Below are 124,398 nucleotides of genomic sequence, written 5' to 3'. Positions count from 1 at the left end.
TTTATTGTTCTATTATTTGTGGCTTATAATTCAGGGCATCTCAATTATTTCATAATTTGTAAATCAATTTATTTATGAATACATTATTTCATTAAAATAGGTAACATGATTGTCCACTATTACTGAGCTCATCAATTCCAAGGAGAGAAAACTAACAGATGTCAAGATCTGGCTTGGGCTACCACTATCACTTCTCTACAGATTCTAACTGAACCAGCAGATGTTTGCTAGAGTGACAGTTAATCTCCATGTTATCTCCAACTGACATGGAAGACAAAGCCCTACTTTCATTTTTTTTAAGTTCCATAAAATAGATGAAAGTTGACATTTTCTCATTTCCAAGATACATACTAACAAAATATTTACACAACACCCCATGTGTTATTAGCTCCATTCTCAGTTTATAGATCACCTTTGTAACGAAAATCACAATTCTAATATAAGGTGCCACCCATTTTGTTTTGACTCAAACTATTACTTAGCTGGCCAGCAGCCAAATGACCTTCCTGTGACTGCAAAATATGAAATGCTTCATCATGCTAATTTTCTTTGTATTGTTCCAATTTTAGTATTTGTGCTGCCAAAGCAAGCACAAAACCTTTTACATATAAACGCTGATGAGCCATGGATGAGACTTAGTTCTGTTAAATCTAACTAACCAACTTGAGACTCAGATAATTCTGATGAATGACTTCCTATAAAGCAGAATTTAAAAATATTTTAAAAACTTGAGATAGCGATGCAAGCAGCTTGAGAGATCTTCATTATTATAGAAAACAGACCACTTGAGGGGCCAACCACAAGTTGATGCCTACTGCTCTAAGGAAGGATGGCACAGAAGCTTCCACTACCTGAGAAAAGCTCTCACACTGTTTATTTTAAAAGTCTCAGGGTACATATCTGGTAGCAATAAAAAAACCTGCAATTTCTTTCTACAACATTATTTGAATATCTCTGACAGTTTAGAACTATCCCAACTAATATTTGCTTTAAAGAGAAAAAGAAAACAACAAAAAAACCAAGGGACTCAAAAAATAACTCACCACAAAGGTCTTGAAGTCCAGCTTAAAATGTGGGCTCTACATCAGGTTTTGAGTGTGGGTGAAAGTGTCAATTTGCTCACTATGTGTATTCATAAAGTTAGAATTTCAGCTAACAGAGCAAGGTTCTGGTGTTTTGGAAACAATGGCTGAACATATAAGTATATGCATGTGAAATAAAAAATAGTTGTAATTTGAAGTTTTTTAATGGATCAATGTGAAGATTGAGTGATCTCAAACAGAAAGGGCATCAGGGCAACCTGGGTGGCAAAGGTTAATCATTAGCAGACTGTAGGAGCACTTTCAATGGCAAGAAAGCAGCAACAGAATCAATGAAAACAAAACAATGATTAACATGTCCTTTCCCCCTCCCTTTCTGACTTATAGAAACTATTTGTCTTCCTTGAACTTATGGAACCCCTTAGGTTCTTGAAGAATTCAAGGATCAGGCTATAGTAGATGGTCCCCAGTAAACAGCACAAGATTTTTTTGATAAACTGGACATTTCAAGATCCAAATAACTAATTAGAAAAATCAAAGATGTGAAACTACTTTATCCTATGCATAGGGGTTATACTTGAAATAAAAAGAACATTGGAATCCCTAATGAGAAAAGTCTTAAAAGTTTCAATATCAAGAATCCTGTACCTACTACCACTTATCTGGCCTTTTGCTTGATTTCTGGCTGATGAAGTTCCATAACTCTTGAAAACTTAAAAATTTGCCACTTGAAAACTACCTGAACCAAACTATGAAGTCTCACCTGATACATAAGATGCAATTGTTACAATTATTTTAAACTTCAATTTAGTGTTCACTAGCCTTTTTATGTAAAGACTTACATTTCATTTTTAGCAGCAGCAGCATAGTTTTCTGCGGTCTCCCCATATACATCTTGAGAAAACACATCAATATTGTGCTGCAGAAGAAGAATGACTATATCTCTTTTTTCAAGACGAACAGCAAGTGTGAGGGCTGATCTAAAATAACAGAGAGATAATTAAGAACTTTAATAATGTTTTTAAAAGCTAAATATATATACTTTATCAACTTAATATCTTGCTTGTCCATGTAGAATTAACACAATTACATGTACTAATAAACAAGCATCTTGGGTGCTCAAGGGTTTATCTTTGTAAATTATGACAAAGGTTAAAAGCAATGAACAAAAAGGAAGCCTCTTGTCCCACTGTGGTATGACACAGTTAAAGTTGTTGACTTAAAGTCCTTTGATGGGCAAGAAACTATGCTCTGGCCACCTATCTAAAGTAGGCAATTTTAAGTGAAGAATTATTCATTTCTTCCCTAGTCTGATATATTATAATGCAAAATCAACTAAGGGGTCAGATAAGAGCTATCTGTAGGCTTAAAACAATAAAGCCTTAGCTTCAGTTAATGACACTGATAAGCATGTGCTAGGCATTTAATTAAATGTCACATATATATATGGAGGATAATATATCCTTTAAGGGTGTAACCATACACACACACACACACACACACACACACACACACACATATATATGAGCACATACTTACATGCTTAGCCATTGTTTCCAAAACACCAGCACCTTGCTGTGTTAGCTGGACATTCTAACATTATATATATATAATGACTTATACAAAACCACCCTTGAAGAATATATTATTATCCTCCTTTTCACGTAAGAAAACATACTTGGTGATAAGTAATATTCCCAAGGTCACACATCTAGCAAGTGGGAAAGCTTGGGATTAAACCCAGTCCTGTGTGAACCTAAAGCATTTCTTCATTAAAGTTTTACTCATTTAAAGCTATCTTTTCTCCGTCTCCCCATATCAATTAAAAACAACATCAAAATACAGTAGAAATGAAAAACATGAAACTCCTTTAGCTAATATAAAATCATACAATCAAAAACATCACATTATTACATTATAAATAACACATCATATTACAAATAACAAACATCTGTCAATATACAGAGACTTCTATATATAGAAGCCTTCTATGTGTATAATGTCTATATATAGAGACAAATCCTACCAACACTCTTATGTTACTCATCCAAATAATTGTTTTTCTACCTAAATTATAATCTGTGTTGATATTTCTCACTATATCCCAATAATTAAAAGTTAGTCTTCTTATTAATGTAATATTTCTGACTTGAGTGGCTGCTATCACTCTAAAATGACACTCAGGTTTTAAAACAACACAACAAGAACTAAGGTCTGTACCTTTTAAGAGAATCAAGTGCATTTATATTTGCATTTTTCTTTAATAAAAATTCCACCATCTCTAGTTTTCCTTGACTCACAGCAAATAAAAGTGGTGGAGGTTCTTCCTGTAAAACAACAGCAACAATTTATAATTCACAAAATCACATATTTATCAACTGAATTGAAAACCTTATACAAGATCCTATGAGCTTAAATATATACAATTGAAATAACATAAGAGGTGTCTCTTTCTTTTTACTCCTCGGTGCTTTTCTACGTGCTGCTCCTTCCCCTGGAAACAACCCTACTCTGCCTCACTGTAAGAACTCTGGTCGTCTCCAAAAGTCATTTCAAACATCTACCAGTTCCAAGAATCTTTGCTTCTGTCACCGCATTTAGCATGGTATTTTGTAAGGATTTTATTGTTTCCCACCTGAACCAAGAGCTTCTTCAGAGCAAGAGCTGTATTTTTTTCTCTATGTCCTCAAACCCTAAGACACAGTAATAAACGTTTCAGGTATTTTTATTAATGATCTAAATTATTATCTATGAGCAGTGTTTCTTAAACTATTAATACATTCCAAAGAATATTTACTTTACCAGAAGTTGAAGAAAGACTCCAAACGACTCTATGATCACCCAAGTTTGAAAAATGTTACAAAACTGTGCAGTATGTAACTAGTATTTGAGAAATCTTTTGAACTTCACCTAATCCCTATTTGTCAATACTTTTCATGTAGAACATTAACATTTGAGGAATTAGAGTTTCAGGGATACAGTTGTGAGAGCTTACCAGTAAAGGTGGAGGTTTCCTCTGGGTGATACACATTTGCTTGTTTCTATCAACGGTGTCAGAATCTCCTGGGGAGCACCTGACGTTGTCATCTGAGATTCTGACATGATTGACAGTTCATTTGAAGCCTATCTCTTTTTAATTCGGAGAGCTGGGCTCTGAATTAAAAGAGATAGGCTTCAAATAAACTTTCACTCCTTATTATTAAATAGTCCATGGGTTTTCTCTAGTAGCATTTTTATCTTAGCTGTGAGAAAGCTCTATATGAAATGTTATTCTCAACTACAATCCTAGGACCCTGGTGCAAATAATTATGTAATTATAATCATAGGACCCCGATACATAACTCGTTTTAAAATTTATTTGTATTCTAGTTTTCATATTGTTACTTAAAATTTTTTTATTTTAGATAAAATATAAATCAGAAATAAAAATACAATGGCTTATCAATTAAAGCTCTAATAATTACCTATATGAATTATTTATAGCATAATAAAAGCCACTAAATTACCTGCATTTTTAGGAGACAATGTTGAAGAGAAAGATATAATATTGTTGGCAATATGCATAACCTATGCAACTATACCAACTGATAAACCTGAAAAAGCTTACCTGCATTCTAATAGGAAGATGATTCTTTATAGTATATATAAAGAAAAACAGTTTATAAAACACTGTCTAAATTCAAAAGTTCAACCCCATCACTAAAGGATTTATATAAAATATAGACTACATATTTGAATAAATATAAAATATCTTGAAAACCTTGAAATATTTACTAAAATATACTATAAAACAGGGCTTGTAAAATCATCCTTACAGAGGCAAGGGAGATGACCTGAGGAAGTGAAGTACCTAAGTAGGTACAATAGCAAAATGAAGACCACATGCCTCATAGAAAGGCGCAACCTCTGGACAGCATCCTTAACAGTGAGATGGGCTCAAGGGACACCAGACTAGATCCTTTAAAAGAAGCCTGGAATCCAGATCTGTGTACAGTCTCCCAAACCTTACATGTTGACACAATTTATAGAGGCAAACCAAACACATCTATGGGCCACATTTAGACTATAGACCTTGTATTTTTATATTTGCTATGGATATATCTCTAAGCAGTTGTGCATAAAGCAAGTATTTTCATGCAAAATACTTCTTTTGTTTCAGATTTTTTTTTTCTAAAACAGGCTCAAAAATGCAATAAAAATTATTATTAAGAGTCATAGTACCCACTTCAAGCACTTTTACAACATTCATTCATCTATAATTTATGTTTACTTTTCCCAGATTAGCCAGGTGCGATGGCTCACGCCTATAATCCCAGCACTTTGAGAGGCCAAGGCGGGTGGATCATGAGGTCAGGAGTTCAAGACCAGCCTGGGCAACACAGTGAAACCCCATCTCTACTAAAAATACAAAAATTAGCCAGGCATGGTGGTGGATGCCTAAAATCCCAGCTACTTGGGAGGCTGAGGCAGAGAATTGCTCGAACCTGGGGAAGCAGAGGTTGCAGTGAGCTGAGATCATGCCACTGCACTCCAGCCTGGGTGAGACAGAGCGAGACTCCTTCTACCACAAAAACAAAAAAACCCAGACTGTTCACCAAATGGATAATTAGTTTATAGGACTGCTGAAACTAAATCATTAAAAGGATACCTCTCCGTATTCTTACTAACTTCATGGTTTTCAGTGTTTAAAACTGCTATCCTGATTATGCATTGTTCTATGTACTTGACATACTGAGACAGTCCATAATAGAGCTTCAGCTTTAAAAAAAAAGGTTTAGAATTTATTACTATTATAATTGAGAGAACCTTGCTTTTAATGATGATGTATTGACCTAATCACCAGAATGATTACAAAGAGACTCAAAATCCTGAGTCAGTCTCTACTTATTAAAAGACTTCTCAATAGCAAGATGTTAGAAAAGAAGTTAGTCTTAAGCTGATAGATACTGCAAATAATAGTCCTTTTAACTTCCCAACCACAGAGGTAGAGACAGATAAAAGTTAGGCTAATATTATTAGGAAGGAGAGATTTAAAGGAAGCAGCACTTATCAAACTCCAACTCTTCTGGAGATTTCTTAAGTTTTTGAGATAGGGGAATTTATATTATACTTATCTATACAGTGGTTCTTAACCAGTAGTGTATCAGTATCTCAAGAAACTTGTTGTTTTTGTTGTTAGAGACAGGTTCTTATTCTGTTGCTCTAGCTAGTTGTACCTCCATGCCCAGCTTCAAGGAAATATTTTAAAACATACATGCCCTGGCTATATTAGATTTGCTATATTAAAATCTTCAGGGGATATTCTAGACTTATAGATTTGCTTTTAATTTCCTCAGGTTACTGTCATGCACAATTCTAGCTTCGAACTAGCGCAGTTGATAATCACTTCAGTCTCATCTCTCATCCACATAGCAAATCCCCTTTATCATTTGGGATTTGGCCAAAAAGAGTAAAAAGCAAAAGATAGAGCCATTCACTGAAAACTCCATTTACTTTTCCTGGGTAGGGATAGAGAAGAGAATAGTAAACTCAAAATCCAACTTGATTTTACTATATATAAGCTCCTTATCTCCCATTGGCCCATAAAGACATTCTGAACTTGAGAGTACAGTTTAGATGCTTATCTAGGTGGCTGTTTCTGCCAGAATTGAATAATGTCCATTATTTATGTGTTCTTCTCTTTGCTGAACTGTGTCCCACTTCATCCCCACTATTCACTGCCAATCTGGTTTCCTCAGAGTCCTACCAAAATTGATCCATAGGCAATTTTACAACTTACAAACTCTTTCCCAAAGTAAGAAACTTGTCTAAACATATAAATTGAAAACAACACACAAAAAACCTCTTCTCAGTATTTTCCCTCATCACCTAATTTCCAAATTAGCTTGTGTATTTCTGATTGCTCTCCTTTTCATTTTTCCCTCTTAAGCTGCCTTTCCACAGGGGAATCACTTTTTTTTTTTTTTTTTTTGAGACGGAGTCTTGCTCTGTCACCCAGGCTGGAGTGCAGTAGCGTGATCTTGGCTCATTACAACCTCTGCCTCCTGGGTTCAAGTGATTCTCCTGCCTCAGCCTCCTGAGTAGCTGGGATTACAGGCATGCAGCACCACGCCCAGCTAATTTTTGTATTTTTAGTAGAGATGGGGTTTCACCATGTTGGTCAGGCTGGTCTCGAACTCCTGACCTCGTGATCTGCCCACCTTGGCCCCTCAAAGTGCACTTTCAAATGAAATCACCTTCACATACCTTACTTGTCAACAGCAGCAAGATTTACATTTATTGTGAAATGCTTTAATTTTCTTTGAAATTTAAAATAAAGCATATTTACAAGGGTAAATTTTACTTTCCTGTGTCACTTCACACTAATCAGAAAAAAAGAGTAATTTAGTGGAAAAAAACTTAACTATTACCTTTCCCAAATTCAGTTACCATGAATTACAAATTTATTGCCATTCATTTTTTGTTATAATTATTTACCATAAGTGCATGAAAGAAAGCTGTACCCTGTAATGCTTCTTTAAAAGTTCCAATATTTAAAGTAAAATCTTAGACAGTTAAGGCATTTAAAAATATTTTCATTCAAGGAATATTTGAGATTCCAAATATGAAAAAAATGACCCTTATATGCTAAAATAAATGCATTTCAGGTAGTCTGAAAATAACATTGGTTGATCTATACCTTGCTGCTTCTTTCAATATCTGTACCATGTGAAAGTAGTCTTTCTATCATGTCTGTATCTTCATTGTACACAGCGTAGTGTAGAGCAGTCCTGCCATAGTAATCTGTAATATTTGGATTGGCGCCTTTTTCCAGCAGAATAGTTGCACAAAACACCTGCTTAAGTTGTATAGCCTGTCAATATTAGACCAAGAAAATGATTGTAAATACTGGAAAATAAAAATAAACACTCCACAGGATTTACCAACTAGTTACATAGTGGTATTACAATGAGACAAATTCATTTTATTCTATGTACTTAAACCAAATCCATCTCATGCTCAGAGTTAGCTTCTATATACCTTGATCAGAGGTGTCCTGCATTCACTGTCGAGGAGGTTAAGCTGGCAATTGTTGGTCACCAGGAGTTCTACCACTTCATATTGGCCAGTGGCACAGGCCAAATGTAGAGCAGTCCTGTGAGAATGAAAGGACTTTTTAAAACATGTAATTGACAGGGTGATGGATGCAGCCAACCACCATTGCATGTGTATACCTATGTAACAAGCCTGCATGTCCTGCACATGTATCCCAGAACTTAATTCACGTGTTATTTCTCTGTCTTCAAAAAAATATATTTAATTTTCTTGTAAAGAAAGTACAGTCTTTGTTAGCCCTTAATACTCACCATATTAATAAAAGAGCAGGCTATTTAACACAAAAAGCTTGGCCTTTGGATTCAGTTTAATTGGGGGCCTGAATTTTACTTTAAGCTCTTTTTAATAAATTTTACTTTATTTTAGCTAAAATTTAGCCTTTCTTTGCTTCAATTTCCTCATCAAGAAAATATATAAGAGAATAGTAGTTATCCCACAGAACAACACTGTGATGCTTACATGAGAATCTATGTATGGCATTTAGAACAGTTCCTCACACAAATGACAGCTCAATAATTTTTAGATATTACTACTTACAAAGACATTTTATTTAGGTAAGATGATACAATCATAACTACATTGAGGTACGTATTAAAGATTAGAAGTATCACTGCATTTCAATCATTTTCAGATGTTCATGTTCTCATTATTCTCTTATATAAGCTACTATTCTCTTATATATTAACATCTCCTGAAACTGGAATACCATTTACAATTCATTATTTATTACAATTATAACTGGCAACATTTTAAACATTCTCTTAATGATATATAAAATAATGTGGTATCACCCAATCCATAGTGCCTTACATTAAATGGGATACAGTACATAGAACAGGCAGTTCTACTCATGTAATTAGCACCTCAATAAAGTACTATGGAAAAAGAAGACCAAAATAAAAACAACAAATTAACACATCTTAGATATGTAATCAAAACAACAAATTCTTAAAACGAAGTAATTCTTACTTCAATTTTCAAAAAAAAAATTAACCCAAAGAAAACTCAGGATTCAAATGAATAGGTGTGGCTCATTTTTTTCAATACTTAGATTTATAGACTGTTACGTAAATTAGGTATTTGCAATGATTAATAGTTGAGACTGTCATAGTTTTTGAAAAGGCAGTTAGTTACCTTTTACTATTTTCTAACTTCAGAAGTGCTTTTGTTTCAAAAAAAAAAAAGGAATAAAAGATTCAGCTGGGATTCAGTCCTAATACTTCCATTTTAAATCTCTCAGCTTGCTCAGGCTGGGAAGGTAAACATGAAGTTGTTCAACAAGAAGTTGAACAGTCCTGAGAGACAGTAGAATGAGTCTGCTACACAATAGGTATCAGATTATGTTTGATGAATAACTGGATTGAAAGAATGCACACATCAGTTGGGGAGTTTATTATGAAAGAAAACTATAAATTAAAGCAGTGGTTATGGAATAGTAATAATCACTTATATTTGCTCATTTTCATGAGGACACTGGTAAATGAACTTAAAATTGTTTGCATATATGTAATAAAACTATAATAAAAACATTTATATACTAAAATCTATGCATAATAAATGAGCACAAATAAAAATATTCTCTCTACCTCTGAAGAGGCTAAAAGTTCACAAAAGATACCAATAAACAAAAATAAAAATGAGGCCAGGCACGGTGGCTCACCCCTGTAATCCCAGCCCTCTGGGAGGCCAAGGCGGGGGGAATCACTTGAGGTCAGGAGTTTGAGACCAGCCTGGCCAACATGGTGAAACCCCGTCTCTACTAAAATATACAAAAATTAGCCAGGCATGGGGGTGCACACCAATAATCCCAACTACTCAGGAGGCAGAGCTGGGAAAATTGCTTGAACCTGGGAGGTGGAGGTTGTAGTGAGCTGAGATCATGCCACTGCACTCCAGGCTGGGTGACAGGGCAAGACTTCACCTCAAAGTAAGTAAATAAACAAATAAATAAATAAAAATAAAATAAAATAGAAAGTGAGAATTATTTTCTTCTGTGCAAGGTTTATATTTCTTCTCTTCCCAAGGATAATTTCCTTAATAAAAAAACATTTACTAGAAGTTTTATACATGGTCATCATTTATACATCATAACAAGAAAAAAATCACAATATACCTGCCAGAAAAGAAAAAATGTTATATTTTGTACACATACTTGGCTTACAAACACCATAGACTGTGTATATGTATAATCAAACCAATTTTTTTTGATTATACATATACACAGTCTTTGAGCCTGGGTGCTCACCCCTGCCGAGGTTTCCACATCCCAGGTGCAGCTGAGCCGGCCAGGGAAGAAAGTCCAGCCCCTTTGGTGAGAGGACTCGCCACCACCCTCACCCCTACACCCCCCCAACCCATCCACCCCCACCCTTCACCCCCAGCCCCAGTCCTCTACCCCAATGAACCCTCACCCCATCTCCCCACCCCACACCGTCCTTGCCCCTACCCCCAAGCCTTCATTCCATCCATCTAAGTCCATTCAACCCCCCATCTCATCCCCTACTCCCCACTCTCATTCCCCAACTCACTCCCCACCCCGCCACCCAATTTACCCCCACTCCCCAGGTCCCACTCCACTCATTCCCACCCCTGTCAGGCACCCCCTCTCCCCCAAATCCATACCTCGAGCCCCAGATCATCCATCCCGCAGCCCTCAGCCTGGAAGGGGCACTTGGCCCACATCCGAAGGCCTCCTCCCGCAGCCCCAGCTCCCAGCCCCCTTACCTGTTCTTCTTGTCTTTTATATCTATGCAATCTTCCGTGATCAGAAGGGTATCCAGTTTCTCTAGCTTACCATAGACGGCAGCTCTGTGGATCCTTTTCAGATCACGTCATTTAATATTGTACTCAGCACATGAGAGGCCGTCGCCCCACAAGTGCCGCAAGGGATGGTTCTTCCGCTGCCAGATAGAACAGTCATTACCAGTCTGTAGGCGGTTCCTCGGCAGCAAGTTGTGGATGATGAAACCGCCTATGTTAAAGTGTCTGTCTTTAGCCATGTCTTCGATCGCCGCCTCCAAAGCGCAACAACAACGCTCTCGGACCACGGACCTTCGCACAGACGCTCAGCGCCTTCCGCGTCTCCACTGAAACGGCCCAACAGAACCGTTATGACCAGCGTGCGCGCGCACCTCAGCCGTCCCGCGTCACAGGCCCGAGGCAGAGAAACGGTGAAAACCGCTCTCTAGCGGGCCACGTGCAGGCGGCGGTTGCTGCCGAGGCGCCTCAGGCTGGCTGGGCTCCTTGGAGCGCGAGGCTCCTCGCTGCCCCAGGGCCCGTCTGACTGTCGCCCGCGCCCCCTTACCTTCCTCCACCGGCTCCCGACACGCGGACCCCCCTGCGCTGGGCCCTCTGCAGCCCAGAGATAGGGCTGAGTGGCTTTTGCGTGGTGCAGCCGCCCAGGCCACAGCCCGACTTTGTGCTGCGTTGTCCCGGGGTCCGTGCTGATGGGCGCTCGGCTGGAGGGCGGGATCCGGGGTTGCCACCGCTGCAGCCTGCACCCCACTTGCAGGTGGCGGCTGCAGCTCCGGCTCCGTCGCGGGCCGGCGGGGCTCCTGGTCGCTGAGCGTGCGGCCCACCCGGCCGAGGGTGTTTGCCTCCTGCACCAGGGGCTGAAGTCCAGGCCCTGCGCTCCTGCCGCTGACTGCCTGACATGCCGCTCGCTGCCCAGCTGGCTCCGGGGTCCACGCAGTCCTGGTGGGGGATTCCCAATCCGCGGCGACCGCTGGTCCATGTGCTGGTGGCGGCTGGGCCCTCTGCAGGCTCTGGCGGCGGCGGCGGCGCGGCGGCGCAGGCTCTGGCGGCGGCGGCGCGGCGGCGCAGGCTCTGGCGGCGGCGGCGGCGGCGCGGCGGCGCGGCGGCGCAGGCTCTGGCGGCGGCGGCGGCGGCGCGGCGGCGCAGGCTCTGGCGGCGCGGCGGCGCAGGCTCTGGCGGCGGCGGCGGCGCAGGCGCGGCGGCGCGGCGGCGCAGGCTCTGGCGGCGGCGGCGGCGGCGCGGCGGCGCAGGCTCTGGCGGCGCGGCGGCGCAGGCTCTGGCGGCGGCGGCGGCGCAGGCTCTGGCGGCGGCGGCGGCGCAGGCGCGGCGGCGCGGCGGCGCAGGCTCTGGCGGCGGCGGCGGCGCAGGCGCGGCAGCGCGGCGGCGGCGCAGGCTCTGGCGGCGGCGGCGCAGGCTCTGGCGGCGCAGGCTCTGGCGGCGCAGGCTCTGGCGGCCCTGGCGGCGGCGGCGGCGGCCCTGGCGGCGGCGGCGGCGGCGGCCCTGGCGGCGGAGGCGGCGCAGGCGGCGGCGGCGCAGGCGGCGGCGGCGGCGGCGCAGGCGGCGGCTCAGGCGGCGGCGCCGGCGGCTCAGGCGGCGGCGCCGGCGGCGGAGGCGGCGGCGGAGGCGGCGGTGGCGGCGGAGGCGGCGGCGGCGGCGGCGCAGGCGGCGGCGGTGGCGGCGGCGCAGGCGGCGGCGGCGGCGGCGGCGGCGGCGGCGGCGGTCCTGCAAGTCTGACTCCGACTGCCCCGTGGACCCCGGGACCTACAGCCCCACGGCTCTCCCCTGCCCTCAGGTACCTCCCAGGAACTTCAGGATGGAGCTCAGTCCCCAGGGCCCTAAGAGGCTGGGAGCAACCCCAGATTTGAGGCTGGAGCTCAGCATTTCAACTGTGGACATCAGGCCAGTCCTCAGTGCCTTGAGGGAGGGACTCCAACGCCCCCAACCCCCATTCCCCATCCTTTCCCCACTGCCCCACTGTACCTCCAGGCCACCTGCCCCTCGGTTCCCCAAGACCTGAACCAGCAGAAAGGAAGGATGCTGCATTGACCCTCCCAGCGGCTAGGCACCCTGACCATACCCATCTTGGACCTCAGAGATGCCACTTTGTGTCCAATGCTTAGGGTCACTTCTGCCAGCCAGGGGCTGCTTGGCCTGCCCTGTGCCACCGAGGGCACTACCAGCCCTCCCTGGGCTCGGATGCCTGCCTCCCACGTCCACCAGGCTTTTACTGCCTACATCCCGGCACCAGCACGCCCAGACTCTGCCCAGCACATGCCTATTGCCCAGCTGGTATGTCAGGAGCCCTCAACTCCACACATGTCCCAGGCCCTCTTCCTCCTCCCAACACCCCTGCCTGCCTGCCTTTCATTCATTTACTTACACCCTATGGACTGCCTACTGTGTGTCAGACACTGAGCTCACACCAGGACTATCAGAGGTAAAGCACACCAGCCTCCAGCCTCCTTTTGGCCCAAGTCTCCCACTCCCCCAACCCTGTTTCTCTTCTTCTCTTCGTCTGACTTTGAGTCCAAGTGCCCTGCATGGACTTGGACACTGTGCATGAGCCACACTCACACACACACGCTCACACACACATGCTCAGACACACACGCTCACACACACACACGCACATGTGCACCCACACACATTTTTATGCACATGCACACATTCATGCACACAGATGCTGTCCCCAGGCAGCGGAACAGACAAATAGGTGTCCACAAGAATTCATAATGCTTGTCACATCTTAGGTAAACCTAGGAGGAAATCCTCCTGTTGGTTGTACATAGCCTTTGTGAGCATTTGATCTGTGGGAGATGTACATGCGTGCTCCCCCCATGACCATGGTGTTAGAGGTGTGTGTGCCCCTTTCAAGGGAGTGGGCTTTTACCCCAGAATGCTTAGAACATCCCAAGTTCAAGGAAGCTGGTTCATTGTCCCCAGGAGTCCCTGTTTTACTAGTTGGCCCCACTACTGACACCATGAACAGCTGGGAAAAGAGGGTGGCCCTGTTGAAGAAGTGGGGACTCCTCATTCTCAGCCTCCCCTAACCCCACATTCCCCTTCCAGTTTCTTACCTCCTTTCCTGGTCAGACTTTTTTTTTTAGTAGATTGAGCTGTGCCCTTTAAAACTTTTTCCCTGTCAGGGGCTTTCTTTTCCTGGCAATGTGTAGTTAGTGTGCATAGCCATCCACTGGCACCGAGACAACGCTGAGGCTGTCAAAGCCCCACTCCCAGGGAGCAGAGCCACAGATGTGACAGGAGGAGCAGGGGCAGCACAGGCACATCCCTCCCTCCAAGTCCCTTGGCAGGCCCGAAGGAGGAGGGAGGAGGGCTAAAGGCAGCTCCCAAGTGAGACCCACTTACTTGAGGACCTACCAGCAAGGCTCCACCCAGTCCCAGAGAGCCCGCAGGGGTCCAGTGCACAGTGAGCTCCTCACTGAGCCTGGCTAGATACAGGGCCCCTCACCCCAAAGCAGTTTTGCTGCTGTTTAAAAATCCTCCACTAGAGTTACCTCTCTGTGACAGGCACAGTTTTGTCCTCTTCCACTTGTAAAGGACAGTCATCCTAGGGGGAGAGATCGAAGTCCCCTGGCAGTGATTTCATTCATATCATTTGCCCTGAGAAAGCAGCACAAAAACCTAGCACCTCCTGGTGCAGTGAGATGCTGGGGACGGTGGGGGCCCGTCGTGGGTCAGACTGTGCGTGTAGGTGGCCAGTCCACACACGCTGATGTGACCTGAACCCCTGGAGGCCATCTTCACTCAATGTCCCCCCTCTTCTCCAGGGACGTGGTCTCCACCACAGTGTCCTCCAGGGACCTTCACTCTCCAGGATGCATCAGGTCTCTGGGAAGAGGGTGACTGTTCCATCTGTCCCCAGGGTCACTACTGCAGGTTAGTCACTGCCCAGAGCCATTCACCTCCTGCCACCGGGTCAGACTAGAGTGTGGGTGGGAGAGCAGGCTCGATGCTCTAGTTCAGGTGTAGGGGGTGGGGGTTGAGACCACAGCCCTGCCTGGCCACCCAGGCCTGAGTGGGGAGAGAAAACCTGACCATTAGGTAAAAGAGAGACAGGACAATTAGCACAGGACAAGTTTGAAAAAAAAAACCACAGGGAAAAAAAAAAGACAAATGCATTCAAACTGAGAAAGGATCCGCATAAGGTGGAAAAGCTCTGCCCAGTTTCTGCCTTAACATGGGGAAGCTCCTTGCAGGCAGAAGTCTGGGCCTCCAGGGGACACCAGTGTACTGTATGCACATTCAGGGGACAGATGGACAGTTCTTCCTTCTCCTGCTTCCAAATTTTCTTCCATATGCAAAGCACTTGTGGTTACTTGGCCAGGGAGAAACAATAAATGGTACCTTTAAACAGGATGATCAGACATTAGACCTGAGGGCACCCAAATTCCACCTGAACACCCTATGCCCACTCAGTGTGGCCTGGCTTCTGCATCTGGATGGTAGGGACATTCTCATGGAGTAGAAGTCACTGGAGAACTCTAGACCTGGGTCAGAAACTGACAGCCTCTAGGGCTGGATGGATGGGGCAGGGCAGTTCCCTGACTCTCAAAATGACACTGGGCTCACACCCAGAGGGAGCCACAGCACGGGGGTCTTGGTCTAGGAAAGTCCCCAGCACTGGCTGAAGGCAAACACCTGCAACTCCATAGATGGTGTAGGGCTCATCCACAGAAGAGTTGCTTGATATTTCATGCAGAAGTGGACCTGCTGCAAAGCATATTTTTTTCTGCTTAAAAGCTGATCGCAGAGGATTCCTCAGGCTCTGTCTGGAGGTTGGTCTCCCTCGGCTCAGGAAGTCTGTCCCTAGGTCTAGCCTGCTCTCTCCTGCTGCAGAGCTGGAGATCAGACTCAGGTTGCCTTGAAGCCTAGGATTAAGCCCTTGGGGACCCAGCAGGCCCCAGACATTCCAGGAACAATGCAGGATGCAGGTGCAATGCCTGCCAGTGCCCTCTGTCCCCATTTTTACCGCAGGTCTAGCAAGGCCACTGAGCTCTCCAGGAGCTGTCCGCTGCTGGCAGCCCTGAGTCCTGCTCCCAGTCCATGGAGCTCCATATACTCCAAAGAGGAAAAATGCGCAGGAAGCTACTGCTTGCTGGTGGAAGCACACAGTGGGGCTGTGAGCCTCGTGCTGGGCCTGACCAGGGGTCAGCCTCCCGCCCCACTGTGCTGCGCACACATCACCTTGTCTCTGTTGTATATTCAGGCCATCCGTCTAAGGAAAGAGGCCGAGCCACAAAATATAAAGAGTTTACTTAAGCCAAAGTGAGGACAGCTGCCGAGAAGACTCAGCCCCAAGTAGCCTTGGATCTGAGCTCTATTTGGCCTTTGTAACAAGGAGGCGTTTAAGGCAAAAAAGGGGAGGCTGGGAGAGGGCAGGTACAAAGTTGTTTGTCAGGAATTCTCACTGGTTCACAGAAAAAAACACTGATTAGTGATTGGCTAGACATTGTTAAGCCATAGAGCATGGGTTACCAAATCCGGTGAGACTTTAATAGGTTAATTTACAGCTGCTTGTGGCAATAGCAAACAGTTTCAAGAGATGAATACACAGCTCAGAGGGGGCGGACGGGATTGCTGCCTCATTTTAATGCCTTTCTGGGCCTGATCACCTAAAAGGACTCACATTCCTCAGATAAAATTCTTTTCTTTTCTCAGGGCCCATTCAAAGTTCTCTTAGGGCACAGGCAAAAGCACGTCACCCTGTGGGCACGGAGAAAACTAAGACCCGGGGCAGGCTCCCCCCAGCCCAGGTCCCGGGCTCCAGGACTCATAGGGGGCCCTCCTTCCTGGCTTCTCACTCTTCGCCCTCTCCTGGTCTATTAGAGTTGGACAGGTGTTGGGGAAATGTCCTGCTGGTTACTTCTGTCCACCTGGGACCTCTGAGGTGAGGATGCCAGGACCCAGGCAGCCCCAGATGCTGTGTCCCCAGAGACAGTGGTGCACAGAGCTGTGTCCGACAGGTGACCACCCTCGCATCTCACCTGTGGGTGTGAAAGAAGCCCAGGACCACCTGTGCAGGGAGTTCTTTAATTGTCACTGACAGACTAAAAGCAGGTGACCCCAGTCTTCCTACATTTAACGTGTGTGCACACGTGTGTGCACGTAACATAAATCTGCTCCCAATGCAATTTGGATGGTGGCTGATTTGACAAACATACAAAGCAAGTTGGGGCAGGACTAATGCCCAACCCTCTCGGCTCCAGGCCGCCCCTGGACAGGGTCCCCCACAGTCCTGGCACTGTGCCCTGCCTGCCTTCACAGGCACCAGCATGTCCCCTTTGTTCTCTAGGATTTTACTGCCCTGAGGGCAGTGAAGAGCCCATTCCTTGTCCACCTCACACACCAGTGGCTGACCCTGGAGCCAAGCAGAAAGAATACTGTGGGCCTTGCCCCCCTGGGCGCTGGTGCAAAGCAGGTGAGGCGGAGGGCAGTGGGACCTGTGTCACAGCCCGGAATGTGCTGCTTCCTGAGGGGAGCCTGGGGAAGCCACATCTGGGGAGGGAAGTGAGGGCAGCCCTTGCTCTGCAGGTACCCCAGCCACTCAGGCCTGCCCCTCTGGCCACTACTGCCCTGGAGGGAGTGAGACCCACCCAGGAGCCCCCCAGGCCTGCCCTGAGCATACCTACCTGGCAGGAGAAGGAGGCCAGAGTCAGGCGGAGTGCCTCCCCTGCCCTGCCGGGTACCACTGCCCATGGCCAGGTGAGAGCCTGTCTGCAGGCTGGATGTGTGGGGGCCTTGGGGAGGAGAGGGAAGAGCCTATTGGGGGCCCCATCAGGCAGCCTTCTTAGCCTGATGCTTTTGCTCCCAGGTCTCTCTTCCTTTGAAGACCACCCATGTCCTCTGGGCCACTGGTGTCTAGGTGACCAGGGTGCCCTTCTCTGCCCACCTGGCACCTTTCAGTCAGAGCCAGGGGCATCAGCACAGGAAGACTGTGAGCTCTGCCCTCCAGGCTACCACTGCCCAGACCCTGAGCTTCAGGGCCATGCAAATGTGTTTTCCATCCCCTGCCGAGCCGGATCTGAGTGTCCAGCAGGTGAGGCTGCAGGATGACCCCAGCCCCTTGCCATCACTCCCCTCATCCCTGAGACTCAGGCCTGGGCTCAGCAAGAAGCCCTGATTGAGCTCAGGCCACAGATATGGACCAACCCCCACAAGGCCCACACAGTCTCTGGTGGCATCCACATCACCTGGATGTCCCCAGACCAAGGTGCCTTCAAGCCCCCTCTTGCTCCTCATTTGAGTCAAGGAGGAGGCTGGCCAGAGGTTTAACTAGAAATAGCATGCCCAGTACAGAGTGTCCAGTGCCTGCCACAACTCAAGGCACAACCAAAGTCACCCTCCTGTTGGCTGCCTTCAGGGAAGCTGTGGCCTCAGTGCCACCTGCCCTATGCGTCCTCACCAGAGCTCCCACCCCCACCTCATGAAATATATCCTCCTTCCTGCCCCGGCCACTGGCTCAACAAGGACCAGGTGTAGGAACTGCCTGCCATTGATTACTGTTTGTGACGTCACCACCCGCAGGCGTTGCCTTCCCTGACCACATGAGACTCCTTTCACCCACAACTTCCCACTCCTTCCTGCTTCCCACACTGCTCCCCAGCACCTCAGAGGCCTTACACCACTGCTGTCCTCCCTGCCCAGGCCCCACCTGGGGAGCCCAGGGACCCTCTTGGGTTCTCCTTCAGCTCTGGACCTCCCCTGGCTTCCAAGTGCTGCTGATGGGTGAAGAGGGGGCTCGGTGTGTTTTCCCAACCACGCCCACATTGTGGCCTGCTCTCCCGCATCCCGGCCCTGTCTCCTCAGGTGCTGTGACTGAGGTCCCATGCAGACCCAGCTCCTACTGCGGGCCTCAGACGGGGGTGCCCCTGCTCTGTCCGGGGGGCTGTGCCTGCCCAGCCAGCTCCTCCACCTACAGTGGCCCAGGACAGCGGTGAGTTCCCTCCCCCATCCCCCGAGAGCCTGAGCCCCAACCCCAGCCCCTGGAACTGCTGTCAGCATCCTACATGAGGCCCCACCTTGACAAACCTGTGTGCCTCAGAAATCCAGCCAAGGGGCAGGGCCCAGAGGCAAGCCCCTGTGACCCACTGCCGGGGCTTCCCAGCTAGGGCCAGCCTCTGCCTGCCCCAGGAAAGGGGGTCGGGGGGAAGCACATTGCCCTGGGATGCCCCTGTCAGAGTGCAGGCCCATTCTGTGTGAGGCAGCCAGATGGAGCTCACAAAAATACAGCAGCCCAGTTACATTTGAATTGCAGGTAAAGGATAATACATGTTTACTATAAGTATGGCCCATGCAGTATTCAGGGTGCACTTCTACTAAATCATGACTCTCTTGTTTATCTGAAATTTGAATAGGGGTTTTGGCTGTGTCCACACCCAAATCTCATCTTGAACTGTAGTTCTCATAATCTCCACATGCTGTGGAAGGGACCCACTGGGAGGTAATTGAATCATGGGGGCAGTTACTCCCATGTTGCTGTTCTCGTGATAGTGAGTTCTCATGAGATCTGGTGGTTTTATTACTCCCATGTTGCTGTTCTCGTGATAGTGAGTTTTCATGAGATCTGGTGGTTTTATAAGGGACTTTTCCCCCTTTACTCAGCACTTCATGCTGCCGCCATGTGAAGAAGGACATGTTTGCTTCCCCTTCTGCCATGATTGTAAGTTTTCTGAGGCTTCCCCAGCCCTGCAGAACTGTGAGTCAATTAAACCTCTTTTCTTTATGAATTACCTAGTTGGATCTATCTTTATTAGTGTGAGACCAGACTAATGCAGATGGTTAGCATCAGAATTGTACTGCAGTTCACTAGTGGAACTGTAGATTGTGTTTTTTGATGAGGTGACATTATGCCAGGTTGTCTTAGATTTTTAGGTCACAGGTTTTCCTATGTAGAGATTTAATGGTTCTGGAAATAAGATATTGTGGCATTATTTCTGTTGATGTAAGCCAAATGTTGGCAAACTTTTTTGGTAAAGGGCCAGATATTAACTACTTTTAGGGTTTGTGTGCCAAATGGTCTTTATCACAGCTATTCAACTTTTGTCATCATAGTGTGAAAGCTGCCATAACATTATGGGAGGAATGTTTTCTTTTGCAAATAAAACTTTATTTGCTTGCAAAAGCTGGTAGAAGACTAGATTTGGTTTATGGGCTATAGATTATCAGCTTCTTTTCTAAATTGTCTTGGGAATGGGCTTTAATGTTCTCCTAAGAGAAAGGGAAATGGAGAAGGAGCTGTGATTTTGACTTGTACGGAGGCCTAGAAGTACTCACCTTTGTATTAAATTAAAGGATTTGTATTACAAAAGAAATATATGCTCGTAGAAAATTTGAAAAATGTGAAAAAATAATTAATATAAGTAGTATTTGTTGGGTATTGCCAAGTGCCAGGCACTCCTCTAAATTCTTTTTTTTTTTTTGAGATGGAGTCTTTCTCTGTTACCAGGCTGAAATGCGGTAGCCTGATCTCGGCTCACTGCAGCCTCCGCCTCTCCGGTTCAAGCAATTCCCCTGTCTCAGCCTCCCAAGTAGCTGGGACTACAGGTGCAGGCCACCATGCCTAGATAATTTTTTGTATTTTAGTAGGGACAGGGTTTCACCATGTTGGCAAAGGATGGTCTTGATCTCAACCTCATGATCCGCCCACTTTGGCCTCCTACAGTGCTGGGATTACAGGCGTGAGCCACCGTACCTGGCCCTAAATTCTTAACTACATGACATGTTATTATATATTTAAGTTATTAACTTTATGAACATTTTACAAGTGAGCATTTTAAAGTGCAGAAAGTTTAACCTAACCAAATAAATAACTAGTAAGTGATAAAGCTAGAATTCAAAACCAAGCATTTGACTGTAAAGCCTAAGTTCTTAACTGGTCTGCAATAGCATAGGGGCAGAGGTCATACCCTTGTATCCCACTACCCAAATGTACTACAAGGTAGTACTTTTTTTTTTTTTCCAGTGATTTTTCTCTCTGCAAACAAAGCTAGGTTTTCTCATTCTACATAATCAGTTTTACTAATGACAACTAATTTTATACTCAAAACAGGCACTTCTTGTCATGCCAAGTTGATTACTTGTGGCTGAGGGGAGAAGTGGGTGGGACACGAGAAAGCCATCGTCAGAGACCAGCAGCTCTGCAGTTCTTTGTAGTTGACAGAAAGCTGCTTTCTACATGACTTGCCCCTAGGGTATTTGGCTAGTGAGTGGAGACCTGGTCTTTGAACACAGGTTTTTATTTTTTACTTTAAATTTTGAGTCTTCTCAGAAATATCTGCTCCCCATTTCATCCCTGTTTTGATTCTCTGTTCACTACTATTTCCTGCCCTCTGTTGTGGTACAGTAAGTGGCACAAAAGAAGAATAAACAGCGGGCTCAGAAACAGCCTTAAGACTGGGCGCAGTGGCTCATGCCTGTAATACCAGCACTTTGGGAGGTCGAGGCGGGCAGATCATTTGAGGTCAGGAGTTCAAGACCAGCCTGACCAACATGGTGAAACCCTATCTCTACTAAAACTTAAAAAAAAATTAGCTGGGCATGTTGGCACATACCTGTAGTCCTAGCTACTAGGGAGGCTGAGGCAAGAGAATTGCTTGAACCTGGGAGGCGGAGGTTGCATTGAGTCAAGATCGTGCCATTGCATTCCAGCCTGAGCAACAGAGCTAGAATCCATTTCAAAATAAAATAAGAAACAGCTTTAAAAACTAGGAACAAAGAACACCACAAAATACTTAAAATGGTATTGAAAGTCTGTCTAGGCTGGGTATGGTGGCTTATGCCTGTAATCCCAGCACTTTCGGAGGCCGAGTTGGGTGGATCACCTGAGATCAGGAGTTTGAGACCAGCCTGGCCAACATGGTAAAACCCCGTCTCTACAAAAAATACAAAAATTAACTGGGCGTGGTGATGCATGCCTGTAATCCCAGCTACTCGGGAGGCTGAGACAGGAGAATTGCTTGAACCTGGGAGGTAGAGGTTGCAGTGAGCTGAGATTGTGCCGCTGCACTCCAGCCTAGATGACAGAGTAAGACTCCATCTCAAAAAAAAAAAAAAGAGTCTTGCTATAGACAGACCTCACACATTAAACAAAAACTCAAAATGGATCATAGACTTAATGTAAAACTATAATAAAACCATTACGGAGGAAAAACTAGGAGAGAACCTTCAGCTTACAGAGTTAGACAAAGAGTTCCTGACACCAGAGAATTGATACCAGATGTACAATGCATAAAGGAAAGATAGATGAATTTAAAACTTGCTCTGGGCCAGACGCAGTGGCTCATGCCTGTAATTCCAGCACTTTGGGAGGCCAAGGAAAGAGGATAGCTTGAGCCCAGGAGTTTAAGACTAGCTTAGGCAACATAGACCTCATCGATACTAAAATAAAAAGTAAATAAATAAATAATTGGCCAGGTGTGATGGTGTGCACCTGTAGTCCGAGCTACTCAGGAGTCAGAAGCAGAGGATCGCTTGAGCGTGGGATGTCAAGGCTGCAGTGAGCTGTGATTACACCACTGCTCTCCAGCCTGGGCGACAGAGCCAGACCGTCTCTCAGAAACAAACAAAACCTTTCTCTGCAAAAGACCATGTGAAGACATAAAGATAAACATAGACTAGGGGAAAATATTTGCAAGCCACATATCTGACAATGGACCTAGTTCCTGGAATATAGAACTCTTGTAACTCAATAGCGTAAAAATTTAAAAATCCATTTAGGAAACAGGCAAAAGACATGAACACACATTTCCTTGAAGGGGAAATACAGATGGTAAAAAGGACACGAAAAGCTGTTCAACATCATTAGCTACCAGAAAATACGAATTAAAACACAAAACAGTGACAACACGAAATACTAGCAAGGATGTGGAGAAACTGGATCACTCATGCATTGCTAGTGGGTATATGAGTGGTACAACCACGCTGGAAAAACAGTTTGGCAGTTTCTTATAAATCTAAACTTGTGGTTACTATAATTGACCTACTAACTGCACTCTTGGGGGTTCTCCCAGAGAAATGAAAATTTATATTTTCACTAAAACCCGTATATAAATGTTCATAGCAGCTCTGTTTATAATAGCCCCAAACTGGAAACAACCCAGATATATTTCAGTAGATGTACTGTTAAACAAATGGTGATATGCCCATACCATGGAATACAACTCAGCAATAAAGAGGAATGAAGTGTTGGCGCACTCAACAACCTGGATAATTCTCCGGAAAATTAGGCTGAGTGAAAAAGCCCAACTCCAAAAGGTTACGTGTACATGATTTTATTTTTAAAATGAAAAAATTTTAGTCATGAATAATAGAGTAGTGGTCGCCAGGGCTTGGGGGAAGATAGGAGGAAAATGAGTGTAATTATAAAAGTGACACACTGGATCCTCAGAGTGCTAACACTGTTCTGTGTTGTGACTGTGGTAGTCATGAACCTACACAGTGTGGAAAATTGTGTAGAACTAAATACATGAACAAACACAAATGACGACATGCAAAATGAGAACTTCTGAAGAAGACAGATGGATCGTACCAGTGTCGTTGTGCTGGTTGTGATATTATGCCATAATGTTTGCAGAATGATACAATGGGGAAATTGAGTTAAAATATAGCTCTTTGTACTATTTGCTACAACTGCATATGAATCTACAGTTATCTCAGTGAAAATTCATGTTAAAAATACATACAGGAAGCAAAACAATTAAGTCAGGAAAGACTCCTTTTGTGAGTTACAAATTATTAAAACTGCCTCACAGATATCCATTGTTACTGAGATTATTTGCAGAGAACTTTGTGGGGGAGATTGGGTTGATGAAAAGTAGGATTACATGTTGAGATCTTCATAATCAAAAGCAGACCTCATCCTCTACCTTCCCCCAACCCAGTCCTGAAGGAAGTATATAATTTTATCTCTAAAGGTGACAGAGAAACATAGTAGGATCACTGACAAGAAAACTGGTTCTCAGGCATATCCCTGGGGAAAGCTGCCCAGTATGTAAGTAATGCTCGCATGGCACCTGGTGTGGCTTCCTGGAGCCACGGGTTTGTGTGTGTGCGCTGCCTGTACCATCAAGAGGCTTAAATTCTAGGGTGGTGCAGACCTTGTCTTATTTCTAAGCATTCATGCTGTGTACACAAGTGCCACATACCTAATTCTGAAGTAAATTTCATTTAGTTGATTTTTTTCCTAGCAAGGTTAAATCTTCTGTTTAACAATAATGCCATACAAAGGTATGGCCACCTTAAAAATTGTTAGCAGTAATATAGCCACCTTCAGCTAATGTAAGCTAAAAGTTGGTTTTAGGCATATACAATCATGTCAAGGATGTGTTACAATATGAATGCGATACTAGACCAGATCAGAGGATTTGAATTCTAACTCTTTCCATTTGCTCCTGGACTGCTAATTGAAACCATCTAGAGGCTTAGTTTCTTTATCTGTAAAATGAATTCTGTATTTGTCTCCAGTGTGTTAAAAACTACAAGGACCACTGGAAATACAAACACAGTTGTTAAGACAGTAATGCACTTTGAATTAAAGTGCAAGGAGATGTTATTACAAATGGAAATCTAAATTATTGATATCTCTGTAAAATTGAGGTTAAAATATAATGTTCGATCTTGGCCAGTTTACGTTTTGGACCAGATAATTGGTTGTAGGGTAGAAGATTGAGTGTCCTGTGCATTACCGGGTATTTAGCAACAGGCCTGACTCTACACACTTAATGTTAGTGGCCCTCTGATTTGTGACAACCAAAAATGCCTCTAAGTTTTTTAGCTCTTTCAGAATTTGTCTAACATGTTTTTGCGTCTTAATAAAAACCCACACACAGAAAAATGCCTCTGAATGTTGCCAGATGCCTCCAGGGAAACAAAATTGCCCTCAGTTGAGAACCACTGAGTTATAGGGGTAAAATGATCAGATGTGTTCTTTTTATAAAAGAATTTAACAATATTTGAAAGCATATCACTTATATTTTTGCCAAGGCTGGTGTATTTGATTGGAAGAAGAGTCCATTTTCCTCCCACATATCCTACTTGAAGTTGAGAGTACATTCTGAGAGAAGCTGTGCTCAGATTATCTGGTATCTGCAGCCTAGTGAGGAGTGAGGTTGAAACCGAAGTCCTAAAGTATGACAGAAGCATGGAGTCTGAATTGTGGATAGGAAGATACTAAAAGACCAAAGAATTTGAGGGTGGGGAGATAGGAAAGGTGTCTCCAAATTCACATGCATGAACATATTTTCCTTCACACCTGAGGTGAAACAACACCCCTGTTTTCATATCTGGTTGTCTGTTCTAAAGAAATGTGAAGAGAATTTGCAGCAAGTTAAGAATTAGTAAAGTTTCTGTGATTCAGTGAAATTTCCTTTGAAACATTGTAGGAGTGACTCATGTTTGATAGAAGGTTAAAAAATGTACAACATGGGCATTTTCTAGGGCTCCGAGTACTCTTAGTAGATCCTTATCTCTGGATGTGAATTAATGAAGTTCAAAAGTCCCTGCCAGTCAAATGGCAAACTATGGAATTTCCCTGTCTTCTGGAGATTGCTTTAGTGTCCAGTGAGGTTGTCATCTTTTTCATATGGTTATTGGCCATTTATTTTTCTTTAGTGAATTGTCTTCTTGCCCTTTGCTTACGTTTCAGTCACAACATTGGTTTTCCCATTTCCTTTTTTCCTTTTCACTGTTGATTTACAACAATTTTTACGTATCATATCTTTATATTGTGAAGTTATTAATATTGTAACCGTTATTTGCTCGTTTTTATCCTTATTCAGTGTTTATTTTTGCTTATTCTTTGACCTTTGACATTTCTGCATTTTTGACATTTCTGCATTTTGTATGAAGTCGTTATAGTTGGGTTTCAGTTGTTTGATGCAATCTTATTGTCTTTTATTTAAACAGTTGAGTTTATCTTATTCTCACTGTAGATGTGTTTAATGTTTTTCATTCACTTTTTATGCATTAATATTAGTTTTTGTTTTGTTTTTAATCTCTTGATATAGGGGCTCAATTTTCAGATACACTTGTAAAATATGTTTAAGCCTTTATTTCTCAAATTACTTCAGAAACAAAATAGTGTCTATTGTGATCTTCCTTATTTTCTCAACATTTAAGGTTGTCTTGGCATGTTCTGAGATATTTATTCTTATTACAGTTAAGTGGTTATTGTTTTCTTTTGTGGCTTATACTTCCAAAACAACATTTATTTTCTGCTTTTCTAACCTTATTTCCACAGTTCCTTTGCATCGAGTATCTGCTTATTTTTCACAAGACAGGCTCCTCATTTGTGAGTCTTTATATGAGTAATTTCAGTGGTCAGAGTCTGTCTTCATGGTAATTTATTTCCCTTGAAGAAAGTGCACAGGAGTGATAGACTTCCTCAGTTCCTTTTCTGTAGACTTCGTGTGAGACCACAGCTTCTCATGCTCTAGAATTCTGTCACAACCATTACTGATGTATAAATGACACACAATAAACTGCATGTGTTTAAATTACATAATTTGAAAAGTTTGGCATATTTATGTACCAGTGAAATTATTACTACAATCACGATAATGGACATACCTATCACCCTCAAAAGTCTACTTGTGCCCCTTGGTGGAATCCCTTTACCCTCCTCATCTTTAGGCAACCACTGGTCTGCTTTCTGTCACTATCAGGTAGTTTATATTTTAAAACACTTTATATAAATGGAATCATACAGAATGTACTTTTTTGAGGGTCTGGGTTCTTCCACTCAGCATAATTATTTTGAGATTAATCGGTGTCATTTTGTGTATCAATAGCTTATTTTTATTGCTGAGTAGTGTTCCATTATATGAATATAACACAACTCATGTGTTTTATTCACTTGGATACATGGAAGTTTGGGCTAGTGGAAATTTGGGCTGTTCCAGTATTGAGCTGTAACAAAGCTGCTACGAACATTTATGTACAAGTCAGTGTATGGACAAATGCTTTTGTTTCTCTTGGGCAGATATCTAGGAGTGGAGTGATTTGTCATATGGTAGGTGTATGTTTAAGAAATTGCCTTCAAACTATACTACAAGGCAACAGTAACCAAAACAGCATGATACTGATACCGAAACAGATATATAGACCAATGGAACAGAACAGAAGCCTCAGAAATAATGCCACACATCTACAGCATCTGATCTTTGACAAACCTGCAAAAAACAAGCAATGGGGAAAGGAATCCGTATTTAATAAATGGTGCTGGGAAAACTGGCTAGCCATATGCAGAAAACTGAAACTGGACCCCATGCTTACACCTTATACAAAAAATTAACTCAAGGTGGATTAAAGACTTAAATGTAAGACCTAACACTGTAAAAACCCTAGAAGAAAACCTAGGCAGTACCATTCAGGACATAGGCATGGGCAAAGACTTCATGACTAAAACATCAAAAGCAATGGCAACAAAAGCCAGAATTGACAAATGGGATCTAATTGAACTCAAGGGCTTCTGCACAGCAAAAAAAAGCTATCATTAGAGTGAACAGGCAACCTACAGAATGGGAGAAAAGTTTTGCAATCTATCCATCTGACAAAGGGCTAATATCCAGAATCTACAAGGACCTTAAACAAATTTACAAGAAAAAGAAAGTCATCAAAAAGTAAGCAAAGGATATGAACAGATATTTTTCAAAAGAAGACATGTATGCAGCCAACAAATACATGAAAAAAAAATCATCATCACTGGTCATTAGAGAAATGCAAATCAAAACCACAGTGAGATACCATCTCATGCCAGTTAGAATGGCAGTCATTAAAAAGTCAGGGAGAAGACTTGGAACCAAACCAAATGCCCATCGATGATAGACTGGACAGGGAAAATGTGGCACATATACACCTGGAATGCTATGCAGCCATAAAAAAACGATGAGTTCGTGTCCTTTGTAGGGACATGGATGAACCTGGAAACCATCATTCTCAGCAAACTGACACAAGAACAGAAAATCAAACACCACATGTTCTCACTCATAGGCGAGTGTTGAACAATGAGAACACATGGACACAGGGAGGGGAGCATCACACACTGGGGTCTGTTGCGGGGAACTAGGGGAGGGATGGGGGGGTGGGGAGTTAGGGAGAGATAGCATGGGGAGAAATGCCAGATATAGGTGAAGGGGAGGAAGGCAGCAAATCACACTGCCATGTGTGTACCTATGCAACAGTCTTGCATGTTCTTCACATGTACCCCAAAACCTAAAATGCAATTTTAAAAAAAGGAAACAACAGATGCTAGAGAGGATGTAGAGAAATAGGAACGCTTTTACACTGTTGATGGGAGTGTAAATTAGTTCAACCATTGTGGAAGACAGTGTGGTGATTCCTCAAGGGTATAGAACCAGAAATAGCATTTGACCCAGCAATCCCATTACTGGTTATGTACCCAAAGGATTATAAATCATTCTACTATAAAGACACATGTAGTGTCCAGCCCTACAGGGTTCTGTGAGCCCCTCCCTGCTGATGCAGAGACAAGAAATTGTAGAAGTAAAAGACACAAGAAACGGAGATGGAGAAAAGAGTTTGGGCCCAGGGGTCCACTGCTAACCAAATTGCAGAGACCAGCAGTGGGCTTGAGTGTCCGCACACTCTGACTTTTATTGAGTACAAAAGCTGGGGGCAGGGAAGGTAGGGCGTAAGTAGGGCGTGGCTTTGGTGGTCCACAACTGGGGGCAGGGTAAAAGAGAGTATGGCAGGGATAGGCCCAAGTACATCACGTGTCATGCAGGTAAGGGCTCAGGAATTTTCTGTAGCCAAGATGAGGTAAGGGGCATAATGTGTCAGCACTTTTTCCATACTCGTCACAAAGACATTAGGATCTACATTACTTTTACTGATTAATTCTTACAAGAAAAAAGGAACCAGGCACAGGAGCAGATCTTGAGGTTGACATGGAACGTGACCACTGAAGCACAGCATCACATAGAGGCAATTAAGCCCCCGGATGTCTACCAGCCTACCTGACAGCGTCAGGCCTACTGCAAGAGCCTGGAGAAGCAGAGTTTTCTCCTAAATCCTCCGAGGTCGGAAACATCTCAGCTATTTTGGACGTCTCCTTCCCTAGCTGGCTAGACAGTGGGCTCTTTCCCAGGCGTTGGTGCTGCCACTGCCACTCAGCCAAGGTGCCCTCTAGCAGCCCTTATGCAGGCACGACAGAGGGCTTAAAGCATCTTGCCTTAGGGTCATTCATTTCATAATGTTGACCCAGATTCACACTTCTGACCTGAGAGGCATTAGTAAAAGAATTAAGATCACTTATGAATAACTAAGATTACCTATGAATAACTAATAACTACTACAGTTATATTTCTAGTTACTTTCTTCTTCATTATTTATATGGAAATAAACTGAGGCTGTTGGCTTCCGTTTCGGCACTTAGAGGATCTCCCCCCTACAGACATATGCACACATAGGTTTATTGCAGCACTATTCACAATAGCAAAGACTTGGAACCAACCCAGATGCCCATCAGTGATAGACTGAATGAAGAAAATATGGCACATATGCACCATGGAATATTATGCAGCCATAAGAAAGAATGAGTTCATGTCCTTTGCAGGGACATGGACGAAGCTGGAAACCATTATTCTCAGCAAACTAACACAGAACAGAAAACCAAACACCTCATGTTCTCACTCATAAGTGGGAGCTTAACAATGAGAACACATGGACACAGTGAGGGTAACATCACACACTGGGGCCTGTTGGGGGTTGGGGGCTAGGGGAAGGATAGCATTAGGAAAAATACCTAATGTAGATGATGGGTTGATGAGTGCAGCAAACCACCATGGCATGTGTATACCTATGTAACAAACCTGCCTGTTCTGCACATGTAGCCCAGAACTTAAAAGTATAATAATAATAGAAGAAATCCCCAAGCTTTTTCTAAAGTGGTTGGTCTATTTTACATTCCTACCAGCAACATGTGCGAGTTCAGTTGCTGCACATTCTCACCACACTTTGCATGGGCATTCTTTTTAATTTTGGACATTAAAATATGTGTGTAGTATCTCATTACAGTTTTTATTTGCTTTTTCTTAAAAATTGATACTGAGCATCTTTTCATGTATGGAGTTAACATTTGTATAATTCCCCACTTGAAAATATTAGGTCCTTTTCTTACTCAGTTTCATGAGTTCTTCATCTATTCAAGATATAAGTCCTTCATCAGATACATGATTTACAAATATTTTCTCAGTATTTGATTTGCCTTTTCATTTTCATTATGTAATCTTTTGATGAGTTTATGTTTTTAATTTTAACTTTAGTCTATCAGTTTTTCTTCTATTGATAGTGATTTTTTTGTTGAAGAAATCTTTTCTGTTCCAAGGTTGCAAATATAGTCTCCTGTGTTTTCTTGTTGATGCTCTATAATGTAGGTTTTATGCATAGAACTGTGATTTATCTGAAATTATTTTGAGTACATGGTGTAAAGTAAGGATAAAAGAGCATTTTCCTTTTATGACATAGGTTTGTTTGGTGTCCTAGTCTGTCTTCTGTTGCTATAACAATACCACAGGTTGGGTAATGTATAAAGAAACAATGTTTAGTTAGCTCACAGTTTTGGAGGCTGGGAAGTCTAAGAGTATGGTGCTGGCATCTGGTGAGGGTCTTCTCAGTGTGTTATAACGTGGCGAAGGGCATCACGTGACTAGAGGGCAAGAGCAAAAGAGCCAGAGAGACCTTACTTTTAAACAAAATCACTCCCACCATAGCAATATTAATAGATTAAAAGGTAATTAATAATAATTAATGGACTAATCTGTTCATGAGGGCAGAGTTGACATTAATCCATTCCTGAAGGCAGAGGGATTAAGTTTCCAACACATGAACTTTGCAGGGACATTTTGAAACCATAGTATCTGGTTGTTTCAGTATTTGTAGAAAAGATGTATATTTTTCCACTTAATTCATTGATCCCTTTGTTGAAAACCAAATAACTTTATACATATGCTCTGTTTCTAGACTTTTTTCAATTCCACTGATCAATCTTTATGTTAGTTCCACACTGTCTTGATTACTGTTGCTGTTTTTTATTGTCGCATAATAGACGTAACATAAAAATTACCATTTTAACTTTTTTTTTCTTTTTTGAGATGGAGTCTCATTCTGTCGCCCAGGCTGGAGTGCAGTGACGCAATCTCAGCTCACTGCAACTTCCGCCTCCCAGCTTCAAGCAATTCTCCTGTCTCAATCTCCTGAGTAGCTGGGATTACCAGCGCCCACCACCACTCCTGGCTAATTTATTTATTTATTTATTTATTTATTTATTTATATATATATATATATTTTTATTTATTTATTTATTTATTTTTAGCAGAGACTAGGTTTCACCATGTTGGTTAGACTGGTCTCAAACTCTTGACCTCAGGTAATCTGCCCACCTCAGCCTCCCAAAGTGCTGGGTTAACAGGCATGAGCCACCACACCTGGCCCATTTTAACCATTTTTAACCAATGTACAATTCAGTGACATTACATACATTCACATTGTTGTGCAACCATCACCATCTTCCAGCTCCAGAAATTTTTTTATTTTCCCAAACTAAAACCTAAACAATAACTCCCCATTCTTCCCTCCCCTTATCCCCTGGTAGCCACCATTCTACTTTCTACCTCTATGAACTTAATGACTCTAGATACCTCATAAGTGGAATCATACAGTATTTGTCTTTTAATTGACTGGCTTATTTCATTAGCATAAATGTAGACTTAGTCTTGAAGGTTCACCCATTGTTGTAGCATGTGTCAGATTTTCCTTCCTTTTTAAGGCTGGATCATATTTCATTGTATGTATAAATCATGTTTTATTTGTTCACCTGTCGATGGGTATTTGGATTGCTTCTACCCCTTAACTGTTGTGAATAATACTGCTGTGAATCTGGGTTCATACTGTATCTTTTTGAGCCCCTGTTTTGAGTTCTTTTGGGTATATACACAGAAGTGGGATTGCTGGCTCATATGGTAATTCTGTGTTTTTTTGAGGAACCACAATACTGTTTTCCATAGTGGCTACGCCATTTTAACATTCACATCAACGATGCACAAGAGTTTTCTTTTAAAAATTTTAAATAGTAGTCATCCAAATGGGTATGAAGTGGTATCACTGTGGTTTTGATTTGCATTTCCCTAATGGTTAGTGATGTTGAGCGTCTTTTTAAGTGCCTACTGGCCATTTGTGTATTTTCTTTGGAGAAATATTTGAGTCCTTTGCCCACCTTTTAATTTGGTTGTTTTTCTGTTATTGAGTTTTAGGAGTTCTTGATATAGTCTAGATTTTAATCTCATCAGATATTTGATTTGCAAATATTTTCTCCATTGCATGGTGAATATATGTAATTTTCATAATAAAAAGTTAAAGAAATTTTTCTTTAAGTACAGAAAATAGAAGAGCTCAACCAATACCAACTCATCTACCATTCAGATCCAACAGTTATTACCATTTTGCGGTGTTTGCTTTATACACACACACACACACACACACACACACACACACACACACATTATTTTGCTGAGACATTTCAAAGAAAATTACAGACACCCTTACACTTTACCTAGTATGCACCTTCAAATAATTAAGACAGTTTTCTACACCTGCCACATCTTCTGCATAAACAGTCTCCAAAATACCATTTCAAAATAATATATATTCTTGGGAAAAAATAAGGCCACACTTCTGTTTTTTCTCCTTTTGATGTAGCAGATAACCTTTTGCGGTAACTTCACTGATGGTATTCATTATAGTGTTGGCCTTTTCTGGTACATCAGTAAGAACTTTCTTTCCTTCACCTGAATACAGCTGTTGCCTCCAACTTCCTACTTTTTCTTGTCTTCCTTATCTTTAAAACCTAAAGCAGACCATGTCTGTCTCTTTCTCTCTTTCTTGCTCCTTCAGACCCCTTGTATTGCATTTAGAGTACAACATAATCCAAACTTCTTGCCATGGCTTCTTAACAAGGCACAGCATTATCTGGCCTCTGCCTAACCCTCCGGCCCCATTTTCTCCTCTCCCAGCTCCAGCAGATAGACCTGCCATCTGTTTCTTGAGCATACCAATCTCTGCCCTCTATGAGGGCCTTCGCATGTGCTATTTTCCTCTGCCACCACCCATCCCGCTGCCACACTGTTTTTTTTAGTCCTTCAGGTTTTTATATAAATATTATCTCTTCAGACAGGCCTTCCCTCATGATGTATTTAAGTATGGCAACTGTTTATTCCTGTTCACAGCACCTTTCCAATATTTTGATAATCCTATTTCATTATATAAATATGTATTTTTTAATAGCTATCTCTCCCTCACACACACCACCCACTGTACCTTGAGTTCCATGATAGTAGGACTTGTTACCACCAGCACTGGCATGCAGTTAGCAAGAGGTGAACAGTCTAAGGCACAGCAGCCTCACGAAGTGATTGTCATAGGGACTGTTCTCAGGATGTGTCAGTTTGGCATACTTTTAAAAATCCATCACATTACTTTCTGTTACTTCATGTGTGTTTACAATTTGATCGTCATTGTATGTGATTTGGAGACCAGGTTTAACCTGAAAATCCAAGCAGGTATAAAATGAATGTTGAAACTAAAATAGAATATTTTGGATATTCTGTGTGTCTGTAGTATAAATATTTGGCTTCAGTTTTTAAATCATTATTTTCTTCCTTTTACAGACGGAGACAACACTTGGACTCAGTTCCTATCAGCAGAAAAGGTAAGTATATTTAGTCAGATAACTAACATACTTTCAGTTCCTTCTGGGGGATTCCTGTGGTTCTCCACTCCTCTTTCCGCTAGCTGTTTTTGGTGAAGAAGGAATAGCAAATTGTAAATCACATTATATGATTACTTCTAAGTATTGTTTGTGGGAAACCAAGTTTAAGTTTGAATGTGCATGTCATGCAGTTGTGTAGTATGCTTCCACTGCTCCGTATGAAGAGCTGTTACTCAGAGCTGAAACTCCCCTTTCTTTGTGAGAGGATAAGCTGTAAACTCCTTAGTGGCTTCTCTTGTGGCTATCCCTGCTTTTAATGGACTGACCATTGCTGCCCTTAATTACCAGGGGTCTGCTGTCAGGCCCCCAGAGGAGGATCTCAGACCGGTGAAACCTGGTCTTGTGACTCGGAGAGACCCCTTTTAAACACAGCTTCCCTATGATAACAGGGGGGTTGTTTTACCTCAGGTTTTAAGGAAAATAGGTACATGCATGTGAATTTGGAGACACTTTTTCTGCCTCCTCACACTTAAATTCTTTGGTCTTTCAGTACTTTCTCACATCTGTAAAGAGACAGTATCAATTGAAGATACTGTGCTGATTCTCTTTCCATATCCCCTGAAAGCCTGTTCTAGTAACTAAAGGTGAGTGAGGGCTTTTTTGAGTTGGATGAAACAGTCCCTCCAGCAGCTATTTTGTGTTCACCCCCAGCCCTTAATGATTGTTCCCTGGGGGACCATAAATGTAAAGGAAGTTAACTTAGAAGGTTCAGCATAGTGGTATAGTTGCTCTTTCTGTTTGCCAGAAACAACTGGTCAGGCCTCAGTAGCTGTTCTAGTGAGTGCCCTTTAGTAACAGTTGGAAGGCTGGCAGTGGTGTAAATAGGGTTTTCAGGTAAGGTGCCCACATCATGGATTTAAGAACCCAGTTATTTTACAGTATGTGTTTGTAGAAGTACTTTTTCTATCAATATGTTTATTCCTTAAATGACAGCAAAGCAAATTTATCTTTAAAAATGTAAATATCCACTGAAATCAGACCCTTAGCTACCAAAGTGTCTATGGCAACGGAAGATGCCCCTGCCTTGCTGTCATCACTGCAGCTTCCGTTCTGATTTAGCAGGAACAGGGAAGCATTTGTTCTTCCTAGGCCTTGATGCTTAAAGTACATCTATGAACGTCTTCAGGCTAGCGAAATGTAGACTGCATCAACAAAGAATTTTGTTTTGAGAGAGAAATACACAGTATTCAGATTGTAAGTAGGACAATTAAAACTTTTTACCTCATAAATAATGAAAATTCTTCAGTATTCACTATTTTTTCTCTTTTCACTCTGTCATCTCTGCAGTAACATGGCCCTTCTTCCCCATTGTTCTGTCATTCTCCCTAATGTTACATGCCCTAGTGGGACCTGCCCTATCTGTGAACCCTGCCCAAATATTTAACACTGACGTGGGTTGTCTCCAAACCACTGCATGTCTAGCCTGATTTCTCCTTGGCTGGACCATTTAAGAACTCTAGAACTCTCTAACACATCGAGAGCCAAAACAATGGTGAGAAAAGCACACATGTTATCTTGTGCTTCTTCCTTGATCCTTTATTCCAGCAATTAGGAAATTAGCTGTGGAACTAGGCTGCACTACATTTATGAAGATGAGAATGTTCATTAGTGATCAAGATCTCGGCTTTTAAGTATTTTCCTAGTATAATGAAGAATTTACATCAGTACATAATTATATTCTCACCTCATTTCTACTTATCTATTATGTCTAAAACTTAGTGATATAAAATAACCATTTTATGATGCTCTCAAACTCTGTTAGAAATTCAGGCAGGGGACAGCAAAGACAGCTTGTCTTGCTCTGTGGTCTGAGGCCTCAGCTGGGGAGATTTCAGAGCTGGAAATGACTTGATGGCTGGGAGCTGGAGGGATGTTCATTACATGTTGATGCTAGTTTGCTAGCTGAGACCTCAGCTGGGCTCTCACCTAGAATGCTTATATGTAGGCCTTTTTGTGTGGTCTTCACATGGGCTACTTTGGGCTTCCTCCTAGTTATGATGGCTGGACTCCAAGAGTGAATGTCCCAAAGGGAACTAGTGAAAGCTGTATCACCTTAATCTACCTTAGAGCTCATAATATTACTTGTGCCATATGCTATTAGTCAGGCAGTCACTTAGGTTGGCCTAGATTCAAGGTAAGAGTAGGGAGAAAGAGCTCCCCTGATGGCAAGAATATTTGAAGATTTGTAGACACAATTTATAACTATCACAATTTACATTTTGTGTGTGTGTGTGACCAGGATCATGAATTGGGTAAAGTTTGCAAATTGAGTATGGGACTGGGTTAAGCACTAAAACATATGTCTTAGTGAGCCCAGGATGCTAAAATACCATAGACTGGGTGGCTTAAACAACAGACATTTATTTCTCACTGTTCTAGAGGCTCAGAAGTCTAAGATAAAGGTCTTACAGACTTGGGCCTGGCAAATTGTTTCGCTGATGATGAAAGACTGATAACCATATGGACCACTTACATGTACCTTAGGTACCTTGATACCCCCCTACAACTAAACCCTGAGAGGCTTACAGCATCTGATTATAACACCCTCTTCAAAAGCACTGCTTTCTTTTAGAGTCGATTGCATTTTGTCATTTCATCAACATACATGCTTTATAACCTCATTAGAAGTGGTGTCTCCGATATCCTCCAGAGCTATTTGGATGTGTTTAACAGCCAGAGAACATTGGCAGATCACATTTTCTATAGGCTCTGTGCTACAAAGGCTTATCTTGAGGAGGGCTGGTAGCAGCCAAGTAATGCCTGTCTCCCTACAAAGAATTTGATGCATCAATTTTATGTGTTCAGCAATTTAAAGGAAGACATGAATGCAGTGAGGGAAAATGGACAATATAAAAAAGAAAAAAGCCTCTAGAGTTGAAAAATACTGTTTCTGAAATGAGCATTTCACTGGATAGGCTTAAGAACAACCTAGACATTGCAAAAGAAAAGCTTAATGAGTTTGAAGGCAGTGACAGCAGTAATTTAAACTGAAGCACAGGGAGAAAAATGATTAGAAAACAAGTAAACCCTTGGTGACTTCTGGTACAGCAGTAGCAAGCAGTCTAACACATGTGCAGTTGAGTTCCCAGGAATTTGGAGAGGGAGTTGCTGTCGAAGAACTTTAATAAACCTGAGGCAAGAGTAACACAGGAAGTCACACCAAGCCAGATAATATTCAAGTTGTTGAAAATCAGTCATAAATAGAGAAACAGCCAGGGAAGAAAACTAAATATATTCTTACAAAGATAAGAATGACTGTTGGTTGTTCAGCAAAGACAAATGCAACCCCCAAACCAATGAAATGACATTTTTAAGGTACCAGAAGGAAAAACTGCTAATCTGAATCACTGTATCCAGCAGGAATATCCTTCAAAAGAATTAAGACATTTTCAGACAAAACTAAGAAAATGTGTGGCTAAGTAGCCTGGCAGTTTAAGAAATGTTAAAGGCTAAAGGTAGTTAACCGTTTCAGGTGAAAACACAAATCCTATGAAGAATAAAGACTACCGAAAAGGCAAAAAAATGTGGAAAAATATAAAAAAGTTTTCTGATTAAGAAAAAGATAATCGACTTTTTAAAACAAAAATGATTGTTTATAACATGTATGTATATATTACCTGTGGGATAACAGCACAAAGGACGAGAAGGTTGTATGGAAGAATTGAGTTGTAAGGTTTTTACATGATATGTAAAGTAATACAATATTATTTGAAGTTAAACTGTGGTAATTTGAAATAAACCCCACAGGAAACATTAAAACCAATAAACTTGTCATGGAGATAAAATGAAATACTATATGAATACTCAGTTGATCTAAAACAAGGCAGAAATAGAACAAGAGTAATAAAAAGCAAATGGGAAAAATAGAAAACAAATGGCAATATGGTAGACTTAAACCCAAACATATCAAAAACTATGATAAATTAATAATTTCAACACCAATTTTCAGATTATATTTAAAAAGCAAGACCCAAGCATATTCTATCTACAAGAAGTATACTTTATTTTTAACTTTGCATTTAATATTTTACCTTTTGTTTTGAAATAATTTTAGTTTAGAGAAAAGATGGAAAAAAGTACAAGTAATTCTTATGTCCTCCTGACCCAGATTGCCCATTTGTTAATGTTTTTCCATGTTTGCTTTATTATTCCTAATCTTGCTTTTCTAACTCCCTCCTTTTCCTTCCCTCCCCATAGCTACCTTTTTATACATACCTGTACATATATTTGTAATTTTTTTGAAGCATTTGAAAATCATTTGCAGACATGATGCTTTTTTACCCCTAAATATTTCAGTGTATATTTCTTATAAACATGAACATTGTTTTAGAGATCATCATATACTCATCAAACTCAGGAAATAAAGACTGTCTCATACTGCTATTTAATCAAGACGCCTCAATGGAATTTTGTAAATTGTCCCTTTAACGTCTTTTATTTTAAAAAGAAAAGAAATTTTGGGTCCAGAGTTCTAACCCTCATATTTCATTTTCACATCTCTTTAGTCTCTAATGTAGAACAATTGACTTGTCTTTCTTACTTCTTAGAACTTTCACAGTTTTGAAGAGTAGATGCCATTTATTTTATAGAATAACCCAGCTGGGGTGAGATGCAGTGGCTCACACCTGTAATCCTAGCACTTTGGGAGGCTGAAGTGGGTGGATTGCCTGAGCTCAGAAATTCGAGACCAGTCTGGGCAACACGGTGAAACCCCATCTCTACTAAATTACAAAAAATTATCCGGGCATGGTGGCATGCCCCTGTAATCCCAGCTTCTCTGGAGGCTGAGACAGGAGAATCGTTTGAACCTTGGGGGCGTAGGTTGCAGTGAGCCAAGATCCCGCCATTGTACTCCAGCGTGGGTAACAGAGCAAGACTCCATCTCAGATAAATAAGTAAATAAATAACCAGTTGGAGTTTTCTAATATTTACTCATTATTTGATTCAGAATTTGCTTTTTTGGCAGGAATATTACTGAAGTTTGTCTCTTTCCCAGTGCATTCTGTCAGGAAGCACTTGATGTCTATCTGTTCCATTTGTCTCTTATAATTCATAATGTCTTGCAGAAAAGTACTTTGAGACTATGTAAGTATTGTGTTTTGCATCAAACTCTGACTAGTTTTAGAATCTATTGATGATTCTTGCCTGAACAGTTATTACACTGCTGAGTTTTTTAAAAATTCTATCACACTTTCTATGTTTCTTAGTTGACATTCTGTTGGAAGTTAAGATTGAGGTCAGAGTTCATTTTTATCCAGGTATTTCACTGTCATTTGCATTGTCATAAAAAATATTACACAGGCTTAGGTCTATTCTGTTTCATTTACGTGTCCCCAACAATCATTGAGCACTTCTTATTTTCTGACACATTAAGATATTCCAGGCTTGTTTTGTAATTTTCCTGCCACAGCCCTGGAACAACCTATTTCTTGAAAGACTCCTGCTTCATTTTGGTGGAAGATAACATTTAGAAATTAATCTTTATGTGCCATGTGTACTCACTGCTACTGTGTTGTATTAGGGTTCTCTTAGAGGGACAGAACTAATAGGAGATAGACACACACGCACACACACAGACACACACATATATAAAGGGGAGTTTATGTATATATATAAAATACTTATATATACACATATGTATTATATATTATATATATTATATATTATATATACATATTATATATACACATGTATATACATATATATTATATATACATATATGCATTATATATATTATATATATTATATATACACATATGTATTATATATATGTGTATATATAATATATATATACATATATGTATATATATTATATATACACTTATATATACGTATATAATATGTGTGTATACACATATATAAATGTATATATACCTATATGTATATATATACACACACATATGTACTTATACATATATAAAGGGGAGTTTATTAAGTATTAATTTACATGATCACAAGGTCCCACAGTAGGCTATCTGCAAGGTGAGGAGCAAGGAGAGCCAGTCTGAGTCCCAAAACTGAAGAACTTGGAGGGTGAGAAGCAACTAGCTTGGGGAGAAAGATGTAGTCTTGGAGGCTAGGCCCGTCTCTCTCTCTTCATGTTTTTCTGCCTCCGTTATATTTGCTGGAAGCCGATTAGATTGTGCCCACTAGATTAAGGGTGGATCTGCCTTCCCCAACCCACTGACTCAGATGTTAATCTCTTTTGGCAATACCCACACAGATACACTCAGGATTAATACTTTGTGTCATATCCTTTGATCCAATCAAGATGACACTCAGTATTAATCATTACAAGTGGTGTCATTACTAGTGAGGTGTCATTGTCTCTAGGCTTTCTTAGTAAAAGAGTTAGGAAGAAAATGTTTATGTTTACATGTAAAAATATGTACAGTATACACAGACATATTCCTGTATCTGTGTATATTAAAAACCATCAGTTACTGATGCCTCCAGTTTTGATACAAAACCAGTCTATTCTGTTTCTGTCCATTCTCCAACAATGAGAAATCTGGCTCCAGTTATTTATCTACAGTAAGTGTACTGATATGTTCAGTCCTAGAATACAGATAAATCAGTTTCAATGTTGTTAACTGATACTGCCATAAAAATTGAGTACCATGTCTGTTTTAGAGTTTGTTTTTCTTTAGTCTGACTGTATATTGTCAAAATACTGTATTCTAAATTTACATGGGTTATAATGTTCTTCATCTTTATCCTTCTCCCACCCTCCAACTTCCATCGGCATTGTACATTTGAAATTAAGTTTGGTTCATTTGTTTCTATCTGTATTCCATTTAGGATTTTTACTCCACTTTTAAAATTTTTTTATGATTGCATAATTGTACATATTGATGGGATACATGTGATAGTTTGATACATGCATAAACTGTGTAGTGATCAAATCAGGTGTTTAGATATCCATCGCCTTGAACATTTATCATTTCTTTGCATTAGGAATATTTCCAGTCTTCTCTTCTAGTGGCTTTGAAATATACAACATATGTTTGCTAACTATAGTCACTCTGCCCTGCTGTTGAACACTAGGGCTTATTCCTTCTATTAATAACTGTATGCTTAAACCCATTAGCCTGCTTCTCTTCATCCTCTCCCCTCACACCAAAAAACAAGAACTTCCCAGCCTCTGGTGACTGTCATTCTACTCTTTACCTTCATGAAATCGACTTTTTTAGCTCCCTTTTATAAGTGAGAACATGCAATATTTGTTTTTCAGTGCCTTGCTTATTTCACTTAACCTCCAGTTCTATCCATGTTGCTGAAAATAACAGGATTTTATTCTTTTTTATGACTGAATAATACTCCATTGCATTTATATATACCAATTTTCTTTGTTTATCCATTGATGAATAGTTAGGTTGACTTCATATTTTGCTATTGTGACTAGTGCTACAGTAAACATGGGATTGCAGGTATATCTTTGAAATACTGATTTATTTTATTTTGCATAAATACCTGATAGTGGAATTGCTGGGTCAACTCCTCTCTCTCACCATATACAAAAATCAACTCAAAATGGATTGAAGACATAATTATAAGACTGAAACTATAAAAGTACTTGAAGAAAACAGAGGAAATGTTCCAGGACATTGGTCTAGGCAAAGATTTTATGGCTAAGATCTCAGCAGCACAAGCCACAAAAATTAAATATCCCCATTTAAGAAATTTACTTTGTGTCATCATTTTTTTTTACCCACTGTCCTGTATATGACTATTTCATTTGTTTCTCGTATTTCGCAATTGCAAGCAATGCTTCAAAGAATAACATCTTGTGTATGTATTTTCATATTTTTGAAGGTTATATTCAGGGTAAATTCCTACAACTTGAATTGGTCAATCAAAAGTTAAGTGTAGGTGTAATTTGTATTGTTGAAAGTATATGTTTAGAAATGACTAACGGTTATATGAAAAAATTCTCAGCATTGCCAGTCATCAGGGGAATGCAAATGAAAACAAAGATGCAGCATCATCTCACACTTGTTAGAAAGACTGTCATCAAAAAGACAAAAGATAACAAATATTGACCAAGAACATGTAAAAAAGGGAACCCTGGTTCACTGTTGGTGGGAATGTAAGTTAGCGTAGCTATTAAGGAAAACAGTGTGGCAGTTCCTTAAAAAAGTTAAAAACAGAATGGGAAAAAATTTTTGCAATCTACCCATCTGACAAAGGGTTAATATCCAGAATCTACAAAGAACTGAAACAGATTTACAAGAAAAAAACAAACCCATTCAAAAGTGGGTGAAGGATATGAATAGACACTTTACAAAAGAAGACATCTGTGAGGCCAATAAACGTATGAAAAAAATGCTCATCATCACTGGTCATTAGAGAAAGGCAAATCAAAACCACATTGAGATACCATCTCACACCAGTTAGAATGGCGATCATTAAAAAATCTGGAGACAACAGATGCTGGAGAGGATGTGGAGAATTTACACTGTTGATGGGAGTGCAAATTAGTGCAACCATTGTGGGAGACAGTGTGGCGATTCCTCAAGGACCTAAAGTAGAAATACCATTTGACCCAGCAATCCCATTATTGGGTATATACCCAAAGAATTATAAATCATTCTGTTATAAAGACACATGCACACATATGTTCATTGTGGCACTATTTACAATAGCAAATACCTGGAACCAACCCAAATGTCCATCAATGATAGAATTGGATAAAGAAAATGTGGCACATGTACACCATGGAATATGACACAGCCATAAAAAATGAGTTTGTGTCCTTCATGGGGACATGGATGAACCTGGAAACCATAATTCTCAGCGAACAAGAACACAAGAACAGAAAACCAGACACCACATGTTATCACTCATAGGTGGATGTTGAACAATTAGGACACATGGACACAGGGAGGAAAGCATCACATACTGCGGTCATTTCGAGGGTGCTAGGGGCGGGACATCGGGGAGGTGCGGAGGATGGGGAGGGATAAGGAGGGGAAACCAGATGTGGGTGATGGCAGGATGAAGGCAGCAAACCACCTTGCCATGTGTGTACCTATGCAACAATCATGCATGATCTGCACATATAACCCAGAACATAAAGTACAATTAAAAAAAAAGTTAAAAACATAACTGCCATGTGATCCAGCAATCTCATAACTAGGTATATATTCAAGAGAAATGAAATAATTATGTCAAAGAGATATCTGCATTCTTAATATTCATTTAAGCATTATTCACAATAGCCAAGATAGGGAGAAATCCACCTAAGTGTTCATCAGTGGACACATGGATAATGAAAATGTGGTACGTGTGTGTATTCTTAATAGTATTCCACACAAATATAGTTGAATACGTTAAGCCTTCAAAAATAAGGAAATCCTGTCGTTTATGACAACATAGATGAACTTGGAGGACATTATGTTAAATGTGATAAGCCAAGTACAGAAAGATGAATACTGCATGATCTCACTTATGTAGAGAATATAGAAGCAGAGTAGAATGGTGGTTAACTGAGGTTGAGGGTAGAAAACAGGGAGATTTTAAGATGTTAGTGAAAAGAAAAAAATTTTTCAGTTAGAAGGTATAAGTTCAACTTAGTCATTTTTCAACTTAATGATGGTACCAAAGCACAATATATGTTCAGTAGAAACAGTATTTCAGATTTTGAATTTTGATCTTTCCTGAGCTAGCTGTACAGTACTCTCTTGCAGCTTTCAGTCAGCCACACAATCCAGAGAGTAATCAACTGATACTCTACCCTGTACCATGTTACCAGATAACTTTGCCCAACTGTAGGCTAATGTGAGTGTTCTGAGGATATTTAAGGGAGACTAGGCTACCTTAAAAGCAAGTTGATATATTAAATACATTTTTGACTTGTGATTATTTTCAACTTATGATGGGTTTATTGGGATGTAACCTTACCATAAGTCAAGGTGCATCTGTATTGTATAGTTGAAAATTGCTAAGAGAGTACATTTTGTGTTCTTACCATAAAAAGTGATAACTAGGCCGGGCGTGGTGGCTCACGCCTGTAATCCAAGCACTTTGGAGGCCAAGGTGGGCAGATCACCTGAGGTCGGGAGTTCAAGACGAACATGGTGAAACCCCGTCTTAAAAAAAAATAAAAAATAAAATAAATAAATAAATAAATAAATAAATAAATAAATAAAGTGATAACTATGTGAGATAATGCATTTATTAGCTCAATGTAGCCATTCTACAACATGTACATATTTTAAAATATGTTGTACGTCATAAATATGTACAGTTTTACTTGTCAAATAAATACGGAAGTGGATAGATAAAAGTTTATGTTTAGTATAAATTCCTGGAAGTGGGGTTGGTGAGTCAATAGTAAATGCTGCCATCATTTGATTAAGTATTGCCAGATTCTCCTTCAAGGTCTGTGCCACCTTGTGTTCCCTCATCAGTGAAGAGTGCCTGTTTTCCCACATCTTTCCAATAGAATGTGTTATATTTTTAACTTTTGTTGATCTGATAAGTCAGAAATGTTATCACAGTGTAGTTTTACTTTGTCTTTCTCTAATTATGAATAAGGTTAACCATTTCCTGGTATTTAAGAGCTATGCTTATATTTGTCTTTTGATGTTGTCTGTTCTTGTTTGTTCTACCCATTTTTCTATAGTGCTGTTAGTTCTTTTTTTTTTTTTTTTTTTCCTTGAGACAGAGTCTTGCTCTGTCACCAGGCTGGAGTACAGTGGTGCAATCTTGGCTCACTGCAATCTCTGCCTCCCAGGTTCTCCTGTCTCAGCCTCCCGAGTAGCTGGGACTACAGGTGCGTGCCATCCCGCCTGGCTAATTTTTGGTATTTTAGTAGAGACGGGGTTTTACCTTGTTGGCCAGGATGGTCTCGATCTCCTGACCTCGTGATTCCCCCACCTCGGCCTCCTAAAGGTCTGAGATTACAGGCGTGAGCCACCACGCCCAGCCAAAAGTTTTTTTGTTTGTTTGTTTGTTTGTTTGTTTGTTTGTTTGTTTGAGATGGAGTTTCACTCTTGTTGCCCAGGTTGGAGTGCAGTGGCACGGTATCGGCTCACCAAAACCTCTGCCTCCTGGGTTCAAATGATTCTCCTGCCTCAGCCTCCTGAGTAGCTGGGATTACAGGCATGCACCACCATGCCCAGCTAATTTTTTACTTTTTATTAGAGACAGGGTTTCTCCATGCTGGGCAGGCTGGTCTCAGACTTCCGACCTTAGGTAATCTACCCACCTTGGCCTCCCAAAGTGCTAGGATTACAGGCGTGAGCCCCCGCACCTGGCCAAGAGTTCTTTATGTTTTGGAGCTATTCATCCTATTTTGCAAGTATCTTCTCCCTGTTCATCAGTAATCTTGATTTTGAAGAAATGCACTTCTTCATAAGTATGCAAGTAGGTTAAATGTAAAAAGATATAGGGAAAACAAGTAAACACTAAAAATGCTAGGTTGATTATGTTACTCTCAGACAAAGTAGACTTTAGGACAGGGAATATTATCAGAGATAAAGAAGGACATTTTACAGTTAAGAAAGAGATAGTCCCCCAGGTAGATGAAACAATCCCAAATTCTAATATTGGAGCTTTAAAATACATGAAGAAAAAAAATAAATAAAACTAAGGTGACAAACCCACAGTGATTATTGAAGATTTCAACATTCATCTGTCAGTAACTGATAAAATAGATGGAAAAACAGTAAGGGTGTAGATTTGAAGAACACTATTAAGTAACGTGACCTAATAGGTATTTGTTAAATACTACATCCACCAAGAGCAGATAATGTAAATTATATTCTCTGATTATAGCAAAATTAAATTAGAAATCAGTAACAATGAAAATCCAGATATTTTATAACTAGAAGCTAAACTAGAAGCTTTTCAGTACTCACGGGTTAAGAAATCATAAGGGATATTAGAAAGTGCTTTGAAAACAAAAGTATAACATCTTAGTCTGCTTGAGCTAGGCTGTCATAACAAAATACCATAGACTGGTTGGCTTAAACAACAGACATTTATTTTCTCACAGTCTGGAGTCTGGAAGTCTGAAATCAGGGTGCCAGCATAGTCAGTTTGCACTGAGACCTATTTTCCTAGCTTGTCGGGAACAGCCATTCTGCTGTGTAATTCCCATGTTCTCTTTGTGTACATGTGTGCATGGGGGCTTTCTGGTGGTCCTTTTTGTAAGGACACTAATCCCATTGTATCAGGGCCCTCACCGTTATGACCTCATTTAACCTAATTACCTGCTTACAGACCCTGTCTCCTCATAATAGTCATAGTGGGGATTAGGGTTTCAACATACGAATATGGGAAGTAGAGGGTGGGGTGGGGAGAATTCAGTTCATAGAACAACATACCAAGTTTTCTGGAATTTAGCCAAAGCAGTACTTAGATGGACATTTATAGCTTTAAAAGGCTATATCAGATAGAAGAAAAATTTTAAAATGAACAATTTACATTGCTAGATTAAGACATAGAGCATCAACTTTAAGTAGAAGAAAATAAAGGGTATGCTAGAAATCAATTAAATAGAAAGTGGAGAAAACATCAATGTAAACAAAAACTGATTCTTTGAATCTAGCTAGATTGGTTAAGAAAATAAGACAGACCAAAAAAATCAGTAATGAAGTAGGGGCTATCACTGCAGATCTTATAAATATTCAGAGAATAATAAAGGAAATCCCTTCATTCTCAAAAATGCAACAATTTAGATGAAGTGGTTAAATACTTGAAAGATACAAATTATTAAAATTAACCAAGAGAGAATTAGAAAATGAATTTTTAAATATCTGTTAAAGACATAGAATTCACAGTTTTAAACCTTTCCATAAAGAAAACTGCAGGCTCATATGACTTAACTGGTAAATTTGATCAGACACCTAGTGAAAAAATACTAGTAGTAGAATGTCCTTCCTCACACATTTTTAAGAGGTGATTATTGCAGGCATTACAAGAAAGCTAAAGGCTACACCTCTTCAAACATATATTCAGAAATCTCCAACAGAATATTAGCAAATCGAATCCAGAAACATCTAACAAGAATAATGCATCATGACCAAAAGGAGTTTATCGTAGGAATGCAAGATTAATACTTGAATACAATATAATTTTTCTTAACAAAATTTTAAAAACCCTTGTAATTATTTGAATAGATGTAGAAAAAGCCTGTGGCAACATTCAGCATCTGTTCATGATTAAATGTTAGCACACTAGGAATAGAAAAAGAATGTCTTTAACCTGATAAAGAGCATCTATGGAGAAATAACAGTTAACATGATATTAATGGTAAAAGATTGAATGGTTTCTTTCTAAGATCGGGAAAGTGGCAAAGATGTCCACTTTCATCACTTACATTAAACATTGTACTGGATATGGCAGTCATTACATTAAGGCAAGAAACAGAAATAAGAGCCATTAGTTTGGAAAGGAAGAAGAGGATTTTGTCTACAAACCATGTGATTATGCACATAGAAAGTCCTAAGGAATATACCAAGAAGCGATACAGTCAATAATCAGAAGTAACTGATTTCTTTTTCACAAGTGCAAAAGTGAAATGTTGTAGAAAAATGTCATTTACAATAGCATAAATCATTGCATACTTTGGGATAAATTTAACAAAAAAATTTTGAGACCGGTACACTGAGAAGTGTAATATAATAGAGTAATTAAAGAACTCCTAGATAGATTGAGAAAGATTCTGTGTTCATAGACTTGAAGATTGTGAAGATATTGTAATAATTCAATGGTACAAGAGTAGTCTTTTTCAACAAATGATACTAGGCCTACTGGATATTTACAGAGAAAGAAAAAGTGAACTTTAATCTTTAACTCACACTGTCGCCAAATTTCACTTAAAATGGACAATAATAAATAGGCTCATATGTAAAAGTTAAAGGTGTAAAACTTTTAGAATAAAACCAATCTTTTCGTAGAAATATTTGGAACCTGGACAAAATTTTAAGACACCAAAAACACATACCAAAAAAGAAAAAATGAGGCCGGGCACAGTGGCTCATGCCTATAATCCTAACACTTTGGGAAGCTGAGATGAGAGGATCACTTGAGGCTAGGAGTTTGAAACTAGCCTGGAGAACATAGTGAGACCCTATATCTACAAAAAATATTAATTAAAAAAAATTAGCTAATTGTGGTGGTGTGTGCCTGTAGTCTCAGCTACTTGGGAGGATGAGGCGAGAGGGTGGCTTAAACCCAGGAGGTCAAGGCTGCAGTGACCCATGATGCAACACTTAATGCACTCCAGCCTGGGCGACAGAGTGAGACCCTATCTCAAAAAAGAAAAAATGATCATCATTTCGACCTCATCAGAATTAAAAACTTCTGCTCTTCAAAAGACAACATTTATAAAAGGAAAGGGTAAGTCAGGACCAGGGTAAAAATATTTGCAGCACATAACAGAGAACCCTTACAACTGAATAGTAAGACAAATATCCCAATTAAAAAACTTTGCACAGACATTTACAAAAGAAGACACCTAAATGTACACCAAGAAAGTGGAAAGATAGTCAGCATTATTCATCATTAGGGAAATGCAAATTAAAACGAAAATGTGTTTATGGGAGAATATATATTATATAGGAGAAGTCCTATTTATTTCTTTTAAATCACTGCTTATTTAGCTGACTCTTTAGTAAAAATATTTGAAATCACTTTAAACTGCTGGTAACTTTGATAGTTTTACTAGTTAAGGCACTTCCCTCCCATCTCTTTATTTGTGGCTCAAGATGCCAGATAGTGGCTCCTAAATGTGAGAGGGTGCTTAAGAATACAGGTCTATTCTGCTTACAAGGAATTACATTCTGGAGGTGGAGCCCTAGAATCTGCATTTCTGCAAGCATTGTAGGTGTTTATGATGCAGATAGATCACAAACAATTGTTTTAAAAATGCTGGACCAAAGAGTGTCTGTTGTTTAGGTAGTAGTTGACCCTAGGAAAACATTTTAAACTCCCAGAAATCCAAGAAAGCCTGTATGTTTGATTCATGGGTTTCCTGCTCAACTTTGACCTGACAGTTCAACAAGCAGTATCGACCATTTCCCACAAGATTTCTCGCATCTCTTCAGTTGTTTCCTAGCTTGAAATCAGAAAATAGTCTTCATTTATATCCAAATAAATCATTAGTATTTTAGTGAAAATTTATAAAACCAATTATATTGAGAGTTCAGAACATATATAATCATTGCAGAAAGTGTAAAATCATGCAATGTACTATCATAATGTCTCAGATTTTGTTGCTTTGAAATTGTCAAAGGGTGAGCCTGGCACACTGGCGTGCTGCACCTGTAGTCCCAGCTACTCCGGAGGCTTAAACACAGGAGTTCGAGACCAGCTTGGCAACACAGTGAGACCCCTGCCTCTCAAAAATAGTAACAATAATAATTTTTTAAATCAGGGAAAAAACTACAATGACATTAGCAAAGGGCACTGTTCTTTTTATTGCATCATCCCCAGTTTGTTTTTCAACATTACATATTTGCAGACATTTGCTTTCTGTTAACAAAGCACTAAACAGTGCCATGCGCTTTCTGAATAAACATGGGTAGCAACCATTTGAATCAGCTGTGGAGACATGACAGCTATGTTACAGCATTTTTGGTTTAGTTAACATAGGATTGTATGTGTGTCAGCTTGTGTTGTACCCACTCAGATATTAAACTGTTCCTTAGATATAGATCTGCTATTGTTTTGAAAATATGCTTTTATTTATGAGAAAATCATATTTTATATACTGTTGCCTCTGTCTAATATTCTGTGAGCACTTTGTAAATATCACAGTAAAGGTTGCTGGACATTATATCTTTGAAGCATTTTACAGGAGGTCTTTGCCCCAGCACAAGACATAAAAAGTAAAACTTACCTAAGGATTTGAAAGGAAGAATCACATTGTTACTTGCAGATGATTTGTCTACAGTGATCATCCAAGATAGTGCTCATTTTGGCAGCACATATAGCAACAGTGGAAAACTTAGAAGAATCTAGACAAACTATTAGAATTAAACTCAAGGAGACGAGGTATAAGATCAGTACATGAAAATCAGTAACTTTTTAATATAAGCACTAGCCATGTATGGCTACTTTATGACATCTCCATCTAGATAAAACATCTGAAATTTAAATGTCTGCAACAATACTCTTGAAAATCTGTCTCTTCCCATTTCCAACCCACTTCTTACATGTCATGACTGTGTATCTAATGAAAATCTTAGAATAAATTACTCTTGCTTCTTCAAAAATCAATTATCAGCACAACCTGTTTTCTCAAGTTTCCAGATCTATCCAGGAAAAAGCCTCTGCTCTCTACTCTCCCTGGCAGCTGCCGTAGATTGTAGCTGCCATCGCCAGTTGCCTAAAGCACTCTAAGACTTCCCTGCTTCCCACTGTTGGGCTCTTACAGGAACTTCCTTGGTTCTTCACAAAGTAGCCAGAATTAACCTTTTAACATGTGTCAGATCATGCTACTCCTTTACCGAGAACCAGCTCGGTCAGGAGACTCCCACCCTGGTGGCGCTGAAGGTATTTGAGAGACAGACACCCAGATAGTCAGAATGGATCTGTCCTGGGGACCCACAGCCTGCAGGGCTGACAGCTCTCCAGACTGAAGGCCCCAAGCAGACTTTCATTCACATATTTATTTGCTCTTTGACAGGTGATTCTCATTAATACACAGGTGTACTATATAACTTAAAAATACATCAAGTAGGCAGCTGTTACCTGCCTACCACTAATTACAAACTGAAAGGATGCTCCACACGGGAGCCATGGGGGCAGGGTAAACTTAATGTTCCTCAACACTCCTTGCTCAAAAACACTGTAGTTTGTTACACTTAGAATAATGCATACTTCTACAGGGAGATCTGGCTCTTGTACCTCTGAGCTCAGCTCTTAGCTCCTAATCCTCCCTCATTGCACAATGGTCACTTCACCCTCCTTGTTCAACTCGCCAAATACATTCCTACTTTATTCCCCTAGATCTCTGCCATTCAGGTCTTGGCACTAGTGTCCCTCCTCAGAGAGGCTTTTTCTGTTCTATCCACAGCCCCAGTATGTTCGATTTTATTTTTAATACACACATCGTCACCTAATATATTCAATGTTTGTTCCCCCGACTAGGATGTTAGTGCCATGAGAGCAGGCACTTTGCTTTGTTCCCCAATGTAGCCGCAGGCAATAAACAGTATCTGGTACATAGTATACATTCATACATTTGTATTAAATGGATAAGGTGTATGCTTTTTTACCCCACCTGGCCACTTGAGACATTTCCATTTGCAATTTGCAGAACAGCCTCTTGGTTCTGTGAGAGAAAAACACTGTATCTTAATCTCCTTTTTCTCCAACATCTAACATAGTCTGTGTGTATATGTAGGAATTAATGACTTACACAGTTATGCCTTATACTTTATTTTTCCTTGATTTGAGATTTTATGTAAATTTGAGTTTCGTATTACTTAAACTGATGAGCTGAAGAGCATCACTTGTTTTAAAGGAGCCAAAGAGTGTTATTGTTATGTCTAAGAAGGGCAGAAAGTAAGAAGGAATAGATGCTGACACTGTGTTGCGAGGAATTGTGCCTTCATGTCCCAGCGTCTGCAGTTTTGTGCTTTAGTAAAATATAATCTTACATTTGGTGCTTGCTTTCTTTTTTTTTGTTTGTCATCTTTCCTGTTCAACATATGCAGAGGGGTTCTCAAGCAACACAAAAGAATATTCTAAATTGGTAGAGCCGAAAACATGTTTGGATTTTATTGCCTTCAGCTAAATTATTCTACTACTCAGATTATTTAACCTTTGTAGAATTGAATTAAAGCCAAATTTCCTCCATATTGTGAATGTCCTTATCTATTTCTAATTATTTCCTATATCTCCTAACTCCTAGATATTTCCTCTGTCTCCTGAATCCTGAATGAAATTACTGTATCATTTGGAAGCTTATATTACTGTGAAGTTCAGCGATGATGGAAATAAAGTAGTCTTACAAAATGGGTTTTGCTCTGACATCATTTCTTAGAATAAAAACATTAAAATCTATTTTGAAACTTAGTGGCTAGCTGAATTTCTGACTTTCACAGTATGTAAACACTTCATGTATGTGAACCTCCACCACCACCCCCTACCCCACCAAAGGTCTTGTATGTTTTATATCAGTGTTAGGCCCCAATGATGTCTGAGGTTTGCTATTCAGAAATCTATTTTATTGAGAATTTCTGGTATCAGGTGGGTTAGTTAGAAGATGCTACTCAGATATTTAGGCCAGGACATCAAGAGATCAGTGTATTCCAAATTCTCAGATGAAATACATATTTCAGTTCTTGGAAATTTCCATCCTAAATTCAATTTTGTTTAGTCCTTTGCCACTCTAGTTACAATGTGATCGTGATTTTTGTCTTCATACATTGTCTGCTAAATGTATATAGTTGTATTAACTCTTTATTATTCATCATACCTGTATCCGAAAACCCAAGTGACCCTATTAAAGTATATTGTTACCAATTATACCAACCAAATAAATTTCAGTAGTCTGCCTGAGTATTTTCTGTTTTCACATACCTTTGAATAAGAAAAATACTCCCACTTTTTTATTTTCTAAAATGTCATCTTCATTGGTTTTCACTAATTTAAAAAATAATGTACATTTCTAATAGATCATTAGACCCTATTTTTCTCAAAAAATGCTTTGTTATGACAAAAGTCAAGTGTCTGAATAGAGTTTGGGGAAACATATTTTGAAGAACTGCTTCTTATGTTGTTTTCTTTTTATTTACAGTATATCTCTCTACCGGGGAAATTGCAGGCCCATACGATTTGAGCCACCAATGCTGGATTTCCATGAGCAGTAAGTTTAAAATTTTTGGACTGTACTTTCCCATTAAACTATTATATGTACTTTACACACATTTGTATTGTCTTTTGCCTATGTTCTATCTATATGAAAAAGTTATATGTTCTAGTCATCAGGAAAACAAATGATATTGAATGCAGTTTGAAAATAGGAAGCAAGTATCTGTTAGGAGTCTAACATACAATATTAACTTTTAAAGCTTGAAAAATATTTGCATGTTGTAGTCTCTGGTTCAGAGAATCTTTGGAAGCACCAAAGAACTTATAGTTTAGCTATTTTGATTAGAACTTCATTTTTATTTTTATTATTTAAAATTTTTCTTGTGAATAAAATATATGCTATATGACCAGATAGTATTATCACCTACCCATACTGGCAGGTAAAAGCAGATGCGCAGATAGATGTGGTTCCATCACAGAACTCTGCCTTGATGAGCTAGGCAAACCACTGCACACCCTCCCCGAAGCAGGAGAGAACCCTAAGCCTTTAAGTAGCTGATACACCCAAGGGCCAGCAGAGCAGCTACATACCTGTGCTCAGCACCTAAGAAAGAGCCCCACAGTGTACCCCTAAGATACTTCCTTGGCCTTCCCAATGGCCCTGCACCTGAAATCAGGGCCTGAAGAACAGCCCTGTGGGCAACCCCCAGAATACACACCTCCAGACCAACCGAGCAGCTCTATGCCTATGTCCCAGGCCTAAGAAATAGCCCTGTGGGTTACCTCTAGCAAACACCTCCACAGGCCAGCCAGGCAGCCTTATGCTTACATCCTGGACTTGAGAAGCAGCTGCATAGGCTGCCCATGGCAGACACACTTCAAGGCCAGCTAAACACCCATGTGCCTGCACCCTCACCCTGAGAAACAGCCCCATGGGCCACCCCAAGCCAACAGACACCTAAGCCAGCAGAGGAGCCTTGAGACTACATCCCAATCCTCAAAAATAGCCCTGCGGTCCATGCCTGGCAAACATACCCCCATTTCAGCTGAGCAGCTATGCACCTGTATCCCAGGCCTGAGAAAGCCCTTTGGGCTACTCTTGGCAGGCACACCCTCAAGCTATCCGACTTAACATGTGCTTGTGCTACTGGCCCGAGTACAGCCCTGTGGTTTAGAGCCAGACCCTAAGTTGGCTAGATTCCAAGCTGCCTAACCCACTGTGTGGATGTACACATCCCTGACCTGAGAAACACCCTTGTGATCCAACCCTCAAGAAAGCTGCACCACTGCTACCAAAGACTCTCCCAGCCTAGGCTACTGAGATACTTGCAGGCGTCAGGTGTGACTGACAACTGAGGAAAGTACACAGAGACTACACTACAGTGCCCACCTAGACACAGATGCCTCAAAGCTAATGCACCCTACCAAACTGACATTCCAAGACTGGTTTATATGAATAAGTCTTTCCCTGTGAAATGTAGTCCATAAAATTGGAAGAAAGGACTTTTCAACCAGATGTATAGAAATCAACATGGGGACACATCAAACATAAAAAAGCAAGGTAACATGACGCCTCCAAAGGAAAACAGTAATTCTCCATTAACAGACCCCAATCATAAGAAAATATACTAAATGCCAGAGAAAGAATTCAAAATAATCTGAAGGAATCTCAATCAGATACAAGAAAATACAGATCAGCAAAATCAGGAAAACAATTCATGATTTGAATAAGAAATTCAACAAAGAGATAGGTAACATAAAAAAGAGCCAAACAGAAATCCCAGAGCTGAAGAATTCAATGAGTTAAATAAAAAATACAATCAAGAGCTTAACAGACTAAACCAAGCAGAAGAAAGAATTTCTGAACTTGAAGACAGATCTTTTGAAATAACACAGGCAGACAAAAAAGAAAAAAGAGTGAAGAAAGCCTACAGGATATATTGTATACCATGAAGTAAACAGATACATTATGGTCATTCCAGAAGGAGAAGAGAAAGGAGAAGGATGTAGAAAACATACTTCATAAAATAGTAGTGAAGTCTTGAAATTTGAAATGGACATTCACGTCCAGTAAACAGAAAGAATTCCAATTAGAGTCAACCCAAACGGGTTATGTCTGACACACGTTATAGCCAAGTTATCAGATGGTAAAGGCAAATCATTCAAAAAGCAGCAAGAGAAAAGTATGAAGTTACATATAAGGGAATTCCCATTAGACTAACAGCAGATTTCTCAGCAGAAAATTTACAGGTTGGGAAAGAATGGGATGATATATTCAAAATACTTAAAGCACGGGCAGGGGACCCACAAGCCAAGAATATATACCCTGCAAAGCTATATTTCAGAAATGAAAAAGAAGTAAAATCTTTCACAAACAAGCAGAAATAAAGGGAATTCATCACTGCTAGACTGGCCTTATAAGAAAATGCTCAAGGGAGTCTTACATCTGGAAATGAAAAAATAATAACCACTGTCATGAAAACATATGAAACTATAAAATTCACTGATAGAGCCCAAACACAAAGAAAGGAAAAGGAATCAAACCATATGAATGTGGAAAACCACCCAAGCACAAAATATAAACCATAAGAAAGGAAGTACGGAACAAAATATAAAACATCCAGGAAACCATATGACAGAAGCAAGTATTCACCTATCAATAACCTTGAATGTAAATAGATTCAGTTCCCTCATTTAAAAGATACAGACTGGCCGAAAGGTTAATACACCCAACTATATACTGCATACAAGAAACTCACCTCACCTGTAAAGACACACAGACTGATAGCAAAGGTATAGAAAAAGATACTCCATGCAAATGGAAAGCAAAAGCCAGCCAGAGTAGCTGTACTTATATCAGACCAAAGAGACATCAAGTCAAAAACTGTAAAAAGCAACACATCAAGCATTCTTCAGGATTGATCATATGTTAGGACACAAAACAAATCTCAAAAAAAAATTAAAATTAATTTTATCAACTATCTTATCTGACCACATTGGAATTTAAAACTAGAAATCAATAACAAGAGGAACATTCAAAACTACAAACAGCTGGAGATCAAACAACATGTTCTTAGGTGGCCAGTGGGTGAAGGAAGAAATTAAATGGTAAATTAAAATATTTCCTGAGACAAATGAAAATAGAAATACAATATGCCAAACCCTATGGGGCACAGCAAAAGCCATAGTAACAGGCAAATTTATGTAACAATAAATCCTACATTAAAAAAAAAAGAAAGATTTCAAATAACCTAATGATGTATCTTAAAGAACTAGAAAAGCAAGAGCAAACCAAAGCCCCAAAATTAGTGGAAGGAAATAAATAATGAAGTTCAAAATGAAAATAAATGAAGTTGAGACTAAAAATACCTACAAAAAGGGTCTGGAGGGGCACTAGGGAGGAAGTGGGAATGGTTAATGGGTATCAAAATAATATAGTGAATAAGATCTAGTATTTGCTAGCACAACAGGGTGACTACAGTTTAAAAAAGTAATTTAACGTACATTTCTTTTTTTTTTTTTTAATTGTATTTAGGCTCTGGGGTACATGTGCACGTCCTGCATCCTACAGGATTGTTGCATAGGTACATACATGCCATGGTGGTTAAAAGAGTATAATTGGATTGTTTGTAACACAAAGGATAAATGCTTGAGGTGATGGTTGCACGCATTTACCCTGATGTGCTTATTACATATTGCATGCCTTTACCAAAATCTCATGTAACCCGTAAATGTATACACCTACTGTGTACCCACAAAAATTAAAAATTAAAAAAATACAAAGTTTAACAAAAGGTTGGTTTTTTGAAAAGATAAAATTGACAAACTGGCTGGGTACGGTGGCTCGTGCCTGTTATCCCAGCACTTTGGGAGGCTGAGGTGGGTGGATCACTTGAGGTTGGGAGTTCAAGATCAGCCTGACCAACATGGAGAACCCCGTCTCTACTAAAAATACAGAACTAGCCAGGTGTGGTGTGCCTGTAACCCCAGCTACTCAGGAGGCTGAGGCAGGAGAATCACTTGAACCCAGGAGGCAGGTGGAGGTTGCAGTGAGCTGAGAGCACGCCATTGCACTCCAGCCTGGGCAACAAGAGCAAAACTTCATCTCAAAAAAAAAAGAAAAATTGACAAACCATTAGACTAAGCAAATAAGAGAGAAGACCCAAATAAGTAAAACTCGAAACAAAAAGGGAAATGTTACAACAGATTCCACAGAAATATAAAGGATCATTAGAGACTACTATGAACAACTATACACCAATAAATTAAAAAACTTAGAGGAAATGCGTAAACTTCTCAACACATACAACCTAACAAGATTGAATCAAAAAGAAACAGAAAATCTGAAAAGACCAAAAGGTAGCAAATTGAATCAGTAGTAAAAAAGTCTCCCAATAAAGCAAGTCGAGGACCACATGACCTCACCACTGGTCCAATAATTCTCAATACCAGTACCAGTTCTTCTCAAACTATTCCAGAAACTTGGAGAGAATTCTCCCCAACTCATTCTGTGGGACTAGCATAACCCTGATACCAAAAGCAGACAAAGACACAACAAAAACAAACTACAGGCCAGTATTCTTGATGAACATGGCCACAGAAAACCCTAACAAGACACTAGCAAACTGAATCCAACAACACATCAAAGCAATAATACACCATGTTCAAGTGGGATTTATCTCAGCAATGCAAGAGTGGTTCAACATGTGCAAATCAGTAAACATCACAGATCACATCAGTAGAATGAAGGACAAAAATCATACGATCATCTCAATGGATGGAGAAAAAGCATTTAATAAAATTCAACCCTTTATGATAAAAGTTCTCAATAAATTAGGTATAAAAGGAAAATACCGCAACATAATAAAGATTGTATATGACAAAACCACAGCTAATATACCAAATGGAAAAAGACAAGAATGCCTACTTTGCCACCGTTATTCAACACAGTACTGGAAGTCCTTAGCCAGAGCATTTAGGCAACAGAAAGAAATAAAAGGCATTCAGATTGGAAAGGAAGAAGTCAAGTTGTCCCTATTTGCAGACAACATGATCTTATATTAGGAAAACATAAAGACTCTACCAGAAAACTCTTAGAATGCATAAATTCAGTAAAGTTGCCCTGATCTGATCTCCCATAACTGTGTACATTTATTATATCTCAGTTAAAATAAATTTTTAAAAATACCAGAAGAAAGTAAAAACTCACCAATAATCTGCCAACCTAGAAATAAGTTTGAACTTTTATCCTTCAGGTTCTTTTTCTTTACACCTGTATTTATTTGTTGAGTTACAAAAATGTAACCATATTATCTCAACATACCATTTTTATAACCTGCTTTTTAAACTTAATATATTGTACATGCTTTTAAAAATTCCATTAAATTTTCTCTTACATTATTTTATAGTATTAAAGAACATCAAAATTTATGGGTATATTTGTTAAATTCACTTATTGTTTTTAATTGTTTTAAACTTATTTTTGTGATCAGTGCTGAAACTAATGATTTAAACACAACCATGACTGTTTTCTCAAGAGAGTCCTAATGAAAGGATATGCAGAATAAGTATTAAAGTTTCTAGTTTTAGTTAACCTTTAGTCTAGAGAACAGTTTGGTGTCATGAACAAGGAGCAACTTATAAAAGAATCAGTCTATGACTAGTGAGGAAATAAATGGGATTTCTCCTAGAGTCTGTTGCTGATTGTAGAGAACCTGAAATTTCATTAGCTGAGAGAAATTGTGGAAGATTTGTGGAAAAAGCGTAAGTGGGAAGATGAACTCCAGTACAAGCAAGGGTCAAGTGACACAGCAAAGAAAATTTATTTGAAGGACAGAAAAGGAGTATAGTTATATAAGTCTATTCCCCAAAGCAGCAAATTTACATGCTGCTCCAAAATAGTGGAAACAAACAAAGAAAAATCTTTGCTAGTCTGATTGTTTGTGTCCTCCCAAAATTCATACGCTGACACCTAATCTCTGATATGATGGTGTTCAGAGGTGGAGCCTTAGGAGGTGTTTAGGTCAGGAGTGCAGAACTCTCACAAATGGGATTAGTGGCTTTATAAGAGAGGCTCCATAGAGCTACTGTCCCCATTCTACTATGCGAGGACCCAGCTAGAAGGTGTCACCTGTGACCCAGAAAGAGGGCCCCACACCAGAACCCAGCCATGCTGACACCCCGATCTCAGATTTCCCAGCCTCCAGATCTGTGAAAAATAAATTTGTCATTTATAGTCCACCCATTCTGATCTTCTGCTATAGCATCCCAAAAGGACTGAGCCACCATTCTATTTAAAACTTTTTTTATATTTTTTTATGATTTAAAATTTTTCTGCATTGAGTCAGAAAACACTGAGTGGAGTTTGTTACATCTCACAAGTGTAGAAGTGGATCTGTAGAAGTAGCGGTTGCAGGCAAGTGTGAACCAACATGTGTTCAATCAGAGAAGCAGAACTGGTCAGATTTTAAGTGAATGTGTATGTATATATACACGACATGGATTTATAATAAGGAATTGGCTTATACAGTTCAGAGAGCTGGTTAAGCAAGCTCAAAGCCCACAGGGTCAGGCAGTCAGGAAGGGAAGATAGTGGGATGGAACCTCAAGAGCACAGACTGAAGCTTCTTGTCCACAGATAGGTATCCTGGGAAGATCCTAAGGAAAGGAGAAAAATTGCAGATCTAGCTGCTGTTTGAAGCCTCTTGGCTTAGAGAGGGCCTAAGCTTTCTTTGAAAGGGCTTCTCAGTGACCAAGACAGGCTCACCAAGAATAATCTCCTTTTTTATTAACTTAAAATCAACTGATCAGGGTCTTTAGTTGTGTTTGCAAAATCTCCCCCAGCAACATTTAGGTTAGTGTTTGAATAACTGGGAAAAGGTATATTAGGCTACAAAGTAGCTGCTGTTTCCCTTTTCTCTTCTGGCTCTAAGGAGAGAATATTGCTTATAACTCACCCTAACTAGAAACATACTAGAAAGAAAATCTGGGGACTATACTTCAGCCCAGCCAAGTTGATATCACAAAGCTATCCCATAGATACAAACAACGAGGTTCCTAAATTTAGAACTTCTGACTCTAGAAAATGAGAAGAGATATGGTTGAAAGAATTTGCTTAGCAATTTTAAGTTAAGGTTATTTTTGTGAAACTTCAAAGTAGTCTTGGGACAAAGAAAATGAAATTTTTACATTTTCACTGCAGAAAGTAAATCATCTGTGTCTTCAGAAAATGACTGCTAAAGGAAATCAGAGATATTTTAGAATATATCCTCTTTTAAAGTTATTGTATGTTTTTTTCACTCTTAGAAGCATAAAACTTGATTCAGATTTTTTCCTGCATTAACTACATTTATTTTTGGGGAGGCAAAAATAATCCTAGCTACTCGGGAGGCTGAGACAGGAGAATTGCTTGAACCTGGGAGGCAGAGGTTGCAGTGAGCCAAGATCGAGCCATTGCACTCCAGCCTGGGTAACAAGTGCAAAACTCCATCTCAAAAAAATGTTAAGATAAAAGCTGGACATAGTGGTATGTGCCTGTAGTCCTAGCTATTCAGGAGCCTAAGGTGGGAGGATCGCTTGAGCCCAGGAGGCAGAGGTTGCAGTGAGCTGAGATCACACCACTATACTCCAGCCTGAGCAACAGGGCCAGAGCCTGTCTCAAAAAAAAAAAAAAAAAAAAGTCACAAGAAAGAAACGCCCATCTTCTATGCCAGATATTGTCAGCATGCAGTGCCTAGGGTACTGTGGCAATCTTCTTGCAACCAGTGAGGGATCCTAGCCTGAGGACTGGTACTATTCAGTCACCAAAGACAGGCAGTTTGTCTGACAGAGTGGAAAGATGGAAAGAACCTGCATCCTTCATAATGTTATTGAACTGCTGAATTAATCAACCCTGGAACTGCCCTACTTTAGGTCTTTTTGTTTGGTGATACTTTGATCTGTTGGAGAGTGCATGGCACTGCTGACCTCTTCCTCCCTCTCAGATCTTTCCCTGCCTGTACCCTTGTGAACCACTATCCATGTTTTCCTCCTGTGCCTGAGGCTATTTTTAAAATTCTCTTTCAAGAGTTTATGTTCCTCTGCTTATCCCCAAATTGCGGCTGAATTTCTTTCTTCACCTTATTTCAACCAACTCTGCGCTTTCTTACTGGGTGGTCTCTTCCATGCTTTTGACATATGCCTATAATCTCCCAATCTCTGTCATCCCCTCTTACTCACCTTGTGTCTCCTGCACCACCCTAAACTCACCATGTCTTGCTCTTCTGTATCTGCAGTCCATGAACAGTACCACAGTCACCAAAGCCAGAATCTTCAGGCTTCCTGGATTCTTCCCTCTCCTTCACAGGACTCCATCCCCTTCCCCGTCAAATCCATTCCAGGAAGGAAATGAATTTTTCGTGTCTGTTCTTCTCTAATCCTCACTACTTATCCCTCTCCTCTTAACTCAGGTTTGCATCATTTCTCATCTGGACTGTTACCATATGCCTGCCACTTTCTAGTTCAGGATTCGTGCTGTCAACAGGGAAATCTTTTTCATGTCAAAATCTGATCATGTCATTTTCCCCACTCCTCCTCCCCAAAAATTCCTTCAATGGTTTCCTATTTTCCTTCAGGATAAATGCTAAATTTCTTATTATGAAACCTGCCTTTTACCTTCCTTATATGTCCTCCACACCTGTGGAGAACTACATGTCATTTCTTGAAATCACTGATCTTCCTAAGGGCTGGATGTGTTATTCATACCTTGAGAGTCTCCCCTCTAAAGATAATTTTTTATGGAAGTTTTCATACATACAGCAAAGTAGAAAGAACAAAAAATGTCTCTATTCTTAACATAAGCTCAGAAGTTGTTACCATTTTTGCATATTTATATTTTTATTTTTGAATCATTTGAAAGCAGCAGACCTCATGATCTTTCACTCCTAATTTTTTTTTTTTTTTTTTTTTGAGACAAAGTCTTGTTCTGTTGCCAAGGCTTGAGCGCAGTGGCACGATCTTGGCTCACTGCGACCTTCGCGTCCCTGGTTCAAGCAATTCTTCTGCCTCAGCCTCCCGAGTAGCTGGGATTACCAGCACCTGCCACCACGCCTGGCTAATTTTTTATGTTTAGTAGAGACAGGGTTTCACCATTTTGGCCAGGCTGGTCTCAAACTCCTGACCTCATGATCCTCCCGCCTCAGCCTCCCAAAGTGCTGGGATTACAGGCGTGAGCCACCGCGCCCAGCCTCATTCCTAATTCTTTAGCACACATTGCCATACAGTTGATCCTTTAACAACATGGTACGCTAGGGGCATGGGCTCCCTGCCACTGTGTAGGTGAAAACTCACATACAACTTTTGACTCCCCAAAAGCTTAACTACTAATAGCCTACTTTTGACCAGAAGCCTTACTGATAACATCAACAGTCAGTTAACACCTATCTTGTATGTTATATGTATTATATATACTGTATTTTTACAATAAAGAAAGCTAAAGAAAAAATGTTAAGAAAACCATATGGAAATTCCCATTCATTAAGTGGAAGTGGGTCATCATAAAGGTCTTCACCTCATCTTCACATTGAGTAGGCTGAGGAGGAGATGTTAGTCTTACTGTCACAGGTGGCAGAGGTGGAAGAAAATCTGTGTAGACCCTCAAGTTCAAACCCATATTGTTCAAGGGTCAACTGTATAAGGACATTCTGCATAACTACAGTACCATTATTGACATTGTAAGAAAATTAATAGTAATTACTGAGTGCTTTTAGTCTCCCTCCGTTTTGGTCAAGGCTGTAGTTGTTCATTTGTAAGTGACAGAAATCTGAAACTAATTGAGGCAAAAATGAGAACATACTGAAAGGAATACTGAGGACCGTAATATATCTGCAGAAAAGTCGGAGATGCAGCTGGCACCTGGGAACAACAGCATTCACTTGCTCTACCACCAACAGGAGTCTGCTGCCTCTTATTTCTGCCTCCCTGTGTATTGGCTTATTCTCTCTCACTGCCAGTATCCTTTTCCTCAGCGATGGGAAGAAATTCACTGACTGCTCTTCAGCCTTGCATTCTGTGTCTTCCATCCACTGGGAAGCTCTAACTAGCAGGGTTAGAAACTGCCTTCTCTCTGCTTCCATGGTGGTGTTAATCCTGCTGAGATGAAATGGAGCCCCACCCAAAATTTGGTTCACATATCAAGACTGTTGATGTCACACATGCACACACACCAGCAGGGTAAAAAGGTTTATTACACTCACTGAATGAAGCTTCTAGGGGATGACCATGGTAGGCAGATGGGGGAAAGGGCTGGAGAGAGCAGAGAACGAAGACTAGCTTGGTTTTACTGTGTTCAGGGAGCAAGGCTGGAGTGAGTTTGCAGGATTGGAACTTCTCACTAGCTCCAAGAGAGAATGTGCAGGCTTTCTTCTTGGCTTGCCCAGATGTGGAGCAGAAGATAAAGGGGCATCACTGGGGCTTAAAAACTGTCAGCAGTCAAAGATAAGAAATGGAGTTAGCGTCTGTATAACTCATGGCATCTTCTAAAGAGTATCAGGCCTTTCAGTAAGGGTGCATCTAGAATTTCCCTTGCTTCTTTCTTGACCCTAATGCTGACTCCTCTTGTTACCCTGATCATCCTACTCCCCTCTAGAATTTGTTTAACAATAAACTGATAAAATTAGCTTTCTTTGTTTTCAGCCTCTTTGTTTAAATTTATTCTTTAAGCCTACCTTTTATTCTCTCTGCCCTCCATCCCTTTCTCTCTCCCTCTTTTTTTTCCCCCTTTCTCTCCTCCTCTCTTCTTGTTAACAATCCCATGGAGCAATCTAGACACCCCTGGCTCCCCTTCCATTCCTACCACCACCACCCCCCCACCCCACTTCCCGGCCAGTTTTTATGCCAGTGCTGTTAAATGTTTTTCTGTTTCCATAGCAGCTCTTGTGATTGCCTGACGGATTCTTCCTGCCTGCTATACAGATAAAACCAGTTCACTAAGACCATGGTATTGCAATAAAGAGTTTTATTAGCACGAGGGCAGCTACACAGGAGATGGATTTATTACTTAAATCAGTCTCCCTGAAGGCTTAGAGATTAGGGTTTTTCAAGGATAGTTTTGTGGGCGGCGGTGAGGGAATGAGGAATATTGATTGGTTGGGGATGGAATCATAGGGGTGTGGAAAATGGTCCTCCTGCTCTGAGTCAGCCTCTGGGTTGGGGCCACAGGACCAGTTGAGTCAGCCAGTTGTCAGAAATGCAAAAGTCTGAAAGGATCTCTCAGAAGACCAATCTGAGGTTCTACGGTAGTAATACTACCTACAGGAGTGATTGGGAAACTTAGAAATCTCATGATCTTCCAAAAAATGGCCAGTTATCCCAGGCCCCTCTCATAACCCTAACCTTATGGCCTTTCATTAGTTTTCAAAAGCAGTTTAGTTTTGGGAAAGGTTATTATCATTTTGCTTTAAGGTTAAACTGTAAACTAAATTCCTCTCAAAGTCGCTTTGCCTGTGCCTAGAAGTGACAAAGGACAGCTTGGAGGTCAGAAGCAAGATGGAGTCAACTACGTCAGATTTCCCTTACTGTCATAATTTTGCAAAGGCAGTTTCACTTCTTTTTTCAAACATTTATTGCAGGCTGTGAAAGATGCTTTGGGTAGAAACTTGGTTTACTGAATTCCTTGGCTTATATAATTATTACATTCAGAAAATCTTGGTTTCAAATCTAAAGTTTAAAGTAGGTACTTCATGACTCTAAAAAATGGACATTGAATAGACTTGCTAAAAGTGGATGTCTTTATTGTCAAGATAGTTTATGAAAAGCATTTTTCTCTAATGACTTTTTGGTATTCTAAAAAAATCAAATAGGCTGCCTAAAGGGATGCTTGGTGCCTCTTAGCTTTTCAATTCCTACCTGCCCAATCTTTCCATAAAAGATTTTACATCAACTCCCCAGCTCAACCTTCAATCTAAAATGTTTTTGAGAGGAGGATAGTAGTAGTTTGCGATAGTAGAGTGATACAAAGTACTGCATATTGATTTGGCCCAACTTTCTGCCCAAAGCTCTGCTTAACAGTGTTGTGTCACTGTCATTCATAAGGTCTGTCTCAGGGCAGTTGCTAAGCCGTTTCTTCAGCTGTTTCCTGGCACTGCAGTGTCGTCTTTCTGTGGTGTAGGAAACTTGCCATTGACCACAAAATTGCAGTTTACTTTCCAAGCTAGTCTCTAATTCATAGCTGCTGTTTTCTAATTCTTTTGAGCCTCAGACTATTCAAAAATATGGACAGTTCGTAGTTCTGCTGCAAGAGCACAGAGGACAACTGTATGTTTGCTTCAGCTTGGTTTATAAATACTTCATGCTGTCCCCTTTGGCCCTACTTCTGTCTTTGGACAGCCAATAATGGAAACAAACAGGAGTAGCACTGGCAGGCATTTGGAAATCTTTGTTTTGTTTTTAAATTTTACCTGTTCAGCCAAGTAATCAGACACCCTGCTTATGATCGGCAGGATTCTAAGATAGGCCGCGGTTCCAAAAATTTCTGGCCTCTAATGTACCTGTACATACTACATTCTCCTAGTTATTCAATCAAACACCAATCTAGGTGTTATTATAAAGGGTTCTGAAACTATAACTAAGGCCCCAAATCAGTTGATCTTTAAGTTAGATTTTTTTGGGTGGGCCTGGCCTAATCCATGAGTCTTTAAAATCTGGCTTTAACAGTCAGAAACAGAAATGTCAGATATTTGAGGTAAGGGAGATATTGGATGCAAGAGAGTTTCTTTGTGCTGTTTTTGAAAATGGTAGGGTCATATAGCAAGAGACTAAGAGCAACCTGAATTTATCAACCATCAGAATGAACTTAAAAGAACTTAAGAACTTAGAGCTTCAGCTGAGGACACATCTTGCCAACACCTTCAATTCCTTCTTCTGAGACCTCGAGCAGATAAACCAGCCATTCTTACAGAATTGTAAGATAATGAACGGGCATTGCCTTAAGCCTCAAGTTTGTGGTAATTTGTTACATATCATAGAATATTAACGCATTTTGAATTTACAAATAATAATATACTTTCCATGATGTAGATCCTGCTCGTGTCACCAAAGGAACAGAGGATGGCGAGAGGCAAGGCAAGCTTATGAGGTCTGTGAGCAAGTCTGTCCAAGGAGTGCTCACTCCCTCTGCTTCCTGTGGTGTGGACTGCCCAGAGCTAGAGGCAGCCTGCTCTGTTTGAGCGTGCAACAACTGAAATAGCCTGCTGACGCCCTTCCTGACAACTTCTCTCTGTTCTTCTTACTCCAAACTACTTTGAACAACATAAGTAGATGACTCTTCTCCTCTGAGCAAGGGTGCATTCATTTCTATGGGGTGTGGCTCATGCCTTTCCTCTTTGATCCCTGGAAGAAGGGACAGGGCCAGCCTCAGAAGCAGTGCAGAAGCCTCAGAAGCATCCACTTCATGCTTCCAGGCTCCTAGCACTTCCACACTTGTCTTCTTTCCCCACAGCACTCTCTTGCAGGAGGCCATCTCCAATCCTGTCGTCTTGAAGGTTACACCAAATTACCTGTCCATTTTGAATCCTGCCTTCTTTATCTTAGCTGAGATTGAATGTATTAAAGTCACACAAGGAAAAACATTGAGAAGGAATTCACAGGAAAGTGCATGAATGGTTACCGGTTACCCTGAAGTCTATTTGAATTGTAAAAGCATTATTTTTTTTTTTTAAGAAATCACACAGTCGTTGAACTTTCAGGATGTAAGGAGGATGTTTTTATTTCTGTATGCTGCTGTTCTACATATATGTTTATATGAAGCTTGAGTAAGAAGACTTTTTATCTTCTATATTGTATCTATTTAGCTTCTTCCTGCATTATCATAGGTATAGTTTGAGGCCCCAGCTGGATCTGTACCCATTTCCCTAATTGTTTCATGGTGTCATAACCCCACCTGGGATTGATGAACCTGTTATTTAAAGGATCTGTCTCCACCAGAGGCAAGAGGAATTCAACAGTTCGAGTGCTTCTTGGTTAGAGGAGTTCTGCTCTGTAACTTCAAATATGTTCTTACAGACCCATTCTGGATACCTATCTGTCACTGCCTCAGGATCCAATCCCTGTTTCCACCTTTTTTGTTTTTTGTTCTGGACTGTTAGGTCACAGAATTATTGTGGGCCTCATAATGGGCAATCCACAGAATGATTTTTGGCCAGGATTTTGCTTCCCTGGGTAAAGCAGAAAATCTCTCCTGTGGGATCCTGCCTCTCCAGTGAAGTCTGTGGGCACAGCTTTACTAGTTAATTAAAAAAAAAATCAAATAAAATAACTTGTGTGATGATAGACTTTGTCTATCAATAATTGCATTAAATATCTAAACACACCAATTAAGAGACCAAGATTGTCAGATTGAATAAAAAAACAGGACACAACTAGCAAAAAACCTACGTGTGTGTGTGTTTGTGTGTGTGTGTGTGTGTGTGTGTGTGTGTGTGTGTGTGTAGACATAGACAAGTTAAAAATAAGAGGATGGAGAATATATTACCATGTAAACACTAACCAAGTGAAAGGGCTATGTTAATTTGGACAAAGTAAACTTCAGAAGAAGCACTATTACTGGGAATAAAGGGAGGATAGTACGTAAATATAGAGGGATTAATTTACATACAAAAAAATAACAACTGGAAATATGCATGCATCTACCAATAAAGCTTCTGAATACTTGAAGCAAATATACCATTAGGGCATGGGATTTTAAGAATGGAGTAAGGAGCTCAATGGACTATCTCAACAAACAGCGATTTAACTGATGAGAATTGTTTTTTAAAAAACATTTATTTAAAGTTCCAGGAAATTGTTCATTCAAAAAAATGTTTTAAATCTTCATAAGAACAGTGGGAGTCTCTGGCATTTGAGCCACAACTTTTCTATTATGCTCCCCACCACATACCCCTCAAGCTCCAGTTCTTTGATATAGAAGCTCCCTCTAACCCCAGTTTATACTCTGGGACTGCAGTTTCACCTGAGAGGTGAAGTCTGCTAGCATTTCTCATCACCCCCAATTTTATGTTGCAGAAGTTCTGTTTCAGGCACATTTCAGAAAGGACTGGGTCTCTCTTGACCCACCCCACCCTAGGGCAGATGCTGTACCTAGATGCAGCAGGCCTGAAATCTGGGGAACCCAATCTTGCCCACCTCGTTTGTAGGGTTCCACATTAGAAAGAGCAAGCTGAGAAGACCAGAGTCTACCACCCCTTCTCCAGTGTCCACTTGTACAGCGGGCAACACTAGGGGAAAAGTAGATCAGACAACATAGACTTTAAAACAAAATTATTACAAGTAAAGATGGACATTTTATGATTACAAAAGGGTCAATCCATCAGGGAGATATAACAATTATAAATATATTTATGTAACTAATAACAGACCCACCCAAAATATATGAAGCAAAACTGCCAGAACTGAAGGGAGAAATACACAATGCAACAGTAATAATGACAGTCTTCAGTACCCCCATTTTCAATAATGGATAGAACATCTAGGCAGAAGATAAAGAAATAGAAGACTTGGAAAAGTATAAACCAACTTGACTTGTAGACATCTTTAGGACACTGTGCTCAACACAGAATACGTAGAATGTTCTCCAAGATAGGCCATATGCTAATCCACAATACAAACGCTAGTAATTTTAAATGGATTTAAACAATACAGGTTGAACATGCCTAATCTGAAAATCCAAAATCCAAAATGCTCCAAAATCTGATTTTTTGCGTGTGCCTACATGATGCTCAAAGGAAATGCTCATTGAAGAATTTCAGATTCTCAGATTATGGTTGCTCAACTGATAAGTATAATGCAGATATTTCAAAATGTGAAAAAATCTGAAATTCAAAACACTTCTTGTTCCAAGCATTTCAGGTAAGAGATACTCATCCTGTACAAAGTATGTTCTCTGATGACTTCATTTTCTACCGAAATAAATTGGAAATCAAAAACAAAAAGTCTTGAGATAATAAATATACTCTTTAATAATCAGTGAGTCGAATAAATCAAAAGGGAAATTAGAAAATACTTTGAGATGAATAAAAACAAAGCATATCAAAACTTACAGAATGCAGCAAAAACATTGCTGGGAAGGAAACACACAAAAATATCTCAAATCAGAAACCTAACCTTCTCCCTCAAAAAACTAGCAAAAGAGCCAACTAGCGGGGCACGGTGGCTCACGCCTATAATCCCAGCACTTTGGGAGGCCAAGGCAGGTGGATCACGAGGTCAAGAGATCGAGACCATCCTGGTCAACATGGTGAAACCCCGTCTCTACTAAAAATACAAAAAATTAGCTGGGCATGGTGGCGCATGCCTGTAATCCCAGCTAGTCAGGAGGCTGAGGCAGGAGAATTGCTTGAACCCAGGAGGCAGAGGTTGCGATGAGCTGAGATCGCACCATTGCACTCCAGCCTGGGTAACAAAAGCGAAACTCCAACTCAAAAAAAAAAAAAAAAAAAAGCCAACTAAAGCAAGCAGAAATAATAAAAACCAGAGAGGAAATAAAATACAGAATAGAAAAATCATAACAGAAAATCAACTAAACCAAAAGTTGGTTCTTTGAAAAGATCAAATTGACAAACCTTTAGCTAGAATGACCAGGGAGTAAACAGAAAAGACTCAAATTACTAAAATTGGAAATGTAAGAGGTACCATTACTATCAACCTTATAGAAATAAGATTACAAGAGAATATTATGAACAATGTATGCTAACAAATTCATTAACTTAGTTGAAATGGACAGATTTCCAGAAAGACACAAAATACATAAACTGACTCACAGAGAAATAGAAAATCTGAATAGACTTATAGCAAGTAAAATGTTTGCATTAGTCATTTAAAAACTTCCCAGAAAACAAGCCCTGATCCATATAGCTTTACTTGTGGATTCTATGAAACATTCAAAGAAGAATTAATACCAATTATTCCCAAACTCTTCCAAACAATAGAAAGAGGAAAACTTAACAACTTAGTCTATTAGGTCTGTGTTACTCAATACCAAAACCAGACAAAGACACCACAAGAAAATAGAGACAAATATTTTTTCTGAATATAGATGCAAAAATCCTCCACAAAATATTAACAAATTCTAAAAAGGATTATACACCATGACCAAATGAAATTTATCTCAAGAATGCAGGATTAGTTTAACATCAAAAAAATCAATTAACATAACACAGGGAAAACCAATAATCATGTCAATAAACACAGAAAAAGCATTTGAGAAAATACAACATCCTTTCATGATAATAATGCCTAAAAACTAGGATAGACGGGATTTTCTTCAACCTAATAGAATATCTATGATGAAAACCCCAAGGCTGACATCATATATAATGGTGAGAGAATGAAAACATTCCCCCTACATCAAGAACAAGACAAGGAGATTCATTCTTGTCACTTCTTTTTTTGTTTTTTTGTTTGTTTTTTTTGAGATGGAGTCTCTTGTTGCTCAGACTGGAGTGCAGTGGTGTGATCTTGGCTCACTGTAACTTCCACCCCCTGAGTTCAAGCGATTCTCCTGCCTCAGCCTCCCAAGTAGCTGGGATTACAGGCACCCACCACCACGTCCAGCTAACTTTTTGTATTTTTAGTAGAGATGGGGTTTCACAGTGTTGACCAGGCTGGTCTCAAACTCCTGACCTCAGGTGATCCACCTGCCTTGGCCTCGCAAAGTGTAAAGTGCTGAGATTATAGGCGTGAACCACCGCCCCTGGCCCTGGCCCCATTCTTGTCACTTCTATTCAACCTTCCATTCCAAGTTTGACCAGGGCAGTAGCATTACAGTCTGTCACAACATTCTGTGTATTATCTGATTTACTTACTCCAAACGTATCTTGTTACTTGGGTGTGTGAACTTATGAGCTACTGTCTGGTAATGCATATTGAGAAGGGCAGAAGGCCAAGCCCTGGCCTTTGTCTCTTCTTGTGAATTTAAGAGGAGAGATGATCCCCAAAATGGAGAGACCCAGTTCCACAGCTACACATAAGAACTATTGATTGCCCCATATTTGTCAACACTCTTAACTGACAATGCTTAGGCAGAAGCATCATGGCACAAAGATGTCTTCCTAAATCATAATTCAGTAGCCCTAGGACTTTGTAGGACCAGAGAGAGCCATTAGAGGAGAGCATTTCAAGGGCAGCTGCTCAGCAGCTCCTTACTCTGGCAAGCTTTTCTGTTCCAGGTTGAAGAAACAGGCTCTATCTCAAGGCAGACAGGGAAGGAAGTTTGGAAGCCTTCCCCTAGCCTAGCCTCTCTTGTCAGCTCAGTCTGCCCTCTCCCGCTCACTTTGCCTCACCTGACACTTTAAGGCAGCCTTCAGTTCTCCCAAGATTGTCTCACTATTTTTTGGTTATTTCTTGGAGTCAGTACCTCCCTCTAACTTATAAATTTTTTCAGCATTGTTGTTGTGGGGGAGGGAAGATGGCAGGGAGAGCTAGCGGGTACTAATTCACTATCTTTAAAGGAACCCAAAGCCCCTGATTAATTTGCTGCTTTTTTTCCCAATTATTTTTAAATTTTTGTGGATATATAGTAGATATATATATTTATGGGTTACATATTTTGATACAGGCATGCAATCCATAATAATCACATCTGGGTAAATGGGATAGTCATCACCTCAAGCATTTATCTTTTGTGTTAACAAACCATCCATTTATATTTTAGTTATTTTTGTGTAAAATTAAGTTTTTTTTTTTACTATAGTCACAGTGTTATGCTAGCAAATGCTGGGTCTTATCCATACTTTCAATTTCTTTGTACATATTAATTATCCTCACTTCCACCCATCCCCCCTGCTATCCTTCCCAGCCTCTGGTAACCATCTTTCTACTCTCTATCTCTATAAGTTCAATTTTTAGCTCCCACAAAGAAGTGAGAACATGGAAATTCTGTCTTTCTGGGCCTGGCTTATTTTACTTAACATAATGTTCTCTAGCTCCACCCATGTTGTTGCAAATGACAGGCTGAAAAGTACTCCACTGTATATATGTACCACATATACATTGTGGTTTATATGGTACATATACGCAATGGAGTACTATTTTTCATGGCTGAATAGTAGTCCGTTGTGTATATGTACCACATTTTCTTTATCCATTCATCTGTTGATAAAAACTTAGATCACGTGCCCCTCAAGTCTACTGGCTCCAAGCCCAGCACAGCACTAGGACTCTCTTAGGAATTGCAGTGCTTGTAACCCTAGGCCCTAGGCCACTAGGACTCCTAAGAGAGTCCTAGTGCTGTGCTGGGCTTGGAGCCCCAGAACACTTTAGCCTGAGGTGTCAAGGCTAGTGGGAACTCAAGTTAGGACTGCTAGGATGGGCAGTTCCCACCCCACCACCCCAGGGCTTGTCTAAATGCTTTCTCCCTGGGCAACAACAGCTGAGTTCAGCCAGATTTTGCTTTCTGCTGTGACAGGGCAGCACTGAGTTCCCTTGCAGTCTCACAGTCGCTGCACTGTCCCTCTCCCAAGTGCACAAATTCTCTTTCTGTGCCACTTGGCTGCTGCCAGGTGGAAAGCGATGTGTGGGAAAGGGTGGCATCAGCAATTGAAGACTTTCTACCCTACCCTCTTCAGTGCCCCACTCTTTTCATCTATGAAATGAGTATAATAAAAGCCCCTAACTCACAAGATCACCTCACACAACTTTGCCACTCAGTTTCCACTCCTAAAATGAAGAGCACGTATTTGTGGAATTTGAGGAGAATATGATGAACTTCAGTGATAAGAAGTTAAAACCAAACCAAGTACTGTGAGTGCTCGCATAATTTTTGGTTTTTATGAAGGTGCTTTTTGTGTATGGTGGTTGAATTTAGTATCTCTGTTGGGAGGGGGACATTGGTGGAGCCTTCTGTTTGGCCATCATGCCCTGCCCTTTCATCTGCATTCAGTTTTCTTAAACTATTGAAAATTATCAGCTGTTGACTGTTTATCAACTTTCCCAAGTCTTGAATTAGAGGTAATAAACTAAATTGAAGAAAGATAGGGACAGAACTTCTTGAAGAAAAAAAGTATGGTGGACAGTTGCACCAAATATAAAATGCAGTTCTGGTTCTGAGTTTTTCAGCTGCTTGGGATTTGAGGTTTATATGCAAACTTATTAAATGTGAATTATAAAATGTAAAATTTCAAAAACCGTGGACCAAAATGGTTGCATGAGGAGAGGACCTTGTGAAAGAAGGCTGTATATTTTTTTTTATTGTACTTTGGGCTCTGGGGTACATGTGCACATCCTGCAGGATTGTTGCATAAGTACATACATGCCACATTCCCCCCCACCCCCTCGTCGCCTACATCAGGCATTTCTCCTGGTGTTATCCCTCCCTATCCTCCCCTGCCCCCGCATTGTCCCTCCCCTCCCCCTCCCCACAAAGCCCAGTGAGTGTTGTTCCCTTCCTTGTGCCCAAGTGTTCTCATTGTTCATCACCCGCCTATGAGTGAAAACATGCAGCATTTGGTTTTCTGTTGTTGTGTCAGTTTGTTGAGAATGATAGTTTCTAGATTCATCCATGTCTCTACAAAGGACACAAACTCGTCATTTTCTATGCCTGCATAGTATTCCATGGTGTATTTAGAAAATAAGGGTTTGGATTGGTGTAGGAGGATAGGGGAAAAAACACAGGGCAGGCAGATTGTCAGAAGCATGGGTAGATTGCCCATGGAATTAGCCTGGCTCAAGTGGAAGGTCTGGATTGAAAAGAGTTACTTGTTTAGGCTGGGTCATGTGAGATTAGGAAGGAACCTAATAACTAGTGGGTGTGTGGGAGTAGGTAGAGAGAAAAAGCAAGGAAGCTGTAGAAGTTAGGAGGCCTATACAAATAAGATTAGCTGTAGAAGTAGTAAGTGGACTATAGAATAAAGTTTCACTTTTAAGGCAAACCATAACATGGATACTCAAGGGAGACATTAAAATGGATTTGTGGATTTCAGACCATTTAGTGTGTTTAGCTTTGAGAAGAGGCACTTCAGTACTGGCATTTAGAGCCCAGAATAGACCCAGAAGACTTAGATTCACATCCAGGTTCGAAGTGTGCCTTTGGCCAGTTAATTAACTTTTCTGTGCCCCAGTATTCTCATCTATGAAATTAGTATAGTAGAATCCTCTAACTCACAAGATCTCCTCACACAACTTTGCCACTCAGTTTCCGCCCCTAAAATGAAGAGCATGTATCCATGGAATTTGAGGAGGAGAGGACACAATTCACAATTGGTAGGAGGCAGGGTGGTGGTACAGAAAGAAAAGGAGCTGACCATTCTGTGCCCCGTCCACTGCCTCACTGGGTTCTGAGCCTCACAGGGCTGAGACTTGCTTCATTGTATCCCAGCACCTGGCACTGTACGTGATATAATTGGCACTCAGGAAATATTTGTTGAATGACTAAATGCATTTTTATATGTAGTTTTAAATATAAATAAATTCAGAAAGCGTTTTAGTATATTAAGCTATGTATTTGTCTAACAATTTTGATGTTTAATTTTTTAACAATTAGAAATCATCTTATCAATTAGAATTATCTTTGAAGTATTTGTGATCATTTTCTTTTTGTTTTACAGACCAGTTGGAATGCCAAAAATGGAAAAAGTCTACTTACATAATCCTAGTTCTGAAGAAACTATTACTTTAGTATCAATATCTGCTACAACATCACATTTTCATGCATCATTTTTTCAAAATAGGGTAAGTTTCTCTGCTATACATGATCGCTCCTGAGTTTGAAGTTGAAATATCTAGATCTTTATTGATTAATAACTTGCTGTTTGAATATTTCAAACCTGTTCCTAGATCTGTTTGTTCCACTTCCTAAAAATGATTACTTCTACGCTTAAACACATTGTTTTTCTCAACGTGAAACAGCTTAACAAATCAGCAGTGAACCTTAAATACTCTGAAAAAGGTAGCATTCTTATATTCAGTAGATTTTATTTTCCTTCCTAATCACAGGTAATTCCTTAGCATTGTGTTAGTTTCTTCTTGCTACATAATAAATTACCACAAACTTGAGGCTTGTGACAACACCCACTTATTAGCACACAATTTTGTAAGCCATAAGCACACTGAGTTGTTTGTTCAGTGTATCACTGGCTAAAATTAAGATGTCGTCTAGGCTGAGTCCTTATCCAGAGGCTCTGAAGGGAAATCACTTCCAAACTCATTAAAGTTGTTGGGAGAATTACGTTCCTTGTGGAAGCCCCCAATTCGCTGTTGGCTCTTTGCTAGTGACCCCTCTCAGCTCCTCAGGACCCCCGGATTCCTTCTCACAGGCCATCCATCTTCAAGCCAGCAACAGCGCATCTTTCCCCTGGCACTTTGTACCTCTCTGATGTCTTCTGCCTCCAGCTAGAAAACTCTTGCTTTTTTTTTTTTTAATTGTATTTGGGCTCTGGGGTTCATGTGCACATCCTGCTCCCTGCAGAATTGTTGCATAGGTACATACATGCCATGGTGGTTTGCTGTCTCCATCCCACCCCACCGTTGCCTACATCATTCTCAGCAAACTGACACAAGAACAGAAGACTCTGCTTTTAAAGGGCTCCTGTCAGTGGGTCAGGACTCTCCGGTTAGTCTCCCTTTTGATTAACTAAAAGTCAACTGGTTGGTGGCCTTAATTACATCTGCAGAATCCCTTTTACCATGTGATGTAAATAATCCCAGGTGTGGTATCTCATCCTAGTCACAACCTCAGAGATTAGGGCATAAAGTCTTAAGCACCAATTTAAGGTTCTCCTTACCACATATATCATCTAAAATTTTATTGGTAATTTTTGTAGGAAGTATGTAAACTTGTTATTAAAAACTTTTTTTCTGACCCCCCCAAAAAAATGGTATCTTAAGTACATTTTAAATTTGAGAGAATACCTAAAGCTTTAGCATATAGGTTTCCAAAATAATTAATAAAATAGCAAAGATGAGAGGGAAGAAAAATGAATGGGACTGAATTACATCTTCCCAGGGTTTTCAGTGACTCCTTTGAAGGGATGTGACTGAGTGACAAAGAAGAAACCGTTTTAAGCATATAAGATATTGGTTGCTGTATTTTTATGTCAGTTATTTGATGTTTACATTTCTCCTTTCTAAAATCCTGTTTCATCATATGTTTACTTTAGAGTAAAAAAAAAAGCACAACTTTTTCATTTAAAGGTATTTTATAAACAAGAAACTGATAAATTAGTATATTATTTTGGTAATAAAAAGTTTAATTTTTTTGTGATTCTTGTAGAAATATCCCTTTTCTAAATTATTTCTTAAAATAGCTTTCCCTTGAGTTAGTTATTCTTTGTTAACTAAAAGATATTTTCATACTTTTTATAGATGTGCTGTTGATAATAGTCTCCAGTAATATAATTCTAATGCTGGGAGGGACCTGTGTATACACAGGCTGAGCTCCAGAGAGATCTGCCCCAGTCATGCAGTGAGTGGCAGGAGCCAAGGTGAAGGTGTAGGTGTTATGTTAGCATCCCCAGTGATTTGTATCATATTACACCTCAGTGAGTGGCTTGTACCTAACAGCTTCTATAGAGATGTATTTATGTATAATGAAACCATCCAGCTTTCAGGCATTATCAGTATGCAGAGACATGTTGAGTTTAAGGGCAAAATTGTGAAGTAAAAATGCAATCGGTTCAAAAATAGTTCACAACTGCACTATACATTTTATTTCTAACTTGTTAGCTTTTTGCTAAGTCAAGCAATATTTTGTTGTTTCTGAGCACTCCAAGTTTCACCTGTGTTAAAGGCCAGGGTTTTTACTGTTTTCATTGCTATCATGCTACAGAGACTAGAACAAGAGTTGCAAACAAATTCTTACTGGGCTAGGTAAACAATATAAATGGGGGAAGCAAGCCAAGTGGGATGAGGGGGTGCCCTAGAGAACATGTGACCATTCAAAGAGATCAGCTTCCACTGGGCTCCAGGCAGTGGTTACCATGTTGGGTGTGTAAGCCCATGTGCAGTTCTGCTGATTTCAGAAATAAGAATTCTCATGTATCTTCCAGTCTTCATACATTGAAAATCAGTTTAGTTTTAGAAAGACAGTATGGGCCAAACAACATAAGCTAAAGGCTACTAACTTGACATTTCTGAACTAGACTCTCCCAGGGACCTTTTTCTATATATATATATATATATATATATATCTTTTTTTTTCCCCCTAAAGTAAGACACTGACTCCAGACACTCGAGAAGTAGAGGGGAGAGATGGAATGAACTCTCGGGGGAAGAAATAACCTATTTCCTCTCTACTTCAGCTTTATGTCAATAATAAGAGCCTTGGGGAAAGATGAATAGAGTTTCTTATGTGGAGGAGAGCAAAATCTTTACATTTATTCTAACTCTAATTACCTTTGTCATGCTCAGAATTCCTGGTCAGGTCTTATTTCTTTGACACATTGTCTATAACTCAGAGTTTTTAGTTGTTCACTGTTAACATCTCTACATTAACCAAAAAGTAGAAAATACAGAAAAGACTATTTTTTAATTATTGTTCAAACCAAGTTTTACATAATTGTATTTTAACACGCACATGCAAGTAATTTTGTTAAAGTTTTTGTTTTAAGACCGCCTGAAAATTAAAAAGAATAGGAATGATAAGAGAGGTAAGGGGTTTGGTTATATGAAAATTTATTTCTCCATATATAAGTTTGTGTAATTATCTGTTAATTGAATATAATTATCTAATTATAATTAAAAATTACATAATAGTAAGACTGCATTTTAGGCCATTCCTCTTTCATGGCCATATTGTATATGGGCCATAAAATATGCAACATGTATTTTACATCAGAAAAATACAGATTTTTGTAACCATATTCTATACAAGTCCAATTTTGGTTCCTTGGCTTGTGGAAATGGGGTGCCTTACACACAGTAGGATACAAAAATGTTTTTTTTATTGATTACAACCTTTTGATTGATTAAATTTTCAGATAAACTGAAGATTAACTAGGATAAACTTTGTTTCAGTCTGTGACTAAAATTAAAATGTTATAGTTCACTTATTTCAGTATACTTAATGGACAGTCTCTTCTCATGGGTTGAAGGGCACTAACAAATATTAATGATCATTTTAATTAGATATAGAAGGACATTATTCTATTTTAGGTTAAACTTTGATTCCATGACATTACTGGGAATTGAACAAAATATGATGTAGCAGTAGTATGGAATATTATGCAGATAATAAAGAGAATGAAATAGGTCTCTGTTGATCTGAAATAATATACATGACATGCTAATATGTAAGAAAAGCATATTGTAAAGTAGAATAAAATACCTTTTTTTTTTTTGAGACAGGGTCTCACTCTGTCACCCAGGCTGGAATGCAGCGGCATGATCTCAGCTCACTGCAACCTCTGCTTCCTGAGTTCAAGCCATTCTTGTGCCTCAGCCTCCCTAGTAGCTGGGACTACAGGTGCCTGCCACCATGCCCAACTAATTTTTTGTATTTTTTAGTAGAGATGGGGTTTTGCCATGTTGGCCAGGCTGGTCTCAAATGTGCAGCCTCAAGCAGTCCGCCTGCCTTGGCCTACCAAAGTGCTGGGATTACAGACTTGAGCTACCATGCCTGGCATATAATACCATTTTTATAAAAGCAAAAAGTCTGTGTATATTTATTTGAGTATATTAATAAGAGCTGGAATAGATAAAGCACAGATAGATTTGCCAGGTTAACTGGATAACCTGAGAAAGGTGAGAGTGGTGGAAGTTTGGGGTTATCAACTTTTTATTCAGTCATCTTAGCACTGTATCACTAAGTAAAATAAGTACTTGTTACTTTTGCAGTTCAAAACACTTAAGAAATGTAAATTTAAAATAGTTTCGCCACTCCACCTATGTGGAAATAAGAAATCAATTTAACAAATATTTATTAAGTGTCTACTTAAGTGTCAGGCACTTTGTTTTTAATCAGTGAAAACAGAGATGCCTATCATACATACCTTGGTGGGGAGGGTTGGGTAAAGTCAGCAGCAGAGGGAAGGCAAGCATGGTAAATAAGTAGATTTTGTAAGATCTTAGAAAATGATACAAGGTTAGGAAAAGAGTATAGAATCAGAAACTTAGGAGTTAACAGGGAAGGTGATGTCATTTTAAATAGGGTGGTCAGGGTAGGCTTTATTCAGAAGGTAACATTTGAACAAAGACTCAAAGAGGGTGAGGTAGAAGGACTATGTGGAGGAAACTGAAATATGTGGAAGAAAAGCATTCTAGCCAGAAGAACCAAGTGGTACAAAGGCTGTATTGTTGGAAGCAGGCCTGTTGTGCAAAGACAGCTAGACCAGAGTGAGCACGGGTGAGAGGAGAAGTAAGGGGGCAGACCGTGAAGGGCCTTACAAACTGATTTGACTTGACTTTCCTGATTGACGTGGAAAGCCATCAAAGGGTTTTAAACAGAAGAATGAAATCGTAGCTTAGGTTTTAAAAGGATCTTCATTCATCAAAAATAGAACAAGGGACCCCAGTCACATTGGCTGTTGCTGTACTCCAGGGTAAGAAGATAATTACTCTGACTAGAGTGGTACATGGAAGAGGTGAAGAAAGGAGTTGGACTTGGGATACCGTGGAGATATTGCAAGTTCAGTTCTAGACCACTGTAGTAACCCAGTAACAGAATTTTTTGCTTTCCCTGTATATATAAAAGTTATGTTTATACTGTACTGTGGCCTATTAAGTGCAATACCATTGTGTCTAAAAAACATACATACCTGGCCAGGCGTGGTGGCTCACGCCTGTATTCCCAGCTCTTTGGGAGGCCGAGGTGGGTGGATCACAAGGCCAGGAGTTCAAGACCAGCCTGGCCAAGAAGATGAAACACCATCTCTACTAAAAATATAAAAATTAACCGGACACGGTGACGGGCACCTATAATCCCAGCTACTCGGGAGGCTGAGGCAGAAGAATCACTTGAACCTGGGAGGTGGAGGTTGCAATGAGCCAAGATCACACACCGCACTCTACCCAAGGCGCCAGAGCAAGATACTGTCTCAAAAAAAAAAAAAGTGCATACCTTAATTTCAAAAATATTTTATTGCTAAAAACTGCTAACAATCGCTGAAATGATCTTCTAGAGGTGCATTTAAAAATAATAATAATAATTAATTAAAAATTAAAAACTGCTAACGGATCATGTCAGCCTTATGCAAGTCATAATCTTTTTGCTGGTGGAGGGCCTTGCCTCAGTGTTGACAGCCACTGACTGATCAAGGTGGTGGTTGCTGAAAGTTGGGATGGCCATGACAATTGTTTAGAATAAGACAACAATGAAGTTTGCCACATCCATTGATTTATCTTTTCACAAAAGATTTCTCTGTAGTGTGCAATGCTGTTTCATAGTATTTTACCGACAGTAGAACTTCTTTCAAAATTGGAGTCAGTCCTTTCAAACCCTGCCTCTAAGTTTATGTAGTATTCTAAATCCTTTGCTGTCATGTCAGCATATTCACAGCATCTTTACTAGGAGTAGATTTCATCTGAAGAAACCACTTTTATTGCTCATCCCTAAGAAGCAACTCCTCTTCAGTTCAAGTTTTATTCACATCTACAGATGCCACTTCTAATTCTTGTTCTCTTGCTGTTTCTACCCCATCTACAGTGACTTCTCCACTGAAATATTAAACGCTTCAGAGTCATCCATGAGAGTTGGAATTAACTTCTTCCAACCTCCTGTTAACATTGCCATTTTAACCTCCTTCCATGAATCACAAATGTGGTGGGGTTTTTGTTTTTTTTTTTGGTTGGGTTTTTTGTTGTTGTTGTTTTTTGTTTTTTGAGTCAGAGTGCACCCCAGTCACCCAGGCTGGAGTGCACTGGCACAATCTTAGCTCACTATAACCTCTGCCTCCCGGGTTCAAGCAGTTCTCCTGCCTCAGCCTCCTGAGTAGCTGGGATTATAGGCCCATGCCATCACGTCCAGCTAATTTTTTTTTTCTGTTTCGTATTTTTAGTAGAGACAGGGTTTCATCATGTTGGACAGGCTGGTCTCGAACTCCTGACCTCATGTGATCCACCCACCTCAGCCTCCCAAAGTGCTGGAATTACGACATGAGCCACTGTGCCCATCTACAAATGTTCTTAATGGCATTTAGAATGGTGGCTCCTCTAGGAGGTTTTCAATGGACTTTGCCCAGATCTATTGGAGGAATCACCCTCTGTGGCAGCTGTAGCCTTAAGAAATGTATTTCTTAAATAATAAGACTTGTAACTTGAAATTACCCCCTGATCCTTGGCTGCAGAATGGATCCTGTATTAGCAGTCATGAAAACAACATGCATCTCCTCGTGCATTTTCACCAGAGCTCTTGGGTGAACAATTGCCTTGTCAACGAGCAGTAATATTTGGAAAGAAATCTTTTTTCTGAGCAGTAGGTCTCAACAGTGGGTTTTAAATATTTGGTGAACCATGTTATAAATAGATGTGCTGTTACCTAAGCTTTGTTGTGCATTTATGGAGCACAGGTAGAGTAGATTTAGCATAATTCTTAAGGTCTCTAGAATTTTCAGAATGGCAGATGAGCGCTGACTTCAACTTAAAATCACCAGCTGCATTAGTTCCTAATAAGAGAGTCAGCCTGTCCTTTGAAGCTTTGAAGCCAGGTACTGACTTCTCTCTAGATGGCATCTTCTAGATGGCTGTTTCATCTCCATGGAAAATCTTAATTCAGTGTGGCCATGTTCATCAATGATCTTAGCTAGATCTTCTGGATAACTTGCTACAACTTGTACATCAGCATTTAATGCTTCACCTTGCACTTTAATGTGATAGAGTTGGCTTCCTGGGTTCAGGCAATTCTCCTGCCTCAGCCTCCTGAGTAGCTAGGACTACAGGCATGCACCACCATGCCCAGCTAATTTTTTGTATTTTTAGTAGAGATGGGGTTTCACCATGTTGACCAGGATGGTCTCGATCTCTTGACCTCGTGATCCACCCGCCTCGGCCTCCCAAAGTGCAGGGATTACAGGCGTGAGCCACCGGGCTTCTTTTCTTAAACCTCATGAATCAATCTCTTTTAGCTTCCAGCTTACTCTCTAGCTTCCTCCCCTTTCTCAGTCTTCATAGAATTAAAGAGAGTCAGGGCCTTGCTCTGGATTAGGCTTTGGCTTAAGAGAATGCTGTGGCAAAGCAAGGCGTGGTAGCTCACGCCTGGAGTCCCAACACCTTGGCAGGTTGAGGCAGGTGAGTCACCCGATATCAGGAGTTCGAGACCAGCCTGGCCAACATGGTGAAACCCCATCTCTACTAAAAATACAAAAATTAGCCAGGAGTGGTGATGCCTGCCTGTAATCCCAGCTACTTGGGAGGCGGAGGCACAAGAATCACTTGAACCCAGAAGGCCGAGATTGCAGTGAGCCAAGACCATGCCTTTGCACTCCAGCCTCAGCAATGAGCAAAACTCTGTCTCAAAAATAAAAATAAAAAAAAGAATGTTGTTCCTGCTTAGCTCTTCCATCCAGACCACTAAAGCTTTCTCCCTATCAGCAATAAAGCTGTTTTGTTCTTTATCATGTGTGTGTTCACTAGAGTAGCATTTTTAACTTCAACAACTTTTCCTTTGCATTCACAGCTTGTCTGTTTGGCACTAAAGACCTCGCGTCGAGCCTCTCTCGGCTTTCAGCATGTTTTCCTCACTAACCTTATCATTTCCAGCTTTTGGTTTGAAGTGAGAGATGTGCAAGTCTTCTTTCACTCGAACACTTACAGGCCATTGTAGGGTTACCAATTGGCCTAATTGGGAGACAAAGGGAGTTGGGAGAACAGCATTTGGTGGAGCAATGAGAACACACATAACATTTTTCAATTTAAGCTTGCCATCTTATATGGCCACAGTTTGTGGTGCCCCAAAATGATTTCAGTAGCAACATCAAAGATCACAGATCACCATGCAGATAAAATAATAATGAACAACTTGGAAATACTGCAAGATCACCCAAATGTGACACAGAGATAGAAAGTGAGTAGTTGCTGTTGGAAGAGTGGCACTGGTAGGCTTGCTTGCATGGTTGCTACAAACTCTTAATTTGTCAAACAAAAAACTGCACTACCTGCAAAGTGCAGTACAGCGAAGCACAATAAAATGAGATATGCATGTGTGTTTTGAAGATACACCCAACAGGATTTCCTGATGTGGGGTTGAGAGAAAGAGAAGGGTCAAAATTGACTCTAGAGTTTTATACTGAGCAACTAGAAGGACAGAGTTGCAGTCAGCTGAATTGAAGAAGGCGGAGGGTAGAGTAAGTTTCAGAGGTACAATCAGTAGTTCAATTTGGACATGTTCAATTTCAGGTATCTCCTAGATATCCAAGAGGAAGTAGCAAGTAGGCAGTTAATATTTGAGTTTGGTATATGAGGGAAAGGACTGGACTAGAAATAGAAATTTAGTAGTCACTAGTGTAGATATGAAGCCATGGATCTGGATGAAATCACCAAGGAAGGAAAAAGCCTGGGGACTGAGCTGTGGTACAAGCTGACTTGGGAAAATTGCAGTTTCTTAGTGGTATTACTAGAAACTCAGATCTCAGCTACATACTAGATGCAGCAGAAAGCTGCACTAAAAATTAAACATTCCATGGTGATTTTCCTAACTCGTTGGAGTTTGGATGGGCCTTAAAAGGGTATTGTTTGAATATAGACATTTTTAAATAAAATTAAGTTTTCATAAAAATTTTATTTATTTATTTTTGAGACAGTCTCGTTCTGTTGCCCAGGCTGGAGTACAGTGGCACAATCTCAGCCTCCAAGTAGCTGGGACTATAGGCACCTGCCACCATACCCAGCTAATTTTTTGTATTTTTAGTAGAGACGGGGTTTCACCATGTTAGCCAGGATGGTCTCGATCTCCTGACCTCGTGATCCACCCACTTCAGCCTCCCAAAGTGCTGGGATTACAGGTGTAAGCCACCACACCCAGCCAAAAACTTTTAAGGAAACCAGTTTTCCTCTGAGTACATTTTCAGTAATAAACATAGACCTTATGGATCTCTTCATTGACACTACAACTGTTCTTGGATAGGAATACCATAATTCTAAAACTTTTTTCACATTTTTTTAGAGAACATTTTAGATATTTTTTTAGGTAGTAGATACACAGCATTTATTGTACTAATTTGCTATTTTTTTTTCCTTCAACTTTTAAGTTCAGGAGTATATATGCAGGATGTGCAGGTTTGTTACACAGTTAAATTTTTTTTCACATTTTTTTATCAGAAATTGGGGCACATGTTACAGGCAAGGACACCTTATACTCACTGTCATCCTGGATTAAGGGTGTGTTTTTCCACAGAGAATGGCACTGGTGGTCTCAACACTACCAAGGAAACATTAAATTTTCTGCTGGAGGTTTTTTTGGACCACTGATATGTATTCAGACCGTACACTTGCATAAGAACTGTTACATAGTGCAAATTCTAAGAATAAGTTAGTTTTTCTCCCTTTCTGCAGTGTCCAGAATGAGTCACATAAGTTTTCTTCACTGCCCTTTTCTGTGGGTTGGGTTTGTACTTGTCATTCTCACTCATGGTTTTACATGAAGATTAGGTCTGCATTTTTTTTTGACACTCTTGTCTTTTTATTCTTGGTATGGTATAAAACATCTGTATTACAAGCACTGGCATCTTAGATGGGAAAATGATATTGTAGTGGGTTTTTTTCCCGTATTGCTGAGAGTCCCTTGTGTCTCTCAGTGTCAGTTCTGTGAATCCTTACATTGTCAGAGGGAGTTAGGAAGGTGATAAAAGGGTGACCAGTCATATGATTCTGTGGAATTAAGTTCACAACAATAAAAAGTGTGGGTGGACTGCCTGAACTCAGTGATATTACCCACTTCATTTTAATATTTTGTTGTTTTAAAGTTAATTTAGCTCTAATCTTTTTTTTTTTTTAAGAAATTTTTTTAGTGGGAGAGGTTCTCAGTCTACAGTTGCCATTCCTAGTCACCCAACTGTAACCAACATTTTGGTCATTTCCTCTGGGAAAATTTTAGAGATTATGGCAGCTTTTGGATTAAAACATTTGCTGTTATTTTTTATGCAAAGATGTTTATTGTGTTCACAGAGTGTCCAATCATGTGACAGGTAGCAACACTTGATTTTTAGTGTCTTACATTACATTGCCATCAGCAGCGGAAAATAAAGGTCCCCAAGCTGAAAGTAAAATAGTTAAATTATATTGGCTCCTCCTATGCTTTGCTGAACCCAGAATATGCTGGTAAATATCAGAGTTTCTTTCTTTTTTATTTTTTAAGAAAAAATGAAAAAAAAAGGGAAGAAAGAAAGAGAGAGAGAAAAAAAAGAATGAGAGGAAGAAAAAGGAAGAGAAAGAGGGAGAGAGAACGGGTGTATTGCTTTATTGCCCAGGCTAGAATACAGTCTAAAAATAGGTATTGAAAACCTCTTTTATGCCAATAATTGTGCTTAACAATGGAGACAGGAAGGAATAAGGGAAGAAAATAACAAGCAGCCAACCAATATTTCATTTAAACCTATGAAATACTATGCAATTACTGAGGAGTGATTTACTTCTAATTTTGTAGTCACTTTTGGAATAGGTGTGATGTGGCACTGATAGGAATATATGTTTTGTGTATTTCAAGTGGAGAGTTCTATAAATGTTTATTAAGTTTACTTGTTCCGGGTCTGAGTTCAAATCCTGGATATCCTTGTTAATTTTCTATGTCGTTGATCTGTCTAATATTGACAATACGATGTTACAGTCTCCCACTATTATTGTGTGGGAGGCTAAGTCTCTTTATAAGTCATTAAGAACTTGTCTTATGTATCTGGGTGCTCCTGTATTGGGTGCATATAAATTTGGCTTTAATCTTGCCCACCAAGAGTTAAACCTAAATACCCAATTACTTGTTCTTGCTCCAAGGGAAAATGTACACTGAGACCTTTATAAAAAAAGGTCCAGGCTAAAATATGCTTGAGAGAGTCCACAACCCTTGTGGATTCACCCAAAACAGTGAAAAACAAATACATAAATATATGTATACCTATATATATTTGATGTGGGGTTGAGAGAAAGAGAAGGGTCAAAATTGACTCTAGAGTTTTGTCCTGAGCAACTAGAAGGGCAAAGTTGCAGTCAGCTGAACTGAAGTGTGTGTGTGTGTGTGTGTGTGCGTGCGTGTGTGTGTGTGTGTATTTATATACACGTATACGTATACACATAGATATACACATATATATGCACACATTTACATAAACATATTTAATATATATTTTATATGTATATATGTATATATGAATATATTTACATAAACTTATATGTTTAATATATATTTTATATGTATTTGTTTTTAAATTACAGTATACTTGCAGTAAAATTCACCCTTTTAGTATACAGTTCTGAGTTTTGACAAACCCATAAGGTCATGTAATCAACAACTTGGTTAACTCAAACCAGTGAATGTAGCTTATTCCAGAAGATTATGTTAGTGGAACCTTGTAGCATATAGCATTTTTAGTCTGGCTTCTTTCTTTTAGCATAATGCATTTCATATTGGTTGGTGTAATAGGCTATATCAGTTCTTTATACCACTTTATTATGGAATAGTATTTCATTGGCTGGCAGTGTCACTGTGTGTTTATTCATTCACCAGTTGAAGACTTTTGGGTTGTTTCCAGTGTTGAGTTATTGTAAATAAACCCACTGTAAATATTTACATACAGATTTTAACAGTTTTTTTTATAACGACTGTACCAGTTTGTATTCCCATGAGAAACATATGAGAGTTTCAGTTGTTCCACATCCTGATTAACTCTGTGTGGCGAGGTTTGGGTTTTTTGTGATGCAAGGCATTCAAATAGGTGTACGGTGTTAGGCCATTTTTATTTTAATTTGCGTTCCCCTGTGACAGTTGATGTTGAGCATCTTTTTATTTGTCATCCATATGTTTTCCTTGGTGAAGAGTCTGTTCAGTTCTTTTACCTGTTTCTTAAGTTGTTTGTTTTCTCATTGAATTCATGAGAGTTTCTTACATGTTCAGGATATAAGTTCTTGAGATATGTTATTTATCAGCCTTTTCTTCCATTTTGTGTCATGCCTTTTCACTCTTTTTATATAATCTTTGAAAGAGCAAAAGCTTATAATTTTCATGGAGTCCAGTTTATCAAATTGTTCTTTTATGGGTCATGCTTTGGGAGTTGTAGCTAGGAAATACACAAATTTTGTCTCCATTTCTTTTTCCTAGAAGTACAGCTGGCCCTCTGTATCCATGGTCTTCTCATCCGTGGATCCAGTCAACCACAGGTCAAAACTATTAGAGGAAAAAAAATAGTGTTTCTGTACTGAACAAGACTTTTTTTCTTGTCTGTGCATGTTCAGACAAATAATACAGGATAACAACTATTTACATAGCATTTACATTGTATTGAGTATTACAGGTAATGTCGAGATTATTTAAAGTATAATCCCCAGGATGATACATACATATCCAGGAGGATAAGCATAGGTTATATACAAATGCTACATTGTTTTACGGCAGAGACTTCAGCATCCACAGATGTTGGTATCTGCATGAAGTCCTAGAACCAATCCCACAGACAACCATAGTAGTTTTAGATTTTGCATTTAGATCTACAGTCCATTTTTAGCTACTGTTTGTTTATGGCATGAAATAGGGATTGAGGATTGTTTTGATTTGTTTTATATATGGGTATTCATTTGTTCCTCAGCTATTGGTTGAAAAAGACTATCCTTTTTCATTGAAATCCCATTGTATTTTTGTTGAAAGTCAGTTAACCTTGTATGTGTGAGTCTGTGTTCTTGTATGTGTTAAGTTAACCTTGTATGTGTGAGTCTTCACTGTGTTCTAACACATATCTAATAGACTCTGAAATACATATCCTTTCACCAGTCCATGCTGTTTTGGTAACTGTGGCTTTATATTAATTCTTAGATATTATGAATCCTCTGGTTTTGATTTTCTTTTTCAGAATTGCTTTGGCTTTTCTTATTTCCTTTCTTTATCATCTAAATTTTAGAATCAGGCTGTCAGTTTCTTTAAAAAAGAATTTGGGATTTTTTATAATGTTCTTTTAAATTAACTTTAAAGGTACAGAAAAGTAATATTCTCCATATATTCCTCACTCTAACATTCTTCTATTGTTAACTTTTTTTTTTATTTGAGACGGAGTGTCGCTCAGTCACCAGGCAGGAGTGCAGTGGCACAATCTCGGCTCACTGCAACCTCCACCTGTCAGGTTCAAGCAATTCTCCTGGGACTACAGGCACCCACCACCACGCCCAGTTAATTTTTTGTATTTTAGTAGAGACGGGATTCCACCATGTTGGCCAGGATGGTCTCAATCTCTTAACCTCGTGATCCGCCCACCTTGGGCTCCCAAAGTGCCGGGATTACAGGCATGAGCCACCATGCCCGGCCTAATGTTAACATCTTATATAATCATAGTACATTAATATATAATATAATATTATAGTACATTCTTATATCGTCATAGTATATTTTTCTGATGTTATATTCTTCATTCTAACATTCTTCTAATGTTAACATCTTATATAATCATAGTACAATTTTTAAACCAGGAAACTAGCATTGATACGATACCATTAACTAAAGAACTTACATGAATTTCATCAGTTTTTCCATCAGTGTATTACTTTTTCTGTTTTAGGATCTTACTTCACATTGCATTTAATTGTTACTTCTACTTAGACTGAAATTTTGATTGCACTTCATTGGATATATAAATCCATTTCAGAAGAACTAACATCTAATATTGAGTCTTCTAACCCATCAACACAGTATCTCCATTTATTTGTCTTCTTTGTTTACTTTCAGTAGTGTTTAATAGTTTTCAGCTTAAAGAACTTGCACATTATTAGATTTATACCTCAGTATTTCTTTGTGTGTGTGTTATTCTAAATGGTACTTTTTAAATATTAGAAATCCAGTTGTTCATTGCTAGTATATGGAGATACAGTTGATCATTTGATGTTGACCTTGATTCCCATGACTTTGTTAAACTCTTTTCTTAGTTTTAGGAGCATTTTTATAGATATTTTTAGAAATTCTGTATATAATAAGGCATGCTATCTGAATAAAAACTTATTTTTCTTCCGTACTAATGTGTAATGCCTTTTATTTCTTTGCACTTCTTTTTTTTTTTTTTTTTTTTTTTTTGTCAAGACAAAGTCTCATTCTGTCACCAGGCTGGAGTGCAGTGGCGCGATCTTGGCTCACCGCAACCTCCACCTCCCAAGTTCAAGTGATTTTCCTGCCTCAGCCTCCTGAGCAGCTGGGACTACAGGCGCGCACCACCACGCCCGGCTAATTTTTGCATTTTTAGTAGAGACAGGGTTTCACCATGTTGGCCAGGATGATCTTGATCTGTTGACCTCATAATCCACCCGCCTCGGCCTCCCAAAGTGCTGGGATTACAGGCGTGAGCTACCGCACCTGGCCCTTTTTGCACTTCTAGTACAGTGTTAGATAGCTATCATAAGAGAGGGCATCCTTGCCTTATTTTAAATTTTGGAAGAAAAGCATTCAGTCATTCACCATTAAATACTATGATAGCTCCTAGGACAGGAGTATCCAATCTTTTGGCTTCCCTGGGCCACATTGGAAGAAGAATTGTCTTGGGCCACACATAAAATACACTAGTAATAGCTGATGAGCTTTAAATAATAATTTTTAAACAGCACAAAAAAGTCTTAATGTTTTTTTAAAAAGTTTACAAATTTGTGTTGGGCCTAATTCAGAACTATCCTAGGCTGCAGGATGGACAAGCTTCTTCTAGGGTTTTTGTAGATATTCTTTATAATGTTGAGGGAGTTCTCTTCTGTTGACTTAGTTTACTGAGATTTTTAATCATGAATCAATATTAAATTTTGTCAACTTATTATATGCTGCTATTGAGATGATCTTGTGCTTTTTCTTTACTCTGTTGATAAGTAAATTGCATTGATTTGATATTTTGAATGTTGAACTAGAATTGCATTTCTAAGATAAAAATTACTTGGTCATGATGTGTTATCTATTTTATATCTTGCCTAGATTCAGTTTGCCAGTATTTTGTAGAAAGTTGTGTTTATGTGTTTATGAAGGATATCGGCTTGTAGTTTTCAAGTCTTTGTGTGGTCTTGATATCAGGGTAATGCTAAATTAGGAATGTTCTCTCCTGTATGTTGGAAAGTTCATGTAATGTAGGTTTGTTTTCTCCCTTCCCTTCTCCCTTCTCCCTTCTTTTTTTGATAGAGTCTCACTCTGTTGCCAGGCTGGAGTGCAGTGGCACGATCTCAGCTCACTGCAACCTCCGTTTCCCAGGTTCAAGCAATTCTCCTGCCTCACCCTCACCCAGCTAATTTTTGTATTTTTAGTAGAGACAGGTTTTCACCGTGTTAGCCAGGATGGTCTCCATCTCTTGACCTTGTGATCTGCCCGCCTCAGCCTCCCAAAGTGCTGGGATTACAGGCATGAACCACTGCACCCAGCCAGTGTTATTTCTTTCTTAAATGGTTGGTAGAGAATTCTGTTCCACCAGTGAAATCATTTAAGCGTGGGATTTTCTTTGTGGGAAGACTTTAAACCACAAATCAAATTTTAACTGTGTGTAGGATTATTTCAGTTTGAGTGAGCTTTGGCAGATTGTGTCACATCTAGCAGACTGTGTCCATTTCTCCTAGCTGCTAAATTTATGAGCATAAAGTTGCTTGTAATACTCCTTTATCATTCTTTTTATGTGTAAAGGATATGCAATGATGTCCACATTTTAGTTCCTTATATTTTTGACTTTTCCCTTTTTATCACGGTCGCTCTTTTATCTATTTTACAAACTTTTTGAGGCACCAGCTTCAGTTTTATTGGTTTTTTTTGCTACTTTCTGTTTTCTATTTCATTAATTTTTACTGTTTATTATCCTTCATTTTGCTTATTCTGGATTTAATTTATTCTTTTTCTAGTGTCTCACAGTGGATTATTGATGTGAAACATTTCTGTTCAAAATAAGCATGTAATGCTATAAATTTTCCTCCAAATACTGCTTTAACTGCAGCCTATGGATTATAATATGTTTTCATTTCCAATGAATTCAAAATATTTTATAATTTCTCTTGTTACTACTTATTTCACCAGTGGCTTATTTTAGAAGTATGTTGTTTAATTTCAAACTATTTGAGGATTTGCCAGATGTCTTTCTGTTACTAATTTCTGGCTCAGCTGTGAATAGCACCCAGTGTCTACAGCTTCCAGGATTTGTGTGCTAGTTCACACAGCCTCTAGCAATGTGTAAACATGTTAGCTGCATTTCTAGCTGATGCTCCTGTCTGATAGCCTCATCTTCTTCCCTTCTCTGCCATGGGTGAGCCAGTATTCACATTCTATCTGTCCTTGGAGGTGCTTGTCTTTCCTACAATTTTGGGCTAGTTGATAATCTCACTCTGTGAGATTATGGGTTCAAGAAAAGTTGTGAATTATTATAATTATTCTTTTGTTGCAGTACATTACTGTAATATAATGCAACAAAAGAAGAGTTACAATAATTTAGAACTTGTAAATTATTCTTTTGTTAGTGGTAGTGTAGGAGACATGCTCTCTCTAGCTTTCTTCAGACTAACGTGACGCCAAAGTCTCACTACCATGTATTTTGAGCTATAATTTAGGTAGCATTTTAAAGTTCTATCCATAGAGGCAGAATGAGAGAGGTTGATGGCTTTACATATTAACATGCATATTAAGGCTTTGTTGCAGGGCAGAACCACAATTTCAGTCTCTTGAACATGGAGTAGCCCTATTGTTTTGCGGTAGTAACATTTTATTTTACTAACTACAGTAACATTCTAAATCTGCAGAAAGTAACAGGAGTGAGTTCCTGCATATACATTCACCCCTGCCTTCTTTCCTAATTCAAGTTGTTGGGACATTTTGTGCCTTGTGTGGATGGAAGGCAGATTTCAGAAGGCTGAAGCCTGGGCTTATTCTTTGGACTAGAACAAGTCACCGCTTGGTAGTACTGTAGTATATCTATGTGAAAAGCTCAGCTTCAATGCAACTCCTATCTGATTGTCTGATCATAGAACAGCCTATAATTAGGTACTTCATGACAGCCTAGTGATTGTTAAATGAACAGAATCCAGAGAAACCATCTGTTGTACAAGGCTGTGGCTGGTAATTGACAAAGATATGTGACTGTAGACATTCAATATGGAAGACATCTTTTTAAGTATTTTCCATTGCTAATTTAAAGCTTAAACTTTTAAAGTAAAATAAACTAGTTTATGGAAATGATTCTAAAATACTTGTTTAAGGAACTTGAACTGTATAATTTTTTTCTTGTTAGGAATTTAACTTTATTTACTTTCTTTTTCAGAAAATTCTTCCAGGAGGAAATACATCATTTGATGTAGTTTTTCTTGCAAGAGTAGTAGGAAATGTAGAAAATACTTTATTTATTAATACATCTAATCATGGGGTATTTACTTACCAGGTAAGAACCAGAATTAAAACTTATTTTATATAATATAATCATTTTCTCTGTCTTATCATATGACAGCCTTTTAAGAACTTGCTTCAGGAACTCAGAGGATAATAGAAAACATAGGATTTTAGACTTAGAGCATTTTTATACTTAATCTCTGTTCAAATCAGACTGAACAGGTGATTTTAAAGCAACAGTTAAAATGTTAATGTAAGATTGATTGACAAAAGAATGGTGAAAAATCAGATGCTGGAGAGGAATGTGGAGAAATAGGAACACTCTTACACAGTTGGTGGGAATGTAAATTAGTTCAACCGTTGTGGAAGACAGTGTGACGATTTCTCAAGGATCTAGAAATAGAAATTCCATTTGACCCAGCAATGCCATTACTGGGTATATACCCAAAGAACCATAAATAGTTCTATAAAGACACATGCACACGTATGTTCATTGCAGCCCTGTTTACAATCACAAAGACCTGGAACCAACCCAAATGCCCATCAATGATAGACTGGACAAAGAAAATGTGGCACATATACACCATGGAATACTATGCACCCATAAAAAACGATGAGTTCGTGTCCTTTGTAGGGACTTGGATGAATCCTGAAACCATCATTCTCAGCAAACTGACAAGAACAGAAAACCAAACACCACATGTTCTCATTCATAGGCGGGTGTTGAACAATAAGAACACATGGACTCAGGGAGAGGAGCATCACACACTGGGGGCAGTTGTGGGGGGATAGGGGAGGGACAGCAGATGGTGGGAAGGGCAGGGAGGGATAACATGGGGAGAAATGCTGGATATAATTTGCACCTATGCAACAACCCTGCATGACCTGCACATGTACCCCAGAACCTAAAGTAAAATAAAATTAAAAAAAAAAAAGTTTGTTTAATTTTTGCTTTTTCACACTTATGAAGCATACTTGATAATAGTGTCAAGATTAAAACATTTATGCTTACTTTTCTTCAGTAAGTATATTGTTTACTTTTTTGATAAACTTATTTTTACATAGAATTTTGGTTTAGGTCATTAAAGAAAGTTAATGTTTATAGGAGTCATATAGCAAATCTTTTTATATATCAACCATTATTCTGTTTGTGAATCAAAATTTTTATATGTCAAGATTATTAAGGCTGGGTATGGTAGTTCACACTTGTAATCCCAGCACTTTGGGAGGCCAAGGTGGGAGGATCACTTGAAGCCAGGATTTCAAGACCAGTCTGAGCAACAAAGCAAAACCTCATCTCTACAAAAAAACATTTTTTAAAAATTAACTGGGCCCAGTGATGAGCACTTGTAGTCTCAGCTATTTGGGAGGCTGAAGTGGGAGAATCACTTGAGCCCAAGAGTTCAAGGCCACAATGAACTATGATTACACCACTGTACTCCACCCTGGGTGACAGATCAAGACCACATCTCTAAAAGAGGAAAACGAAAGATTATTAAGAATAATTGCTCTGCTGGGCACGGTGGCTCACACCTGTAATCCCAGCACTTTGGGAGGACAAGGTGGGTGGATCACAAGGTCAGGAATTGAAGACCAGCCTGACCAACATGGTGAAACCCCGTCTCTACTAAAAATAGAAAAATGAGCTGGGCATGGTAGCACATACCTGTAATCCCAGCTACTCGGGAGGCTGAGGCAGAGAACTGCTTAAACCCAGGAGGCGGAGGTTGCAGTGAGCCGAGATCACGCCACTGCATGCCAGCCTAGGCAACAGAATGAGACTCCATCTCAAATAAAAAATTAAAAAATTAAATTTTTTTAAAAATTAAATAATTACTCATATATGTCCAGCAGGTACAGTACATGCATTTCTTGCCTATGTTATAGATACAATTATTCTTGAAATTTTAAAAGGTTAAATAATTTGCCCAAGTCATGCTATTAGTAAGTTGTTGAGGGGGACTCAAACTCATGTCTTTGCAGCTCTGAAGACCATAATCTTTACCACTGTGCTGTGCTGCCAGTGGAACTCGAGTGTTAGCTCTGACACGTTACTTTACGGTTCCTGTGCTTTTTTTTTTTTTTTTTTTTTAAACATTTCCTCCCCAGTACTCATTAACTCTGACACATCATATAAAATAAGGGTCAGAGTCAGTGTTCCCTTCCAGTAAGGACCATGTCTTCTGCTTATGTACGGTAAGTCTTTATTGGTTGCTTAGTAGGCATTCAGTACACCATTGATGCTTGGTTCATCAATTTTGAAGTGCTAAATAGATCATACCCATTGAGCATGCACTTGTTGAGTAAATGAAAAGACTATCATAAAAATGAAGGTCATTGCCCTAGTGGCATCCCACAACAGACCTAGGTGATGGCAGCCAATCTGGACAATATCAAAGGTCATGATCACGTTGTTCTCAAGGTGACCCCAGTGGCCAGCTGTGTTCTTTCTTTACCTCTCCACATCTAGTCTTTCACCAAGTCTTCTTCCTAAATGTATCTCCAGTCTGTTTATTTCTCTTCTCCTTACTACCACTGCTGTCTTCCAGGCCACTCTCACTGGATTACACATTAGCTGTCTGAATGCCCTCCACTCTCCCCCAGCCCCTACAGCCATCTGTTATTCACTCTGTAGCTAGAGGGATTTTTTTTTTAATCTTTTTATTGGTATCCAGTCTATCTCCAATACTATGATGTAAGTTTCATGAGACCCAGGACGTTATCTATTTTTTTACTATTGAATTGTTCACTTTGTATTTGTGCCTAGCACTTCATAGACACTTAATAAATAGCAATATATTAATAAAAATATCATTTGAATTACTGGCTTACCCTGCTTAGTTAACCTAGGGCCATCCCATGTGGGAATGACCTGGGGCTAGGCTTGGTATTCGAGAGGTTGTCTGGGCCATAGATCCATCTTCTGATGGTTGGGGTCGGGAAATCTTCTGACTCCCTATTTTCTTCTGTTGTTTATTGCATGACTTCTTGAAGGACTATTATTCAGTTTCTAATATGTTAAAGAAATCATTCTAAATTCACATACATAGTAAATCAAATATGTAGCCAAATCAAGTACAGAAATGACATTTGTGGGTTTGTTTTAAATAAAGTGATTGTTAATATTTTTCCATATAAATTAGATTTGCCAGTCTCCCTAGATCAGTCAATTATAACTAAAAATGTTAATTGTAAAAACAACTAAAATTTTATTTTTTCCTCCACTGAAACAGGTATTTGGCGTTGGAGTTCCAAATCCATACCGATTGAGGCCATTCCTTGGGGCCAGAGTCCCTGTAAATAGCAGTTTCTCACCTATAATAAACATCCACAATCCTCACAGTGAGCCTTTACAGGTGAGTTTATGATGGTAATTTTGAATAGCTTCATTTTGGTGGTGGGTATTAATGCTTAGCATGAAATCTCAGTTTGTTAGTTTCCAAGACTATTTAAAATAATAGGCTTTTATAGATGTATTGAAGAGGGGTATTACTTTTAGTACCACTTGCTGTAGTCTGAATTTTGAAATACAGTAGTCTGGATTTTGAATTTTTGGAACCATTTTTAAAACAACTGTGGCTTCTCTGGTGTTATAGTTTAGGCAGCTCTGCATTTAATTAAAGAAGAGTTTTCAGCTACACAAGGCTGCTTTTTTTCCTTGCCTATAAACACCTTCTGGCCCAACATCCATGTTTTTTAAAGCTTTTAAATTTAAAGTTCAAATTTATTTCTGGAAATAATTTTTGGTGATGGCAGCTAAGAAATTAAAATCTAGGGAAAGGGTAATATAGGATCATGATTAAAAGCAAACTTATTTTTTATTTAAAAATTCAACTTCTTATCTTACCTAATCTTCTATTAGTAATTATTTTCAAGTGTGAAATTCTTCCTCACTAGCTCCTTGTCTCTTCCACAGTGGCACTGGCTAGTGTCATTCCTTTAGCGATTTTCTGAAATCTCTACCTTATATCCTAGGGACTTAGCTGTGTGACATGTGCAGCCTCTGTGGCTTCTACTTGTGTTGTCTGTGTTAAAAGTAGATGTGAGTGCTCTATAGAATAGTCTAGGGCTCCAGAGCTCTTTGGGACCAACACTGCAGGACTTAAAGCAGCTTGAAAATGACAGTAGAGGAAAAATGCTGTATTTTGTGATAAGTATAGGGCTTTGGCAACTAAAATGGTTGTCGTTCCAGACCGCCCTGGTATAAATATAAACAGTGGAAGGAGAAATGAGGAGGAACTAAAGGAAATGTTCAGAGTCTGAATAGTGAACTGCTTAGAAATTATAAGTGAAAGCAGCAACAATACTTGACAACAACTGGGTGAAGATAGCTACTGATAAAAATACTCTGCCCCAGTTTTAATTTTTGTAGCTGGATATCTTTATCACAGAAGAACTGCTCTTGTGTCCTGCTTTTCAGGTGGAAAGTATTCCCTCTTGTCCTCAACATCCTTCTGTCGTTTACGTCCTCTTGATACTTTAGGTAATGGTATATTTTTCCTGTTTTGGCTGTTACTACAAATCTATACAGAAACTCAGAAATTCTTCCTGCTTGCTTTCCTTTTAAAAAAAAAAGAAAGACAGAGTCTCACTCTGTCACTCAAGCTGGAGTGCAGTGGCACAGTCATGGTTCACTGCAGCCTTGACCTCCTGGCCCCAAGTGATCCTCCTGCTTCAGCCTCCCAAAGTGTTGAGATTACAGACGTGAGCCACTATGCCTGGCCACTTACTCTGTTAGACCCTGATGCATGAGTTGCCCCGCACTGCTGTAGAAGGGCTGTTACAGAGCACCCAAGGGTGTACTGTAGCACCTCATTGTGTTGGCCAGACCATAAGGATGAAGCTTGCAAGACTCAGCAGATGTTGGTCAGTCTATAATTGCTGGAGTTGCCTTACAGTCTGTGTGTTTTCTTCTCAACCTTTGGAGTTACCAAGCTACCACCCAGCACAATGATCTCTTTGAATTCAATTCATCTAGTCTTTTTCCAGTTAAAACATTTTAATTCAAGATTTACCACAGTAGACTCCACCAGCACGCAAGAGAGCAAATGGAACACCGAAGTTGCTCTCTTAGAACCAAATATAGATTGTTTGCCTGGTGAAGACACTCTTAACCTCGTAGTCCAGTGTTATTCTGTGTCACTAGTCTTGTCAATATTACAATAAGAAAATATTGTAAAGCAAGAAAATGCATATGATTTGTTCATTATACAACATAAACACATGAGTATGTTCAACTCAGAAAAAAAATGTTAACAATTCAAACATGAGTGAAGCAAAAACGTCCCTTTGAACTTCCTACTTCCCAGTCCAGCTGTCCAGCAGAACTTTCTGTGATGATGCAGTAGTTCTTTTCCTGCTCTCTTCAAAACAGTAACTGCTAGCTATGTGTGACTGTTGATCTCTTGAATTCAGCTAGGGTGGCTGAAACTTTATTTCAACTAATTTTAATGTAAATAACCACATGTAGCTGATAGCTGTTGCATAGACAGCACAGCTGCAGTCCAAGCCCTTCCTCATGGATACCACTTTTGCCACCGTGTGTGTGTCATTCAGACCTTTTTCTGTGCATACATATGTGAGAGCACAGAAACATTTATTGTGGGAATTTGTTTACACAGAAAATATTCTGTATATAATGTTTGGCTTCCTTTTTTTCCTAAACTATACTAAATTAGAACAAATAGCACTGGACTAAAAATAAAGAATGTGTCAAGTTCCTAGTTTTAATGTAATTGTTTCTTTGAATTTGTAATTTAGACTTTTTCTGTCTCCATTTCTTTATTCATCTTCTCTCTTATTAGTAGGCGACCTTTTAATCTTCTGTGGTTGTTTTTGGTTTCTTTGTTTATTTTACAGACCCCAGGCTGGAGTACAGTGGTGCAATCTTGGCTCACTGCAGCCTCAACCTCCCAGACTCAAACAATCCTCTCACCTGAGTCTCCTGAGTAGTTGGGACTACATGTGCATGCCACCACACCTGGCTAATGGTTTTTATTTTTTGTAGAGACAGAGTCTCACTATGTTGCCCAGGCTGGTCTCCAACTCCTGGGCTCAAGTGATTCCCACTATCTTGGCCTCCCAAAGTGCTGGGATTACAGGCGTGAGCCACTGTGCCCGATCTAGTCTTATGTTTTCAAGCATTGTTATGCTTATTTGCTTGATACCAGGAAAGCTTAATGAAATAATATGTGTAATGTCTTCTTGTTTTCCAGAAAAAGTTCTACAGTCATCCTATCAGCTAAGGTGTTATTCTTAGTAGTACAATAAGCACTATAGACAAGCACTGTAATAAATCAGGAGGAAATACTAAACAAGGAAAATCTATAGCCCATCAGTCTTTGCTATATGCATTACTTTTAAGCCAACAACCCCCCAATCCCTGCCACAAAACAAAAACAAAAAAAACCCTTTCAGCTTATACTGAAGAATTGCCATTTTTCTCTCTGTCCTTTTTCATTCACTCCTAGAGAACTTTTGTGATGAAACAGGTGAAAGTTTTTACCCATTCTTATACTTCACCCCAAATTTAATTGAGTTAATTAAATATATTTTCTTTTTAAGAGCTAGGGTTAGCTTACCTTTAAAGGAAGGTCTCCTGCCTTATGACCCATTTTGTTTCTATATATTTACCCAAAAGAAAGGAAAGCAGATGTCCACACCAAGACTTGTGCTCAGTATCCACAGCAGCTTTCTAATGCCCAGACATTGGAAACAACTCAAATGTTCATCAGCATGTGGATTGAAAAACTGCAGTATAATCAAATAGAAGTTAACTATTAATGCATAAACAATGTGGTAGACCTCAAAATAATTACACTGAGCAAAAGCCAGACACAAGAGTACATACTGTATTATTCCATTTACATAAAACTCCAGAAAGTATGAGCTAGTCTGAAGTGATAGAGAGCAAGCAGATCAGTGGTTGCCTAGAAATAGGAGGGGACAGAGAAGGATTGATGGATTGCACAAGGCATGAGGAAACTTTTGGGGATAATGGATATATTTAATATCTTAATTACAGTGATGATTTTATGCCGGAACACATATGTCAGGATTCATCAAATTGTATACTTTAAATATGTATTATTCATTGTACATCAATGATAAGCTGTTTTTAAAAAACTATAAGCATAGGCATAAGCCACAGAAATATTAGTACCTGTGATTTTGCTGCTAGTAGAAACTAAATATTTTCATGTTCCATTAGAGTTGTTGTATATATCTCAAAATAATATTTACATTTTTCACCATTTCACAAGTATGGTACTTATTTGATCCACTGCTGGATCTTGTTATAAATGTATGCATAAAGAACCACTTTATGTTACTATAAGAAATACAAAATTCGTGTTTCTAAAACTTGGTAATTTTTAAAAATTATTCCCTTCGGGAAAAAGAATAATAAGTGTCCCGTTACTTTCTAAAATCTGGTCCCTGGAGCAGCTTTTATACTTAGACTGTATCTAAGTTAAATTTTCAGTTACCTTATTTTAATTAAAAATACCACCATTGCTTACACTTACAGGGCACTGAATTTAGTGATATGATACATATCCTACATTTATAGCTTTATAAGTTTTTAAATTTTTTTGTGATAAACAATTAGGATGTCAGAGTTATTTCTCTGTAATAGCAAAACACCTGCTTTGAGAATATGACTTTGAACTTAACCATCGTGTGCTCTTTTGCCCCAGGTTGTAGAAATGTACTCTAGTGGAGGAGACCTTCACCTAGAACTCCCAACGGGTCAACAAGGAGGTACCAGAAAACTGTGGGTGAGTTGCAACCTAGTTTTCTCTTGTGTGTGCTCCCATGAAACCAATTATTCTTAAATTAGAAAATGCTTAACTCCTTATAGGCTGAACAAATATGGGTGACTTGTCTTTTAATCATTGTCTTAATGTGAATTTATGTCAAGTACATATGAAAATTGGAGGAGTGAGTGAGGAAAAACTATAAGTAGTAATTTTTGGAAAGGGCAGTGAATAAAATTGGTGGGAGTTCTACCCCACTACACGAAAGAAAGTAACTTCAGCTATTCTTTCTCAGAATTATGTTGGTAAAGTTGTCTCTGAATCTAATAATTTATGATGTGGTTTACACATAAAAAAAAATCTGAAGGATTAAGAAAAAGTAGGAAGAATCCATTATGTTTTTGAAGGTAAGCAATTGAATCTTCAGGTTTACTGTTAGTAAAGGAGATGGGATTTGCAGAGGGAACCTAATCAGGCACCTGTGATGATTATAAAATTTTTAATTCCAGGCAGGGTACGGTGCCGGTGGCTCACGCCTGTAATCCCAGGGCTTTGGGAGGCCAAGGTGGGCAGATCATCTGAGGTCAGGAGTTTGAGACCAGCCTGACCAACATGGTGAAACCCTGTTGTACTAAAAATACAAAATTAGCTGGGCGTGATGGCACATGCCTGTAATCCCAGCTACTTGAGAGGCTAAGGCAGGAGAATTGCTTGAACCCGGGAGGCGGAGGTTGCAGTGAGCCAAGATCATGCCATTGCACTCCAGCCTGAGCAATAAGAACAAAACTCCATCTCAAAAAAAAAAAGAAAGAAAACGTTTATTTCTTGAAGGTGATCTGTGTTCACCTTCAATATTGTTGAATATTTAACAATATTAGCCAAATTAAAGAATATGTAAGAGAACCTTATTTGTAGAGGTTCTGGCCATGTGAGAGTTTTAAAAATGTTTACCATGCTTTAACCCAAGAGGGAGAAGGCAATTGTGGTCAATTCAGTTCTGTACCCAGGTCACTCAGATCACTGCTCATCTGTAATTTGGAGGAACACAAACTTCACCAAGAATAAGTTTTGAGGATCAGAGTTTCTTTATTAACTACTATTACACACACACGGCCTCTTGATTCTGTTTTCTGACCAATCTTGACCAGGGAAGAGATGTGGAGATTACATTTTTAGGTTGTTAGTATGAACGTTTAGAAACAACAAGCCAGTAATTTGGTTAATTCCTGGAATATAGAAACACACTAGCAAAAATAAATATGCAATGGACAGTTCATTTATATCTTTTCACAAAAATGTTTCACCTTGAAATTATAGTGGTTGTGGACATAGGGAGGGGAGCATCACTCAATGGGGTCTGTTGAGGCGGACTAGGGGAGGGAAAGTGGGGGGGGAGGGAGTTGGGGAGGGATAACATGGGGAGAAATGCCAGATATAGGTGACGAGGATGGAGGCAGCAAACCACATTGCCATGTATGTACCTATGCAACAATCCTGCATATTCTGCACATGTACCCCAGAACCTAAAGTGCAATAAAATATATTTTTAAAAAAAAAGAAATTATGGTGGTTGATGCAAAAATCATCTATAAAACAATGAGGATTAAATGCAGACTATTAAATCTGTGCATATTGTGATTCTAGATAGAACTAAAAACTTCCTGTCAAATATAATTAGTATCTAATAAATAAACATAAAAGAATTCAGATTTCTAAATAGTCAAGAATGATAACAGAATAGCGTCATGTTCTTATAGTCCTAGTGGCTGCAAAAAAATATACAGTAATTCTTATTCCTACAAACCTAGACTGAGGAAAAAGCCAATGGGCTGTGATCTCACCTCCAGCCTGTTTTGGTGTACGTGAAAAAGCCCCATAGACCAAGTCAACTCCCTAGAGTTGGGGAGTGGATGGTCCATCCCTCCAATCCTAAGAGGATTTCAGTCACCCGTTTACTACTTTGGGACTAAAAGGAAAGTAGGAATAAGTGAAGGCCGCTAAGCTCTAGAACACAGGGATCTCCTAAAATAAGCTGAAAGATTTGTACAGAGAAGAAATTCCAGCAGTCGCCAGGGAGCCATATTGTTCTAAAACCAGGAAAGAGATTATACCTCAAACTTTTTTTTGCAATAAGTCTTCCTTTTAGTGTATAAATGTTCTCTCATTATAGGACTGAAAATGTGTGCTGTCTTACATGAATGCAGTTGGTAAACTGTGGATTAGCTTGAGAAGCTTTGCGTTGTTAGGTTTCAATGAAAGAGAGTCTAAGCCTTGCTGGTTATCATTTATGGAAGTTCTTGTGGACTTCTAGAAAAGTATTTTCCTCTGATGGTGACATTTCTGTTGGTTAAATTTCAATACTGAGTTATATACCCGAGCACCACTAACTAGCATGTTAAAAAAATAACTGATTTTGTAGATTAGTTTTACCTTTTAATGATGATTTTGTAACACAATTTGTTTTCAGATTATTTGACTTCTTTTAGTTTGCTCACTTTACATATCATATTTCATCAATTCTAAACAGCACATTTTTCACATTTTAAAGTTACCCAGAATTGGAGTGTGTGTTATATATTGGTTTAATTACAATGCATTTCTTTTTTAAAGGTATATAAAATACCCATCTTTCAGTCAGTGTCATTTAATTCAATAAAATATGGTGGTTTTGCCACATTACAAAAGCTGTGCTACATTATGGTCTGTTAACTTGTCAGGAAATTCCTCCTTATGAAACCAAGGGAGTGATGAGAGCCAGTTTTTCTTCTAGAGAAGCGGATAATCACACAGCTTTCATAAGAATAAAGACTAATGCTTCAGACAGCACAGAGTTTATTATCCTTCCTGTTGAGGTTGAAGTTACTACAGGTTAGTGGAAAACTGATGAAATTGAAAGTTGTTTTGTTTTCAGTATAGCTTACTCTGGCAAAGTGAAGAATAATTGTTGACTTTTCTTTTTTCCAAGCTCCTGGAATTTATTCCTCAACTGAAATGTTAGATTTTGGTACACTAAGAACACAAGGTAAAAAATCTTTTAAAAGAGTCTTTATAGAGTTTTTTTTTTTTAATCCCTGTATTCAGTGCTGAATGGCTCTACTATACTTTGTAATTCAACTTTAAACATTATTTCTCAGTAGGTTGCATGATCTCGTAGAAGTCTCCTATTCAGACTCAGCAGCTTTACAAGTTTATACCCCATTCCTCTGAGGGGTGGGCAGCATTGCTTACCTGGTTGACAAAAAAGGCCATGGGATAATTGAAGTTATCTAAATGGATGATTGAGACAGAAAGTAGTTTTCTAGTTTCTTAATCCAGTTGCCCATGCATTCAGTTATCCTGACTCTTTTCGTTTTGTAATAGTAAAGTAAAATCAAAATATTTACTTTTGGATTTTATTTAGATATGAGTTATTAAGTTACATTATGACAAAATGTTAAAAGTTTATTGCAGCTGTTCAGAGAATTCAAATTCTAATATTAAAAACCAAGTAAAGATTTTTATTAAGGAAAAACTTAAGAGTACTTGTAATTTGGGATCTATATGGACTATATATAATAAAATATAGTTGTTTAAGATTGAAGACCACATGTTTAAAAATTAGATTTGCTTTTAATGTATTTTTACATTGTAAATTATTAATTGCTTCATTATGTTTTGCTGGAAAGCTAAAAGATTAGTAGTGTCTGAGTTTACTAAAAAAAAATAATATTTTGGGGGCTTGGCATGATGGCTCATGCCTGTAATCCCAGCACGTTGGGAGGTGGAGGCGAGCGGGTCACTTGAGGCCAGGAGTTCAAGACCAGACTAGCCAACATGATGAGACCCCATCTCTACTTAAAAAAAAAAAAAGTACAAAAGTCCGCTGGGCATAGTGGTACATGCCTGTAATCCCAGCTACTTGGAGCGAGGGGGCAGGGGACCGACGTGGGAGGATCACTTGAGCCCGGGAAGCGGAGGTTACAGTGAGCCAAGAATGTGCCACTGTACTCCAGCCTGGGTGACAGAGCAAGACTCTGTCTCATTAAAAATATATATATATATATATATATATATATTTTTTTTTTTTGGGAGGGAGGGTTTTAAAAATCTGATTTAAGAGGGAACAGTTCTTAGAATAGACAATGTCCTTAGGAGTAAAGCAGTTACCACCGAATGTTTCTTTTTATTAATGTCATTGTATTTCACAAATTGATAGCTTCAATTTGATATAACGTAAAGATTCTAACTTGGTTAAAAAGCACACCTTTTTAAGAAATCTTTCTTTTCCTCAATTTTAACAGATCTACCAAAGGTTTTAAACCTTCATTTATTAAATTCAGGAACAAAAGATGTACCAATAACAGTAAGTTTTTACTTTTGTTTTTCCTAATTTTTGTAGTCTTTGTTTTTAAATGTATGACAAAGTTAAAAATAATTAACCCTTACTCTAAAAGATTTCTATTTTGTGATGACCTGGTGACACTTTGGTTCTAAGCGTGATGTGAGAAACCTGCTCTGCCCCAACCACCCAGATTTTAAGGATGAGAGGGAAACAGGCAATCTTCTCCAAGGTCAGTTTGAACCAAAGTTCGTGAGTTTCTTATATAGTTACAGTCATATAAAAGGCCTGTGGATTCTGATAAATCTTAAAATCTGTAGGCCATGTAGAAATAAAAACAGGTTATAAGGATTTCATCAGATTTGGTTGTAAGGGTTAAGGTATGGGCAGGAAAGAAGAAAAAGAGTCAGATGAGTTGGGAAGAAAATAAGCAAAAAAATATGGTAGGTAGTGGTAAAATGCCATTAACACTTGTCACAGGCTCCCTAACTAGCAGCTATTTAGCTACCCTAGACAGCACATTATAAACTAAAGCCCTCTCTCCCTCACACATACATACAGAGTAAGTGACTTTTAGGCCATATTGTGGAATTGAGGTGCCATTAGATAGTTTTAGGCAAAAAAGGGATATCTAAGTTTTGCCTTGGCCCACAATCTCTCCCTCATGAGGTCTCCAAGATATATACATAGGGAATCATTATATAGGAAAATAGAACATTTTTATTATAATTTGTGCTAATGCCAGAAACTTCAGTGAACTGATAAAATGAGATCTTGTGGGCTTGAGATTTGAGGGACCTTTGTCCATCAATGACCAAACCCAGATTTTATCACCAGCTGGTGGAGTAAACCAGAGAGAGGAGAATATACAAACCCCAGTGAGGAAGCAAGAGATGAACCTCCCAGGTAACCACATTCTGATGTGCAGTGACCTTCCTTACTAGTGGGATTGGGGGGCAGACAGTGTCCTCATACCTGACCTAGCATTTCTCCTAATGTAATTTGGGGATTTGCTGGGAACGTGCCTTTACTTAGCCTAAGCAAACCAGCCTAACTTTTTATATACAATAGATGAACTGAAACATATCTTTTTCAATAAACATTTTATAGAAAAATGAAATTGGCAATTAACCCTAAGAATCTGAATGAAAAACTAGTATTCAGTTCACTTATGACATGGAATTAAATAGTACCATGCTTGTGCTTTTCTTATTTACTAAGGAGTTTTTGGATACATTGTAAGTGAACATTTTTGCTCTTACTGGGTTAGGCACTATGCTAATATTGTTCTGTAATAAATGTACTACTTTATTTAATACAACAATCCTATAAGGTGCAGCGGTCCTAGTTTTCCAAATAGGAAAGCTGAGAGCTTTTTTTTTTAAGTGACTTATACAACTATAAAAAATGCAAAGGTAAGCCAGGCATGGTGGCCCATGCCTGTAATCCCAGCACTTTGGGAGACTGAGACAGCTGGATCACTTGAGGTCAGGGGTTCAAGACCAGCCTGGCCAACATGGCGAAACCTTGTCTGTACTAAAAATACAAAAATTAGCTGGGCATGGTGACACACGCCTGTAGTACCAGCTACCAGAAAGCTGAGACAGGAGAATTGCTTGAACGTCAGAGGTGGAAGTTACAGTGAGCCAAGATTACGCCACTGTACTCCTGGGCAACAGAGCAAGACCCTGTCTCAAAAAAGTAAACGTTACATGAAACATGAAAGTATGTTAGATATATAATGCCACTTAGCAATCATATCTTTATGAATATATCATTTTAATTGCATAGTCAATTATTTCTGTTAAAAACCTATATATCAGTATATCTGTATCTCTATTAATATAATACATTTGTACCTACCTATATGTGTGTCTTTTATAATATTCAAAGCCCAAACTGCCAGTGTTTTGGTAGTTTTGTCTTATTTCCTCCTTCATTCACCCATTCAATAGATATTTAATGAGCATCAGCTAAATGCCAGCTGCTATATAAGAACTGAGAATATAGCATTGAATCAGACCACCAGGGTTCCCCACCCCATTGACCTCACTTTTAATCAGGGCTTCCTGGAACTCCAGGAGATATTTAGATTTTATTCTAAGTATAATGGGAAATTGTTACAGGATTTTAAACAAGAGAGTGATATCATCTGATTTATGTGTTGTAAAAGGTCACTGTAGCTACTTTGTGGAGAGTGAACTACAGACATGGAAAGGCAGAAAGCAAAGGAGACCACTTGGGATCTGATTTAGCAGTCAGCCTGAGAAATGATGGTGATTTAGACTTCCCACCTTATTAGTTATGGGGTGAGCCCACCTACAGTGGAAACTGAGTTTTAAGAGCTCTTCCTAAGGTTTTTCCTGTGTGTTTCAGCATTTCTGCATAATTCACCAAGCTTAGAGACTGATACATATTTAGAAGGGTTCCTGCCTCCTTCTGTTTCACAAACAGAATTTTTAGGATTTGCTAAGCAGTCCTAGAAGCTGGAATTTTTTTTTTTTTTTTTTTTTTTTTTTTTTTTTTGGTGCTGTGACTTGAATACGAACCAAGGTTGCTGTGGGCACAATTTTTTTTTTTCATTCCCCTACAGGGAATTTATTCTCTTTCTGATCTAGGATTACTAAAGCAAGCAATTCCAAGTAGAAGTTCCTCACCTGCTAATGGACAGGATGCAACAGGTCCAAACTCTCCTAGTTTGTCTATAATGCAACTTTGAGAAAATGGCTTTTTTCAACATTTACAAAACATTAGTGCTATATAAATGACAGAATAAGTTTGCCTGAAATGTCTTCAGAGGAATGTTTGCATGAGGTTTCTTTTGGTAATTGACATATTGGAATCAGAATATCAGCTTAACATACATGCTTTAGTGAATTTGTACACAAATTATTAAAAATACCATTGTTAAATGCTGAAAGATTATTTTCCTTGTTTGCTCAAGTGCTTTTATAAGCAGTTTTAGAATGTTCTGGACCCTTGACTCTCACTTGAGGGTTACTGAGCATTAGTTGGGTCTGAATGTCATAAGAAAAGCCTGGAACTATATTTAGAACATAGGTGAGTTTGCGAGCTGCCCTTCCTGGGAATCTTGCCATAGTGTTTCCACTTCTTGATTATCTTTAAGTTAGTAATAGTTAGTCACTAATATAAAACAGGTTTTTTGTATAAATATGCTTACTACAAGGTGATGATTGTGTATTAGTTCTCATTTAAAGCCACAGAATGAGTCAGCTACTTCAGTGTTTTGTCTTGGGTTTGTTTGTTTGCTTTGTTTCTGTTTCCCTGGAAAACGGATCTTAACAGTTTGGATTTGTTTTTCCTTAATAAGTGAACGATTCAGACAATTTGTGTAAAACATGAGTTGTCAGTTGAATATTTATCTGCTATTACTGTAACATACTTGGGTAGCAGTACTAATGTAAAGTTTTTATCTGGTGAGGGAAATCTTAAAGTGGTGTGTTTCATATGAAAAAAAATTTCATCAACTATTTTAAGTTCTTACTACTTACAGTGGCTCTATGTTAATCAACATCCTTGCTTAGCTGTTTCTGGCTTGGTGTTGTACAGGCTAACACTCAAAAAATGTTGTGCTTGTTACTGATGAACTGCCACTTCTAGTCTTTAAGTATGTTGAAAAATGGTCAGGCCTTCATCGTTGCTGGATCATATTCAGTAGAGCCAGTGAAGAACTTCAGGAGCCGTATCTGTGGAAGTCGTCTGCAAACTACAGAGTTTCATGTGATCACGTCTCTAACAAAGCTTGGCCTCAAGATAAAAGTGGCTCATTTGCAGAGGAAAAAAAGCAAAATTAATTGAATCACAAAATGTTGTAGATGATGGGAATCTCAGAAAATAGTCTATCCCCTTAAGATTTTTTTTTTGAGACAGAGTCTCACTCTGTTGCCAGGCGCCAGGCTGTAGTGCAGTGGCACAATCTCGGCTCACTGCAACCTCCACCTCCTGGGTTTAAGCAGTTCTTTACCTCAGCCTCCTGAATAGCTGGGATTACAGATGCGCACCACCACACCCGGCTCATTTTTTTTTAATTTTTAGTAGAGACGGGGTTTCACCATCTTGGCCAGATCCACCCGCCTCAGCCTCCCAAAGTGCAGGGATTACAGGTGTGACCACTGTGCCTGGCCAGGATTTTTTTACAGGTGGAAAAAGTGAGCCCCAAAGTAGATGGGCAGCTGACTCAAGTTCACATCTCTAGTTAAATATCTTTTTTTTTGCGTAAAGTGATGCCACTGGATTGTCACATATACGTCTGTACTGATTTTCTTTTCTTTGGAAGAAGTGTTAGTATGGGTAATACAGTATAGTAAAACCAAATAGAACTTTTCCCAGTTTGTAGTTTCTCTTACAATTCAGACTCTGCTTTGTTTTGTTACACACACACAGCTTTCAGTGAATGAAGAAATTTGTATTTTAAATGTTGCTAGTAACAGCAAGCTCTTGGTAAGTAAAAGTATTACATGAACAAATCATTCCCAGCCCCAGCTAGAGATCCAAAAGCAAATGAGGAAGAGTTCTTAAAGAAGAAAAAGGAAGGAAGTTAAAAAGAGTTAAAATACCAAGAGAGCCTGAGGCCCACAGAACTATCCTTAGGGCCTTCATTTCAGACCCCATGAACAGCCCAGGACTAACCCACTAATGGAAAGGGAGCTGCTCCAGCAGTATCTTTGATCATTATTATATAATCAGATTCATTCCCTATGATCCCACACACAGCACACAGGGATAGTTCTCTCTCTGCACACTCAAATGCGAATTGCACCTTCAAGAGACTGCCCTTAAATGTTCTGTTGAGGCAGATTTTACCTTTATAAATGGGCTGAAAAGAGCAGACAGGGAGCCAGGGGAAAGAACATAGTGACTTGCTGGATCTGACTGTGCCCCTGTTAAGGGGCTTGCCTGGTAAGTTTCACAGAAAAGGACAGTGTTCTTTTCTCCAGGAAATGACAGGCTTTGACAAGTTTATAAAGCCATTCAAATTCAACAGAATAACCCAAGAGGATTCAGACCAAGGTTAAGATTCAAAGTAATTATAAAGGAAGATTTTGTTAAATCAAGAGTTTTATACAGTACCACGATTTTGTGATACGTGTTTGTGCAACAGGATGTCAGATGAAAGGCCCTGCACCGAGTCAGGAATCCTAGTTTCAGTCCGACCTGTTGATGCCTAGCTATTGAAACATCATGTTACACTTTTCATTAGTAAAACAGAGAAGGAGGTTGGAATCTTTTAAGTCCCTTCCAATTGAAAGGGCTTTATGTCAGTGAGGAAATAAAAAATAACTGTACCTTAAAATGTATTTTTTAAAAGCATGCTCTCCAAGTACAAGCTTTTCCTGTATGTTTTTATGTAAGCTTTCTGACTTCCACGCTGAACATCCCTGTGGTCTGCCTCACTGCTCAATCTCATAGCCAGCAGTGTAGCCCTCTCCCTGGACAGCAGCATGTCTCACTCACAGAGCCATGTCTAGAGAGAAAGAGAAATACCATTAGAAATGAAGTGTGCAAAACTACCCTGGCACTGAGGCACCAGCTCCAAGTTCATGTTTATTCTTCACCATCATATGGTTCAGATATTACCTCAGTATTGTGAATTTCTTTAAGAGGGATCCATAAGTCTTTTTCATGTTGCCTTCTGTGGTGTATGAATTAGGCATTCATTTGGAAAGTAATTACCTTTTTTAAATGTTTTATGTACTCACAACCAATGTAGTTGGTCTTCAGGTACTTACATTTATAAATCCGTCATGCTTGTTTTCCTCTGGTCATTTTCTCTTCTAAAGATATTCTGATGTAATTAATTTGAAGTTTTTCCAGTGTGGCCTACTCCATTTAAAGAGACAACATAAGTTAAACTTTTCAAATTTAGAGTCCACTTTACTTTTCCAGTATCCTTTCCAGTATAAAGCAACTGAACCATTAGACTGAAATAATGCCATGTGTGTATTTTTGTTCTCTTTGCAGAGTATTCGACCTACACCACAAAATGATGCTATAACGGTACACTTTAAACCAATTACATTAAAAGCATCAGAAAGTAAATACACCAAGGTTGCGAGCATTAGTTTTGATGGCAAGTATTCACCTTTTTCTCTCTGATAGAGTGATGTTATTTTGATAAACTAGAAAGCATCTATATTGACATCTTAATATAGAAATCCAAACTGTCTTACCATTAGAATTTATATTACTGCCTAGGTTGATTTTTTTTTTTTTTCTTTCCCCTGAAAACTGTCATGAACTCTTGATTGATTCATGAGAGAAAATACCATAACTATATAAAGCTAAATCAGTATTAGCAATAGAAAAACATTAGCAAATACATTAGGATTAGAATCATTTCCATAATCTGGGTTAGACTTTTTACACATATATCTATTTTAATTCGCCTTAGTTATGAAGTTACGATATATTCAAAGTTCAGAAGCATGTTTGAATTTGACAGCAAAAATAAAAAGTATTGTTTGTAATATTTTCATATATTGGCTTTTATAGGCAAAGCGGATGGCCCTGCTTAAGCTAAAATAATAGACTTCATGGCAGAATTATCCAGTTAGCTATTTCTAATATGTATAGTATACATTTTGATACTTGAAATGTTAAGCCAGACTATACCATTTTTATAGCATTTTTTATTCAGTTTTGCCCACTTTAGTGGAGCATTCTTTGAATTTGCTGTCAAAAACATTTTTAAAATAATGACTTAATGGCTGCTTAACCGTATGTATAATTAAATGAGAACCAAACCTCTGAACAGGGCTTTTCTCATAGACACTCAGACAAGTGAGTAGCTGCTATAAAGCTTAAATTTTGGCTTTATGATAAAGCCACCTCTGCTCAGAGTCCACATGGTAAAGCTCAGCTCGGATGAGAGTATTTGATCAATGAGTGTAGGAGGGCACTGGCACACTTCGCACAGTGTTTATGAGAGCATCTGTACCTGCTGCTCACTGTGGAGAGTTCTGCCGGCGGTGGGGGGGGGTCTGGAGCATTTATGAAGGTGGGGCTGGCCTCAGGGTTCGTCCTGTGAGCTCAGTGATGATTCCTAAGGGATGAAAATCACATAGGTAGCATGCTTCAAGATACAGTTGTCAAGAAATAGTATTATAGAAGATAATTAATGCCATAGTTATTTCCACATCTGTGGTAAAGTGTCTTCGATGCTGCCGAGAGACCATTTGTGCCCACCAGTGTATCAGAAGGTACATTGTCTTCCCTTACAGAGGAGGAGGCGGCTAATGGTCATTCCTGACCTCTGAGAACTTTTAGGATCCACCTTTCACAGACTTGCCAGAAAGTTCTCCACATGCTCTGTGAGGGTGAAGAGCTACTCTTCTCTAGCTCCAGTATTGACCACCCAGTGAATGTTTCCCTTCTCAAGATAAACGTGATATCATTAGTGTTGGTTCTTCTGAGATCTTAGGCTCTAAGATAATTGTTTCTTAGAGAAATATATAAAATTAAATACAACAGCAAAAGGGAAAGCATCTTTAAGAGCAAATGCTACATTTAAGTGGATTTTTAATATCATGTGAAAACCCCCCACCATTCACCTCTCCCCCCACCATGCTAGATCCCCACACAAAATACCTCTGAGATTGCTGTGAAAATCAGTCAGGAAGTGTGTTTTATTTAACTTTTAACATTGTTAAAATGCACCTTACATATGTATTAACTCTGCAGTGTTCACTTATCAAACATCTTTCTCACCAAAAGTCATTCTTCATGATTTTCAACTGAATTTTCTTGAGATTTTTGTCCACTGTATTTCCTAAAATATAACATGATATAATGTCATGAAATGCTTAAATGTGGCCCTTGTAATCAGTCTTACATCAGAACAAATAATGAAAAATTGAAAGCACCAGAGATAGATAACTAGCAAACAGACAAATAAGAGACTGAACTGGGAATTTTTAAAATCTTAAGTCTGTGCCTGCACGTAGTCAAACACTAGATGTCATACCATTTCCTTGTTCTTTTTTGTCTTGAGATTGGATGACACAAATTTGCAGAATTCACATATGAATTTTTCACATAAATAGAAGTGTTCCTAAAGTCTTTCAAAGAGGATAAACATAAACAGCTTCTTTATTTGCTTTGAAAAGAACCATCTAATGGGTATCTAGATTGGACCCAACTGAATTAATTTCTGTAATTCAAGGTGGGATTTTTTTTTTTTTTTTTTTTTTTTTTGAGATTGAGCCCAGCCTGGAGTACAGTGGCACAATCTCGGCTCACTGCAGCCTCCGCCTCCCAGGCCCAAACAATTTTCCTGCCTCAGCCTCCTGAGTAGCTAAGATTACAGGCACGTGCCACCACACCTGGCTAATTTTTATATTTTTAGTAGAGATGGAGTTTCACCGTGTTGGCCAGGCTGGTCTCAAATTCCTCACCTCAGGTGATCCACCCACCTCAGCCTCCCAAAGTGCTGGGATTACAGGCCTGAGGCGCTGCACCCAGCCAGGATTATCTAAAACTGCTACAAAATCTAAAGATTTTACTTCATCTGTGAGGACAATTTAATATGATGGCAGGAGGGGATTTATCTCTTCTTATACCATGAGTTTCCTGGTTGGCTGATTTGAGAAATAAGAGCTCTTAATTCTTGGCTTTTCTTATACCATGCTACTTTATTAGTGATAGAGCAAGACTTTGGCCATACAAGAAATGTTACTTCTTACTCAGTTCAAGTATAAATCAGCAGGGCTAAGTGGGGGGTAATTCTGCCTCCAAGGGGATATCTGGCATTGTCAAGAGGCACTTTTTGTAGTCACAGCCACAGGGATGCTACTGTCATCTAGCAAGTAGCGTCTGGGTTGCTGCTAAACATCCTGCTGTACGCAAAACATCTCCTGCAGCAAAGAATTCATCTGGCCTGAAATGTTAACAGTGCCAAGGATGAGAAATTCTGCTGTAAGTAAAGCCAAAGCCTGTGGCTACAGCAAGCAGCTTAGATATGGTGTTTTGACTCCTGAACTGTGCTCATCAGCTAGGCTAATTCATTATCTGCATATCTTATTATAGGAAAAATAAAGCATTTTCCCCCCTTTTGTATGAAAAATGTGATGTTTCATTTAAAATACTATAAAAGTATTCTGTTGGCCAATCTGGAAGCTCAGCTTTTTTAAGATTTTGTCAATTTACATAAAGTCACTAATTCTCTTTGGTAGTAAAAGGTAACAGATTATTTTTTATGCTTCCTTTCAGCATCAAAGGCAAAAAAGCCATCTCAGTTTTCTGGGAAAATAACAGTTAAAGCAAAGGAAAAGAGTTATTCTAAACTTGAAATACCATATCAAGCAGAAGTTTTAGATGGGTGAGTTTCTTTTTAAAATAAGTTTTATAACTTTTTGCTAATCAGCAAATTATGTTTTCCTACTAAATGACCTGCAGAAATACTAGCCATGTTCCCATAAACTTGATGGAATTATATTTGAAAAGAACAGCCTCAACTAATAAAAGAGAAAAACCTCTTATATTTTGTGTATGTTTTACTTCCTTAGAAGAAAAGGTAAGTGGGATGATAGGATTGGGCTTAAATGAAGACTTAATGATTCAGTAATTGATTTTTTAGTAGTATTTAAATCATTTGAACCATTTTCTTTCTGTCATTTGTTTGTAATATGTAAGTGATTGTGGCCTGTTATTAAACTATTTTGGCACTTGAAACAAAATTCTTTATATTTCTTTATAAATTCATAAACATTTCTAGAATTACAAATTTTTATAAATGGAAAGTAACATGTTGTTCATTTTCAATTATACTTTAACCAATATAATACCCAACTTGACAAAGATTCATCTTAACAAAGCTCCTTGCAATTCAGTGGTAAACATGATTTTCTTCAAAGTAAAGTAAAGCTTTTTCTGTTGATACATTTTTTTATTCTAATTGTTTGATTCATATCATTCATTGGAGAATGGTTCATTAGATTAGATTTCAATATTTTACAAGCTAAATTTTGTTTTAAATTATGTAGTCAATCATGATGATATAGCTCTAATTCTTAAATACAGTTCCTAATGCTAAATGTAAATTATTACTCATAACAAACTTAGATTTTAAATTAAGACATGGAAATAAAAATGATTTATTTTGTTCTTCTTGTTTTTTTGAATAGTTATTTGGGATTTGATCACGCTGCAACATTATTTCACGTCCGAGACAGTCCTGCTGATCCTGTGGAAAGGCCAATTTACCTTACTAACACTTTCAGTTTTGCAATCCTCATTCACGATGTGTTGCTACCAGAAGAAGCCAAAACAATGTTTAAAGTATGTCCGGGAGCCCTTATACTTTTAATTTCCCCTGGTCTATCAACCAGGTGATACTGACACTTTGTTTTTTTCCTCTTCTTTCATTTCCCAGGTTCATAACTTCAGCAAACCAGTCTTAATTCTTCCTAACGAATCAGGATACATTTTTACGCTGCTTTTTATGCCTTCCACATCATCCATGCACATAGATAACAACATTTTACTTATTACCAATGCTTCTAAATTTCATTTACCTGTGCGGGTTTACACAGGCTTTTTAGATGTAAGTATATTATCTACCTTTAACATTTAAACTCCCTGCCCACCTTTAATGTTTCCAGATTTTATTAAGCAGTTGTGTTTCATACTCTTACGGTTTGCCATTATCTGTGCTCTGCAAATTTATCTAATTCTCCTAGTTAATTTTTACCTCTCCAGGTAACTAGTTTTTACCTTTTCCAGCAGCTCTGTCTTGTGATACAGTTGCCTTCTCTAGTTACAGTCTCTGCTTAGATCTTTTCCACATTCTGGTTTCTCTTGGATATGCTTTTAAACTATTGTAATAATGGGGAATCTAGAAAATAACTAAATGGAAGAAAAATGATAGGTAGGAATAAAAGAATACAAGGAAGGTAAAGAGGGTAATATGTAGGAAAGAGATACCTAAAACCAAGAAATATCAGGACAAAGAAGAGAACCAGATAGTAAAGTAGAAAATAAGGTAGTAAACACACAAGGTTAGAAGATATATATGACACAGAAGGAAACAATGAAGGTACTCCTGGTATAGAAAATAAGCAGGGGGAAGAAATCCGAACAAAGCTATCTTGAGAGTGATCAATGAAAGAAGCTTAAATAAGAGATAAAACTGTTAGGAAAGATAAAAAGAAAGCTAGGACATCTAGAAATGTAGCCCTTTAAGTAGTTGGCACTGATTAGAATTTTGGAGCTGGAGAGACCTTCAGTAATGTCTCACTCCTGCTTCAGTTATTTTGTTTCACTGATCATTGGTGATGCTTGCTGAGACCACATGCTTTTTGCCCAGTCACCTAGGGCTCCACTTAACCTCTGCTAGTACTTTAGTTTCCTGCCTCTTTCATGTGCCCTCAGAGGAGGAATAGCAGCTCAGCAGAAGCCATGGCTATTTTCATTTGGATTACTCAAAAGACTTTCATTATACAAATCCCTCAACTATGTCATATATATGTGTGGTTTTATGAATATATACGGAAAGCGTAGGAACTTTAATACACGCTTTTTGTTTTTTTGAGATGGGAGTCTCACTCTTTTGCCCAGGCTAGAGTGCAGTGGCATGATCTCTTGCCTCAGCCTCTTGAGTAGCTGGGATTACAGGTGCACACCACTATGCCCAGCTAATTTTGGGGGAACTTTAATACATCTTTAATAGAGGTAATATTGTTACATCAATGTGACTTTTTGTTTAATCTGGTTCTTTTATATCTTTCTAGTACTTTGTATTGCCCCCCAAAATAGAGGAACGTTTCATAGATTTTGGAGTACTGAGTGCTACAGAAGCAAGTAATATTTTATTTGCAATTATAAACAGCAATCCAATTGAGGTAAAAGCAATCTGTTTTTATTCTAAATCACATTTAAGGATTTTTTGCTTGCGTTGTGATAATAATTTTCGTATCTTTTTTTAAAGTTGGCTATAAAAAGTTGGCATATCATAGGAGATGGTTTATCAATAGAACTTGTAGCTGTGGAAAGAGGCAACAGAACTACAATAATTTCAAACCTGCCAGAGTTTGAAAAATCCTCTTTATCAGATCAATCATCGGTAAGTAAACTTTATTGTCTCCTTAAACTAAGATGGATGTCTAAACTGCAAATGGAAGACCCTTGCTATGTTACATATGTCACTGTTATTTTTATGCAGTTTATAATAGTGTTGGTTATTTGCTATTAGAAGGACCTTATAGGCAATATAATTCAACTCCCTATTTTTATGATGAAGGCACTGAAACCCAAAGGGATTAAATCCTGCCTTCTCATAAAAAGTTCCATAACACACAAATTTTAAATTATCTTTTTGTAACACATGTGTCATTACAGGAGAATTCCCATGGGTGCTAAACCAACCTGGTGTTCATTGAGTTTACGGGGAAAAAGAGATGGCCCTGAACATTGGTAGAAAATATTTTCAATTATACAGTAATATGTCTGGCCAGATACTGCCTCACTATCAGTGAGGCAAACTGTTCGATCACTGCGAGTCTGCCCACATATTTCTAACTGTCTAATAAACATGTTACAGTTGGTTGTAAGAGAGCACAAACAAGAGAAAACAAATATATTAGTTTCAGCCCTCACCACTACTGAAAGGGGAAATTGGAGTTTCTACCTACTGGGAAAAGAATTAGAATCACCTTCTGTGAGAAGGAGTATCAGATATCTCATCTGCAGGTTAGAATAGAACTTCTTGGGGCAGTTTCACAAAAGAAAAAGCAAATGTCCTTATATACAGAGAGTGCTGACAAATACATTTCCATGGAATGCCATAGGTCTGGTGTTTTGTTATACGCGGCCTCAGCTGCCCTGAAGATATGAATATTAACATTACAGAGCTTGAAGCAGAGCCAGCTGTGTATACATTAAAGGCTCCAATGTGCCTGAAAGGTTGGTGGAAGGCTGTGTCCCTCTGCTCCGGCCCCTTTGGCCATACAGGTTCATGGGTGAAGAGTGAGGAGCTTTATTAGCAAGAGGACCACACCCCTCCCTCTTCAGGAACCAGCTTTTTCAGTGGCCTATGGAACAAGTGTAGTAGAGAAATATCAAGGGATGGGCACTATTTTGAGATATTTGTACACAGTGGTAATTCAGTGTCATACTGGTATATGTTAGGATTTGGAAGTCATTTTGTCACTATAGCCTTCATTTCCATTTTAATAGGAAACTTCAACTAACAAGGCTAATGAATGATATTTCTACTATCTACAGGTTACGTTAGCTTCAGGCTATTTTGCAGTCTTCAGAGTCAAACTTACTGCAAAAAAATTAGAGGGGATTCACGATGGAGCCATCCAGATCACAACAGACTATGAGGTAAGGACTTTATTGTGGATTTGTGGCAGTGGAGTTTTTCTGAATAAGTCAGTTCTTTCTTGTTTTTATGAAAACGAAGAATTAAGTTTACTCATAAAGTTACAGTTTACTACTTTCATACCTTAAAAACTGAGCTTTTCCAATAATAGTTTATAGAAAATTGGTGTTCATAGACTCTTAGTTTTATGATAAAATCCAAACCTCCTAACCTAAAAAGCAACTTCAGAAAAATGCCTTTAGCACGTTTAGAATTGCTTTGTTAGAAACCTGCCTAAGCAGATGGTTATGTCATTGTACAGAGCCTGAGTGTTCTGAGTTAGATATCTCTGATTGTTCCTGCAATCATAAATAGCAGGCAGGGTCTAACATTTCTGAAAAGGAGGATAAAATCAGGAGATCATGTCTTAATTTGAGTGCTCACGTTTATATTTGCATAAGTCATTCAAAGTCAGGGGACTAAATGTTATTTAAGCTTTTAATTAAAATATTCTCTGTGGAGTTTATTATGCACGCAGTAAGATTTTGAATGGCTATATTTCTGCCAAACCTAAATGTTTTCAATTTCATATTTAAAAGCCCTTAGGGAAGTCAAGCACTGCTAAATTCAACAAGCTGCCACCTTTGCCCTCATAGATGTTTTCAGTATACACAAACAACTTCCACATGAAAAAAAAATGTAATTATGAAATAAACAGAATTGGCCATTTAATAATAAATGATTTGTTGAGAGTATGTCAGGTTACCTCCAAAAATGAGGAATTCATAGTTATCACTCACGACATAAATAAATACATTTCAGATTTAAGATAAATTTTTGTTAATATGGGTGAAAATAAGAATTAAGAAAAATATCCTAGAAAAGTAGCTTTGTGAGTTACTCACAGTTTGGTATGGGATTCTAACTCTAGAATGTTCAGTGCATTTTTTAAAATTAGGTTAATGTCTATTTCTATGTCAAAAAATAGAGCCCTATATAACTAGAAATGCCAGATTTTACATACGTTGTTTTAGGAGTACAATTTGACTTTCTTTTTTAAAATCTATTTTATAGATTATTGGTATTTTGAAATTCAAAAATATTTATATTTTCAAAAACCTGTCTTTAATTCCTTCCCCATTGTTTAGTCTTTTTTACATGTTTTCAGTGAATCACTGAGAAATCCGTGGAAATGTGTTATATTTCATTACCTTTTAATGAGTACATTGGACAGATTAAACAGTATCTATGGGTGATTTTAGTACTGGTTTAGATCTGGTTATTGTCAATACAAATCTCAAAATTAGGTTAACCCCAAAATACAATAAAGTAGTTGTCAAGAGCAGGCTGTCTTGAATACTTATTGTCATCTTCTTGACTCCACAGATCCTGACAATCCCTGTGAAGGCTGTGATTGCAGTAGGCTCACTGACCTGCTTCCCTAAGCACATTGTTCTTCCACCTTCCTTTCCAGTAAGACCATTAATACACAAATTTTTTTGTTGCTCATTTTTTGCCTTTCCCTTTAGCTCTGTGTTCCTAGACTTTTACAGTACAATTATTCTTTATTAGTCATATATTTTAAAGACAGTATACTTTAGACGATGTAAAGAGATACAGTCCTTTTCCTCAAAAAGTTTTCTATCTAGAAAGGGAAATGGACACACAATTCAGGGCTATAAAGCAGAATGTAGAAGTTGCCCTAGAGGAGTGAAAATAAGTGCTGTGAGGGAAATACACATCTCATTGATGCAGGGGCTGTGGGAGCCAGCTTAGAATTTCTTCTGTCAGAGATGGAGATGGGAATCCAGGGCCAGGGAGCAAGCTCAACAGGGATACAGAGTCAATAAAGTCTGAGGTGGGTTCAAGCAATAGTGAATTGTCCAGTTTGGCAAGAATGGAGAAAAGTTTTAAGAGAGAAAATGGAATATATGGAAAAAAAATTAAATGCACTTAAGTGCCTAAGAGTATGAAGTTTTTGAGCAGAGACTTAACATCATCAGAGCTGAGCTTTAAAGACTGGCTCTCTGCAGAAAGAAATAGAGGATACAGATGAAAGTGACAGTAGAGTGCCTGGAGGCCAACACACAGACTGGCCAGAGTCCACGTGAAAAGTGCCAGTGGGAGGTTTGAGCATATAGCTGTGGCAGAGGTAATAAAGTCCCTTCATACCTCCAAGCCTTTGTTGTTTCTCCACCTTGAATGCCCTTCCTCCTCTCCTCCCTTCAAAGAACTCCTGTGTGTCTTTAAAGATTCAATTCCATTGTCATCTCCTCTCTGAAGCTTTCTTGACTCCTCTTGACAGTACTGGTTGTTTCATGTGTAATCCTAGAATACTTTGAAATTACCCCTCTTGTTGCAAGCCTCATATTGTGCTATAAATATTTCCTTATAAGTTGGCCTCCTCAGTGAGAGTCTGAGATCCTTTAGGAAAGGGATAAGACACTTAGTACACAGTATGTACTAATAGCAGACACTTAGTACATAATGTATGGATGAAGGAACAAATGATGGAGAGGGAATGTAGGCAAGAGACATTGCAGGTGAATCATTTGAACTGTGCTTATATCCTAAAGAGGTCCTACAGACTGAAACAAGTATGGGGAGGGGGATAGATAGAGGAGGCAGGAATACGGCTTAGAGTTTGAGCCTGGGAACAAGGACAAAAGAAATGGGAAAACCAGGAGAAGACCCTGCCTTTTGCAAGAAGGTGATGCAGTCCATTCAGGAATACCAGGGCAAACGTAAAAGTGTCTCATATCCTAGTGGTGGGAGACAATAGTGGGTTTGAACACCACTTACCCAAAAATGAAATCCAAAATGTTCCTAAATCTGAAACATTTTGAGACCACAAGTGGAAAATTCTACACCTGACCTCATGTAACGGGTTTCAGTCAAAACTTTGCTTCATGCACAAAATTATTTTAATAAAATTACCTTCAGGCTATGCATATAAGATGTATATGAAACGTAAATGAATTTCATGTTTAGACTTGAATTCTGTCCCCAAGATATCCCATTATATATATGTAAATATTCCAAAATCAAAAAAAAAAAATGAAATCTAAAATACTTCTGGCCCCGAGTATTTTAAATAAGGGATACTCAACCTGTACCATAAAACCTAAATTCAACATTTAGCTTCTTAAAGATAGAAATTTTGGCCAGGTGCAGTGGATCACGCCTGTAATCCCAGCACTTTGGGAGGCCGAGGCAGACGGATCATGAGGTCAGGAGTTCGAGAGCAGCCTGACCAACATGGTGAAACCCCATGTCTACTAAAAATACAAATATTAGATGGGCCTGGTGGCGCATGCCTGTAATCCCAGCTACTCAGGAGACTGAAGCAGGAAAAATCACTTGAACCCGAGAAGCGGAGATTGCGATTAGCCAAGATTGGGCCACTGCACTCCAACCTTGGGTGACAGCAAGACTTCATCTCAAAAAAAAAAAAAAACAAACAAATTTTGAATTACTAGTTTCATCACATTTAAGTTTGGGTCTTAATTAAACCCTCATCTTCCTGTCATTCTACTTTGTACTGACTATACAAAATTCTTGACTTTGTTATTTATCCGAAAGAGCCATGTTTCTTCCTTCCTTTACCTTCTCAATCAGTGATGTCTTTAATCTCTCTGTAAATCCTGGGAGGGAATAGTTCAGTTGAGAAGACAGCAAGATGACACAGTGAAAAGGCCCGTGAGTGGAATAAGGGAGAAAGCATGTGTATAAAAACAAGACATTGGTCTTGATCCATTTGTGTTGCTATAAAGGAGTACCTGAGGCTGGGTGATTTATAAAGAAAAGAGTATATTTGGCTCACAGTTCTGGGGTTTGTACAGGAAGCATGGCCTTGGCATCTGCATTGGTGAGAGCCTCAGGCTGCTTCCACTCATGTTGGAAGGTGAAGAGGAGCTGGCATGTGCAAAGATTACATGGCAAGAGAGAGGAGAAGGAGATGCCAGGGTCTTTTTTAACAACCAGTGGTTGTGCACACTAATGGCATGAGAACTCCTTACCACGAGGTCAGAACACACCAAGCCATTCATGAGGGATCCACCCCCATGGCCCAAACGTCTTTCATAAGGCCCACCTCCAACACTGGGGATCACATTTCAGCATGAGACTTGGAGGGGTTGGTTTTGAACAGCTTCAGATTAAGCTTTCAGATTATTTTAAGTGTCTTACAGGACCAGATACTTGCTCGGAATTCTAAATTACCTCTATATTACCAAATCCTGTCAATCTCTTTATCCGATGGAGAATACTAGAGATGACTGGAAACAATATCCCAGAATACACATTTCACATAACTCGTAGCTTAATATTTGAATAGAATTGCGAGAGCAGCGTTTCTATCTGTGAGCTTTTTTGATCCCCCACACCCCTGAGAGACAAGACACAAGGGAAGTAGTTATTCCAAGTACACCAAGTGCCTTGACTGCCTTAGGGCTCCCGTCAGCGTCGCAGCTGCATGCCTGCCCTCTGCTGGCTGTCGGTTGTTTTAGCCTCACTGGGCTGTGTAAATGAAGAACACTGGCCTCAGCGTCACCGTCATTCCACCCTTTTTCCTGTGCACGCTCTTCACTTCCGTATTTTTTATTCCAAATGTTTAAAAAGTGGGTTTAATCATTTTAGAGACCTCTTCAAATAAGGAGGAATCTACAAAAATAAAATTTTGTATTCAGCCAAAAGAAAGATTGTAATATAATTCTTGAAGATTATATAAATCATTTAATTTTTTAATTTAAAATTTGGTACCCTGTCACAGAGAGAAGCTTGTGACTGGTAAGAGAAATTGCTGGTTATTTAACAGTTTGATCTGTTTGCTGGGTTTTTTGTTTGTTTGTTTGTTTTTAAAATGGAGTCTCGCTGTGTCACCTGGGCTGGAGTGCAGTGGCGCAATCTCAGCTCACTGCAGCCTTTGCTTCCCAGGTTCAAGTGATTCTCCTACCTAAGCCTTCGCAGTAGCTGGGATTACAGGTGTGTGCTACCACACCTGCTAATTTTTTGTGTGTATTTTTAGTAGGGACAAGGTTTCACCATGTTGGCCTGGCTGGTCTCGAACTCCTGGCCTCAACTGATCCGCCTGCATCAGCCTCCCAAAGTGCTAGGATTACAGGCATGAGCCACTGCGCGTGGCCCGTATGCTGTTTTAATAAGATACTTGACAACCTATCATTTTAAAAGATGTCTAATTTCTCTTTGGCACAAATGACATACATTTTTCTTAATGAAAAAACTTTTAAGGAAAAAAATGTGATTTTGTCCTGTTTGGCTTTAGATTTTATAATTCAGTTATTTCAGGGCATTCTTACCTTGATATAAACAAAACCCACTTACAAACTGAAAGTGGCCATTCTCTTTATTTAGAGCTATCTCTGTTTGTACTTTGTTGGCATCCTCAATATCTTAACATGAAAGTGTGAATGTTACGTCAATCGATTGTCAACAAGATTGCAAGATTTGTCCTCCTGATTTTTCTGTAACATGCCATAGTAAGGAAAAAAAGTTTCTTTTTTTGTGGGATTTTCTTGGCTGTTGATTACAGTTTAGAGATCATCAACTGATGGACATTCTAAAATAGCTTTTGGGCTTTGGTTTCCTAGAAATATGTTTGTCTACTCTAAAGTGTGTTATCTTAAGAAAATTTAACCATATACAAATGAGTTTGTTTTTTGCTTTCTTCCTTCAGGGGAAAATAGTTCATCAAAGTTTAAATATTATGAATTCCTTCTCACAGAAGGTAAAAATACAGCAAATACGATCTTTGTCAGAAGATGTGCGATTTTACTATAAACGATTACGGGGCAATAAGGAAGACTTGGAGCCAGGAAAAAAATCAAAGGTTTGAAGACGTTATATTTGAGAATTCCCATCGGTTAATATTTTGTTTTATGACCTTCTGTGGATTTGAAATTCATGATTCTCCTGTGCCTCTTTATAGATTGCAAACATTTATTTTGATCCTGGACTACAGTGTGGGGATCATTGCTATGCTGGCTTGCCTTTTCTATCCAAATGTAAGTGATCTTGCTGTTCTCCCACATGTTTTCACTGCCCCAAAAATATGTTTTTAATAAGAGGCTGCCACTTTGAAAGTACATTACCGTCTTTTGTTACTATAGAAATTATTTGAAGGAAAATTGACAGGTGGGTATAGATGCAGGTTAAATATGTCATAACATGTTTCCTTGTTTTAGCTGAACCCAAAGTGCAGCCTGGTGTAGCCATGCAGGAAGATATGTGGGATGCTGACTGGGATTTGCATCAAAGCCTCTTCAAGAGCTGGACAGGAATAAAGGAAAATTCAGGTCATAGGTGAGTGGTTTATGTTTATTTATTTTAGCCATCTTTACAAGTTTGAAACATATTGCTTTCTAAATTTTATTCTTATATTAGATTGTTTGGCTTTATAGCTAAGAAAAAATGCCTGATTTTCAGAAAGTTACTAGTGAGACATCTTAAATTGCCATTTTAACTATATGTTGCTTGGAAATACACATACTGTCATTTTTCTCTTTTCTCCAGTGCTTTAGATACTTCTTATACTCCAAGAAAATATTTGAAGTTGTCCTTATGTAGGATGACTACAGTATTCACCTTAGACTCATCTATTTGCATAGGAAAGAAAGTTTTTACCTACCACTGACCTCTGTTAAAGGCAAGGAAAACATTTTCTAGGTTTACACCCACCTAGACACTTGGTGCAAGATCGAGTGTTTGTTTGCTTATTGTGAAAACAATGCCTCCTTCCTTTCTAAGTGCTGAGTTGTTAGGGAGCTCACAGGGCAGGCTCCACAATGTTTCTTTGGCAGGTAGGAAATGTACTTCTAATGACAAATCAATACTACACCTGGATTCCAAAACAAAAATGTATTGATTTAGTAGTATAGAAATCTAGTCTTTTCGTGTACTTCAGAAAGGAATTTGACTAAAATAATGACAGTATGGCAGTTGATAGAAACTGCTCTCCTCAAGCGGTTAATTTGAAATATACTTGTTGGCATCAAGATATTCCCATTTAAGAGTACTGTAAATTCTTAAGCCATTCATAATTGAATTGGAGGGTTTGTTTATCTGAACTCTGCTATGAAAAATTTTCTTAAGGCAAAAGAAAGTTGAGTGTTTGCTTTAA

At 39.1% G+C, this 124,398-nt stretch overlaps 2 protein-coding genes and 1 non-coding gene across 3 annotated transcripts; 2 read left to right on the top strand and 1 right to left on the bottom strand.

Moving 5' to 3' along the window:
* Nucleotides 1-7,713: 7,713 nt before the first annotated feature.
* LOC135273058 (ankyrin repeat domain-containing protein 36B-like) lies at nt 7,714-11,134 on the bottom strand. Its single transcript, XM_064371916.1, has 4 exons — nt 11,059-11,134; nt 10,860-10,968; nt 8,061-8,175; nt 7,714-7,893 (listed from the first exon to the last, which is right to left on the bottom strand). Exons 1-4 carry the CDS (start codon nt 11,132-11,134, stop codon nt 7,714-7,716), a joined length of 480 nt encoding a protein of 159 aa, XP_064227986.1.
* A 13,536-nt stretch (nt 11,135-24,670) lies between these two features.
* On the top strand, nt 24,671-24,730 carry LOC135273061 (U7 small nuclear RNA). Its single transcript, XR_010340938.1, has one exon. It is a non-coding gene; the product is annotated as a U7 small nuclear RNA (small nuclear RNA).
* Nucleotides 24,731-28,611: 3,881 nt separating this feature from the next.
* LOC105730765 (transmembrane protein 131-like) lies at nt 28,612-123,585 on the top strand. The gene is made up of 21 exons (XM_064371915.1): nt 28,612-28,650; nt 33,590-33,630; nt 52,448-52,516; nt 74,034-74,157; nt 91,800-91,916; nt 95,098-95,220; nt 99,562-99,642; nt 102,339-102,489; nt 102,587-102,643; nt 103,902-103,963; nt 109,922-110,030; nt 113,168-113,276; nt 114,082-114,235; nt 114,330-114,500; nt 115,687-115,797; nt 115,884-116,018; nt 117,179-117,283; nt 118,647-118,733; nt 122,956-123,108; nt 123,208-123,283; nt 123,464-123,585. The coding sequence occupies exons 1-21, from the start codon at nt 28,612-28,614 to the stop codon at nt 123,583-123,585; spliced, it is 2,196 nt and encodes a 731-aa protein (XP_064227985.1).
* Nucleotides 123,586-124,398: the final 813 nt, after the last annotated feature.

The sequence above is a fragment of the Aotus nancymaae genome, unplaced genomic scaffold (genome assembly GCF_030222135.1).
Source record: "Aotus nancymaae isolate 86718 unplaced genomic scaffold, 86718_ANA_hifiasm-v0.15.2.pri h1tg000221l, whole genome shotgun sequence".
In the NCBI taxonomy this organism is placed as follows: domain Eukaryota; kingdom Metazoa; phylum Chordata; class Mammalia; order Primates; family Aotidae; genus Aotus; species Aotus nancymaae.
This window is presented reverse-complemented; position numbering and strand designations above follow the sequence as displayed.

What these genes read in the sequence shown, in the direction of transcription:
- LOC135273058 (XM_064371916.1), bottom strand. Translation starts at nt 11,134, where the DNA reads ATGGCTAAAGACAGACACTTTAACATAGGCGGTTTCATCATCCACAAC. An exon ending in GAGGAACCGCCTACAGACTG is followed by an intron (nt 10,969 to 11,058) that starts GTAATGACTGTT and finishes ACAATATTAAAT; the next exon opens with GACGTGATCTGAAAAGGATC. An exon ending in ATAAAAGACAAGAAGAACAG is followed by an intron (nt 8,176 to 10,859) that starts GTAAGGGGGCTG and finishes TCATTCTCACAG; the next exon opens with GACTGCTCTACATTTGGCCT.
- LOC105730765 (XM_064371915.1), top strand. Translation starts at nt 28,612, where the DNA reads ATGGCAGGGATAGGCCCAAGTACATCACGTGTCATGCAG. An exon ending in TTTACACAGGCTTTTTAGAT is followed by an intron (nt 114,501 to 115,686) that starts GTAAGTATATTA and finishes ATATCTTTCTAG; the next exon opens with TACTTTGTATTGCCCCCCAA. An exon ending in AGCCAGGAAAAAAATCAAAG is followed by an intron (nt 123,109 to 123,207) that starts GTTTGAAGACGT and finishes GCCTCTTTATAG; the next exon opens with ATTGCAAACATTTATTTTGA.